The sequence below is a fragment of the Ambystoma mexicanum genome, chromosome 1q, assembly GCF_040938575.1.
Source record: "Ambystoma mexicanum isolate Mex_15411 chromosome 1q, UKY_AmexF1_1, whole genome shotgun sequence".
Taxonomy (NCBI): Eukaryota; Metazoa; Chordata; class Amphibia; order Caudata; family Ambystomatidae; genus Ambystoma; species Ambystoma mexicanum.
The window spans coordinates 357,885,721-358,029,899 of NC_090922.1; positions in this window are offsets into that span (position 1 = coordinate 357,885,721).

The window sequence follows — 144,179 nt, forward strand, 5'->3', positions numbered from 1 at the left end:
TGATTTGTGTCTGTGGCAAAGCAAAGGTCACTTTGATCAACATACTGCAAAACCAGAAAAAGTGGGGCGCTGACATTTCATTATCTGGAAGGAAAAAAAGGACTGAAATAAATAAGAATATGTTTGAGAAGAGGGCGCTTCAATATCGCAGCGTGCGGTAACTTTAATGACCGCAGGAACTGCGCGGTAGAGGGAGAAGCGGGGGAAAAGCCACGGACCGCGTCAGCGTCTGATGCGCGCTACGCTGTAGCCTTACGCCTGTGAGCTTCTTGAAGGCTTGCGTTCGTTACGAGTCAAATACTTTAGCTGTTTCAAAGCCAGGCTTCAAATGATCCAAACGACTATGAAAGCTTCCAAACAAACCGAGAGCAAACACTTCGAAAGAACTGTGAACTTCATCCCATGAGTTGGGTGGTAGTTCTACTGATAGAATAGGTGGCCTCCGTGGCCGGATTCAAGTGTGCAAAATTTAATCAATGGCCTCTTTTGCAGGCTAGAATAGGGGCCTTTTAACTTTTTCAGTTGAAATGGCCCACCCACACATTGGTTGCCCCCTGTGACGTTTGACAAAGGAAGCTTAATAGCTTTGTGTGAGTGGTGATTACGGTTTTTCAATTTCCCGCTGGCTGCCTTTCTTTGTTCTGCCCTGCAGAGGACAATTCGCAGGTCTCGTTATTACAGCACCCCTCATGCCACCTGCTTTGTTTTATCTTGGATTTCTTCCTAGTATGAAGTAAAAAGATCAGGCTCTGGGCATGTACTAATTGACTGAGGAAGCCACAGTTTTTGTATTATGCGGATCTATGGTACCTGAAATCCAGCAAGGAAAGTGTAATGGTTTGAAATGAGGGCAAAACAACACTTTTCCCCAATAATTCTCTCCGTTCCTTATAATATATTAACTGTCATCAGATAAATGCACGAGTGATACAAAATTGGGTTCATAGTCATAATCTCGAATGTAAAAAAGTCGAATGTCAAAATCTCGAAAACAAATAGTCGGAATTTTTTTTTCGAATGTCCTTTTTTATTTTCTGTTCGAAATGGGGGGGTTGCCCCCCAAACTCCCCCTTAAAAAAAAAAAAAATTAAACGCACGAAAGCCAAAAAAAACATGTTAAATAAAAAAATGACATTCGATTTTATTTTTTTCGACTATTTGTTTTCGACATTTTTGTAATTCGACCTTTTGCAGCGACATTATGACTGCACACCACAAAATTGCAAAGACGGAAACACGGAAACAGCGTGTGCCTTTTTTTCTCCTCCGCATTTTCTTTTGAATAGCTTAAATGACTCATTCATGCATTTTGACTGAAATTAAGGCAGGCTTTTCTAGCTGAAGGCAAGAGGGCCTCCAGACATCATTTTGAAACGGCCCCTCTCCAGCTCAGCTTTTAACTTCACAACTTGTCGCAAAACAGCATTTTGTCCCGAGCATTGTTCAAAATGGGGGGTTCCGAAAGCAGCTGAGTGCGCTTCTTCTGCAGATGCAAGCATGCTCGCTAACTCAATTAACTGATGTATTTGTTCAGCATTTTCAATAGCTTTGTGCGAGATGGCAGCCTTATATTTGGGTGCCTCGGACACAAAGAGACTCATTCTGCAAAGGGTGGAAATGATGCTGCCAGTGGTAGGTGGTAAATACCACGGGTGGTAAAGTAAAACCCATTCCAGAAGCCGAAAACACCACCCGAATTATACTGAACATAAGGCAGCTTGAAATAGTGCTCTGATGAGCTCCTGCCAAAAAAAGATATAGGTAATGAAATACCACTGATGGTAACCCTGTCACTTGTCATAAACTACTTCCAGGTTAAAGTAAGACGGCCATTTCTATTCCAGATGCTGATGCTGTGTAACCTGTCTAAAACACACTCAGGCGTCAGCACTAACCCATCAGGTGAACGTCCCACGGCAATCACTCGTCTGATGCGTAGGGAGGCCACCTGCTGTAAGACGTGCGTTTCCAGCCACGTGTTACTGCTGTCTCCTCTGCTTGGCCCAATGCCCGATACAAAGACTGGCTATTATAACCGCCCCATCTCACATACTAGTTAGTGTAGGGCAGCCAACCATGGAATTGCCCATTCAGCCAGACGTGTTCATGCACGGAGTTTCTTGTTGAAGGTCCCTCGCCATCCAAACAAATAGAAACGCAACAGCACAGACAACAGTGAACCACATTGGATGGACCAGACCAGAACAATATATATGGCCGCACTGAAGCACACCCAGTTGGGAGAAGGAACGCAACAATAGCAGAGAGACCCTTGACCTTGAAAGGCAAGTCATTGGTTGTCAGAGTGCAGGGCCTGAGTGCATGCAGCCAGAAGACAGTGGCATAGCAGGATGTCGAGGCAGCTGGTCCGTATATTAAACATGCTACCGAGCAGGTGTACACGTTTGCATGTTAAATATTTTCCCCTCTCAGTGACATCCTAGGAGAAATGAAAGATAACAGCTCTAGGCAAACACAAGGGGCCGGGGAAGTACCACCTCTCATGAAACTCACAGTAGCACAATGTAGAGGCATTTCACAGTCACGTTGTACATGCAATACACGATGGAGAGTCATATATCAGCCCTCTCCCCCCCTCCGAACGCCCATGGAGCATCACCAATACCAAACCAGAGACGACGTCTGTGCCACACATGGCATGTTCAAGACCATCTGCGCCATTGACTGGGTGCCCATACTTGTATGTGCTAAATGTATACATTATTCATAAGCTTCCCTGTTCCATCAACACACATGCAGTATGCGATGCAGAGGGCATCACCTCAACATGAAGCAGGAGGGCGTTGCAGCGCAGGATGCATATCTTTGATACTTTAGTTGTGCAAGCACAGTTTGAAGCAGGGCAACACATTTCTTACTCCTGGATACAGTCGAAATGGAATGATAAGCAAACAATGAACGACATGAGCGAGTGAAACCTTTCACTAATCCATGGCGGACACCTTGCACCCATAAGTGGCAGCGGATATCAGGTACATCCACACCTGCACCGCCAATGCACAGACAGAACTGGAGAGGTGGTACAATTGGGTACAATCCAGCCTTCTGCATGACGCGCTACATTATCTAACCCATCTTAAAACAGGATTTCAGTTGCATGTGCTCTTTGACATGACCCTGCTCTCATGTGTGAGATCATCCCTGCATGTCTCATATTATTGCACAATGCTGCAGTGAATAACCATCTATGTTGCCCATGAACACCATTACTCAGAAATCCATTGCACCAGTATGCCCTCCTCTTCAGATAGTGGGTGGATAAGGCATAGACATGGGCAGTACATTGGTGGGTAAATAACCGAAAAACACCCAAAAGCTCTGTGTCCCTCCTCATATTTCATGCTAGCTGTGCACCAAAGCAATAGTGTTGGTTGATAGGTGGCAAAACAAGAAAAGGTGAAAGGGGCATGGGGTCTGCCCCTTTAAAAGAAAAAAAAATTCATATGCAATGATGCTAGTGGTCTGATGCCAATACATGATGTTGTTGATTGTAAGCATTTTGGCAAGTTGCTAGGCCCTGCCATAATGGTACTATCTGGCCATACAATGTCAACAGCTGGGCATTGGTGTGAGTGCCTGGGCATATGATAGCAGTGCCTGGCAAAATGCCCATCCAATACCGATGCACAAGCCAAACTTTGCCAATGCTTGTTGTTAACAGGACTCCAGTGAAAGAAACACAAATGCAAAGACATACATACTGCTTATAAATCAAGTGGCTAAAAGCACATTTAGGCGAGGACATATTTATTACATGCACAGTTCCATTAAGCCATTAACTCTCAAGCACCTGCTTTGAAATAACAATGGCAGTTACTTTAAAACACAAGGTTTGATATTATTGCTCGAAATAGCTAGCTCCAAGAGATCCCAGGAGGATGAGTTTTGTGTCGGGAAGGACAGGCAGGGGTCAGAGTGACCGTAAGGATTAATAGGGCCGTGGGCAGACAATGGGTGGGTAAATAACCAAGCAACACATGCAGGATGTGTTTCCCACCTCATATTACACCACCTTCTCATTTGTAATGCAGTAGTTTTGACTTATAGGTGTCTGGAGAACTCTGGAAGCAAAGGACAATGCTCTAAAATAAAGTAATTTGAAAAAAGGTCTTAATGAAAAGCAAGCAAGGCAGCAGTCACCAGTAATGCCATTTGTTGGAAATGTTTGCCTCTTGCTCCCTGTTATGAGACAAGGATGACTGGAAATAACATCAAACTAGGTGTGCACGTGCACTGCATAAAATCGCCAATTTGTTTTGTTTTTATTTGTATTTGGTTTAGAACAAACCTTTACAAAATTAAATACATATTAATAAACATAAAATCAGAAACAACACTTAGTGCGTTAGATTTCGTAGTAGTAAGATAAAAAAGAGAACTTTAAACACGTACTAGAATATAAAATAAACGCAGTTAAGCAATAAAAAAGAAGAGAACGTTTGATCAAATTCCAGTAAGATTACATGAAATTCAAACTTTTGATGAATGCCGAAACCGCAAGGCCTTCCCAAACATTCTTGGTATTCAAACATCTCTTCCATAGAGATTGATCTTTCAGCCTTGTATGATACACTTGAAGGGGCCCCATACATTTTCTCCTCCTAGCAGTTAAGGCCTCACAATTTAGAAGCAAATGTTTAGTAGTTTCAGTAGAGGAATTACATAATATGCAGCCACTATTGACTTCAGTAATAATATTTCCCCTGAGTAGGCTCTCCTTCGTTGGGAGCAAGTTCCAACAGGGTCTCAGTAGAAGAGCCCTATAATACCGGCAAGGCCCTTTTAACCTTGGTCGGATTCACAATTACAGTGTCTACGTCCAGTGAGTTTGTTGACAGGATTGCTTCACATTGCTGGCAAAACTGAACAAGGAACTGCAAATTCCTTAGTGAGTTATTAGATAGAGCCTCGTAGAACCTCGTAAATAGAGTCAGGAAATGGGGAAGTCAATTTTGAGTGGAGGGATAGCAAACGCCATTCAACCCAAGCTTTTAGGGAGATAATTCCTAACTCGAATCTGATAGCTGCAATTGGGATCGCCTTACGGACCCCCAGTATCTTACGCCACATCTTGGCCTCAATCAGATCCAGAGATTTGAAAATTGGCTCAACATATAGTTCAAGGCCATATGTGATTTTTGCAGCGGTTTTGGCTACATAGTATATGAATGCAGGTTTTAGAGAAAATCTTCCGGATTGGCGATCGATCTTAATTGTTTGATTCTGAAGCAGATATGCTTTTTGTAGCAGAATCTCACATATATATTTTAGGCCCGAATGCGCACCAAAGTGGAAACCCAAATAGACAAGACAGGCACTGGTCTTAATCACTACTTTTTCACAGACCAAGAGGGATTCCATTTTTTTGTCTGTCCCTGGTTTTACTTGGATGTATTAGACGTCCATTTTCTTTAGCATATTTAGAGAAGATGTTCAGTAGCATTTGGAGAACGAGCCTAGATTTATCGAATAACAAAAAATCATCAGTGTAGGCCATCCATGATATTTTACATGGGTCCACCTTCGGTGTAATTAAGCCCCCTTCAGCAAGACAATCAGCCGCATCAGACAGGTATTGATTGAATAGCCACGGGGCCAAAACACAATCCTGCCTTACGACCCAGGCGGTAAGTTACCGCCTGGGCCGTGACTTTACCACCATGGCGTAAACTACGTTTACGCCATGGTGGTTGGCGGACTTACCGCCCCATTCCAACCTTGGCGGGGCGGTAAGTCCCCAATCCCCATTTACCCTTCCCCATTCCCATTTTTGCCCCATAGGGCATAATGGGAGTGGGGAAGGCGTTAATTACGCCACCGTAAATTACGGTGGCGTAATTAACTCCATGGTCCCTTAGCGCCATGGATTTTAACACATGCTAAAAGCAGGTGTTAAGTCCGCCATGGCGCTAAGGGACCTCGTACTCAGGCGGTAAGGGTCGGCGCTGTTTACGGCGCCGTAAACCCCTTACCGCCTGAGTTGTAATGAGGGCCTTAGTCCCACAAAAGAGCGTATTCTGCTCGATAGATGACATTTTTGGTTTAACTGAATCTGGATGCCAGAGTTGTCATAAACACCCATCACTAGGTGCAGAAGGCCATTAGTCATGCCCCAATCTGCTAATTTATTTATTTATCTATCTATTTTAAAAAAATGTTTTATTGTATTTGGTTACGATTTAACCTTTTACACATACACATAAAATTAGCATTTTACTAACACAACGTTCCCAATTCACAATAAACATAAATATACAACATATACAATTCCTAAAAAATCAACAGCCCAATCGTAAAACTAGTGTCTAATTGAACACAAAATAGGCGAGATATGGAAGGATTGAGGCAAGGGGAGGTGACAAGCCGAAGAAAATTCATAGTGTAACATCGGATCAACCAAAGGCATTCACCAGACAGTTAAAGAAGAACCCGGAATATATCTTCTCAAACTTAACGAAAAGATAGCCCTTCTAAAATACTATGTTAAATCTTTCCAACACCTGTGCTACAGCAATTGAAAGGACCTGATTCTGTCCTGAGATTAACCAATCCCAAAACATATCCAGCACAAATCCCAGTCCATTAACAGATGTTTAAGTATTTGTTCCTCTGGGGTTTTGCACCTGTTACAACATGCCTTTGTTGAATCCCTCATTCCTTTTTTTGAAAGCACCTCCCCAGTTTGAGCTATATTCAACCGTAACCTGAGGAACATTTTCCTTATCTTCCAGTCAGGAAACTTCACTAAGTATTTTGTGATATGTCCTCATTTTTTATCCGCTGTCAGAAATGAGTTTGCAACAATTTTGGATGGCATAATATCTATTGTAAACATCCAGTCCAGTGTGTCCATGGCCTTTTTTGCCTTCACTGGATTCTGGATTAATGTTTGAAGGTCTGTGTCTGTGTCTGCTTTGATTAATCCCTCCACAACCCAAGTCTCCAGATTTTTTTTAGCATTTTGGGTCTGTTGTTCTCCATATGGGATCTAATGTCCATATATATAGCGTCCCATCCTGCGCAGTATTAATCAGCCGATATAGAGAGGTCAGCTTCCAATTAGCTTGGGCTTTTAGTGACCGCAGGACCAATTCAAATCTGATGCAAGAGACTGAGAGGCTCGCTGGGAGGCTGAGGACCTTGTTCCAGATGAGACCCTCCCATCTTTGCCAATCTGCATAACACAGTTGGGCCTTAACCTTTAGCCCATACAGAACTATTGAAATCGAATATTTCGCAAATTTATTTTTCATCTGGGTGATGAGGTGCATGATCTTAGCCTATATATCTTGCTCCACCTTGCAGTTAGCTGGGGAGGCATATATTTTATAACCCAGGTAAACCAGGTCCTCCACTCTTGTTATACGCTGCCCTCCCATCTGCCAATGAGAATAGATGACAGTTTTTTGCCTGTGTCTAAAGACCATTATCCTAGAGTTAGTAGGCTTTACGGTGAGACCGTTCTTCTTGCATAACAGTCGAGTTTGCTTAGAAGGCGGTGTGAACCCCACCGCTGTACTGTCCAGCAGGACCACATCATCAGCGTAGGCCAGCCAGTGCACCTTACGACCATTAATCACCAGACTTGCCAACGCCGATGATTTCAGATATTACCCTGCTTCTGCAAGATATAAATTGAAAAATAGGGGTGCGCCTAGACAACCCTGCCGGATCCCTATGTCCACCCTAATGGACTCAGACAGCCACCCTTCATTTTCTAGGCGGACTCTAACTGTGGTGTTCCTATGGAGCTCGACCAACATTGACAGTAAACCCTCTGGGATACCCCACACCCTTAACTTTGCCCATAGGCGGTTTCTATCAACTTCGTCGAATGCTTTCAAGAAATCCACCCAAGCCCCGAAGAGTGTCTGTCCACCCTTGCTCCCTGATTTTTCACTCATAATATTTAATGCAACTCCATTTAGGGCTGTGGATTACTGAACGCTGTCTGATATTTAGAAAGGATCTTTGCTTCCTTCACACAATTTTCCACTTCACCTAGAAGAATTCTCATGAAAAGTTTGCTTTCAATGTCCAGGAGGGCAATCGGACAGTAATTCACTGGCACTTTCCGGTCGCCTCCCTTGAACAGTGGAATAATGGTTGCCGATTTTCAAGAGGGTGGACATTTTTGACTCACTAAGATCCCCTTAAACAACCAGCAAAGCAATTTCGCCCATTTCTTAACATTTCTTAAAACCTGATAGGTTAACCCATTTGGACCGGCAGCCTTGGAGGATGAACTGCTCAAAATCGAATCCACCAAAGTCTGTTAATGAAAGGGAAGACTCCAAACAGAGTCTTTAACTGAAAAATGAATGGCTCCTTCAGGCTTTTCAAAGGCCGTGGACAGATAATCCGACCACCCCTTTTCCGACACCAAATTGCAAACACTACTGCTTGAATTACCCTCCAACTGATTAATAACAGACTAGAAGTTTCTGGAGTCCTTATTACTCAACAGCTTTAGCATATGTTCACCATCTTGTTGGAGGCGCAGCATTCTTCTTCCCACCGACCAATGCTTATAGTTCTGTAAAAGGGCTCTAGACTCTCTTTTCCGCTCAGCCCCACTTATATCCATCCTCTTCAATTTCCTGAATTTCTGATTCAGTTGTTTTTTCCTTTGTGTAGTTTCCTCATCAAATGAATGACAGTGAACCTGCTTTTTGCACCCCCCCTCCCAACTTGGGTGGACATGTACACCAGATGAATTTAATGAAGACCTCGGGCCTACAGTTTTCATGAAGAGTGGAGGTAACTATTAGAGCCTCCCCCTCCCTTTTATACTTTGAAAGGCGGACTCTCCCTTTCCTATTCTCCAGGGCCTGCCTCTGTTTATCTTGTGGGCTGAGAGCCATGTTTAAGAAAGCTAACTCTAGCCGGGAGTGATCACTCTCCCCTTCCCGCTCAATATTGAATGAGACATGGGGCCACATTAGGACCCAGGCGTTAAGGGGTTAATGGCGCCGTAAAAGGTGTTGGCGCCGTTAAACCCTTAACGCCTTACTACGAGGTCCCTTTGCGGGACCCGACCTTAACGGCTGGTCTAGACCAGCTGTTAAAGTAGGGGCCCGCAAAGGGACTCTCGAGGTAAGTACGGTACCGCAATTTGCGGTACGGTACTTACCGCCTTCCCCATTCCCATTATTCCCTATGGGGCAAAAATTGGAATGGGGAAGGGCCATGGTGGCATGGGGAATTACCGCCCCGCTAACCTTGGAATGGGGTGGTAATTCCCCATTCCGCCATGGCGGACTCCAGCATCGACCATGGTGCTAACAGCACCATGGTTTTCCGCCGGAGTCCTAATGAGGGCCATTATATTTGAAGAGGTCGGCTGAAAAAAAAAATGTAGTCAATTATAGAAAGAGAGGAGCCCTGGTGAAGAGTTGGGATTGCTGGAACATCCCCCGGCAAAGATCCATTCATCATTTTTAGGCCCCAGCCAGCCAGGAACTCCACCCAAGATCTGCCTCTCTCTGATATGCTACAGGATCTCTGAATGGTCCCTCTTTTTATCAACCGAATGCACTGGGAATTCAAATCACCTCCCAAAATCATGTGAATCCCTCCAAAATCTGTCTTAATCCCTTCTAATACCTCATCCAAATCAGTCAGAAAATCCTGTAAGCAGGAACAGGCGGGGTTCCAATATAGATTTACAATAATCAACTCAAAGGGAGATTTTTTTTATAAATGTCTTGTGAAATTGAATTCCCATTTTACTGTTGTAAATCCGTTTGGAATCTCTAAATCTGGCATTTTTAAATGACATCAGCAGACCACCTGCTGGTCTGCCTTTGGCATTTTGGGTTGCTGATTGGGTAAAAATCGTAAACCCTTCGATATCAATTGGATTGACTAGCCACGCTTCTTGCAGCATCAGAATATTTCCTTTCTGAAAGAGGTGCTCCCTCATTTTTCTCGAGTTGAATGTATTTGGACCCTGCCTGTTCCAGCATATTAGGTTTAGCCCCATCTGTTTAAAGAGACAGTTGGCCCACCCCCAGGTTCCGAAGGACCTGAGTCAAAATTTCCGGTAAAAGTGAGAGAGTCTTGGCATGGGAGATCTCTCCACTATTCTCCAGAAGTTTTCCCACCAGCCCCAGACTCCTCCCCCCGATCTTGAGGGCCTCCTTGATGTTGGTTGTTTTTGATATTCACAGGGTAATTCATAGAAATTCGCACTAAAGTGGCGCACGCGGCTGGCGCACAGCGTGCCCGTGCGAATGTCTGCGCCAGCCGCGTGCGCTAAAATCGATTTCTGCGCACAGCGTATTCATGGATTTTCACATCCAAAACCAGCTGTGGCGCAGCGTGGCGCAGCGACCCTGCAGCAGCGCCAGTTACGCCCCCAAGAACGCCCTTGCGCAAGGAAAAGCCTTCAAAATCCCCAAATAATCGCAAAGGGCTGCACCAACCCTGGACCAGTTCACAGGGCTGGCAAACAGCAAACGCCAAGCGGGGAACGTGTATTTCAGTGGTTCGTGGGAAGTTCCACACGCGATTGTCCTGTGTACGTGTGCATCGGGGGTGTGTGGGAAGTATCACACGCAAAAGCAGCAGGGTACGTGTATTTCAGGGGTGCGCGGGAAGTATCACACGCAAAAGCAGCAGGGTACGTGTATTTCAGGGGTGCGCGGGAAGTATCACACGCAAAAGCAGCAGGGTACGTGTATCTCAGGGGTGCGCGGGAAGTATCACACGCAATTCCATCAGGGTAGGTGTATTCCAGGGGTGCGCGGGAAGTATCACACACAAAAACAGCAGGGTACGTGTATTCCAGGGGTGCACGGGAAGTATCAGACGCGATTCCATCAGGGTGCGTGCATTCCAGGGGTGCGCGGGAAGCATCACACGCAAAAACAGCAGGGTACGTGTATTTCAGGGGTGCGCGGGAAGTATCACTCGCAAAAACATCAGGGTACGTGTATTTCAGGGGTGTGCGGGAAGTGTCACACGAAATCCCATCAGGGTACGTGTATTCCAGGGGTGCGCGGGAAGTATCACATGCAAAAACAGCAGGGTAGGTGTATTCCAGGGGTGCGCGGAAAGTATCACATGCAAAAACAGCAGGGTACGTGTATTCCAGGGGTGCACGGGAAGTATCACACGTGATTCCATCAGGGTACATGTATTAGAGGGGTGCGCGGGGAGCACCACACGTGAATTGCACGTGTGGGTCCTCCCAGGTGTTCCCTCTACACCCTCCATGGCCCCTGCAGGTGGCCCACACCACAGGGGCCTACCCTGCACATGTCCTGCAGGCACCCCATCCACCATGGCCATGCCCCCCAGCCAGCCCACATGTCACCTTGCACTATTGCCCACCAACGCATGTCCCCCTGCACCCTCAGCCACCAGGGGCAGCCTCCACCAGGCCCCCACCCATGTCTCCCATCACCCCCACCCCCCCGCAGTGCAGGGGCAGCCTCCACCAGGCCCCCACTCAAGTCCAACTCATGTCTCCCTGCACCTCCACCCCCCAGCCACCAGGGGCAGCCTCCACCAGGCCCCCACTCATGTCCCCTATCACACCACCCCCCAGCCACCAGGGGCAGCCTCCACCAGGCCCCCACTCATGTCTACCACCACCGCCACCCCCCAGCAGTGCAGGGGCAGCCTCCACCAGGCCCCCACTCATGTCTCCCATCACCCCCAGCCCCCAGCAGTGCAGGGGCAGCCTCCACCAGGCCCCCACCCATGTCTACCACCACCGCCACCCCCCAGCAGTGCAGGGGCAGCCTCCACCAGGCCCCCACTCATGTCCAACTCATGTCTCCCTGCACCTCCACCCCCCAGCCACCAGGGGCAGCCTCCACCACGCCCCCACTCATGTCTCCCATCACCCCCATCCCCCAGCCACCAGGGACAGCCTCCACCAGGCCCCCACTCATGTCCCCTATCACCCCCACCCCCCAGCCACCAGGGGCAGCCTCCACCAGGCCCCACCCATGTCTACCACCACCGCCACCCCCCAGCAGTGCAGGGGCAGCCTCCACCAGGCCCCCACTCATGTCTCCCATCACCCCCACCCCCTAGCCACCAGGGGCATGCCTCCACCAGGCCCCCACTCATGTCCCCTATTACCCCCACCCCCCAGCAGTGCAGGGGCAGCCTCCACCAGGCCCCCACTCATGTCCAACTCATGTCTCCCTGCACCCCCAGCCACCAGGGGCAGCCTCCACCAGGCCCCCACTCATGTCCAACTCATGTCTCCCTGCACCTCCAGCCCCCAGCCACCAGGGGCAGCCTCCACCAGGCCCCCACTCATGTCCCCTATCACCCCCAACCCCAGCCACCAGGGGCAGCCTCCACCAGGCCCCCACCCATGTCTACCACCACCGCCACCCCCCAGCAGTGCAGGGGCAGCCTCCACCAGGCCCCCACTCATGTCTCCCATCACCCCCAACCCCCAGCAGTGCAGAGGCAGCCTCCACCAGGCCCCCACCCATGTCTCCCATCACCCCCACCCCCCAGCAGTGCAGGGGCAGCCTCCACCAGGCCCCCACCCATGTCTACCACCACCGCCACCCCCCAGCAGTGCAGGGGCAGCCTCCACCAGGCCCCCACTCATGTCTCCCATCACCCCCACCCCCCAGCCACCAGGGGCAGCCTCCACCAGGCCCCCACTCATGTCCCCTATTACCCCCACCACCCAGCAGTGCAGGGGCAGCCTCCACCAGGCCCCCACCCATGTCCAACTCATGTCTCCCCCCACCCCCCAGCAGTGCAGGGGCAGCCTCCACCAGGCCCCCACTCATGTCTCCCATCACCCCCACCCCCCGGCAGTGCAGGGGCAGCCTCCACCAGGCCCCCACCCATGTCTCCCATCACCCCCAACCCCCAGCAGTGCAGGGGCAGCCTCCACCAGGCCCCCACCCATGTCTCCCATCACCCCCACCCCCCAGCAATGCACGGCAGCCTCCACCAGGCCCCCACCCATGTCTCCCATCACCCCCACCCCCCAGCCACCAGGGGTAGCCTCCACCAGGCCCCCACTCAACGCCCCTATTACCCCCACCACCCAGCAGTGCAGGGGCAGCCTCCACCAGGCCCCCACCCATGTCCAACTCATGTCTCCCCCCACCCCCCAGCAGTGCAGGGGCAGCCTCCACCAGGCCCCCACTCATGTCTCCCATCACCCCCACCCCCCGGCAGTGCAGGGGCAGCCTCCACCAGGCCCCCACCCATGTCTCCCATCACCCCCACCCCCCAGCAGTGCAGGGGCAGCCTCCACCAGGCCCCCACCCATGTCTCCCATCACCCCCACCCCCCAGCAATGCACGGCAGCCTCCACCAGGCCCCCACCCATGTCTCCCATCACCCCCACCCCCCAGCCACCAGGGGTAGCCTCCACCAGGCCCCCACTCAACGCCCCTATTACCCCCACCCCCCAGCAGTGCAGGGGCAGCCTCCACCAGGCCCCCACTCATGTCCAACTCATGTCTCCCATCACCTCCACCCCCCAGCAGTGCAGGGGCAGCCTCCACCAGGCCCCCACTCATGTCTCCCATCACCCCACCCCCCAGCAGTGCAGGGGCTGCCTCCACCAGGCCCCCACCCATGTCTACCACCACCGCCACCCCCCCAGCAGTGCAGGGGCAGCCTCCACCAGGCCCCCACCCATGTCTCCCATCACCCCCACCCCCCAGCAGTGCAGGGGCAGCCTCCACCAGGCCCCCACTCATGTCCCCTATCACCCCCACACCCCAGCCACCAGGGGCAGCCTCCACCAGGCCCCCCCCCCATGTCTACCACCACCCCCACCTCCCAGCAGTGCAGGGGCAGCCTCCACCAAGCCCCCACCCATGTCTCCCATCATCCCCACCCCCCAGCAGTGCAGGGGCAGCCTCCACCAGGCCCCCACTCATGTCTCCCATCACCCCCACCCCCCAGCCACCAGGGGCAGCCTCCACCAGGCCCCCACTCATGTCCAACTCATGTCTCCCTGCACCTCCACCCCCCAGCCACCAGGGGCAGCCTCCACCAGGCCCCCACTCATGTCTCCCATCACCCCACCCCACACCCACCAGGGGCAGCCTCCACCAGGCCCCCACTCATGTCCCCTATCACCCCACCCCCCAGCCACCAGGGGCAGCCTCCACCAGGCCCCCACCCATGTCTACCGCCACCGCCACCCCCCAGCAGTGCAGGGGCAGCCTCCACCAGGCCCCCACTCATGTCTCCCATCACCCCGACCCCCCAGCAGTGCAGGGGCAGCCTCCACCAGGCCCCCACTCATGTCCCCTATAACCCCCACCTCCCAGCCACCAGGGGCAGCCTCCACCAGGCCCCCACCCATGTCTACCACCACCTCCACCCCCCAGCAGTGCAAGGGCAGCCTCCACCAGGCCCCCACTCATGTCTCCCATCACCCCCACCCCCCAGCCACCAGGAGCAGCTTCCACCAGGCCCCCACTCATGTCCCCTATTACCCCCACCCCTCAGCAGTGCAGGGGCAGCCTCCACCAGCCCCCACTCATGTCCAACTCATGTCTCCCGTCACCCCCACCCCCCAGCAGTGCAGGGGCAGCCTCCACCAGGCCCCCACTCATGTCTACCACCACCCCCACCCCCCAGCAGTACAGAGGCAGCCTCCACCAGGCCCCCACTCATGTCCAACTCATGTCTCCCTGCACCTCCACCCCCCAGACACCAGGAGCAGCCTCCACCAGGCCGCCACTCATGTCTCCCGTCACCCCCACCCCCCAGCCACCAGGGGCATCCTCCACCAGGCCCCCACTCATGTCCCCTATCACCCCCACCCCACAGCCACCAGGGGCAGTCTCCACCAGACCCCCACCCATGTCTACCACCACCGCCACCCCCCAACAGTGCAGGGGCAGCCTCCACCAGGCCCCCACTAATGTCTCCAATCACCCCGATCCCCCAGCCACCAGGGGCAGCCTCCACCAGGCCCCCACTCATGTCCCCTATTACCCCCACCCCCCAGCAGTGCAGGGGCAGACTCCACCAGGCCCCCACTCATGTCCAACTCATGTCTCCCTGCACCCCCACCCCCCAGCCACCAGGGGCAGCCTCCACCAGGCCCCCACTCATGTCTCCCATCACCCCACCCCCCAGCCACCAGTGGCAGCCTCCACCAGGCCCCCACTCATGTCCACCTCATGTCTCCCTGCACCTCCACCCCCCAGCCACCAGGGGCAGCCTCCACCAGGCACCCACTCATGTCTCCCATCACCCCCACCCCCCAGCCACCAGGGGCAGCCTCCACCAGGCCCCCACTCATGTCCCCTATCACCCCCACCCCAAGCCACCAGGGGCAGCCTCCACCAGGCCCCCACTCATGTCTACCACAACCGCCACCCCCCAGCAGTGCAGGGGCAGCCTCCACCATGCCCACCCATGTCTCCCATCACCCCCACCCCCCAGCCACCAGGGGCAGCCTCCACCAGGCCCCCACCCATGTCTACCACTATCCCCACCCCCCAGCAGTGCAGGGGCAGCCTCCACCAGGCCCCCACCCATGTCTCCCATCACCCCACCCCCAGCAGTGCAGGGGCAGCCTCCACCAGGCCCCCACTCATGTCTCCCATCGCCCCCACCACCCAGCCACCAGGGGCAGCCTCCACCAGGCCCCCACTCATGTCTAACTCATGTCTCTCTGAACCTCCACCCCCAGCCACCAGGGGCAGCCTCCACCAGGCCCCCACTCATGTCCCCTATCACCCCACCCCCCAGCCACCAGGGGCAGCCTCCACCAGGCCCCCACCCATGTCTACCACCACCGCCACCCCCCAGCAGTGCAGGGGCAGTCTCCACCAGGCCCCCACCCATGTCTCCCATCACCCCACCCCCCAGCAGTGCAGGGGCAGCCTCCACCAGGCCCCCAATCATGTCTCCCATCACCCCCACCACCCAGCCACCAGGGGCAGCCTCCACCAGGCCCCCACTCATGTCCAACTCATGTCTCCCTGCACCTCCACCCCCCAGCCACCAGGGGCAGCCTCCACCAGGCCCCCACTCATGTCTCCCATCACCCCCACCCCACAGCCACCAGGGGCAGCCTCCACCAGGCCCCCACTCATGTCCCCTATCACCCCACCCCCCAGCCACCAGGGGCAGCCTCCACCAGGCCCCCACCCATGCCTACCACCACCGCCACCCCCCAGCAGTGCAGGGGCAGCCTCCACCAGGCCCCCACTCATGTCTCCCATCACCCCCACCCCCCAGCCACCAGGGGCAGCCTCCACCAGGCCCCCACTCATGTCCCCTATCACCCCACCCCCCAGTCACCAGGGGCAGCCTCCACCAGGCCCCCACCCATGTCTACCTCCACCGCCACCCCCCAGCAGTGCAGGGGCAGCCTCCAACAGGCCCCCACTCATGTCTCCCATCACCCCCACCCCCCAGCAGTGCAGGGGCAGCCTCCACTAGGCCCCCACTCATGTCTCCCATCACCCCCACCCCCCAGCAGTGCAGGGGCAGCCTCCACCAGGCCCCCACTCAGGTCTCCAATCACCCCCACCCCCCAGCCACCAGGAGCAGCCTCCACCAGGCCCCCACTCATGTCCAACTCATGTCTCCCTGCACCTCCACCCCCCAGCCACCAGGGGAAGCCTCCACCAGGCCCCCAATCATGTCTCCCATCACCCCCACCCCCAGCCACCAGGGGCAGCCTCCACCAGGCCCCCACTCATGTCTACCACAACCGCCACCCCCCAGCAGTGCAGGGGCAGCCTCCACCAGGCCCCCACCCATGTCTCCCATCACCCCACCCCCCAGCAGTGCAGGGGCCGCCTCCACCAGGCCCCACCCATGTCTACCACCACCGCCACCCCCCAGCAGTGCAGGGGCAGCCTCCAACAGGCCCCCACTCATGTCTCCCATCACCCCCACCCCCAGCAGTGCAGGGGCAGCCTCCACCAGGCCCCCACCCATGTCTCCCATCACCCCCACCCCCCAGCAGTGCAGGGGCAGCCTCCACCAGGCCCCCACTCAGGTCTCCAATCACCCCCACCCCCCAGCCACCAGGAGCAGCCTCCACCAGGCCCCCACTCATGTCCAACTCATGTCTCCCTGCACCTCCACCCCCCAGCCACCAGGGGAAGCCTCCACCAGGCCCCCAATCATGTCTCCCATCACCCCCACCCCCAGCCACCAGGGGCAGCCTCCACCAGGCCCCCACTCATGTCTACCACAACCGCCACCCCCCAGCAGTGCAGGGGCAGCCTCCACCAGGCCCCCACCCATGTCTCCCATCACCCCACCCCCCAGCAGTGCAGGGGCAGCCTCCACCAGGCCCCCAATCATGTCTCCCATCACCCCCACCCCCAGCAGTGCAGGGGCAGCCTCCACCAGGCCCCCACCCATGTCTCCCATCACCCCCACCCCCCAGCAGTGCAGGGGCAGCCTCCACCAGGCCCCCACTCAGGTCTCCAATCACCCCCACCCCCCAGCCACCAGGAGCAGCCTCCACCAGGCCCCCACTCATGTCCAACTCATGTCTCCCTGCACCTCCACCCCCCAGCCACCAGGGGCAGCCTCCACCAGGCCCCCAATCATGTCTCCCATCACCCCCACCCCCAGCCACCAGGGGCAGCCTCCACCAGGCCCCCACTCATGTCTACCACAACCGCCACCCCCCAGCAGTGCAGAGGCAGCCTCCACCAGGCCCCCACCCATGTCTCCCATCACCCCACCCCCCAGCAGTGCAGGGGCAGCCTCCACCAGGCCCCCAATCATGTCTCCCATCACCCCCACCACCCAGCCACCAGGGGCAGCCTCCACCAGGCCCCCACTCATGTCCAACTCATGTCTCCCTGCACCTCCACCCCCCAGCCACCAGGGGCAGCCTCCACCAGGCCCCCACTCATGTCTCCCATCACCCCCACCCCACAGCCACCAGGGGCAGCCTCCACCAGGCCCCCACTCATGTCCCCTATCACCCCACCCCCCAGCCACCAGGGGCAGCCTCCACCAGGCCCCCACCCATGCCTACCACCACCGCCACCCCCCAGCAGTGCAGGGGCAGCCTCCACCAGGCCCCCACTCATGTCTCCCATCACCCCCACCCCCCAGCCACCAGGGGCAGCCTCCACCAGGCCCCCACTCATGTCCCCTATCACCCCACCCCCCAGTCACCAGGGGCAGCCTCCACCAGGCCCCCACCCATGTCTACCTCCACCGCCACCCCCCAGCAGTGCAGGGGCAGCCTCCAACAGGCCCCCACTCATGTCTCCCATCACCCCCACCCCCCAGCAGTGCAGGGGCAGCCTCCACTAGGCCCCCACTCATGTCCCCTATCACCCCCACCACCCAGCCACCAGGGGCAGCCTCCACCAGGCCCCACCCCATGTCTACCACCACCCCCACCCCCCAGCAGTGCAGGGGCAGCCTCCACCAGGCCCCCACTCATGTCTCCCATCACCCCCACCCCCCCAGCCACCAGGGGCAGCCTCCACCAGGCCCCCACTCATGTCCCCTATTACCCCCACTCCCCCAGCAGTGCATGGGCAGCCTCCACCAGGCCCCCACTCATGTCCAACACATGTCTCCCATCACCCCACCCCCCAGCAGTGCAGGGGCAGCCTCCACCAGGCCCCCACTCATGTCTACCAACACCCCCACCCCCCAGTAGTGCAGGAGCAGCCTCCAGCAGGCCCCCACTCATGTCCAACTCATGTCTCCCTGCACCTCCACCCCCCAGCCACCAGGGGCAGCCTCCACCAGGCCCCCACTCATGTCCCCTATCACCCCAACCCCCCAGCCACCAGGGGCCACCTCCACCAGGCCCCCACTCATGTCTACCACCTCCGGCACCCCCCAGCAGTGCAGGGGCAGCCTCCACCAGGCCCCCACCCATGTCTACCACCACCGCCACCCCCCAGCAGTGCAGGGGCAGCCTCCACCAGGCCCCCACTCATGTCTCCCATCACCCCACCCCCCAGCAGTGCAGGGGCAGCCTCCACCAGGCCCCACCCATGTCTACCACCACCGCCACCCCCCAGCAGTGCAGGGGCAGCCTCCACCAGGCCCCCACTCATGTCTCCCATCACCCCCACCCCCCAGCAGTGCAGGGGCAGCCTCCACCAGGCCCCCACCCATGTCTCCCATCACCCCCATCCCCCAGCAGTGCAGGGGCAGCCTCCACCAGGACCCCACTCATGTCTCCAATCATCCCCACCCCCCAGCCACCAGGGGCAGCCTCCACCAGGCCCCCACTCATGTCCAACTCATGTCTCCCTGCACCTCCACCCCCAGCCACCAGGGGCAGCCTCCACCAGGCCCCCAATCATGTCTCCCATCACCCCCACCCCCAGCCACCAGGGGCAGCCTCCACCAGGCCCCCACCCATGTCTCCCATCACCCCCACCCCCCAGCAGTGCAGGGGCAGCCTCCACCAGGCCCCCACTCAGGTCTCCAATCACCCCCACCCCCCAGCCACCAGGAGCAGCCTCCACCAGGCCCCCACTCATGTCCAACTCATGTCTCCCTGCACCTCCACCCCCCAGCCACCAGGGGAAGCCTCCACCAGGCCCCCAATCATGTCTCCCATCACCCCCACCCCCAGCCACCAGGGGCAGCCTCCACCAGGCCCCCACTCATGTCTACCACAACCGCCACCCCCCAGCAGTGCAGGGGCAGCCTCCACCAGGCCCCCACCCATGTCTCCCATCACCCCACCCCCCAGCAGTGCAGGGGCAGCCTCCACCAGGCCCCCAATCATGTCTCCCATCACCCCCACCCCCAGCAGTGCAGGGGCAGCCTCCACCAGGCCCCCACCCATGTCTCCCATCACCCCCACCCCCCAGCAGTGCAGGGGCAGCCTCCACCAGGCCCCCACTCAGGTCTCCAATCACCCCCACCCCCCAGCCACCAGGAGCAGCCTCCACCAGGCCCCCACTCATGTCCAACTCATGTCTCCCTGCACCTCCACCCCCCAGCCACCAGGGGCAGCCTCCACCAGGCCCCCAATCATGTCTCCCATCACCCCCACCCCCAGCCACCAGGGGCAGCCTCCACCAGGCCCCCACTCATGTCTACCACAACCGCCACCCCCCAGCAGTGCAGGGGCAGCCTCCACCAGGCCCCCACCCATGTCTCCCATCACCCCACCCCCCAGCAGTGCAGGGGCAGCCTCTACCAGGCCCCCAATCATGTCTCCCATCACCCCCACCACCCAGCCACCAGGGGCAGCCTCCACCAGGCCCCCACTCATGTCCAACTCATGTCTCCCTGCACCTCCACCCCCCAGCCACCAGGGGCAGCCTCCACCAGGCCCCCACTCATGTCTCCCATCACCCCCACCCCACAGCCACCAGGGGCAGCCTCCACCAGGCCCCCACTCATGTCCCCTATCACCCCACCCCCCAGCCACCAGGGGCAGCCTCCACCAGGCCCCCACCCATGCCTACCACCACCGCCACCCCCCAGCAGTGCAGGGGCAGCCTCCACCAGGCCCCCACTCATGTCTCCCATCACCCCCACCCCCCAGCCACCAGGGGCAGCCTCCACCAGGCCCCCACTCATGTCCCCTATCACCCCACCCCCCAGTCAACAGGGGCAGCCTCCACCAGGCCCCCACCCATGTCTACCTCCACCGCCACCCCCCAGCAGTGCAGGGGCAGCCTCCAACAGGCCCCCACTCATGTCTCCCATCACCCCCACCCCCCAGCAGTGCAGGGGCAGCCTCCACTAGGCCCCCACTCATGTCCCCTATCACCCCCACCACCCAGCCACCAGGGGCAGCCTCCACCAGGCCCCACCCCAGGTCTACCACCACCCCCACCCCCCAGCAGTGCAGGGGCAGCCTCCACCAGGCCCCCACTCATGTCTCCCATCACCCCCACCCCCCCAGCCACCAGGGGCAGCCTCCACCAGGCCCCCACTCATGTCCAACACATGTCTCCCATCACCCCACCCCCCAGCAGTGCAGGGGCAGCCTCCACCAGGCCCCCACTCATGTCTACCAACACCCCCACCCCCCAGTAGTGCAGGAGCAGCCTCCAGCAGGCCCCCACTCATGTCCAACTCATGTCTCCCTGCACCTCCACCCCCCAGCCACCAGGGGCAGCCTCCACCAGGCCCCCACTCATGTCCCCTATCACCCCAACCCCCCAGCCACCAGGGGCCGCCTCCACCAGGCCCCCACTCATGTCTACCACCTCCGGCACCCCCCAGCAGTGCAGGGGCAGCCTCCACCAGGCCCCCACCCATGTCTACCACCACCGCCACCCCCCAGCAGTGCAGGGGCAGCCTCCACCAGGCCCCCACTCATGTCTCCCATCACCCCACCCCCCAGCAGTGCAGGGGCAGCCTCCACCAGGCCCCACCCATGTCTACCACCATTGCCACCCCCCAGCAGTGCAGGGGCAGCCTCCACCAGGCCCCCACTCATGTCTCCCATCACCCCCACCCCCCAGCAGTGCAGGGGCAGCCTCCACCAGGCCCCCACCCATGTCTCCCATCACCCCCATCCCCCAGCAGTGCAGGGGCAGCCTCCACCAGGACCCCACTCATGTCTCCAATCATCCCCACCCCCCAGCCACCAGGGGCAGCCTCCACCAGGCCCCCACTCATGTCCAACTCATGTCTCCCTGCACCTCCACCCCCAGCCACCAGGGGCAGCCTCCACCAGGCCCCCAATCATGTCTCCCATCACCCCCACCCCCAGCCACCAGGGGCAGCCTCCACCAGGACCCCACTCATGTCTACCACAACCGCCACCCCCCAGCAGTGCAGGGGCAGCCTCCACCAGGCCCCCACTCATGTCTCCCATCACCCCCACCCCCCAGCAGTGAAGGGGCAGCCTCCACCATGCCCCCACTCATGTCCCCTATCACCCCCACCCCCCAGCCACCAGGGGCAGCCTCCACCAGGCCCCCACCCATGTCTACCACCACCCCCACCACCCAGCAGTGCAGGGGCAGCCTCCACCAGGCCCCCACTCATGTCTCCCATCACCCCCACCCCCCAGCCACCAGGGGCAGCCTCCACCAGGCCCCCAATCATGTCCAACTCATGTCTCCCTGCACCTCCACCCCCCAGCCACCAGGGGCAGCCTCCACCAGGCCCCCACTCATGTCTCCCATCACCCCCACCCCCCAGCCACCAGGGGCAGCCTCCACCAGGCCCCCACTCATGTCCCCTATCACCCCCACCCTCCAGCCACCAGGGGCAGCCTCCACCAGGCCCCCACCCATGTCTACCACCACCGCCACCCCCCAGCAGTGCAGGGGCAGCCTCCACCAGGCCCCCACTCATGTCTCCCATCACCCCCACCCCCCAGCAGTGCAGGGGCAGCCTCCACCAGGCCCCCACTCATGTCCCCTATCACCCCCACCCCCCAGCCACCAGGGGCAGCCTCCACCAGGCCCCCACCCATGTCTACCACTACCCCCACCCCCCAGCAGTGCAGGGGCAGCATCCACCAGCCCCCCACTCATGTCTCCCATCACCCCACCCCCCAGCCACCAGGGGCAGCCTCCACCAGACCCCCAATCATGTCCAACTCATGTCTCCCTGCACCTCCACCCCCCAGCCACCAGGGGCATCCTCCACCAGGCCCCCACTCATGTCTCCCATCACCCCCACCCCAGCCACAAGGGGCAGCCTCCACCAGGCCCCCACTCATGTCCCCTATCACCCCCACCCACCAGCCACCAGGGGCAGCTTCCACCAGGCCCCCACCCATGTCTACCACCACCACCACCCCCCAGCAGTGCAGGGGCAGCCTCCACCAGGCCCCCACTCATGTCTCCCATCACCCGCACCCCCCAGCAGTGCAGGGGCAGCCTCCAACAGGCACCCACTCATGTCCCCTATCACCCCCACCCCCCAGCCACCAGGGGCAGCCTCCACCAGGCCCCCACCCATGTCTACCACCACCCCCACCCCCACCCCCCAGCATTGCAGGGGCAGCCTCCACCAGGCCCCCACTCATGTCTCCCATCACCCCCACCCCCCAGCCACCAGGGGCAGCCTCCACCAGGCCCCCACTCATGTCCAACTCATGTCTCCCTGCACCTCCACCCCCCAGCCACCAGGGGAAGCCTCCACCAGGCCCCCACTCATGTCTCCCATCACCCCCACCCCCAGCCACCAGGGGCAGCCTCCACCAGGCCCCCACTCATGTCCCCTATTACCCCCACCCCCCAGCCACCAGGGGCAGCCTCCACCAGGCCCCCACCCATGTCTACCACCACCGCCACCCCCCAGCAGTGCAGGGGCAGCCTCCACCAGGCCCCCACCCATGTCTACCACCACCGCCACCCCCCAGCAGTGCAGGGGCAGCCTCCACCAGGCCCCCACTCATGTCTTCCATCACCCCCACCCCCCAGCAGAGCAGGGGCAGCCTCCGCCAGGCCCCCACTCATGTCCCCTATCACCCCCACCCCCCAGCCTCCAGGGGCAGCCTCCACAGGCCCCCACCCACGTCTACCACCACCCCCACCCCCCAGCAGTGCAGGGGCAGCCTCCACCAGACCCCCACTCATGTCTCCTATCACCCACACCCCCCCAGCCACCAGGGGCAGCCTCCACCAGGCCCCTACTCATGTCCAACTCATGTCTCCCTGCACCTCCACCTCCCAGCCACCAGGGGCAGCCTCCACCAGGCCCCCACTCATGTCTCCCATCACCCCCACCCCCAGCCACCAGGGGCAGCCTCCACCAGGCCCCCACTCATGTCCAACTCATGTCTCCCTGCACCTCCACCACCCAGCCACCAGGGGCAGCCTCCACCAGGCCCCCACTCATGTCTCCCATCACCCCCACCCCCAGCCACCAGGGGCAGCCTCCACCAGGCTCCCACTCATGTCCCCTATTACCCCCACCCCCCAGCCACCAGGGGCAGCCTCCACCAGGCCCCCACTCATGTCCCCTATCACCCCACCCCCCAGCCACCAGGGGCAGCCTCCACCAGGCCCCCACCCATGCCTACCACCACCGCCACCCCCCAGCAGTGCAGGGGCAGCCTCCACCAGGCCCCCACTCATGTCTCCCATCACCCCCACCCCCCAGCCACCAGGGGCAGCCTCCACCAGGCCCCCACTCATGTCCCCTATCACCCCACCCCCCAGTCACCAGGGGCAGCCTCCACCAGGCCCCCACCCATGTCTACCTCCACCGCCACCCCCCAGCAGTGCAGGGGCAGCCTCCACCAGGCCCCCACTCATGTCTCCCATCACCCCCACCCCCCAGCCACCAGGGGCAGCCTCCACCAGGCCCCCACTCATGTCCCCTATCACCCCACCCCCCAGTCACCAGGGGCAGCCTCCACCAGGCCCCCACCCATGTCTACCTCCACCGCCACCCCCCAGCAGTGCAGGGGCAGCCTCCACCAGGCCCCCACTCATGTCTCCCATCACCCCCACCCCCCAGCAGTGCAGGGGCAGCCTCCACTAGGCCCCCACTCATGTCCCCTATCACCCCCACCACCCAGCCACCAGGGGCAGCCTCCACCAGGCCCCACCCCATGTCTACCACCACCCCCCAGCAGTGCAGGGGCAGCCTCCACCAGGCCCCCACTCATGTCTCCCATCACCCCCACCCCCCCCCAGCCACCAGGGGCAGCCTCCACCAGGCCCCCACTCATGTCCCCTATTACCCCCACCCCCCAGCAGTGCATGGGCAGCCTCCACCAGGCCCCCACTCATGTCCAACACATGTCTCCCATCACCCCACCCCCCAGCAGTGCAGGGGCAGCCTCCACCAGGCCCCCACTCATGTCTACCAACACCCCCACCCCCCAGTAGTGCAGGAGCAGCCTCCAGCAGGCCCCCACTCATGTCCAACTCATGTCTCCCTGCACCTCCACCCCCCAGCCACCAGGGGCAGCCTCCACCAGGCCCCCACTCATGTCCCCTATCACCCCCACCCCCCAGCCACCAGGGGCCGCCTCCACCAGGCCCCCACTCATGTCTACCACCTCCCGCACCCCCCAGCAGTGCAGGGGCAGCCTCCACCAGGCCCCCACCCATGTCTACCACCACCGCCACCCCCCAGCAGTGCAGGGGCAGCCTCCACCAGGCCCCCACTCATGTCTCCCATCACCCCACCCCCCAGCAGTGCAGGGGCAGCCTCCACCAGGCCCCACCCATGTCTACCACCACCGCCACCCGCCAGCAGTGCAGGGGCAGCCGCCACCAGGCCCCCACTCATGTCTCCCATCACCCCCACACCCCAGCAGTGCAGGGGCAGCCTCCACCAGGCCCCCACCCATGTCTCCCATCACCCCCATCCCCCAGCAGTGCAGGGGCAGCCTCCACCAGGCCCCCACCCATGTCTACCACCACCGCCACCCCCCAGCAGTGCAGGGGCAGCCTCCACCAGGCCCCCACTCATGTCTTCCATCACCCCCACCCCCCAGCAGAGCAGGGGCAGCCTCCGCCAGGCCCCCACTCATGTCCCCTATCACCCCCACCCCCCAGCCTCCAGGGGCAGCCTCCACAGGCCCCCACCCACGTCTACCACCACCCCCACCCCCCAGCAGTGCAGGGGCAGCCTCGACCAGACCCCCACTCATGTCTCCTATCACCCACACCCCCCCAGCCACCAGGGGCAGCCTCCACCAGGCCCCTACTCATGTCCAACTCATGTCTCCCTGCACCTCCACCCCCCAGCCACCAGGGGCAGCCTCCACCAGGCCCCCACTCATGTCTCCCATCACCCCCACCCCCCAGCAGAGCAGGGGCAGCCTCCGCCAGGCCCCCACTCATGTCCCCTATCACCCCCACCCCCCAGCCTCCAGGGGCAGCCTCCACTAGGCCCCCACTCATGTCCCCTATCACCCCCACCACCCAGCCACCAGGGGCAGCCTCCACCAGGCCCCACCCCATGTCTACCACCACCCCCACCCCCCAGCAGTGCAGGGGCAGCCTCCACCAGGCCCCCACTCATGTCTCCCATCACCCCCACCCCCCCCAGCCACCAGGGGCAGCCTCCACCAGGCCCCCACTCATGTCCCCTATTACCCCCACCCCCCAGCAGTGCATGGGCAGCCTCCACCAGGCCCCCACTCATGTCCAACACATGTCTCCCATCACCCCACCCCCCAGCAGTGCAGGGGCAGCCTCCACCAGGCCCCCACTCATGTCTACCAACACCCCCACCCCCCAGTAGTGCAGGAGCAGCCTCCAGCAGGCCCCCACTCATGTCCAACTCATGTCTCCCTGCACCTCCACCCCCCAGCCACCAGGGGCAGCCTCCACCAGGCCCCCACTCATGTCCCCTATCATCCCACCCCCCAGCCACCAGGGGCCGCCTCCACCAGGCCCCCACTCATGTCTACCACCTCCCGCACCCCCCAGCAGTGCAGGGGCAGCCTCCACCAGGCCCCCACCCATGTCTACCACCACCGCCACCCCCCAGCAGTGCAGGGGCAGCCTCCACCAGGCCCCCACTCATGTCTCCCATCACCCCACCCCCCAGCAGTGCAGGGGCAGCCTCCACCAGGCCCCACCCATGTCTACCACCACCGCCACCCCCCAGCAGTGCAGGGGCAGCCTCCACCAGGCCCCCACTCATGTCTCCCATCACCCCCACCCCCCAGCAGTGCAGGGGCAGCCTCCACCAGGCCCCCACCCATGTCTCCCATCACCCCCATCCCCCAGCAGTGCAGGGGCAGCCTCCACCAGGACCCCACTCATGTCTCCAATCATCCCCACCCCCCAGCCACCAGGGGCAGCCTCCACCAGGCCCCCACTCATGTCCAACTCATGTCTCCCTGCACCTCCACCCCCAGCCACCAGGGGCAGCCTCCACCAGGCCCCCAATCATGTCTCCCATCACCCCCACCCCCAGCCACCAGGGGCAGCCTCCACCAGGACCCCACTCATGTCTACCACAACCGCCACCCCCCAGCAGTGCAGGGGCAGCCTCCACCAGGCCCCCACTCATGTCTCCCATCACCCCCACCCCCCAGCAGTGAAGGGGCAGCCTCCACCATGCCCCCACTCATGTCCCCTATCACCCCCACCCCCAGCCACCAGGGGCAGCCTCCACCAGGCCCCCACCCATGTCTACCACCACCCCCACCACCCAGCAGTGCAGGGGCAGCCTCCACCAGGCCCCCACTCATGTCTCCCATCACCCCCACCCCCCAGCCACCAGGGGCAGCCTCCACCAGGCCCCCAATCATGTCCAACTCATGTCTCCCTGCACCTCCACCCCCCAGCCACCAGGGGCAGCCTCCACCAGGCCCCCACTCATGTCTCCCATCACCCCCACCCCCCAGCCACCAGGGGCAGCCTCCACCAGGCCCCCACTCATGTCCCCTATCACCCCCACCCTCCAGCCACCAGGGGCAGCCTCCACCAGGCCCCCACCCATGTCTACCACCACCGCCACCCCCCAGCAGTGCAGGGGCAGCCTCCACCAGGCCCCCACTCATGTCTCCCATCACCCCCACCCCCCAGCAGTGCAGGGGCAGCCTCCACCAGGCCCCCACTCATGTCCCCTATCACCCCCACCCCCCAGCCACCAGGGGCAGCCTCCACCAGGCCCCCACCCATGTCTACCACTACCCCCACCCCCCAGCAGTGCAGGGGCAGCATCCACCAGCCCCCCACTCATGTCTCCCATCACCCCACCCCCCAGCCACCAGGGGCAGCCTCCACCAGACCCCCAATCATGTCCAACTCATGTCTCCCTGCACCTCCACCCCCCAGCCACCAGGGGCATCCTCCACCAGGCCCCCACTCATGTCTCCCATCACCCCCACCCCAGCCACAAGGGGCAGCCTCCACCAGGCCCCCACTCATGTCCCCTATCACCCCCACCCACCAGCCACCAGGGGCAGCTTCCACCAGGCCCCCACCCATGTCTACCACCACCACCACCCCCCAGCAGTGCAGGGGCAGCCTCCACCAGGCCCCCACTCATGTCTCCCATCACCCGCACCCCCCAGCAGTGCAGGGGCAGCCTCCACCAGGCCCCCACCCATGTCTACCACCACCCCCACCCCCCAGCCACCAGGGGCAGCCTCCACCAGGCCCCCACCCATGTCTACCACCACCCCCACCCCCCAGCCACCAGGGGCAGCCTCCACCAGGCCCCCACCCATGTCTACCACCACCGCCACCCCCCAGCAGTGCAGGGGCAGCCTCCACCAGGCCCCCACCCATGTCTACCACCACCGCCACCCCCCAGCAGTGCAGGGGCAGCCTCCACCAGGCCCCCACTCATGTCTTCCATCACCTCCACCCCCCAGCAGAGCAGGGGCAGCCTCCGCCAGGCCCCCACTCATGTCCCCTATCACCCCCACCCCCCAGCCTCCAGGGGCAGCCTCCACAGGCCCCCACCCACGTCTACCACCACCCCCACCCCCCAGCAGTGCAGGGGCAGCCTCCACCAGACCCCCACTCATGTCTCCTATCACCCACACCCCCCCAGCCACCAGGGGCAGACTCCACCAGGCCCCTACTCATGTCCAACTCATGTCTCCCTGCACCTCCACCCCCCAGCCACCAGGGGCAGCCTCCACCAGGCCCCCACTCATGTCTCCCATCACCCCCACCCCCAGCCACCAGGGGCAGCCTCCACCAGGCCCCCACTCATGTCCAACTCATGTCTCCCTGCACCTCCACCACCCAGCCACCAGGGGCAGCCTCCACCAGGCCCCCACTCATGTCTCCCATCACCCCCACCCCCAGCCACCAGGGGCAGCCTCCACCAGGCTCCCACTCATGTCCCCTATTACCCCCACCCCCCAGCCACCAGGGGCAGCCTCCACCAGGCCCCCACTCATGTCCCCTATCACCCCACCCCCCAGCCACCAGGGGCAGCCTCCACCAGGCCCCCACCCATGCCTACCACCACCGCCACCCCCCAGCAGTGCAGGGGCAGCCTCCACCAGGCCCCCACTCATGTCTCCCATCACCCCCACCCCCCAGCCACCAGGGCCAGCCTCCACCAGGCCCCCACTCATGTCCCCTATCACCCCACCCCCCAGTCACCAGGGGCAGCCTCCACCAGGCCCCCACCCATGTCTACCTCCACCGCCACCCCCCAGCAGTGCAGGGGCAGCCTCCACCAGGCCCCCACTCATGTCTCCCATCACCCCCACCCCCCAGCCACCAGGGGCAGCCTCCACCAGGCCCCCACTCATGTCCCCTATCACCCCACCCCCCAGTCACCAGGGGCAGCCTCCACCAGGCCCCCACCCATGTCTACCTCCACCGCCACCCCCCAGCAGTGCAGGGGCAGCCTCCACCAGGCCCCCACTCATGTCTCCCATCACCCCCACCCCCCAGCAGTGCAGGGGCAGCCTCCACTAGGCCCCCACTCATGTCCCCTATCACCCCCACCACCCAGCCACCAGGGGCAGCCTCCACCAGGCCCCACCCCATGTCTACCACCACCCCCACCCCCCAGCAGTGCAGGGGCAGCCTCCACCAGGCCCCCACTCATGTCTACCACCTCCCGCACCCCCCAGCAGTGCAGGGGCAGCCTCCACCAGGCCCCCACCCATGTCTACCACCACCGCCACCCCCCAGCAGTGCAGGGGCAGCCTCCACCAGGCCCCCACTCATGTCTCCCATCACCCCACCCCCCAGCAGTGCAGGGGCAGCCTCCACCAGGCCCCACCCATGTCTACCACCACCGCCACCCGCCAGCAGTGCAGGGGCAGCCGCCACCAGGCCCCCACTCATGTCTCCCATCACCCCCACCCCCCAGCAGTGCAGGGGCAGCCTCCACCAGGCCCCCACCCATGTCTCCCATCACCCCCATCCCCCAGCAGTGCAGGGGCAGCCTCCACCAGGCCCCCACCCATGTCTACCACCACCGCCACCCCCCAGCAGTGCAGGGGCAGCCTCCACCAGGCCCCCACTCATGTCTTCCATCACCCCCACCCCCCAGCAGAGCAGGGGCAGCCTCCGCCAGGCCCCCACTCATGTCCCCTATCACCCCCACCCCCCAGCCTCCAGGGGCAGCCTCCACAGGCCCCCACCCACGTCTACCACCACCCCCACCCCCCAGCAGTGCAGGAGCAGCCTCCACCAGACCCCCACTCATGTCTCCTATCACCCACACCCCCCCAGCCACCAGGGGCAGCCTCCACCAGGCCCCTACTCATGTCCAACTCATGTCTCCCTGCACCTCCACCCCCCAGCCACCAGGGGCAGCCTCCACCAGGCCCCCACTCATGTCTCCCATCACCCCCACCCCCAGCCACCAGGGGCAGCCTCCACCAGGCCCCAACTCATGTCCAACTCATGTCTCCCTGCACCTCCACCACCCAGCCACCAGGGGCAGCCTCCACCAGGCCCCCACTCATGTCTCCCATCACCCCCACCCCCAGCCACCAGGGGCAGCCTCCACCAGGCTCCCACTCATGTCCCCTATTACCCCCACCCCCCAGCCACCAGGGGCAGCCTCCACCAGGCCCCCACTCATGTCCCCTATCACCCCACCCCCCAGCCACCAGGGGCAGCCTCCACCAGGCCCCCACCCATGCCTACCACCACCGCCACCCCCCAGCAGTGCAGGGGCAGCCTCCACCAGGCCCCCACTCATGTCTCCCATCACCCCCACCCCCCAGCCACCAGGGGCAGCCTCCACCAGGCCCCCACTCATGTCCCCTATCACCCCACCCCCGAGTCACCAGGGGCAGCCTCCACCAGGCCCCCACCCATGTCTACCTCCACCGCCACCCCCCAGCAGTGCAGGGGCAGCCTCCACCAGGCCCCCACTCATGTCTCCCATCACCCCCACCCCCCAGCAGTGCAGGGGCAGCCTCCACTAGGCCCCCACTCATGTCCCCTATCACCCCCACCACCCAGCCACCAGGGGCAGCCTCCACCAGGCCCCACCCCATGTCTACCACCACCCCCACCCCCCAGCAGTGCAGGGGCAGCCTCCACCAGGCCCCCACTCATGTCTCCCATCACCCCCACCCCCCCAGCCACCAGGGGCAGCCTCCACCAGGCCCCCACTCATGTCCCCTATTACCCCCACCCCCCAGCAGTGCATGGGCAGCCTCCACCAGGCCCCCACTCATGTCCAACACATGTCTCCCATCACCCCACCCCCCAGCAGTGCAGGGGCAGCCTCCACCAGGCCCCCACTCATGTCTACCAACACCCCCACCCCCCAGTAGTGCAGGAGCAGCCTCCAGCAGGCCCCCACTCATGTCCAACTCATGTCTCCCTGCACCTCCACCCCCCAGCCACCAGGGGCAGCCTCCACCAGGCCCCCACTCATGTCCCCTATCACCCCCACCCCCCAGCCACCAGGGGCCGCCTCCACCAGGCCCCCACTCATGTCTACCACCTCCCGCACCCCCCAGCAGTGCAGGGGCAGCCTCCACCAGGCCCCCACCCATGTCTACCACCACCGCCACCCCCCAGCAGTGCAGGGGCAGCCTCCACCAGGCCCCCACTCATGTCTCCCATCACCCCACCCCCCAGCAGTGCAGGGGCAGCCTCCACCAGGCCCCACCCATGTCTACCACCACCACCACCCGCCAGCAGTGCAGGGGCAGCCGCCACCAGGCCCCCACTCATGTCTCCCATCACCCCCACCCCCCAGCAGTGCAGGGGCAGCCTCCACCAGGCCCCCACCCATGTCTCCCATCACCCCATCCCCCAGCAGTGCAGGGGCAGCCTCCACCAGGACCCCACTCATGTCTCCAATCACCCCCACCCCCCAGCCACCAGGGGCAGCCTCCACCAGGCCCCCACTCATGTCCAACTCATGTCTCCCTGCACCTCCACCCCCAGCCACCAGGGGCAGCCTCCACCAGGCCCCCAATCATGTCTCCCATCACCCCCACCCCCAGCCACCAGGGGCAGCCTCCACCAGGCCCCCACTCATGTCTACCACAACCGCCACCCCCCAGCAGTGCAGGGGCAGCCTCCACCAGGCCCCCACTCATGTCTCCCATCACCCCCACCCCCCAGCAGTGAAGGGGCAGCCTCCACCAGGCCCCCACTCATGTCCCCTATCACCCCCACTCCCCAGCCACCAGGGGCAGCCTCCACCAGGCCCCCACCCATGTCTACCACCACCCCCACCACCCAGCAGTGCAGGGGCAGCCTCCACCAGGACCCCACTCATGTCTCCCATCACCCCCACCCCCCAGCCACCAGGGGCAGCCTCCACCAGGCCCCCAATCATGTCCAACTCATGTCTCCCTGCACCTCCACCCCCCAGCCACCAGGGGCAGCCTCCACCAGGCCCCCACTCATGTCTCCCATCACCCCCACCCCCCAGCCACCAGGGGCAGCCTCCACCAGGCCCCCACTCATGTCCCCTATCACCCCCACCCTCCAGCCACCAGGGGCAGCCTCCACCAGGCCCCCACCCATGTCTACCACCACCGCCACCCCCCAGCAGTGCAGGGGCAGCCTCCACCAGGCCCCCACTCATGTCTCCCATCACCCCCACCCCCCAGCAGTGCAGGGGCAGCCTCCACCAGGCCCCCACTCATGTCCCCTATCACCCCCACCCCCCAGCCACCAGGGGCAGCCTCCACCAGGCCCCCACCCATGTCTACCACTACCCCCACCCCCCAGCCGTGCAGGGGCAGCATCCACCAGCCCCCCACTCATGTCTCCCATCACCCCACCCCCCAGCCACCAGGGGCAGCCTCCACCAGGCCCCCAATCATGTCCAACTCATGTCTCCCTGCACCTCCACCCCCCAGCCACCAGGGGCATCCTCCACCAGGCCCCCACTCATGTCTCCCATCACCCCCACCCCAGCCACAAGGGGCAGCCTCCACCAGGCCCCCACTCATGTCCCCTATCACCCCCACCCACCAGCCACCAGGGGCAGCTTCCACCAGGCCCCCACCCATGTCTACCACCACCACCACCCCCCAGCAGTGCAGGGGCAGCCTCCACCAGGCCCCCACTCATGTCTCCCATCACCCGCACCCCCCAGCAGTGCAGGGGCAGCCTCCACCAGGCCCCCACTCATGTCCCCTATCACCCCCACCCCCCAGCCACCAGGGGCAGCCTCCGCCAGGCCCCCACTCATGTCTCCCATCACCCCCACCCCCAGCCACCAGGGGCAGCCTCCACCAGGCTCCCACTCATGTCCCCTATTACCCCCACCCCCCAGCCACCAGGGGCAGCCTCCACCAGGCCCCCACTCATGTCCCCTATCACCCCACCCCCCAGCCACCAGGGGCAGCCTCCACCAGGCCCCCACCCATGCCTACCACCACCGCCACCCCCCAGCAGTGCAGGGGCAGCCTCCACCAGGCCCCCACTCATGTCTCCCATCACCCCCACCCCCCAGCCACCAGGGCCAGCCTCCACCAGGCCCCCACTCATGTCCCCTATCACCCCACCCCCCAGTCACCAGGGGCAGCCTCCACCAGGCCCCCACCCATGTCTACCTCCACCGCCACCCCCCAGCAGTGCAGGGGCAGCCTCCACCAGGCCCCCACTCATGTCTCCCATCACCCCCACCCCCCAGCCACCAGGGGCAGCCTCCACCAGGCCCCCACTCATGTCCCCTATCACCCCACCCCCCAGTCACCAGGGGCAGCCTCCACCAGGCCCCCACCCATGTCTACCTCCACCGCCACCCCCCAGCAGTGCAGGGGCAGCCTCCACCAGGCCCCCACTCATGTCTCCCATCACCCCCACCCCCCAGCAGTGCAGGGGCAGCCTCCACTAGGCCCCCACTCATGTCCCCTATCACCCCCACCACCCAGCCACCAGGGGCAGCCTCCACCAGGCCCCACCCCATGTCTACCACCACCCCCACCCCCCAGCAGTGCAGGGGCAGCCTCCACCAGGCCCCCACTCATGTCTACCACCTCCCGCACCCCCCAGCAGTGCAGGGGCAGCCTCCACCAGGCCCCCACCCATGTCTACCACCACCGCCACCCCCCAGCAGTGCAGGGGCAGCCTCCACCAGGCCCCCACTCATGTCTCCCATCACCCCACCCCCCAGCAGTGCAGGGGCAGCCTCCACCAGGCCCCACCCATGTCTACCACCACCGCCACCCGCCAGCAGTGCAGGGGCAGCCGCCACCAGGCCCCCACTCATGTCTCCCATCACCCCCACCCCCCAGCAGTGCAGGGGCAGCCTCCACCAGGCCCCCACCCATGTCTCCCATCACCCCCATCCCCCAGCAGTGCAGGGGCAGCCTCCACCAGGCCCCCACCCATGTCTACCACCACCGCCACCCCCCAGCAGTGCAGGGGCAGCCTCCACCAGGCCCCCACTCATGTCTTCCATCACCCCCACCCCCCAGCAGAGCAGGGGCAGCCTCCGCCAGGCCCCCACTCATGTCCCCTATCACCCCCACCCCCCAGCCTCCAGGGGCAGCCTCCACAGGCCCCCACCCACGTCTACCACCACCCCCACCCCCCAGCAGTGCAGGGGCAGCCTCCACCAGACCCCCACTCATGTCTCCTATCACCCACACCCCCCCAGCCACCAGGGGCAGCCTCCACCAGGCCCCTACTCATGTCCAACTCATGTCTCCCTGCACCTCCACCCCCCAGCCACCAGGGGCAGCCTCCACCAGGCCCCCACTCATGTCTCCCATCACCCCCACCCCCAGCCACCAGGGGCAGCCTCCACCAGGCCCCAACTCATGTCCAACTCATGTCTCCCTGCACCTCCACCACCCAGCCACCAGGGGCAGCCTCCACCAGGCCCCCACTCATGTCTCCCATCACCCCCACCCCCAGCCACCAGGGGCAGCCTCCACCAGGCTCCCACTCATGTCCCCTATTACCCCCACCCCCCAGCCACCAGGGGCAGCCTCCACCAGGCCCCCACTCATGTCCCCTATCACCCCACCCCCCAGCCACCAGGGGCAGCCTCCACCAGGCCCCCACCCATGCCTACCACCACCGCCACCCCCCAGCAGTGCAGGGGCAGCCTCCACCAGGCCCCCACTCATGTCTCCCATCACCCCCACCCCCCAGCCACCAGGGGCAGCCTCCACCAGGCCCCCACTCATGTCCCCTATCACCCCACCCCCCAGTCACCAGGGGCAGCCTCCACCAGGCCCCCACCCATGTCTACCTCCACCGCCACCCCCCAGCAGTGCAGGGGCAGCCTCCACCAGGCCCCCACTCATGTCTCCCATCACCCCCACCCCCCAGCAGTGCAGGGGCAGCCTCCACTAGGCCCCCACTCATGTCCCCTATCACCCCCACCACCCAGCCACCAGGGGCAGCCTCCACCAGGCCCCACCCCATGTCTACCACCACCCCCACCCCCCAGCAGTGCAGGGGCAGCCTCCACCAGGCCCCCACTCATGTCTCCCATCACCCCCACCCCCCCAGCCACCAGGGGCAGCCTCCACCAGGCCCCCACTCATGTCCCCTATTACCCCCACCCCCCAGCAGTGCATGGGCAGCCTCCACCAGGCCCCCACTCATGTCCAACACATGTCTCCCATCACCCCACCCCCCAGCAGTGCAGGGGCAGCCTCCACCAGGCCCCCACTCATGTCTACCAACACCCCCACCCCCCAGTAGTGCAGGAGCAGCCTCCAGCAGGCCCCCACTCATGTCCAACTCATGTCTCCCTGCACCTCCACCCCCCAGCCACCAGGGGCAGCCTCCACCAGGCCCCCACTCATGTCCCCTATCACCCCCACCCCCCAGCCACCAGGGGCCGCCTCCACCAGGCCCCCACTCATGTCTACCACCTCCCGCACCCCCCAGCAGTGCAGGGGCAGCCTCCACCAGGCCCCCACCCATGTCTACCACCACCGCCACCCCCCAGCAGTGCAGGGGCAGCCTCCACCAGGCCCCCACTCATGTCTCCCATCACCCCACCCCCCAGCAGTGCAGGGGCAGCCTCCACCAGGCCCCACCCATGTCTACCACCACCACCACCCGCCAGCAGTGCAGGGGCAGCCGCCACCAGGCCCCCACTCATGTCTCCCATCACCCCCACCCCCCAGCAGTGCAGGGGCAGCCTCCACCAGGCCCCCACCCATGTCTCCCATCACCCCCATCCCCCAGCAGTGCAGGGGCAGCCTCCACCAGGACCCCACTCATGTCTCCAATCACCCCCACCCCCCAGCCACCAGGGGCAGCCTCCACCAGGCCCCCACTCATGTCCAACTCATGTCTCCCTGCACCTCCACCCCCAGCCACCAGGGGCAGCCTCCACCAGGCCCCCAATCATGTCTCCCATCACCCCCACCCCCAGCCACCAGGGGCAGCCTCCACCAGGCCCCCACTCATGTCTACCACAACCGCCACCCCCCAGCAGTGCAGGGGCAGCCTCCACCAGGCCCCCACTCATGTCTCCCATCACCCCCACCCCCCAGCAGTGAAGGGGCAGCCTCCACCAGGCCCCCACTCATGTCCCCTATCACCCCCACTCCCCAGCCACCAGGGGCAGCCTCCACCAGGCCCCCACCCATGTCTACCACCACCCCCACCACCCAGCAGTGCAGGGGCAGCCTCCACCAGGACCCCACTCATGTCTCCCATCACCCCCACCCCCCAGCCACCAGGGGCAGCCTCCACCAGGCCCCCAATCATGTCCAACTCATGTCTCCCTGCACCTCCACCCCCCAGCCACCAGGGGCAGCCTCCACCAGGCCCCCACTCATGTCTCCCATCACCCCCACCCCCCAGCCACCAGGGGCAGCCTCCACCAGGCCCCCACTCATGTCCCCTATCACCCCCACCCTCCAGCCACCAGGGGCAGCCTCCACCAGGCCCCCACCCATGTCTACCACCACCGCCACCCCCCAGCAGTGCAGGGGCAGCCTCCACCAGGCCCCCACTCATGTCTCCCATCACCCCCACCCCCCAGCAGTGCAGGGGCAGCCTCCACCAGGCCCCCACTCATGTCCCCTATCACCCCCACCCCCCAGCCACCAGGGGCAGCCTCCACCAGGCCCCCACCCATGTCTACCACTACCCCCACCCCCCAGCCGTGCAGGGGCAGCATCCACCAGCCCCCCACTCATGTCTCCCATCACCCCACCCCCCAGCCACCAGGGGCAGCCTCCACCAGGCCCCCAATCATGTCCAACTCATGTCTCCCTGCACCTCCACCCCCCAGCCACCAGGGGCATCCTCCACCAGGCCCCCACTCATGTCTCCCATCACCCCCACCCCAGCCACAAGGGGCAGCCTCCACCAGGCCCCCACTCATGTCCCCTATCACCCCCACCCACCAGCCACCAGGGGCAGCTTCCACCAGGCCCCCACCCATGTCTACCACCACCACCACCCCCCAGCAGTGCAGGGGCAGCCTCCACCAGGCCCCCACTCATGTCTCCCATCACCCGCACCCCCCAGCAGTGCAGGGGCAGCCTCCACCAGGCCCCCACTCATGTCCCCTATCACCCCCACCCCCCAGCCACCAGGGGCAGCCTCCACCAGGCCCCCACCCATGTCTACCACCACCCCCACCCCCACCCCCCAGCAGTGCAGGGGCAGCCTCCACCAGGCCCCCACTCATGTCTCCCATCACCCCCACCCCCCAGCCACCAGGGGCAGCCTCCACCAGGCCCCCACTCATGTCCAACTCATGTCTCCCTGCACCTCCACCCCCCAGCCACCAGGGGCAGCCTCCACCAGGCCCCCACCCATGTCTACCACCACCGCCACCCCCCAGCAGTGCAGGGGCAGCCTCCACCAGGCCCCCACTCATGTCTCCCATCACCCCCACCCCCCAGCAGTGCAGGGGCAGCCTCCACCAGGCCCCCACTCATGTCCCCTATCACCCCCACCCCCCAGCCACCAGGGGCAGCCTCCACCAGGCCCCCACCCATGTCTACCACTACCCCCACCCCCCAGCCGTGCAGGGGCAGCATCCACCAGCCCCCCACTCATGTCTCCCATCACCCCACCCCCCAGCCACCAGGGGCAGCCTCCACCAGGCCCCCAATCATGTCCAACTCATGTCTCCCTGCACCTCCACCCCCCAGCCACCAGGGGCATCCTCCACCAGGCCCCCACTCATGTCTCCCATCACCCCCACCCCAGCCACAAGGGGCAGCCTCCACCAGGCCCCCACTCATGTCCCCTATCACCCCCACCCACCAGCCACCAGGGGCAGCTTCCACCAGGCCCCCACCCATGTCTACCACCACCACCACCCCCCAGCAGTGCAGGGGCAGCCTCCACCAGGCCCCCACTCATGTCTCCCATCACCCGCACCCCCCAGCAGTGCAGGGGCAGCCTCCACCAGGCCCCCACTCATGTCCCCTATCACCCCCACCCCCCAGCCACCAGGGGCAGCCTCCACCAGGCCCCCACCCATGTCTACCACCACCCCCACCCCCACCCCCCAGCAGTGCAGGGGCAGCCTCCACCAGGCCCCCACTCATGTCTCCCATCACCCCCACCCCCCAGCCACCAGGGGCAGCCTCCACCAGGCCCCCACTCATGTCCAACTCATGTCTCCCTGCACCTCCACCCCCCAGCCACCAGGGGAAGCCTCCACCAGGCCCCCACTCATGTCTCCCATCACCCCCACCCCCAGCCACCAGGGGCAGCCTCCACCAGGCCCCCACTCATGTCCCCTATTACCCCCACCCCCAAGCCACCAGGGGCAGCCTCCACCAGGCCCCCACCCATGTCTACCACCACCGCCACCCCCCAGCAGTGCAGGGGCAGCCTCCACCAGGCCCCCACCCATGTCTACCACCACCGCCACCCCCCAGCAGTGCAGGGGCAGCCTCCACCAGGCCCCCACTCATGTCTTCCATCACCCCCACCCCCCAGCAGAGCAGGGGCAGCCTCCGCCAGGCCCCCACTCATGTCCCCTATCACCCCCACCCCCCAGCCTCCAGGGGCAGCCTCCACAGGCCCCCACCCATGTCTACCACCACCCCCACCCCCCTGCAGTGCAGGGGAAGCCTCCACCAGACCCCCACTCATGTCTCCTATCACCCACACCCCCCCAGCCACCAGGGGCAGCCTCCACCAGGCCCCTACTCATGTCCAACTCATGTCTCCCTGCACCTCCACCCCCCAGCCACCAGGGGCAGCCTCCACAGGCCCCCACCCATGTCTACCACCACCCCCACCCCCCAGCAGTGCAGGGGCAGCCTCCACCAGACCCCCACTCATGTCTCCTATCACCCACACCCCCCCAGCCACCAGGGGCAGCCTCCACCAGGCCCCCACTCATGTCCCCTATCACCCCCACCCCCCAGCCTCCAGGGGCAGCCTCCACAGGCCCCCACCCATGTCTACCACCACCCCCACCCCCCAGCAGTGCAGGGGCAGCCTCCACCAGACCCCCACTCATGTCTCCTATCACCCACACCCCCCCAGCCACCAGGGGCAGCCTCCACCAGGCCCCCACTCATGTCCCCTATCACCCCCACCCCCCAGCCACCAGGGGCAGCCTCCACCAGGCCCCCACCCATGTCTACCACCACCCCCACCCCCACCCCCCAGCAGTGCAGGGGCAGCCTCCACCAGGCCCCCACTCATGTCTCCCATCACCCCCACCCCCCAGCCACCAGGGGCAGCCTCCACCAGGCCCCCACTCATGTCCAACTCATGTCTCCCTGCACCTCCACCCCCCAGCCACCAGGGGAAGCCTCCACCAGGCCCCCACTCATGTCTCCCATCACCCCCACCCCCAGCCACCAGGGGCAGCCTCCACCAGGCCCCCACTCATGTCCCCTATTACCCCCACCCCCAAGCCACCAGGGGCAGCCTCCACCAGGCCCCCACCCATGTCTACCACCACCGCCACCCCCCAGCAGTGCAGGGGCAGCCTCCACCAGGCCCCCACCCATGTCTACCACCACCGCCACCCCCCAGCAGTGCAGGGGCAGCCTCCACCAGGCCCCCACTCATGTCTTCCATCACCCCCACCCCCCAGCAGAGCAGGGGCAGCCTCCACCAGGCCCCCACCCATGTCTACCACCACCGCCACCCCCCAGCAGTGCAGGGGCAGCCTCCACCAGGCCCCCACTCATGTCTTCCATCACCCCCACCCCCCAGCAGAGCAGGGGCAGCCTCCGCCAGGCCCCCACTCATGTCCCCTATCACCCCCACCCCCCAGCCTCCAGGGGCAGCCTCCACAGGCCCCCACCCATGTCTACCACCACCCCCACCCCCCAGCAGTGCAGGGGCAGCCTCCACCAGACCCCCACTCATGTCTCCTATCACCCACACCCCCCCAGCCACCAGGGGCAGCCTCCACCAGGCCCCTACTCATGTCCAACTCATGTCTCCCTGCACCTCCACCCCCCAGCCACCAGGGGCAGCCTCCACCAGGCCCCCACTCATGTCTTCCATCACCCCCACCCCCAGCCACCAGGGGCAGCCTCCACCAGGCCCCCACTCATGTCCAACTCATGTCTCCCTGCACCTCCAACACCCAGCCACCAGGGGCAGCCTCCACCAGGCCCCCACTCATGTCTCCCATCACCCCCACCCCCAGCCACCAGGGGCAGCCTCCACCAGGCTCCCACTCATGTCCCCTATTACCCCCACCCCCCAGCCACCAGGGGCAGCCTCCACCAGGCCCCCATCCATGTCTACCACCACCGCCACCCCCCAGCAGTGCAGGGGCAGCCTCCACCAGGCCCACACTCATGTCTTCCATCACCCCCACCCCCCAGCAGAGCATGGGCAGCCTCCACCAGGCCCCCACTCATGTCCCCTATCACCCCCACCCCCCAGCCACAAGGGGAAGCCTCCACCAGGCCCCCACCCATGTCTACCACTACCCCCACCCCCCAGCAGTGCAGGGGCAGCCTCCACCAGGCCCCCACTCATGTCTCCTATCACCCCCACCCCCCAGCCACCAGGGGCAGCCTCCACCAGGCCCCCACTCATGTCCAACTCATGTCTCCCTGCACCTCCACCCCCCAGCCACCAGGGGCAGCCTCCACCAGGCCCCCACTCATGTCTCCCATCACCCCCACCCCCAGCCACCAGGGGCAGCCTCCACCAGGCTCCCACTCATGTCCCCTATTACCCCCACCCCCCAGCCACCAGGGGCAGCCTCCACCAGGCCCCCACCCATGTCTACCATCACCGCCACCCCCCAGCAGTGCAGGGGCAGCCTCCACCAGGCTCCCATTCATGTCTTCCATCACCCCCACCCCCCAGCAGAGCAGGGGCAGCCTCCACCAGGCCCCCACTCATGTCCCCTATCACCCCCACCCCCCAGCCACCAGGGGCAGCCTCCACCAGGCCCCCACCCATGTCTACCACCACCCCCACCCCCCAGCAGTGCAGGGGCAGCCTCCACCAGGCCCCCACTCATGTCTCCTATCACCCCCACCCCCAGCCACCAGGGGCAGCCTCCACCAGGCCCCCACTCATGTCCAACTCATGTCTCCCTGCACCTCCACCCCCCAGCCACCAGGGGCAGCCTCCACCAGGCCCCCACTCATGTCTCCCATTACCCCCACCCCCCAGCCACCAGGGGCAGCCTCCACCAGGCCCCCACTCATGTCCCCTATCACCCCCACCCCCCAGCCACCAGGGGCAGCCTCCACCAGGCCCCCACTCATGTCTCCCATCACCCCCACCCCCCAGCAGTGCAGGGGCAGCCTCCACCAGGCCCCCACTCATGTCCCCTATCACCCCCACCCCCCAGCCACCAGGGGCAGCCTCCACCAGCCCCCCACCCATGTCTTCACCACCCCCACCCCCCAGCAGTGGAGGGGCAGCCTCCACCAGGCCCCCACTCATGTCTCCCATCACCCCCACCCCCCAGCCACCAGGGGCAGCCTCCACCAGGCCCCCACTCATGTCCAACTCATGTCTACCACCACTGCCACCCCCCCAGCAGTGCAGGGGCAGCCTCCACCAGGCCCCCACTCATGTCTCCCATCACCTCCACCCCCCAGCAGTGGAAGGGCAGCCTCCACCAGGCCCCACTCATGTCTCCCATCACCCCGAGCAGTGCAGGGGCAGCCTCCACCAGGCCCCTACCCATGTCCCCTATCACCCGCACACCCCAGCCACCAGGGGCAGCCTCCACCAGGCCCCCACTCATGTCCAACTCATGTCTCCCTGCACCTCCACCCCCCAGCCACCAGAGGCAGCCTCCACCAGGCCCCCACTCACGTCTCCCAGCCAACATGTCACCACAATGTAGATCCCTGGCCCTTATGGTCAGCCTCCAAATGGCAAACACCCACCCGAGTATTGCATCCACCGACTTAGAAATTGCAAAAACATGACAGAAGCCCAATTGTAAGTTTTGAAATGAACACATGTCCCTCACATACACCCAATGGGTGTCAGTGAATGTCAAAACCCATATCATGATATGCATGAAATCAATGAGATGATACTGCACATTGAACTTTGAAGAAAAAATATGTATTAAAAGCAACATAAATTGAATCAAAAATAAACAAACAATAATAGAAATTTAACACAAAAAAAACAGCAGGCCCGTGAAAAAATGCTAAACCACAAATCATAATGTAAAGGAAAGGTGTCCAAAGTCACAAATTAAAATCGAAAACCATTGCTCCATGGCGAAATCATAATAAAAATTGAAAATCCAAAAGTCAACTATGTACAGATAACTATCCAGGGTCCATGATTCCAACCGAAGAAATTAAACCTATCTAATAACACTACCTAAAAAAATAACTATATACAAAAATGTGGCCCATTGTCCAAAAGGTCCAAAAATAAAGCCAAACCAAAGGAAACCTAACACTAACTATATAACTATTTACAAGGGCAGCGGGCTAGTCCGACGGCTCACTTCGGGATGTTCCGGGCCAGGGCATCATCGAACTCCTGCTCAATGTCCCGGAGGCGCTCCTCCTCCATGGCACCGAGGGTCCGCAGGGCCGTCCACATGTTCCCCCCAAACTCCCTGCGGATTGCCTCGAGGCACTCGACACGCCTAGGGCCCTCTGCATGGAGTTCTCCACCCTGACCATCATGAGCCGTGCCTCTTCCGCCCGCTGCCGCTCCGCATCTATGGCGTGGCCCAACCACTGCCACACGGAAGACACTTCCCGTCCTGGGTCCTCCTGCCCGCCGGCCGATGCCTGCCCCTCCGATGTGGAAGGCCCCGAGCCATCATGGCTCCCACCACGTTGCTGCTGCTGCTGCACCTCTGCCCGTGCACTGCCTCCTGCTGCCTGCACATCCTCCGCTGGCTGGGGTGCAGTCGTTGATGTGGCCACCCCTGCTGGACGTCCGACTCCCGACTGTGGCAGGGATGCCTCCTCCACCAGCCTGGCCGCACCGTCAGAGGCAGCTCCACAGGGCACCCAGGTGACTGATGGGTGGGAAGATGGCACGGAGGACGACTGGCGCATAGGGGGTTCAGTTGAGGAGGGGGTCTGAGCAAGCCCCATCAAACGGAGGAATCCGGCCTGGGTGACCTGTCCCAGTAGGCCGACGCGGTCAACGAGCCATTCGAGATGACGTGCAGTCTCCTCATGAAAAGACTGCAGGTCACCTCGCATGGCCTGTTGACGCAACGCCACACCAGTCAGGACAGGCTCAACCCGGACACGGATAGCCACGTCCGCAGGCAGAGGAAGGCCAGTTGTCGTGAGCTCATCCCCTGCCTGAAAACGGGTCTGGACGTAGGCATCCCTGCTGGTGCAAAATGATGCAGTGACAGGATCAGGGACAGGATTGCACACAGGCACCTCCGTGGCGACCTGTGCTGCCTCCTGTCCCTGGTCCTGCACTGCACCACTAGCACCAGTGAAATCCCCACCTCCAGACCCCGTCTCTGTTGCTTGCACGGCCTCCTCCTCCACCAAACCCCCCACCAACCTGGATGACTCCGTGCCATCTTCCCCCATTGGGCCCTGTGGGGTCCCAGCTGCCCCTTCTGCTGCCGAGGAGTCCAACTCCGACCTCCGCCTCTTGGACCTCCCCCCGGCAGCTGCAGCCTGGGACGCGGCACCAGACTCCTCACTCCCCGACGAGATCACAACCTGGGAGGGGAGCCGGTCCTTGCGTCTCCGGCTGGTGGTGCGATCCCCGCCGCTGTGCTCCACAGCACCTTCTCCGCCCTCTTCATCAGTTGACGCTGCAGACAGGGAGAAATTAACACAGGCATCAGGGCACTGTACAATGGCCACATACACACATGACAGTTGCACATGAGTGGCATTGGCAAACCTCAGACATGGCATCACAATCGGCAACACACATGTCATTTCAACTTGCACACATGAGCCATACCACAGCCACATCCCAACTGCCAGCACCATCCATACACATACAACAGCATGAGCAGGCAAAGGAGAGCCAGACATCACATGCAACACAGGGAGTGCACTACACATGCACGCACACCACCACACTTGCATGCATGTGTACACCTCAGCCGACTGTCACAGTGTTCCGATGGGCATCCATGTCACATCTGCCAATCAGGCTTCCACATCCCGCTGTCACATGCATCCATGTTGCATCACTGTTGCACCCTTGTCAAATACACACACATGCACATGTACACAGTGCTGATACATGCAGCTGAAAACAACATACATGCGTGACATCGCGAACATGCCCACTTACATACACATTCATCCAAACATGTGTGCCCACACAACTGCATTTGGCATGCAAGCCTACACACACAAGCACCATCCATGTCTCACACATGACAGCCTTCGCATGTGTTAGCCTCACAGCCCTGTACACCCCCACCCGTACTCGGCCCCATACAAACAGATGTGCAACTGGCACACTACTGGCACATCACCACACACACAGCTTACAATCATGATGCATGTACACTTACCGCTCGACTCCAGACGGGTCGGCCTCTCAAGAACCTGGATGTGGAGCGCTGGGGATATGCGTTCCAGGACCCTCATCTGATCCTCCGACAAGTGGCCCCGGCGCCCCTTAGCATCCGCTGCCTTCAAGAGGCGCCGGGCCTTGTTCAGGGTCCTGGTCCTGAAGTCCTTCCAGCGCTTCTTGACATGTTGGAAGTCGCGGACTGCCACCCCCTCTGCGTTGATGGCAGTCACGGTGTCCGTCCAGATCCGAGTGCGTCCTTCCTTGTCGGCGCGCACACTTCCATAGAGGGCATCATACTGCCCCAGGACTTGCTCCACCAGGACACCAACTTCCCTGGCACTGAAGCTGGTGCCCCTCTGCCTCTCTGGCTGGGGGTTGTCAGTGGTGCCAGATGTTGCAGTGACCGACATGACAACCCCAGAGGCAGGAGTGGGTGGGCAACTGGGTCCTGGGGCTGGGCTGTGGAGCAATGGAATCCCAGTCGGGAGTCTTCGGTTCCAGCAGGGGTGGTCACAGCAACAGCACCCCTGGCTGATGTGCAGGCAGCAAATGGCAGGGCACGTGGGCAGCAGGTAGTCAGGCAGCAGCAGATGGCAGGTGGGAGCGTGCTCGGGGCTCTGGGGGCAGTAATTCAGCCTTCTGGGGAGGAGCGTGGTCTTCTGTGTGCTTACGCATGGCCAGCTTGATACGGAGTGATTTGGCACGTGAAAATCCTGCACGTCTGTGTGTGAATCGAGGAAAGGCCCTTAGCACGTATGCACGTCAGCACGCATATGCGATTTCATTGGACCAAAGGCCCTTACCGCATAAGCGCGTCTGTGACGTGACACACGCAGGTGTTTCCCTCATTACACGTGATGACAGAGCACACATGGATTTCCACCAATCGCGTGTGGAACTTCCTGCGCACCCCAGAAATACACGTACACAGGCCAATCGCGTGTACGCTCACTTCCCTCCGATTACACGCGATGACACTCGGACGTGCAGTTTTACCACGTGTGCTCGCATATGCGATTTCATTGGCCCAAAGGTCACCATGCGCAGCTGTGACGTCACGCGCATGGCCGTAGAGAATGGCGCGTGTAAAAATGAAGAGATACACGTCCGAGTGTCAAAGCGCGTAATTGGTGGAAATGTCCTCATCGCGTATGCGCGTCTGTGACGTGTGTATAAAAGGTACGTGTAGAACACCATTTCCTTGTACGTGCTTTTCGTGGAGAGCGAGTGGGTGAATTCTGTACTTCTTGTCGGTTCACACGCGATTTACTTCACGGCGTTTCCAGTTCGTACTCCCTGTTACCTCTGACAGCTTTTTGTCTTTTCCTCTTTTTCCTGGGCCTGTTCCCTCAAACAGCGTTCCCTTCTACTGTTGTCCTGTCTCCTCAGACAGCGTACAATTCTTCTTTTGGCGGGGGTTTTGCCAACGCGCACACGCGCATTTTTTTCACGCTTTTGTTCCTGGCAGACAGTGAGTCGCGCACGTATTTAACATCTGTGCTTGCCCCGTGTGTCGCGTACCCCTTCAGAGGTCATTCTAGGCTGCGTGTGACACGCATACGTTCATTCATGTGTTTCTGGGTGCCACAGCGTAGGGCAGGTTTATCTTTCCACGCACGTGGTCTAGGAGGGGTTGCGTGCACCTTACTTCGCTTTTTTGGGGTGCCTGTGCGTTGCGTGACCCGTCATCTTTCCCCAGGGGTGACATACAGCCATGCTAGAGCACTAGGGTACGATTACCATCTGGTACCCAACCCCTTTGACCCCCAATTGCCCAGGACAATAGTTCACATCGACTCCCATACGCACAATAACATCTGTGCCATGGCTGGGAGGCAACCAAGCCGTAAGGGTGGCAAAGGTGGCCGAGCCCCAAGTGGTGGCTGTGGTGGATCCAGTAGGGGACGTGGCCGTGACTTGCAGGGTGCCCCTAGCCCCCCATGTGTGGAGGAGCAGTCAGGGACACCCATGCACCCCCCCTGGTTGAGGTTACCGTGGCTGACACCATCCATGCTCAGCCCTTGTTGGACCAGCCCACTGTGGAACCAGACCTGGCACAGGGTGACTCCATGGCTGACTTCCAGGTCAGCAGGTCTAGGCCACGTGCGCCGGTGAACGTTGGTGTCATCAGGCCACGTGGATCAGGGGCAGCTAGGTCATCTGCTGCCCCGTGTAGGCAGGCTGGGGAGGCTGCAGGGGCAGCTGCGGCTCCATCCACCCCACCTCTCACACACCCATCCAGGACAGTGTCGTTCCAAGTCCATCATGCTGACATTCCCCCTGACACCATCACACTTGAGCTAATGCCTGCACCAACTCCCATGCTGAGTGTGCAATCCCATGCTCCTGCCCCTAGTGTCCAGAGCGGCGTAGGACACTCAGGTTCCCCACCACCTTCCAAGAGGAAGAGTGCTCGTCCAGTAGAGGCTGATGCCCCAGACACGGCTACACAGTCCGGCCCGTCAAGGAAGCCCAGCTTCAATGAGGCCAAACTGAATGCACTTGTAGAGTATGTGTCCACACATGACCGTGAAATGGTGATTGTTGCAGGATCCAAGACCACACCTGCACAACGTCAGGCACACTGGCAGACCATTGCGGACATCATAAGTGCCCTTGGAATCGTGAGGCGCACAGCTAATGAATGCTACAAGTGCTGGAATGACCTGAAGCGCAGGGCAAAGAATAAGCTGTCCTCAAGTCATGCCGCAACTCTAGTGACTGGAGGTGGGTCTCCAGCAGACGACATAGAACTCACTCCACATGAGCAGGTTGCTGGGACCTACGTCACGGAGGTACAGATCCAAGGCGTGGGAGAACTGGAAGATTACGAGGCATTGTCCGGTGAGTGCACATGCATGTGTGTGTCATCCATGTGCATGGTGTGTGTGTGGGAGGGCTTCTGTTTGGGTGCCAGGGTAGGGTGTGTGTGCCTGAGTGGTTCGGCTCACCCATGTGCCTCTTCCTATACATTCTTGGCACCAGCATTTGGGTATAGCAGCATCCCTTCGGCCAACATTAGACATCCAGCCCAACACCACGCCAGTTGCCCTTGGAGTGTCATCTTGCCACAACACTGTTGCTTATTTACCTCTGTTTATTCAGGCAGATTGTTTGCATACCACCACTTTTACTCGGGATTTCTCAGTCCTATTGTCACATGTCTGACATGGCTATGGTACAGTGGACTGGCTCAGTTTCCTGGACATGATTAGTTTAGACATGTCCCTGTGCTATAGGACCATTTTTGACTGGCAGCTGCAGGTTAAACATTTGAACCATTACAATGAAAATAATCAATTATATGAGCAAACTGGACTGAATGAATAATTGGTGACCTCCTCTCCCTCTTCACTTCATGGCTAGGGTACATGCCATCTGTGTGATGGCATGTGCATTTGACCTGCCAATCACTGGCCAATGTGTGATGCCACTGCTAGGCAGCATGCAGCAAATGTGTTCATCTTCCATCTTGGTGTCATCAATGTGTGCCATCTGCCTCCCCATCACACGCAGTGCATGCATGGGAGTGTTTTAGTCATGTGGGACATGTGTCAATCAAGTACTGTTTCTGTAGCCTCTCAGCCCTAATTGTGTGCCATAGTGCTAATGCCTGTTTCCATTTGTTTTCTTTTATGTCTTTGCAGGAGAAGACGCACTTGATACTGCTGGGGTTGTGGAGATGATGCAGACCCAGGAGGGGTCTGAGGGCCGACCGACCACCAGTGAGGGACGTGGTGTGGTGGTGAGTGAGAACCCACAACTGCTGCAGGTCGTGCTCTCAAGGGGTGTCTCTGGCTGCACCTCCCCCGAGCTGTATTCAGGTGTCGATTTGGATGATGAGACCTACATGTCGTCGCAGGTGAGTGTTCCTGGGAGGGATTCTGTTCTGTCCGACCCACCTGCACCAGGGTTAGAACCCTCAATGGGGATGTCAGTGTTGGCAGGTACGCCTTTGGTGGTTACGGATGCAGGGTCACACTCCGCGACATCTGATCCTGTTCCTGGGCCAGCAGATCAGAGGGGGAATGCAGTCCTGCAGCCTCAGGCAGTGCCGGCACAGCAAGGCGCAGTTCGCCTTGCACCAGACAGGTGTGGTGCCAGCCAACGTGGTGGCCGTACGCCACCTGGCAATACCGCATGGGAGCAATCCATTTACGGTATGGCAACCCAACAGGCAGCATCATCAGAGATGATGGCTCAGGCCATGGATAGGGTGGCTACTTCCATTGTCCCCCCCGAAAGGCTGATGGAGCGACTACAGCAGGCAACCGACTCCATCTGCCAGTTACACAAGGAGGACATGTTGGCGTCCAACAGGGACAGGCGGGCGGCACTGGCGACTCTGCAGGAAGCCATCTCTATAGAGTCCCAGGGCCACAGGGAAGCCCTGAGGCTGGAACTCCTTCACCTCAGGACGACTCTTGTTGAGCTTGAGGCTTCAACAAACCGAAGGACAGAACAGCAGCTGGAGCGTCTCACCCGTACGCTCTCAGCTGAGATGCAGGCAACTAGGGCGGAGGTCCGGGCATCCTGTGAGTTGTTGCATGGGGACCTCCGCACACTTATCCTCCAGAACGAGACCTACCACACCCGCATGCTTGCAGCCATGGAGGAACAGACTAGGGCTTTGCGTGGGCTGCCTCACATAGTGCCACCACCTCCTGATGCAGCTGCAGAGGGTGAGGATAGCGACAAAGTGATACTCCCACAATAGGGTAGCCGTGTAGGCCATGAGCCCATGGAGGTGATTTTTTTTCGCAAGATCCACACAGGTGGGTTTTGGTGTGCACCCTGTCCTCGGACCTCCTGGGTGGCCTCCCCCACCCCCCCCGGGCCCATTAATGGCCATTTTTGATTTTTTTTTTGTTTTTTTTTGGGACAGTGTGTTGCCTTGTGTGGCTCCCGTGGGCATACGCTGCATTGTGGCTGGGCACATGCAGGCTTGTCATGGTTTCGGTTCAGATGCTTGGGTTTTTGTCACACACACCCCTCCTGCTTCCTGTTTCCATGGGCTTGCAAAGGGTGTGCCCAAGTGACATTGACGTACATGGTGACATTGGACTCCCATGAGCTGTGTGGGCAGTCTGTAGTCAATACTGTGTATACATTCATAGTGCATATTGTTGTTGTATTGTACACTGCATGGTGTATTGATATGTGCCTCTGCATCCATCTCATCCTCTATATTTGCAGGTCGATTCATCATGTCTTCACAATGCGGTCCACCTTGGAACTGGAGTCCATGTTGTAAGCAGTGCACCTACACTCTTGCGTGGCGCTAAAACTGTATACTTGGAAGTGTTCGGAGGGCTGTCATCATCAGGTGGTGAGGCTAGCTAATTTTTAAGTCTGTAATGTCATGTTTAAGGTAGGTTGGAGGTTGTGTAGGTGATTGGTGTTCTTGGTAAGTATTTGGTAATGTGGGTTGTAGGTCCTGCATTACTGTGAGCATTTCATGTGTGGACATGTTTCCATTAGGGACACTGTAGCTGGTGACACTTGGGGCATGTTGTGGGGATTAATTTCTTTCCTCTCACATTGCATGACATGCCATGGTGTGTTGTGTGGCCGTGCCGGGGAGGGGGTGGGCGACATGGCACTGTTTTCATGTAGTATTTTGCGAGTGGGTATTCATTTCTGCAGCATGGAAGTGTCTTTTCATGACACTGCATTGGTGGTGTTTGTGTAGGTAGGGATGCACACATTGTGACACTTCCACATGAACAATCTCAGGCTGCTATGGTTCTGACAGTTGACAGTCCCTTTGTTCGTCTTAATTGTCAGGTCGAGTCATCATTGCTTATCAGATGGTATGTGCCAGGCCTGTGTGCACTCCACTGGGGTGTGATTTCTATGTGAAGTAATTAGCCACGAGCTGCGTACGGGCTGCCTCACACCGTGCCCTCTCCCCTCCCATGCGCAGCAGCCGTGCATGTGGTTGGGGATGTGGGGGCACCACCATGTCCACAGCCAGGCCACGGCGTGTTGCAACATTGTGCAGGATACATGCTGCCACTATGATCCTGCACACTACTGGGTGCGCATATAACAGCTGCCTGCCAGAACAGGTCAAGGGAGCGAAAGCGTGACTTGAGCACTCTGAATGTGCGCTCCACTATGCCCCGGGTTGCAATATGGGCTGTGTTGTATCTTACCTCTGGAGGCGTGATGGGGTTCCGAATTGGCGTCATCATGTGGGTGCTCAGAGGGTAGGCACTGTCCCCTGGTGAGGAGGTGATGGGTATCATTAGTGGGGTAGTGACATAACTCTGCATCTGACATGCATGCATGTGCAGTGGCATTCATACTCACCAAGCAGCCATGTATCGCCATGCCGCCCAGCTTCTAGGTCCCGGTTTAGGGTAGACATTCGGTAAATGAAGCTGTCGTGGGTGGACCCTGGATAGTTGGCTTATACTGAGGTGATGATTCCCTTAGCATTACACACTACCTGCACGTTGATGGAATGCCAGTGCTTGCGGTTCCTATAGATGTGCTCAGATGCCCTGGGGGGACGTAGTGCCACATGGGTGCAGTCAATGGCACCTAGCACTTTTGGGAATTGTGCCACACTGTAGAAATCGAGGGTGGCAGCCTGCCTTTCTGCAGGTGTCCTGGGCAGGTATATGTGCCTACGGACTGATGGGCGTGCAGTGATGATGTTCAAGACCTGGTGTAGGCAGCGTGACTGCGTGGCCTGTGACACCGCACCCACTATGGCACTTGTCCGCTGAAATGATCCTGTGGCCAAGAAGTTCAGTACATTGAGGACCTTCTCCAGGGGGCTGAGTGCTTGGGAGCACAGGGTGGGTGATGTGAGGTCATCCTCCCACTCACTGACCAGGTCCAGTATTATGTGTGGGGGAAACCTGTACCTCCCATACACCTGGTCATCAGGCATCCCAAAAAGGCTGGTTCTGGGAGTGAAAATTCGGCCCTCACTATCCTCCTCCTCCTCCTTTGGTAACCCACGGCCACTGCTGCTAGGAATGGTATATTCATCCTGGCGGATGAGCTTGTTTGTTGTTTGTGCGCACTTTTATGCTGCGCGGGTCGACGTACGCCTGCTTCAGGCTGGCGTACGTGTCTCAGGATTGGACCATTTATTTTTCCGCACGTCGTAGGCAAACGTGTGAATCTTCCCGCCCACCCCAGGAATAAACGTAGCACGCTCTCCCAGGCCCAGTCGCGGGTAAATATTTCCGGCCACCCCTGGAATACATGTACCCCACTCTCACAGGCCCAGTCGCGTGTGGAAGTTCACGTGCACCCCGTAATACACGTACCCAGGCCAATCGCGTGTGGGACTTCCCGCGCTACCCGAAGTACACATACCCAGGCCAATCGCGTGTGGAAGTTCACGCGCACCCCGAAGTACACATACCCAGGCCAATCGCGTGTGGGACTTCCCGCGCACCCCGAAGTACACGTACCCAGGCGAATCGCGTGTGGAACTTCCTGCGCACCCTGAAGTACATGTACCCAGGCAAATCGCACGGCTGGGGGGTGGGGGTGCAGGGGGACATGTGTGGGAGCCTGGTGGAGGCTGCCCCTGGTGGCTGGGGGGTGGGGGTGGTGTAGGCATGGGTGGGGGCCTGGTGGAGGCTGCCCCTGGTGGCTGGGGTGTGGGGGTGCAGGGGGACATGTGTGGGAGCCTGGTGGAGGCTGCCCCTGCACTGCTGGGGGGTGGGGGTGGTGGTAGACATGGGTGGGGGCCTGGTGGAGGCTGCCCCTGGTGGCTGGGGGGTGGGGGTGGTGGTAGACATGGGTGGGGGCCTGGTGGAGGCTGCCCCTTGTGGCTGGGGGGTGGGGGTGCAGGGGGACATGTGTGGGAGCCTGGTGGAGGCTGCCCCTGGTGGCTGGGGGGTGGGGGTGCAGGGGGACATGTGTGGGAGCCAGGTGGAGGCTGCGCCTGCACTGCTGGGGGGTGGGGGAGGTGGTAGACATAAGTGGGGGCCTGGTGGAGGCTGCCCCTGCACTGCTGGGGGGTGGGGGTGATAGGGGACATGAGTGGGGGCCTGGTGGAGGCTGCCCCTTGTAGACATGGGTGGGGGCCTGGTGGAGGCTGCCCCTGCACTGCTGGGGGGTGGTGGTAGACATGAGTTGGGGCCTGGTGGAGGCTGCCCCTGGTGGCTGGGGGGTGGGGGTGCAGGGGGACTTGTGTGGGAGCCTGGTGGAGGCTGCCCCTGGTGCCTGGGGGGTGGGGTGCAGGGGGACATGTGTGGGAGCCTGGTGGAGGCTGCCCCTGCACTGCTGGGGGTGGTGGTAGACATGAGTGGGGGCCTGGTGGAAGCTGCCCCTGCACTGCTGGGTGGTGGGGGTGATGGGAGACATGAGTGGGGGCCTGGTGGAGGCTGCCCCTGCACTGCTGGGGGTGGGGGTGGTGGTAGACATGAGTGGGGGCCTGATGGAGACTGCCCCTGCACTGCTATGGGGTGGGGTGGTGGTAGACATGGGCGGGGCCTGGTGGAGGCTGCCCCTGGTGGCTTGGGGGTGGGGGTGGTGGTAGACATGGGTGGGGGCCTGGTGGAGGCTGCCCCTGCACTGCTGGGGGGTGGGTGTGGTGGTAGACATGAGTGGGGGCCTGGTGGAGGCTGCCCCTGGTGGCTGGGGGGTGGGGGTGGTGGTAGACATGGGTGGGGGCCTGGTGGAGGCTGCCCCTGCACTGCTGGGGGGTGGGGGTGATGGGAGACATGAGTGGGGGCCTGGTGGAGGCTGCCCCTGGTGGCTGGGGGGTGGGGGTGCAGGGGGACATGTGTGGGAGCCTGGTGGAGGCTGCCCCTGCACTGCTGTGGGGTGGGGGTGGTGGTAGACATGAGTGGGGGCCTGGTGGAGGCTGCCCCTGGTGGCTGGGTGGTGGGGGTGGTGGTAGACATGAGTGGGGGCCTGGTGGAGTCTGCCCCTGCACTGCTGGGGGGTGGCGGTGGTGGAAGACATTGGTGGGGGCCTGGTGGAGGCTGCCCCTGCACTGCTGGGGGGTCGGGGTGGTGGTCGACATGGGTGGGGGCCTGGTGGAGGCTGCCCCTGGTGGCTGGGGCATGGGGGTGGTGGTAGACATGAGTGGGGGCCTGGTGGAGGCTGCCCCTGCACTGCTGGGGGGTGGGGGTGGTGGTAGACATGAGTGCGGGCCTGGTGGAGGCCGTCCCTAGTGGCTGGGGGGTGGGGGTGGCGGTAGACATGAGTGGGGGCCTGGTGGAGGCTGCCCCTGCACTGCTGGGGGGTGGGGGTGGTGGTAGACATGGGTGGGGGCCTGGTGGAGGCTGCCCCTGGTGGCTGGGGGTGGGGGTGGTGGTAGACATGGGTGGGGGCCTGGTGGAGGCTGCCTCTGGTGGCTGGGGGGTGGGGGTGCAGGGGGACATGTGTGGGAGCCTGGTGGAGGCTGCCCCTGGTGGCTGGGGGGTGGGGATGCAGGGGGACATGTGTGGGAGCCTGGTGGAGGCTGCCCCTGCACTGCTGGGGGGTGGGGGTGGTGGTAGACATGAGTGGGGGCCTGGTGGAGGCTGCCCCTGCACTGCTGGGGGGTGGGGGTGATAGGGGACATTAGTGGGGGCCTGGTGGAGGCTGCCCCTGGTGGCTGGGGGGTGGGGGTGGTGGTAGACATGGGTGGGGGCCTGGTGGAGGCTGCCCCTGCACTGCTGGGGGGTGGGGGTGGTGGTAGACATGAGTGGGGGCCTGGTGGAGGCTGCCCCTGGTGGCTGGGGGGTGGGGGTGCAGGGGGACATGTGTGGGAGCCTGGTGGAGGCTGTCCCTGGTGGCTGGGGGTGGGGGTGCAGGGGGACATGTGTGGGAGCCTGGTGGAGGCTGCCCCTGCACTGCTGGGGGGTGGAGGTGGTGGTAGACATGAGTGGGGGCCTGGTGGAGGCTGCCCCTGCACTGCTGGGGGGTGGGGGTGATGGGAGACATGAGTGGGGGCCTGGTGGAGGCTGCCCCTGCACTGCTGGGGGGTGGGGTTGGTGGTAGAATTGAGTGGGGGCCTGGTGGAGGCTTCCCCAGCACTGCTGGCGGGTGGGGGTGGTGGTAGACATGGGTGGGGGCCTGGTGGAGGCTGCCCCTGGTGGCTGGGGGGTGGGGGTGGTGGTAGACATGGGTGGGGGCCTGGTGGAGGCTTCCCCAGCACTGCTGGCGGTTGGGGGTGGTGGTAGACATGAGTGGGGGCCTGGTGGAGGCTGCCCTGGTGGCTGGGGGGTGGGGGTGGTGGTAGACATGGGTGGGGGCCTGGTGGAGGCTGCCCCAGCACTGCTGGGGGGTGGGGGTGATGGGAGACATGAGTGGGGGCCTGGTGGAGGCTGCCCCTGGTGGCTGGGGGGTGGGGGTGCAGGGGGACATGTGTGGGAGCCTGGTGGAGGCTGCCCCTGCACTGCTGGGGGGTGGGGGTGGTGGGAGACATGGGTGGGGGCCTGGTGGAGGCTGCCCCTGGTGGCTGGGGGGTGGGGTGGTGGGAGACATGGGTGGGGGCCTGGTGGAGGCTGCTCCTGGTGGCTGGGGGGTGGGGGTGATGGGAGACATGAGTGGGGGCCTGGTGGAGGCTGCCCCTGCACTGCTGTGGGGTGGCGGTGGTGGTAGACATGTGTGGGGGCCTGGTGGAGGCTGCCCCTGCACTGCTGGGGGTGCGGGTGGTGGTAGACCTGAGAGGGGGCCTTGTGGAGGCTGCCCCTGCACTGCTGGGGGGTGGGGGTGGTGGTAGACATGGGTGGGGGCCTGGTGGAGGCTGCCCCTGGTGGCTGGGGGGTGGGGGTGGTGGTAGACATGAGTGGGGGCCTGGTGGAGGCTGCCCCTGCACTGCTTGGGGGTGGGGGTGGTGGTAGACATGAGTGTGGGCCTGGTGGAGGCTGCCCCTGGTGGCTGGGGGGTGACGGTGGTGGTAGACATGAGTGGGGGCCTGGTGGAGGCTGCCCCTGCATTGCTGGGGGGTGGCGGTGGTGGTAGACATGGGTGGGGGGCTGGTGGAGGCTGCCCCTGCACTGATGGGGGGTGGGGGTGATGGGAGACATGAGTGGGGGCCTGGTGGAGGCTGCCCCTGGTGGCTGGGGGGTGGGGGTGCAGGGGGACATGTGTGGGAGCCTGGTGGAGGCTGCCCCTGGTGGCTGGGGGGTGGGGGTGGTGGTAGACATGGCGTGGGGGCCTGGTGGAGGCTGCCCCTGCACTGCTGGGGGGTGGGGGTGGTGGTAGACATGGGTGGGGGCCTGGTGGAGGCTGCCCCTGGTGGCTGGGGGTGGGGGTGCAGGGGGACATGTGTGGGAGCCTGGTGGAGGCTGACCCTGGTGGCTGGGGGGTGGGGGTGGTGGTAGACATGGGTGGGGGCCTGGTGGAGGCTGCCCCTGCACTGCTGAGGGGTGGGGGTGGTGGTAGACATGAGTGGGGGCCTGGTGGAGGCTACCCCTGCACTGCTGGGGGGTGGGGGTGATAGGGGACATGAGTGGGGGCCTGGTGGATGCTGCCCCTGGTGGCTGGGGGGTGGGGGTGCAGGGGGACATGTGTGGGAGCCTGGTGGAGGCTGGCCCTGGTGGCTGGGGGGTGGGTGTGGTGGTAGACATGGGTGGGGGCCTGGTGGAGGCTGCCCCTGCACTGCTAGGGGGTGGGGGTGGTGGTAGACATGAGTGGGGGCCTGGTGGAGGCTGCCCCTGGTGGCTGGGGGGTGGGGGTGGTGGTAGACATGGGTGGGGGCCTGGTGGAGGCTGCCCCTGGTGGCTGGGGGGTGGGGGTGATGGGAGACATGAGTGGGGGCCTGGTGGAGGCTGCCCCAGGTGGCTGGGGTGTGGGGGTGCAGGGGGACATGTATGGGAGCCTGGTGGAGCCTGCCCCTGGTGGCTGGGAGGTGGGGTGGTGGTAGACATGGGTGGGGGCCTGGTGGAGGCTGCCCCTACACTGCTGGGGGGTGGGGGTGGTGGTAGACATGGGTGGGGGCCTGGTGGAGGCTGCCCCTGGTGGCTGGGGGGTGGGGGTGCAGGGGGACATGTGTGGGAGCCTGGTGGAGGCTGCCCCTGGTGGCTGGGGGGTGGGGGTGGTGGTAGACATGGGTGGGGGCCTGGTGGAGGCTTCCCCTGCACTGCTGGGGGGTGGGGGTGATGGGAGACATGCGTGGGGGCCTGGTGGAGTCTGCCCCTGCACTGCTGGGGGGTGGGGCTGGTGGTAGACATGAGTGGGGGCCTGGTGGAGGCTGCCCCTGCACTGCTGAGGGGTGGGGGTGATAGGGGACATGAGTGGGGACCTGGTGGAGGCTGCCCCTGGTGTCTGGGGGTGCAGGGGGACATGAGTGGGGGCCTGGTGGAGGCTGCCCCTGGTGGCTGGGGGGTGGGGGTGGTGGTAGACATGGATGGGGGCCTGGTGAAGGCTGCCCCTGCACTGCTGGGGGGTGGGGGTGGTGGTAGACATGAGTGGGGGCCTGGTGGAGGCTGCCCCTGCACTGCTGGGGGGTGGGGGTGGTGGTAGACATGAGTGGGGGCCTGGTGGAGGCTGCCCCTGCACTGCTGGGGGGTGGGCGTGATAGGGGACATGAGTGGGGTCTGGTGGAGGCTGCCCCTGGTGGCTGGGGGGTGGGGGTGATGGGAGACATGTGTTGGTGATCAGTAGTGCAAGGTGACATGTGGGTTGGCTGGTGGGCATGGCCATGGTGGATGGGTTGCCTGTGGGACATGAGCAGGGGTGCAGGGTAGTACCCTGTGGTGTGGGCTGCCTGCAGGCGCCGTGGAGGGTGTAGAGGGAACACCTGGGAGGACCCACATGGCCAAATCACGTGTAGCATTCCCCGGCACCATCGAAATACACGTACCCTGCTGATATCGCGTGTGAATCTTCCCGCGTACCTCGGAATACACGTACCCAGGCCAATCGCGTGTGGAACTTCCCGCGCACCCCGAAGTACACGTACCCAGGCCAATTGCGTGTGGAACTTCCCGCACACCCCCACCTACCCAAGCCAATCGCGTGTGGAACTTCCCGCGCACCCCGTAGTACACGTACCCAGGCCAATCGCATGTGGAACTTCCCGTGCACCCCCACCTACCCAGGCCATTCGCATGTGGAACTTCCCGCGCACCCCAAAGTACACGTACCCAGTCCAATCGCGTGTGGGACTTCCCGCGCACCCACACCTACCCAGGCCAATCGCGTGTGGAACTTCCCGCGCACCCCGTAGTACACGTACCCAGGCTAATCGTGTGTGGAACTTCCAGCGCACCCCGAAGTACACATACCCAGGCCAATCCCGTGTGGAGCTTCCCGCGTACCCCGAAGTACACGTACCCAGGCCAATCGCGTGCGGAACTTCCCGCGCACCCCCACCTGCCCAGGCCAATCGCGTGTGGAACTTCCCGCGCACCCCGTAGTACACGTACCCAGGCTAATCGCGTGTGGAACTTCCCGCGCACCCCGAAGTACACGTACCCAGGCCAATTGCGTGTGGAACTTCCTGCGCACCCAGGAACACGCGCACATGCTATTTTTCACACAGCGGGTGTCTGTGTTTGTCGGTGCCCCTTTGCACCTCATTTGTCCTAGAGGGCCACTGTATGGCCCATTCATCATGGCTGTATATGGGTGCTTTTTGTTAGCGCACATTTTGGCGCACATTTTTTTAAGTCGCAGGGGCGCTACCGCCTGCTTTCTTGTGGCGTACTTGTTTGGCCCTGTGCGCGTCTTTGACCGTGCGCTGGTTTGCCCTATTCGATTCCATGAATACGGGTTGTAGGCGGGCGTGTGGGCGTTCCGCGCACTTGCCTCCTGTACTTCCCCCGTGACGCCCATATTTTCACGTGTTGTTCCCCATTCCGAGTGTTACGCCCCGTGTTCCGCCTACTTTTGTGATGTGCGCCGCGCTATGTGCGATTTCGCAGTGGCCATGGTGCACGCTGTTGGATGACCTGTGCGCCGGTGTGCGCGGCGCACATTTTTAGCGCACAACCAATGTTTTTCTCGCGCACGGACTTCCATGAATCGCTGTGCGCTGGTTTCCCTGCGATTTTCGCACTTGCACTGCGATTTTCGCACTTTTCCTGAGATTCGCACGTTTTGGCACCTCTGCGTAGGAATTTTCGGCGCACATTATTTCCATGAAACGACCCCTCAATTTCCAATGGGAGTGAGCAAGTAACCAGAAGACCCAGCCCATACAGCTCTTTTGATGCTCCCAATATTGCATCCTGACACTCTCTTGTTGTTAGGCCAGCCTCCACCATGTGGAGGTTCTTGCTATTCGGAAATCGTACATATTCAATATATTTTTAGCTGAAAAGATAGAGATTTGGAATTTGTTTGAAACTTGACAAAATTAAATTTCTACAGCGTGACGCCACTTTCTTGTGGTTCGAATTTACAGTGAGACACATTTTTGGCATTGCAAAAATTGACTTTTCTACAGCTTTCCTCATTGATTGTTCTCCGATCTGTCCTGAAGCCGTCCTCACAATGGCGGGCAGCATTGTAGTCCCACCAACATTTGTTGATTTCCCTTCTTCATTCCAGATCTTATCTATCATACAATACTTCCCTTGACCCAATCTCACTTTCTCCTGCCCCAACTTCTTTATGGGGCGTTTCAGGAAGATAGGTGCCAGTTTTGCCCTCTCCCCTCCTGTTGAATTCACTACTCCAATAGGACCTCTTCCTTGGTATCTCCTTTGCCCTTTGTTCGAAAAAAAATATGGGCGCCATCGGGATTTCTCAACCATCTGCAGACCAACCACAGTTTCATTATTTCCTCTGGTCTATGTTCACCCATTCCCCGTGACCAAGTTCATTTGTTCTGTCTTATTCTCCCTCTCTTGGGCCTGCCAGTCTGTTTGCAGTTCCACACTCACACTTATGATTTTAACTCCTTCTTGCTGCAAATTATCCAGACCCTTCCTCTTATCTTTTTGATTACGCTTTCTTGTTTCTGGCTGTCCTTCTTTTGGGGGGCTTACTTTACAATCCTTACTAATGACAGTTGTAGAGTTAAAAAAATCTTCTATCATGGAGGTCGCTACTGAGGAAGAGTTACATAATGTTTTCAAAAAGGAATTTGTTCCTGTTTTCTTGTGTTTTACACATTTTTGTTTCTTCCTTTTTTCCCTCCTCTCTCGGTGTAATGGATTCTTTATTGCTTCTCCTTCTTCTAGCCTCTCTCTTCCTCAATCTCCTTCTACTTTTAGAAAGGCGATGCCCAGTCTCAGTGTTGGTTTGTTCAACTACAACAAGGTCTTTGGGGGCCAACTCATCCTGCTGTGGGGTGGTTGTACTTCCATTCAACATCTCCCCTACCACATTAGCCAGTCTTCTGAACTCCTCAACAACTGAGTCTGATAACAGGGTATCATCAAAGGAAGAATTTGATTCCTCTATCCTATCTCCTTTTCTTTCATCCAAATTCTCCTGGCACCCTAAATTTAGGTGTTTCATAATGTCTTGCATGGGGACATTATTAGAGACTTCCTCTTTCCTTTTAGTTGAGAGCGATATTTGGACAGCTGACAAGTCTAACCATTGTTTAGTTAGCTCCAGTTGGAGGTCCTTCAGAATAGGAGCCAATGTGGAGTTTATCGCATTGTTACACCCCACCAGGAATGAATCGAGGCTTGCTATTTCTTTAGTTGGTCCCATAAAACCCCAGCCTGCGATTGAACCTCTGCTCTTAACAGTTCAAAAACAGACACCAGAGAGTTTAGGACGGAATTGAGTGCAGACAAGGTTATTTAATTTAGCTGAGTTCCAGTTTGTATTGTGGGATTATACTGCGAGCCATTACATTCCTCTTCTACATCAAGGGACCCCCCAACTGCTACTGATGCTACTAAAGAACAGTTCCCTGTCCCTATATCATTGACAGGGTCATCCATTCTTGCTTCTTCTAGAGACGCTTCCATTAAGGGGGTATGGTCACGATGTTCCCCATTTACACTACCTCTTTCCCTAGTCTGTATCCTAGGATCTTGGGTGGCAATCAGTAGCTCATCATAATTTGTGCCCCTCCTTCTCCTCTTTTCAAAATGGTCGTCTATTTTCATTTGTATCTCTTTTGTTGTAACAGTATATTCAAGCCCCCGCTTCCACGATTGTCTGATGGCCTGTTGTTCCTGAGCAAAACGTGGCCCTGCCACAGGTGTTTGAGGCAATGGTTGAGCATGCATTTGGGCCTGGATGGATTGCCTGCAGGCCGGTATGGGACAAATCCGTTCCAAGTGAGAGTCCATTGAAGTGGACTTTTCTTCAGCTGTAGGGGGCATTATAACCGGCCCTTCCCATTCTGGAGATGTGACATCATCCTGAAACTTGGTGCTGCGAAGTATAATTCTTCTTAGAGCTCAGGGGTGACGTTAGAAAGAATAGATTTCAGAGGCAGTCCTCGTGTTTGAGATTGTTTGTATAAAATTTGCTCAGCAATCTTTTCTACTTAGCCCCTATTTCTTCGCTACTCCGAAACCACTTAATGCGAAGGCTAAACAGATGATGACTGGAACCCTTTCTAATAAGCGGATTATGTGGATGGGAATCTGTGCCCCGACACCGGTCCTCCCACTTTGCTGTTTCTTAGTTTCCTGATGTGAATGTTTCTGCTTAGGTTTGTTGCAGCTAATACAGCTGATTATGTGGCAGTTCCGCGAAGCCGGATCAAAGGGCATTGACCCCAACAGTCTCCCGCTTCCTGCCACAGCATTAACAGACAGTTAAACACACTAGTCCACTCTAGTGCCGATGAAATGATAACTTGCCAATGATCCTGGAAAGTTCCTTTAAATGGAAAACCGCCACTTTTCCTTTTGAAAATTCACACGGGTGCTTTTGCGGCTTCGATTTACTACGTTAGGCGAGTACTGCAAGATCAAAGGGGACCTGTCCCAGCAGTCTTTTCACTCACGCTGAATATTGTACACAGCCAAAAGTTCAATGACTCAATAACACGAGCTTACCTGTTACACTGCTGCTCAGAGGTTTTTCAAAATGTCTCCCCAGAGGTCTTCTGTCTCTCCAACTCTCCGGATACCGATGGACCACGAAAGATCACTTTCACTCCCACTTCCTCGCTGTGCGTGCGCCGCCCTGCAAATGGGAATATGAAGTCTCTTCAGCCCTCTCAGCTCACAGGCTCCTCCTCCAGTTAGAAACAGAAAAAATACTTGTAGAATGCTTGTAGAATCACCACAAAAGACAACTTTCACTCCCACTTCCTCTCCAACCTGCTAATTTAGTCCACAATCGATTCCGTTTCATGCGATCAAAGGCTGCTGAAATGTCTATTGAGGTAAAGTAAGTGCAACCATCAGGGACTGCCCAAGCCAATTCTTATATGGTTTTCCAGGCCGTTCATGTTTGTTGAATGACCTTTACAAAAACCATTCTGGAGTTTGTTCAGCGCCTATGCATAGAAGTAGCCCATTGCTCCAGGTGAGTTAATAATAGGGAATAAAAGATCTTACAATCAACATAAATTAACGAGATTAGTCGATCGTTTTTGGGCTAAGACCTGCTACCTCATTTGAAAATCGGTACAACGTGAGCCGTGCTGCAAGATTCTGGCATCACTCCAGTGTGGAGGATACTTCTGAATTGCAAAAACAACACGTTAGCCCAAATAATCGTGTCGGCCTTAAAGGTATTATTAAGTTAGGCAGTTCAGACCCAGGGCTTGTGACTTCTTGCATTTCTTTAATAGATTATGAATGACTTCTATGTCCAATTCTTGCTGCCAAGAATAATCATATTTAGCAGTACATATTGATAAGTTTTTGCCATCATTCATGGGGGGAGATCCAAATAGATCCTTGAAAAACCTGATCCATTGAAATTCCAGAACTGCATTTAATTGTAAGGTAATGGTAATAGGATCTTGTTTATTGATTAGGGACCAAAACGACTCCACATACAAGTTAATCAGAACTTGGAGCATGGTTTCAGCGTCACCCTGCATCATTAGTGCTCTCTTGGACTTATAGAAATTCTTGTATTTTTGTTTTATTTTCATAGCAGAATTCACTTTAGTTACGAGATCCTGGGTTGATGCCATAAGTTTTCTAATCTCTTTTCGCATAAGAGATTTGGCTGAGGCCAACTCTTCATTATAGGTATGGGTGGGTCTAGTAGGTTTCAAAGGTCTAAACCTGGTGGCAATTCGAACACAATTAACCATTTCAGACATAAAGTCCTCAAACTTGTTCACTTTAAAAGTCTCAATTTTCCACTCTAGTGAAGTTGTTAACATAATTGTGTTGAGATATCGGTTTAAGATTGCAATGTAGGACCAGCGTTTTGCATTATCTGAAGAAGTAGTTCATAAGTGGGACACATGTATTCATTCTCTAGTGATTAATACAATATTTAATTCAGCTTTTAGAATGCCATGGTCACTCCAGTCTTTCCTGAGCACAGTGAAAGAAGTACAATAGTTTGACAAATAATCATCAACAAAGATATAGTCCATGGTCGATGAACTAACCCGCCTAAACCATGTTTGCATATTATTTGCTTAATCAAAGTCCTTCCCATTCAGTGGATGGTGCCCCAGCACCCCTGGGGCCATACACAAGCTTCTTCCTGCTTGGGATTTAACATTTTGGGAGAACATATCAGACGATAAATCAAACAAATCATTTTCCATACCCTGAAAAACACAGTTAGCATTTAGGTCCCCTGCAAGTATTACCCTTCCATGAGGGTTACCAGCTGACCATAGGAGAATACACTCAGAGATCGCCCCTAGGAAAGGTTTAAGCTCAGAAATCCCCTTGTGCCAGTAGACGTTTACCTCTAACCATTTGAAAGTCAGATTAGCTGAGGTCAAAACGACTGCCATGGCCCCAAATGGAAGTTCATCACATTTATAGCAGCAGACATTCCCATAGCCAAATCAACAGCAATTATAAGCCCTCCAGATGCCCTCCCAAACTTGCTGGCTCTTGCTGCTTGGTTAAAGACTTAAAAACCATCAACACTGCGGCCTTGATCAGCCAGGCCTCTTGGAGCAGGATACAATTTGCCTCTTTGAGGGTAGACATGGCAAGCAGATTGGAAAAGAGATGGCGGCTCCCCCTCATATTCCACAATTTGATATACAGGGACATATCCCTCTTCACATGAGAGCCACCAGTAAGTTGATTATGGATCAGGTTTACGCCACAGTGTTGATGTGGCTGCCGGCCCCTCAATATTATTGCCATCAGGCTGTTCATCAATCCTAACCACTGATCTTGGCCCTGGCCAGTGGGATGAACCATAATGCGAATTGAGCGTATTTCTTCTTTGGAGGATAGCTCAGGGTCAACATGCTCGCCTTGGAAGCAAGACGACATGGAGCAAGACAGGTTTGATTCCCGGGTCCACGCTTAGAAACCTCTGGGTATTAAGCGTGTTATAAATAACCTATCATATCATATCATATCATCATATTTAAACAGGAACTTTCCTTATGTAAAAATATCAAAATAAGGTCAAGCACCTGGAAGATATTATCGACGTAAGAACCCTGCCTGGTTCGCAAAACACTAATTCTCTCAACTCTGAAGCTCAAAAGAACTGGATTTCTTAAACCGGTCCTTATAATGTGACTAACATGTGTTAAGACAGTGTATTTACAGTACAAATGTGATTCATATTCAAGGACCACGTTATTATTTGAGTTAAGTACCAAATAATGTCATATTTAAGGGCTATTAAAGTATTATGTTAGGTATCACTTTATATCATTTGTGACTAGATTTGCATATATTTCATCTTACCTAAAACAATGGAATGTAGAGTCTTACAGGAATGTAGGAGACATTTATGGGGCAACAATTAATTTAGGAAGTTCGTCCAACCAATTGAGAAAATTTGGATTCTTGACCATCCTTGTTTTTGACTCATATAACACCAATGTGCACCACCCACCCCTTCCACAGTATATATAGAATTATTAATCAGTAAACAAAATCAGAATCACATCTTAGTTATCGAAATGCACACCACCACACTCTGTAGCACAAAATCCTCACTTCTTTATAAAACTTGTCACAATCCAATTGAAAACTCAGTTTGATTCTTTTTATACCAAAATCACAGAATGTTTAACACAACAACATGTACATTTTCCATCTGACTTTCTATTCCCCCCTGTTTACATGTAAAAAGAAAACACAGTTCTAAAGAATACTTTGGAGACCTGGGTCACTCATGAGAATAACCCGAATGTGGGGATAATTAATGCAGCAACCTAGAACCCGGACAGTACACTTGTGCTTTACAATCTGCTTTGTATGGGGTCTGATTTAAATAAAATATAGCACTCTTCGATTGGGCAAAATAAATTTGACGTACGCAGTGCTCTATATTTATGAACTTCCTGTATGATTTCCCAATCTAGCTCTGTTCTAGAATAACAGACTTTTAATAACAAACTCTTCTCTACAAATAATGAACCATTTTTCTTTCACACTATGCAGTGGGAAAAGTCTGCCTTCAATTTGGAGTCAATTTGGAGTCAATTTGGAGTCCCTTTCTCACTCTCAGTAGAGTGTGTGCTTTTAACTCTGATATATTTCACTTGGTTTCACTATGAAGGCACTTTTCTGAATAGCACGGATCCAGGTATTTAGTTTTCCTTTTGCAACACCTGTGCTTTAAAGCAGGGTATGGGTAATAGTAAACAGGTGGTAATTTCGTTTTTTAATCCCTCCATTTTAGGGGATGTTGTGGTTGTCAAGAATAATGTAGGGATACCCAATTACTTTATCAGACTCTGGGACTCATTCCGAGTATGGAGGTAGTCATGGCACTTTTTGCGCCATGACTACCTCCCATATCGGTTCCGGGTCCGACCTGGTTCAATGGGGACTTACCGGTCCATTCCAACCCTGGAGGGATCGGTAAGTCCCCATTGAGAAATCCATTCCCCATTCCCATTTGAGCCCCCATAGGGCTCAATGGGAATGGGGAAGTAGCTAATAACGGTACCACAATTTGCGGTACAGTTAATAGCTCTCTGGTCCCTTAGCAGCTCCCGTTAAGGGCGCCTGGTAAAACCAGGTGCCCATTGCGGGACCCACTAAGGGACCGCAGAATAGGGCGCAAAGGGATTACCGGCACTGATGTCCTTAACGGTGCCCGGTATCCCTTTGTGCCCACCTCGGAATGAGGCCCTCTATCTTTATCATCACTCGGATGAATGTTGAGAATTTTGAAGTTCCCCAGTATCACTCTAATGTCCGTTGACAATGTGGGAATGAATTAAATTATTAATTAATTAGAGAATGCTAGGTATCAATCTACTTTGGTATGCCCACCCAATCAATAAAGGGAAGATATTAATTCAAATAGCAACCCACCAATGGATTGTCTTATTTACTTACTTTTAATCACTCTGGTTCCATGCTTAGGAAAAGTCATCAAGGTCATCTCATGGGAAGCATAGGGACTTGGTCAGATGGCCCCTCCAGGCTCAGTTATGGATAGCCTCCAGCATCAATCCCTCTGTCCTGGTTCCCTCCAGATTTTAGTCTTTCTGCTCATCTCCTCTGACATCTTCTGTCTCTCTTCCAATAATTGTATAGAACTCCAGTTAGCTTAGACAGCTCAGATCATTTCAGACAGCTCTCCTAGTTTTAGTCAGTTCAGACCATCCCCATTTTGGAAAGAGATCCCCTTTTCCCATTGTGTGTCTACTTTTAAACCCCTAATCACATCCAGAAAATCTCTTAATTATCTGGTGTCAGCTTATTTGCTCATTAGTTGGATTGGACACTGATTTTCCTCCCCCTTAAACAAGGCCCACCCCCTTTCCTCTAATTGGTCCTGAAGTTTTTAGAGTCCATCTCTGGGAGTTATGGTGCCACGCATTTGAAATGGCATTTCTAAACAACTTCAGTTATGAACTTAAAAATCTTCAACATCACATTTTTATTCCAATTTACAGATATGTATTACAAACTATATATTTCTGCATTGGTATGATCACGCCGGTCACAGTGCACTGTGTCTCATGTCGGCACGTGGCTGCAGGTGTGAATGGCGATTTATTCATACAGGATAACAATTAGAATCATCAGATTATACAGACAGGTATCTGGTTCCATTAGCTACAATATTCCAACATCTCCTATATGGAATTTATTCTGGGAAGCTGAATCACATTTTAGCTAATAACTCTTGGTCCCAAGGTTACATTTTATGGGGAGTTGTATTATCAGATGGGGCTTTTCATAAGCTTTTTGGGAATATGTTAACCATTTGTGTACGCTTTCACAGTCCCCAAGTTAATGGACAAAATATGATTCTCCATATAAACCTATGGCATTCCATTAATTAGAGCATACGTTTCAGTTCATTCTAATCAAACATTTGTTCTTCCCAAGACCCTGATGTAGGCCTGGGTATTCACTCGGTGTTGACCAAACCTGCAATAAAGTACTTAAAATGTTTGCTCCCAGTGTTGATGACCAACTGTGTTCTTATCTTCCTTAAGCAGAGGGTATAACTCAGCCCCCTGACTCATTTGACATTCTCCTGGAACATGTCAATTGTCATCAGCCATCTGGGCTTCACTGCAAAACGAAATTTAATTTTGACTTTATTTTAAAGAGTTCACCATCTTTTAGCAGCATCATTGTTTATTCAGTGTTGTCATTCACCCAAATACAACCACTCCCCAGGCTCAAGCTCCACCTCCCTTCCTGGCTCTGCTGAGGAATCAAAAGAATTGACCAAATGTCTGGTACATGTAGTGGGAGGTGATCAGTTCTTGATCTTTGAATCTGTAGTGGGGGAAGACTTCTTCGGGTTTACACACAGGTTTTGGATACTTTGATGAACTGAAATTAGTATTTGTAAAAATGCATTTTTATTTACATTACATGATGCCTGCTTCAATGTCTTGCATCACACAAGATGCATTTTACTCCTGCATCTTCATTCTTGCAGCTTGTTTAAAAACAGTTACTTTTTTCTGTAGCCACCAGTTTCCTTAATGTGTGCCTTTAAATGTGCTCCTGAAAAGGATTTTCATCTGTAATCTAGTCATTTCCCTCAAAGCTGCAAAATGCACACATTTCTTCGTGGCATTTCTGTTTTGGCAATCTGTACTCAGGCGTTCCGGCCTATTCATACAAACACAGGGCACTGAATGTGTACCTTCTTGAAATCACCCTTTTCTGTTTGGCAGTTGAAAGTTATATGCTGGCCTCGTGATCTAGCATCCAACAAAGCACTTTTGGGCTTAATTTAGCCACAGGCCGTTCATTTGTATCTGGGGCTTAAAATACCCCACAGGAACTTCCATAAAAGTTCGATATTGTTCTACGATACATATATTTCACTCGTAATCCATACATTTGAGATTCAAAGTGACTGGCCTGAGTCTGGTGATATGAAGGGGGAAGTATGAAACTGCACAACACAGGGAACTCAAAATTCTTGGAATATTCCACCTCTCAGGCCTGACCCAGATCAGGAATTCACAATAACAAAACATGAAGAACATGTACAAAGGCATTGGTGGTCCGTTCGAACTGGTTCCAAATATAATACAAAGAAATTCCCATCCAGACGTCACTAATGGGTTTGGGCTTTCGGTTTCAAAGGGCTTGTCATCATTCATCAAGTTCCAGGTATCCAATAGCAAACTCCATTAGCCCAGATTAGGGGAAAGGTTATTTAACTATATGCACAGCAAAATACACTTGCTCTCTACACATATTGAGTATGTAGGCAATGCACCACCTCAGCCACCTTCAGGAAAATGTCAGCAACTCAACGCTAGCAACCGGAATAGATTCTAACATAAGGGACATTTTAAATCAAATGTTTGATTATTAAAATTATCACTGCGTTGCAATGCAAGCCCATAGCAACACAATCCTTTGGCATTATGTAGATATGAGTAGGGTGCTGGTCCTCTCTAGGCTTGACTACGCTAACAGCCGCTTCCTCAATCTTCCTTCTTCCTCCCTTTGTCCATTTCAACTAATCCAGAATAGGACTGCAAGACCTATTCCTGGCCTCAAGCCCAGGGACTGCATCTCTCCAACCCTAATTTCTCTCCACTGGCTCCTGGTTGCTGCTATGATCAAATTCAAGACCCTCTGCATCATTCACGAGGCTTTCTGTGGCCTGTTACCCCACTACATCCAACTCTCATGCCCTAAATACCTCCCCGCTAGAGCCCTTCAGTCTGCTAGCTCAAACTCTGTGCGAATCAGACGCTTCTCTAAGCAAAGAGTGGGGGGTTATTGTCTCTCCTCTCCAGGAGCCTCCCCCTGGAATGGTCTCCCTACCCCTCTGATGCTTGAGCTGGATCTCCTTTAGTTCCGGAAGCTGAAGACCCCCCTTTTCTTCTGTGCCTTCACTCTCCCCCTCCCGTGCTAACAACTTCTTCTGTCTCATTGACTTGCTGCCTAGTTTCCTCTGAGTACTACAGGGCTCCCACCAACCCCCCTCCATGCACTTACCTGCATTCCCTGGCATTTGCCCGCTGGTGTCCACTTAGCACTTGCACCTCGCCTCTTCACCCTTTTCCCTTCCCAACTTAGCACTTGTTTTTTCTGTGCAGACCGGCACTTCCTGCAACCTTCCTTGTACTTCTTTTCTGCACTTGCATGTTCCGGATGTCACAAGGCCTAGTAGGATCATTATTGTATTTTCTTCCATGTCCCCCCATTTTTGTCTTGTGGCGCCTTGATACACCATGTTTTGTGTAGGAGCCTTACAACTACCCAATAAAAAATCAAAATAGAACATTGTAAAAAATATATCTTAACCACCTTATGAATAGGGTAAAATGGCCAAAACAAATAATTTCACCAAATCTTATCTCAGCACAATTATTAAAGTGTCAAATTGTGCAGAGTGATATTTAGATTAAAGTGATATAGATTTTATTAAGATAGCATATTTTAATCAAAAATGAAATTGGCATCCCTTCAATAGGAGTAGTTTTTACCCCCTCCTTTGGGACTGCGAATCCATGCCTCTGCCATAAGGCAGGGGAGGAGTCAGACAGATATATAATAGCATGCACACAGGTTAATATGATTATGAAATATGGGGCCAATGAACATTGAGGAACAAACTAGAGAAAGGAGAGCACACATGATATTGTGAAGGGCTGGCCCCAGGCATATTGCAGAGCAGTCCATTGAAAGAAGGATGACCAGTCTATGCTTTGGTTTCTGGACAGCCAACTGAAGAGATGGTTTACTGAAGGAATGATTCTAGGCTGACTGAGTCCCCAGCTGACTCTCCAAAATCAGAAGCTACATTCAAAAGGTATGTTATACCACAATCAACCTCAGGCTGTCCATATAGGTTGACCAAGGTAAATATGGGAAGATAAAGGGGCAGGGAACTCTGGGGAATGCAATTTGAGAACAGTAGCACAGGTGCTGGTATTCAATGCCCTGTGTTACCACACCTATATTGAATACAAAGTGAGGTGTTCATTCTTTAAAGCCCAATGTGTACTTTGTATTGAGAAGCTAAACCTAAAAGTTAATGCATTTGTTGCCACTTTAATGTGGAATTGCCTTTGTAAAATCAAGTACTATTAAAATATAACTAGTGGCTTAAGCCGGTCTAAAGTCATTTTGGGATATAGTATCATTGCAAAATACTATTGCTGAGGATGACATCACCCAGGGTCATTGATATGAACGCTATGCAGGCATACAGAGATTAAATGTTGTGCATGCAAATACAGTGAAGAAAGTACATAAACACAAGTGAAGTTAAAGCGGCATACTTAGCTGTACTCAAATTCACACCCATACACAAATAGATTGCAAATAAAACACTCATGTTTAGTGAAAGTGACACATGCATGTTTTGAGAAAGTGGCACTCACGTATTTTGAGAACACAGTATACATGTTGGATTGGAATAGAGCAATCAGATCCTTGAGAGTATTACTTTGATTTCAAACCTACAAGATACAAAAATGCAAGCTGACCATAGTCTACATTGCCTACACATAGCCAATCCATTCACAACCCCACAGTTATAGAAGAAATATGTGCCTTGATACTGAGAAAATGTAATGTTTTACACATATTTGCTTTATTTGGTGTTGTTTAGACTGAAGCAAATGTAGAATGTCTTTTACAATACAATATATCTATATGTAGACAACTGTATGAAAGAATGCTTGAATGGACTGATATTGGTGAGATTCATGTAGGCAGGTAATTCCCTATTTTGGTTGATTATTGGTTTTGCTATAGCACTGTGTTGATCTCCATGATATAAAGCTGGAGACCAATGTAGTTGAAGTTACATTATTCTTTTAAATAAATTTAGATTTCTGAATACCACACAGTCTATTCCTTGGCCGGAATTGCCGGGTGGGATTGCATAAATGGGAATGTGAGAATGCATATCACATCTATGTGAGCCAAATACTACAATGCATAAAAACACAAAATATTCTTACCGGTGGTGCTAATGTGCTTCCTAATTCACAAATCTAAAAATGGAACTGATGGGTTGCACTTTGCTCCCAAGTGATTGAACACATCCCTACATTCTAGGGCTGTTAATGCCACATGAAGAGACTGAAATAGATTAGATTGTCTCAATGTTTTGTTTTTGCATCCACCCCCACAGAATATTAATTAATTTTGGAACCATAGCTGCTCTTTTATAAACATTCACAAAAGTAAGTACAGTATGTTATATCAAAAGTCTGAGTTTGTATGTACCAGTCATTTATTGTTGATGCGTCCTACTTTATGGGACAATGTGTTTAGTGGCTCTGGCTTCTTTAATGTTCTGCAAGATCATGGTAAGGGATATTGAGAAGAGTTGTGGTGGTAGAACAGACTCTTCATTCCAGCAGAGAGGTCAGGCATCACACTGTGATGAGTCAGACATACTAGTCCTTTCAATAAACACCAGCATCATGGTAACTTGAAAACGGATGCTAAATAATATGGACTGCTTGAAGCAGTAAAGGGCAATAAGTGATCTGTTGCTGTTGTAGCATACGATTTGAAGGGGTGCCCAAATCAGGGTAGATAAAATAGGCTATGGATTACACATTTAAGGCAATACATTGTGGTCATTGAAGTTTTGTGACTGCGATGAAACAAGCAAAATATAAAATCATAACAAAAGCCATAGAGTAGTCTGCTTTTTCTGTTGTAGACTGTGTGCCAATGGCACTGTGTATCTTACTGGCTTTTGTGAACAGCGCAAAGGACTTATGTGGATAGATTGTGATGATGGTAGCTGTTTGTATTCAGGACTAAAGGTGCCATCAATTGACCATAACTAGAAGACAGTCTGGAAATTACCATATAAATAGTTACTTTGTAACTTTCCACAAAGTGGAGGACAAAATATGAGCATAGAGGTTCCTTTCAGCTTTACGCTACACAAGACATATGGTGTGAAAATACGTTTGAATTAGTTGTAGAGTGCAGGCTACCACATGGGTAGTTTAAACGAAATGCTTCCAGTTAATGACGAGCTGTGACGTCCCCATGAAGTTGCAAGGTTAGTTTGTCCAGATGATCTTGCAGAAGCACTAGAGTGGAAGAGCACAAACCTTTTGTCAGTAAGATATACCAGCCAGCTAAGCACATTCCTCGGATATCTATGCTGAGGGTGAAAACCACAGGTTTGAATCCTGGTAGCACTGACTCAGACCTTGATCTTTTCGTGGTCAGTAACTTCAGTAACATCACATTGGGTAATTTTAACATCTTTCATACCACTTGGAATGCTCTTTAGGTATTCTCATTGGATGATCTGTGGGCTCCATTAACTGCCAGAGCCTGCAGATAGTTTGGGGTGCCATATTCCAGGGCCACTGGCAGCATGTTCAGAGTGTAACTGGAGCCAGCTCCTTGTGACTGCCGAAGTAGATTTTTGTGCAATCAAATGCCTGGGCACACATGCCCACAGCCAATTCCCTGATTGCCCAGACAGATTTAAATATTATCAACAGGCCCATGCCTACCCATGCCAATGTAAATACCAAAAGTCAAATTCTCATTTCCAAAAAGGAAGTAGAGAACATTGTGCTTAAGGCATATAAAGTATTTACAATCCTTCCACATGTATGTCACTTTGACCCTTTTTCAGTTTGGGCTATTAGGTGTCAATTGCAACACTTATAAGCCTGAAACTATTGCACTAGAGTTAAGGAGAAAATGGTATATAAGGAGGGACCAACTACGTACAAAAAAGAGGTCGGGGGATTTGACTGTTGGACCAAAAAGCCCCCTAACTTTAGGAACACCTAAATAACATAAACAAAAATGTGGTCAACAGTATATTGCTACAGGGTCAGGTGTCCAACCTCACTTGAGGGAAAACTGAGAAAAAGGGGAAGGATCAGTTACCCGTATCTCTAACCAGTTGCTGTTCACTGCATAAATTGCACAGTAGTGGGTAAATGCATGAAAACTGCACAGTTAACAAAATATTCACATATCAATTTTATTAAACATTCAACAATATTTTAAAATTCATCATAAAAATGCCACAATGGCACAGTTAATTATTTCATGCAAATCTTTGGCACAGTCCATAAGAAATTTGCATCAATAGAAAAAACAAGAAAAACAACCAAAACACAGTAGTGACAACTTAAGTACATCGGGAATAGAAGTGTACAAAAAAAACATAAACAAAGTATGTAGTTAAAGAAGCAGTAACGTAAATAATTGCATCTCAATCAACAAGCTCCTTCTGAGCACAACCATAAACAATAAGGTTGAAAGAAAAATAACAAGGCTATCTTGACTACTAAATCTCACACTCCTTCACTCCCATACAACCCAACATGTTTCATTCCTCACTGTCAAGACTTGATGGTCGCGAGGGACAAGAATACCTCTGTCCCGAAGCCACCAACAGCAAGAAAATAGTCACTTGCTGTTCGAGGATTAGGGCCACAGGTGGAGAAACAGGATACCCACATGGTCCAGATGACTGCTGTAAGGGAAAAGGAACAGGTAAGATCAGGAACTCACAAAGCAGAACTATACAGTATTACCCAAAGGAGAATGACACCTACCAAGAACCACTGGATGGAAAGCCTAAATGATGGGGTAATGCCTGTTCCCTCAGTGGGCTGAGATCAGGGAGGCCAGAGGAGGAAAGATGGAATGCCACACTGGAAACCACCTGAGTAGGATGCTCCGGGAGGATGGAAGCTGGAGCACCAAGTTATCAACAGCGAGTCCGGGTATCTCTTTGCCAAGGGAGTTGATTAAAGATGATCCAAGGGACGGTCCGTGGTCTGTAATTCCAAGAGTCCAATAGAGACCAAACAAAGTACCAAAAAAGGGAAAAGCCGAGGAATCCGTAATTCATAGTCTGTGGTCAAAAACAGTAGTTCCGGGTAACAAGAACGAAGAGGAGGCTCCAAAACGGCGTAAACAAACAGTTGAGAAGCGTTGTGTAGCATTCTGGAGCTCCTTAAATACCTGGAGACATGTGATGATTACTAAGGACGCGTTACGTGTCACTGCGTTGGTCGGTGGAGGCTTGGGCGTTGCTGGATCCAATGAAAATGTGGTGGTCCAAAGAGGCGGGGTTGTTACCATGGTCACCCGCGATGCCGTGCCATGATAAGTCTGTTGTTGGGGAGTAGGAGTGGCGGAAGCCATAAAATGTGGTTTGGTGCAGGTCCGGGTATTATGCAGGTTTGATGCCCCTAGTATTTGTTTGCCAGAGGTGGCCCGATTGTGCATTGAGGACATACACCAGGGGAGTCTCCACTTGAGATAAAGGCGATAACCCCTTACCTGACGTTTTCTCCGATGGCCTCCCCAACTCCTCCCACCAGCGGAAGATCTGATCTCAAGGGGGGGAATGGAGAGTGATCTGATGTGAGAGCTAGTACCCGGTCTGGGACATGGTCGGGAAGGAGCTCAAGGTTGGGTGAATGAACGTGCTGTAGGCATGACAGAATCCCCCCCAAAGGCCCACGACCCTGTGGGCAGGACGGATAGTCACAATGAAACCGGGAGACCAAACGGGGGGCATGGACATTCGTAGCCAACTCCCAAGACCGTTCTTCGGGACCAAAACCCAACCAGTCCACCAGGTAATACAAACGACCCCTAGAAATACGGGAACCCAGGGGGGCACTAACCTAATATTCTTCAACCCCGCCCACCGAAACTGGAGAAGGGGGAGACAACAACCTAGAAGCAGGGAGACAAGGTTTTTACAGAGAGGTATGGAACACAGAGTGGTTGCACCAAGAAGAGGGTACAGCCAACCTAATAGCCACTGGATTTACGACCTTCAAGACCGTGTAAGGACCCACAAAAGTTTACGTGATCCTGAAAGATGCAAGTGCCTAGTGGATAGCCACACTCTATCACCTGGGGTATAGGAGGGCGCTGGGGCGCGTTTCTTATTGGCCGCCAATCTCATAGATTCCTGCGCCTCGAGGAGATGGGTCATGGTTTGGGAATGTTGGAGGGAGAAATTGAGAGCACAGGCAGTTGCAGCAGGGAACAAAATAGAGGCGAGGTCAGGGATAGGCAGAGTACAGGGATGTTGACCATACATATCGATAAAGGGGAGGTGCCCAAGGAAGAGTGTGGGGCATTGTTGTAGGCAAATTCAGCCAAAGGCAGTAGCTGGTGCCAAGACTGCTGGAGCTGGAGGGTGAGACAATGTAAGTATTGCTCCATGACCTGATTCACTCTCTCCATTTGTCCGTCCGTTTCAGGATGGTAAGATGAGGAGAAACGGACGTCAATACCAATGAGGCTAGTAAGAGCTTTCCAGAATTTAGACGTGAACTGTGTGCCACGATCTGATATGAGGACTGTGGGCAGACCAAAGAAACAAAATACTTCCTTAAAGAACATGTCAACTATTTTGGGGGCTGTAGGAAGACCAGAACATGGAACAAAACTGGCCATTTTGGTAAACAAATCTACCACTACCCACACCGTATCCAACCCTTTGATCTTAGGGAGGTCCGTGACAAAGTCCAGGGTAAGGGTAATGCACCGACGGGGTGGTACAGGAAGCGGATGTAGTAGCCCAAGGGGGCGGCCTTTTCTAGCCTTACACTGGGCGCAGACAGAACAAGTGTTAACGTAAGCATCTACATCTTTTCTCATAGTGGGCCACCAGCACCATCTCTGTAATAGTCCGAGAGTACGCCTCTGGCCCGGATGGCCATTGAAGGGGCATCGTGGGACCATTCTCGAGCCAGATTGCATGTATCCGGTGTAGGTAAAAACAACTTTTCTTGATAGTACGGAAGACCTTCAAGTAGGGCCAAACCCCAGTCATTCAACTGGTCAGGATTAGATGACACCCATTGTCAGAGAGGTCAAGAGATCAGGAGTTGGAGTACAGACACATACTACATGTGTTTTCTCAAGCACCGTGTCCGGAAAACATGGGAGTGGGATGCCTCCAGGAGATCGTGAGAGTGCGTCAGCTTTCTGGTGCATGGCGCCTGGCCTATGTTTGATGACAAAATTGTAGACCGCAACAAATAAATGCCATCGGACCTGTCTACTGTTTACACACTTCATGGAGGCAAGATCCTGTATATTCCTATGGTCAGTGAAAACAACAACCTGATGAGCGGCTCCAAGAAGATGATGCCTCCAGATAGTGAACGCTTCCTTGATGGCCAGAAGTTCTTTCTCTGTAACTGTGTAATGGAGCTCGGAGGTGTTAAATTTGTGTGAATGGAAAGCAATAGGGTGTAAAGAGCACGTGGTAGGACATTTCTGGGATAGAAAAGCCCCTATAGCAAAGGAGGAGGCATCAGCCTCCACTATGAATAGCTGCTCTGAGTTTGGAAGCTGAAGAATGGGGGCTGAGGTAAAGCGGTTTTTAGTCTGTCAAATGCTTCTTGGTATAGATTGGTCCAGAGAAAGGGTTCCCGTGGTCTAGTGAGAGCTATAAGAGGGGCCGTAATGTCAGAAATAAATAGCCTATAAAAATTGGTGAAGGCAAGAAAGGACTGTAGGGCTTTGACAGATTTGGGCACCGGCCAATCTAACACCACACACATCCTGGAATCATTCATTGATAGCCCACCTGGAGATATGTGAAACCCCCAAACAATCCACCTCCTCAACATGAAACAAGCACTTCTCTGGTTTAGCATAAAGTGAATGTGAACGAAGACAAGAAAGGACTTCTGTTCCATGTCCCACGTGTTCTTGCATGGATGCTGAGAAGATCAAAATGTCATCTAAGTAAATGACCACGAATCTATCAAAGATATCACTGAATATGTCATCCATAAACCGTTGGAATGTGGCAGGTGCGTTGCATAAACTGAAGTGCATGACGGTATATTCATACAGCCCGTAACATGTACAGAAAGCCGTCTTCCACTCATCTCCCTTACGTATCTGAATCAAATTGTATGCTCCCCTGAGGTCTAACTTGGTATACACCAATGCGTGGGTTAATCGGTCTGACAGTGGGCCTATCAGGGGAAAAGGATATCGTTTTTTTATGGTGATGGCATTCAAGTGCTGATAATCGATGCATGGATGTAGGTCTCCCTCTCGTTTTGGGACAAAAAAGATAGGACTTGAGGCAGGGGAGATTGTCACGACCTTCACCAAAAACCCTGTCTGGCAAACCCATTGGCCAGGTGGAGTCAGGACTCAGGCCTCTAGAGCCTGGCATCCTCTTCAAAAGCCCTCATGGGGCCAGTCCTGCCGCCTATGGCGCAAGGCTAATACACCATGAAAAACAATGTGCTTGGGAACTACTTTATTGTATTGTCAGCCAACATGGAGGCATCCACATAGCTTGGTTCCTAAGAACCAAGCTATGCAGTCTAGTGTTTTGGGTGTGGCAGCCTAGGGACTACTTTACCTGGACTATTTTGTTGGGGCTATTCTTTGCAGCTTGCAACGTGACGCTCACCGTGTCCAGCCATTCCCTCGAACTTCGGGGAAGCAGAACCTGCAAGGAGAGCAAAGGAACATCATTAGCAGCAGCATCTTACCTACAGTTTTCATCTTTAAACACTCGCAGCTACTGAGAACAGCTTCCTCAAATCTGCACGCCTCCCAGACAGAACGACCTGAAAGAGGAAGATAGAGGAAATATTAAAGAAAGCAGTAGAGACATTTACAAATTACGAACTGCTGAAAAGGCTTACCTGGCTGGTCGTCTCTCGGCTGGCACCACTCCGGACATTCCACTTGCGCTGAAGAACACTGCGACCTACAAGGAAGGAAAACACAGGTTAGCAAAGGCAAGACTTCGCAGTGCTGCGCACAGCGCTTACTTACTGCACCATAGCGCTCTTAATGCACCATCATTTACCAGCGGGGCTCATCAAGCCAGTTCGCCGCGCTGAAGCTCTGCATACCTAAGAGAGAAAAAAAAGAGACATTTTAAACAAAGAAAGGCATGCAGGATAGCAACAAAAGTAAAGAACAGCAATAAGACCTACCTGAACAATATCAAACGGGCTGGCGTCAGTGAAATAACTGGACCGCACTCACCCATGAAAGACAACGCGCCCTTTCAAACAAGGCAGGACGGAGAGCACGCCTAATTCAACAAGGCAGAACCTTCCCCGCAGACCACATCAGGGCAAAGCTGAGAAGCATACCAGCGAGTAACCCAGCTGGGTGGCGTCCCTGTGGATACGAAGTGAGCATAACAGAACGCAAAGCCTACCATAACAAATCCACCTGGGTGCCATGGAGACATCGGAAATGGACCAATTGTCCCAATTACTAGGAGAGCTTCATCCTGAGGTTCATTCTGCCCGACAAGAGACTAATGCCCTCCGGAGAGACCTAATAGTGACGAAAGAACGCACTGAAGAGATTAGCAGGCAATACTTGCAATCACAGGCAGGACAGACGCCTCTACCTGGAAGCAATCCAACGATGCAAAACCCCGCCATACAACCCACTCCGGTACAGATCACGTTACCTGGAACACTGCCCCTGGCACCACCAAAAAGGTTCTCAGGCGACCCACGGAAGTATGCGGTATTCATCAATCAGTGCCGCCTTCATTTTCTATGTAGGCCTGGAGCATTTCCAAACGACCAAGCTCGGGTAGCTGTTGTCTTATCATACCTGAGTGGTAGTGCAGCAGATTGGTCGGTGCCGTTGGTAACCCATGACGATCCTCTATTACATGACTTTGGGGGGTTCCAGAGAGAAATGGAAAAACGTTTTGCTCGGCATACCCAGGAACAAGCAGTAGACAATTAACTCTTGTCCCTCCGACAGGGGAATCAGGACTTGTTAATGTACATTGCTACCTTCAACAGACTGGTTGCCGAAGCTAGGTGGCCAGAAAACAAAAGAACCACGTTATTCCATCGAGGCTTACGAGGCGAATTAAAGGACGTCTTAGCCCAGGTGGTTGATCCACCCAGAGACTGTGCAGAATTCATAAATCTGGTCATGCAGCTAGACAACTGGTTGCAGGACCGAAAGGTATACCGGTCTAAGACGGACCCTCAGACCGTGTATGTTCAACCAAGGGAAAACACACCCTGTGTACCTGAAAATGCTGTAGAACCAATGCAGACTGGAGGGATATGGCCTCCATTAACAAAACAAGAGCGGGACAAAAGAAGACAACAACAGCTTTGTTTGTATTGTGGGAAACCAGGACATTTCCTGAAGGACTGTCCAGTAAAATCCCCAAGAAGAACAGTCGGGGCCACAGAGAAGGACGAAGCTAAGGAATCGGAAAACTACCAAGCTCGACAAACAAAGAGGTCAGTTTGTCGAGTGAGAAGAAAGAGTTGCTGACCTCGCACTTTGCATAACCAGTGATCTTAATTAACCAGCAACAGTCGTCAAGAATGCATGCCGTTGAAGCATACATCGATAGCGGAGCAGTTGGAAATTATATTGATCAAGAACTGGCAGCAGAGATGGGGCTTCCTTTGTGTTCTAAGCCAACTATGGACAAGGTAACCACCGTGGATGGGACAGAAATCGCTTCCGGACCAGTAACCCAGTGCACAGCCAGGGTAACCTTGCTGTGCCAGGATGGACACCGGCAGTCTATTTCATTCGATCTCATCAAGGCACCTCAGTTCAGGCTAATACCAGGGATGCCATGGTTGGCTGCTCACAACCCATTGATAGACTGGCGGGCACGAGAATTAACCTTCCCCGGTGACTGCTCCCCTACCTGCTATTACCAAGAGGAGAAACCTGACGTCTGTATCCCCTATGACTGTCAGATCGACCTTGTTCCTGGTGCACAAATCCCTTGCGGCAGGATCTACGCTCTCACAGAACCAGAAAACCTTAATTGGAAATCCTATTTAGACCAGTACCTTGCAAACGGATTTATCCGTCCTTCGAAGTCCCCTGCAGCCAGTCCTTTGTTCTTCGTACCAAAAAAGGAAGGATACTTGAGAACCTGTATTGACTACCGCACATTGAACCAGATCACCGTGAAGAACCGCTACTCCTTGCCATTTATCCCTGAGATGCTAGACCAAGTTAAAGATGCCCATATTTATACCAAATTGGACCTTCGAGGAGCGCACCACCTGGTCCGAGTCAGAAAAGGAGATGAATGGAAACCGCCTTCCATACTAAGTACGGCTTGTTTGAATATCAAGTCATGCCCTTCGGGTTATGCAATGCTCCTGCGGCATTCCAATATTTCATGAATGACGTCTTAAGGGAGTTCATTGATGTGTGCACCTTAGTGTACATAGATGACATCTTAGTATACACAGCCTCGGAACAAGATCATGTCAGGCACGTTCGTTCAGTCCTCACCAAGCTCCATCAACATCGCTTGTTTGCAAAGCTTGAAAAATGCTTTTTTCACGTCACCGAAGTAGAATTTCTTGGTTTTATCCTTACTCCAGGAGGCATCAGAATGGACGTGCACAAGGTAGATGCTATTCTGAAATGGCCTTCACAGACGCCTCTGAAAGGGGTACAAAGCATGCTGGGCTTTGCAAACTTGTACCGCCGGTTCATCTCAGACTTCGCTCAGGTTGTGCACCCAATCACAGTACTATTACCAAAAAACAATAAAACGTTTGCTTGGACCGAAGAAGCAGAAGAAGCCTTTCAGGAACTTAAACAAAGCTTTTATCTCCGCTCCAATCCTGTGACATCCTCGTCCAGACCTCCCTTATGTCGTAGAAACTGATGCGTCCAGTCTCGCAATGGGGCCTGTCCTTTCACAGAGAGACCCGTAAACCGGCCAGCTACATCCTGTGGCTTTTTGGTCGAAAAAGTTCTCACCTCCAGAGAGTAATTATGCCATCACAGACAAGGAAGTCCTGGCTATCAAATCAGCCTTTAAAGCCTGGAGGCACTACCTTCTGGGGGCCAGACACACCATGACAGTCATCACAGACCACCAAAACCTGCAATATCTCAAAACAGCCAAGGCCCAGTCCTTGCGCCAATTACAGTGGTCCCTTTTCTTCGCCGAATATGATTATGTAATCACATTTCGACCAGGAGTCAGAAACGGAAAGGCAGATGCCTTCTCTCGCATGGGCATAGATGAAATAGTATATACAACTTCAGACCCAGTACCTATTATACCTGAAGACAAACTCTTGGGTATCACGACAGCCTTAACAAAAGCAGAACTACAAAAAGAAATCCAACAGACAATGCATCCTGATGCCTCCCTCGCATGGCAAACTCCAGGAGAACAATATACCATCAAGGACCATCTACTCTTTTTTAGGGATTGCCTATATGTACCCAAGAAGAAATTACAACAGCATATTATTTCTAACTATCATGATTCACTGATCGAAGGGCATCCTGGTATCGCCAAAACCCTAGCTAAGGTGAAAGAGAACTTTTGGTGGCCTACCTAGTGTAAGGACATCATTCAGTATATTCAGTCCTGTGATGTCTGCACCCAAAATAAATCACAGAAACAAAAACCATCTGGTCTCCTACAACCATTGGACATTCCTCCAGTTCCATGGCACACTCTTTCCCTTGACTTCATCACTGATATACCTCCAAGCCAAGGGTTCAATACCATCCTTGTAGTTGTGGACTTATTCTCGAAGATGGCCCATTTTATTCCTCTCAAAGGCCTCCGAGACGCAGCCATTTTAGCAAAAGTGTTCCTGGAGGGCGTGGTTAAGCTACATGGCTTCCCTTCAGTTCTGGTCTCTTATCAAGGCAGCCAGTTTGTTTCAAACTTCTGGAAAAAATGTTGTGCAATGGTGCAGATCAACGTTGGGCTATCTACCAGTCACCATCCCCAAACGGACGGCCAAACCGAGAGAACCAATCAGACACTCAAGCAATATTTAGGGTGCATGCTGCACCACGAACAAAGGAATTGGAAACTCCTACTATGGATAGCCGAATATGCATATAACAATTCTTTGCATTCTAGCACGGGTCAAACGCCCTTCTATACCCTTTATGGCAGCCATCCATGTACCTCTGAACTAGACCTTCCAGCCAGCTTGGAAATGCCAGCGGTAAAGACTCTACACACAAGCATTACTCAGGCTTTCAAAAGGGCAAAGGAACACCTTATTCATGCCAAAGAAAACCAAAAGAGATTCGCTGACCAACACCGGAAAAAGGCCCCTGATTATCAAGTAGGAGACAAAGTTTGGTTAGCCACTAAATTCGTACCCATCAAGGGAACCCGGATCTTTCATCCCAGATTCTTAGGACCCTATACCATTAAGGCAATTATCAACCCAGCAGCCGTGAAACTGGATTTACCACCTAATCTACACATCCACCCGGTATTCCATGTGTCCCTCCTGAAACCAATGCAACCTGGAACACGGATTGGGACACCACATAAGCCCATACTTGTTGACGGAGAACCAGAATTCGAAGTCAAAGATATCTTGGACTCTAAATACTCTGGGACCAAGCTATATTATCTCATCGATTGGAAAGGATTTGGACCACAAGATAGATCCTGCAAGCCCAGTGAGAATATCCACGCACCACGTCTAATCAGGAAATTCCATCGGAACTTCCCAACCAAACCTGGGCCAGACAGAAGGAACACCATGGGAGGGCCTTAGAGGGGAGTGCTGTCATGACCCTCGCCCAAAACCCCCTCTGGGAAACCCATTGGCCAGGTGGAGTCAGGACTCAGGCCTCTAGAGCCTGGCAGCATCTTCAAAAGCCCTCATGGGGCCAGGCTCATACACCATGAAAAACAATGTGTTTGGGAACTACTTTATTGTATTGTCAGCCAACATGGAGGCATCCACATAGCTTGGTTCCTAAGAACCAAGCTATGCGGGCTAGTGTTTTGGGTGTGGCAGCCTAGGGACTACTTTACCTGGACTATTTTGTTGGGGCTATTTAAACCACACCCGAGCAAGACAACATGCTTCGCGTTACTTTGCAGCTTGCAACGTGACGCTCACCGTGTCCAGCCATTCCCTTGAACCTTGGAGAAGCAGAACCTGCAAGGAGACAAAAGGAACTTCATTAGCAGCAGCATCTTACCTGCAGTCTTCATCTTTAAACACTCGCAGATACTGAGAACAGCTTCCTCGAATCTGCACGCCTCCCGGACAGAACAACCTGAAAGAGGAAGATAGAGGCAACATTAAAGAAAGCAGTAGAGATATTTACAAATTACGAACTGCTCAAAAGGCTTACCTGGCTGGTCGCCTCTCAGCTGGCCCCACTCTGGACATTTCACTTGCGCTGAAGAACACCGCAACCTACAAGGAAGGAAAACACAGGTTAGCAAAGGCAAGACTTTGCAGTGCTGCACATAGCGCTTACTTACCGCATCATAGCGCTCTTAATGCGCCATCATTTACCAGCGAAGGCTCAACCAAGCCAGTTCACCGCGCTGAAGCTCTGCATACCTAAGGGAGAAAAAAGAGACATTTTAAACAAAGAAAGGCATGCAGGATAGCAACAAAACTAAAGAACAGCAATAAGACCTACCTGAACAATATCAAACGGGCTGGCGTCAGTGAAGTAACTGGACCGCACTCGCCCATGAAAGATAACGCGCCCATGCAAAGAAGGCAGGACGGAGAGCACGCCTTATTCTACCACAAGGCAGAGCCTTCCCCGCAGACCACATCAGGGCAAAGCTGAGAAGCATACCAGCGAGTAACCCGGCTGGGTGGCGTCCCTGTGGATACCAGGTGAGCGTAACAGAGATAGGATGACATATGTGGCCCAATTTCAATGAGCTTTGTACACACTCTTTCAATATCTGTTCTTTCGAGGTTGCTAAGGAGTGAATCCTCCCTTTTGGTATCTCTGCATCAGGAACCAAGTTGATGGGACAGTCATAGGATCTATGAGAGGGCAAAGTCGCTACACAAGCCTTATCAAAGACGTCATGGTATTTGGTATATTTTGCAGGAACCCCAGAAACCAAAGAACCCACTATGTGTTGTTGAGTATCTACATCCATGGGAGGAACCTCATCCAGGGTGGGTTGTGCTACCGCACCCAATAACTGAGAAGGCAAAGTCTCATTCCCCAGGGGAGTGAGACACATGGATTGACAATATGTTGATTCAAAAAACAGTTTGCCAGAAGCCCAATCAATCACAGGATTATGAAGCCTAAACCAAGGGATTCCTAAAATGATGCCGAATTGTGGTGTGGCTATCAGATCGAAGTTAACTATCTCTCTATGGTTCTCTTGAAGTGTCAGACATAAGGGAGCAGTCTGTTGAAGAATAGGACCTGATATTAAGGCCATGCCATCCACTGCTTGCACTGGTTCTGGTTGGGCTTTAGACTGTAAAGGGAGATTCAAGGAAATGGCTAATTCGTGATCTGTGTAGTTCCCTGTAGCACCCGAGTCAACAACAATCTGCACCGTGTGAAACATGTCAGGGGTATAAGACAGGACAGCCTGAACCATAATGGGTTTGTTTGAATGGTAGGCATAGTCATGGTGGGAGTCTGGTCTGAGCTCGCCCGTGCCCCCGTGGTTAAGGGTGAGCTTTCCGAAAACCCGGAGACTGGAGTCGGGGGCGTCTAGGACATTCCCTGACATAATGTCCATTAAGGCCGCATTAGAAACAGGTGTTCTCTGTCCTTCTACGTCAGTGGTCTTCAAACTTTTTTGGCCAGGGCCCCCCTGAGAAAAATTTGGGCAGGTCGGGACCCCCCAGAAATGCCAAATGGACAGTATATATTGCGCGCCGTCACCTGCTCCCATCAAAGTCGCTGGGCTCCCTCATCCCACTCCTACCCAGTCGCTGGTCTCTCCCCACCCCATCACACACCCAGGGCTCTCCCCACTCTGCTCCCATCACTATCCCATGGTTCCCGCCCATTGTGCTCCCACCATAGTCCCTCGGTTCCCCCATCCCGTTCCCAACACAGTCTGAGGGCCAGTGGCGGCTGGTGAATCTTTTTTAAGTGGAGGGGCATTAAGGGGAGGTTCGGGGGGGTTTCCCCCTGTGAATTTTTTTTTAAATAATAGGTTAAAATGTTGCATTGTAGAGCATACTTTTAACAAAAAATGGGTAAATAGCCAAACAGTTTGCAATTGTTGCTGGGAGTCCAGGGGGCAGGCATTGATATTTTATTTCTATCGCGCTCGTACACAAGTGTTTCAGAGCATGACAAGGCAAGGGAGGGGAACAGAGGAGAATAAAACAGCGATCTTACTAGGCCCAGTGACATTGAGAACGCGCAAGTGTGAGGGGAAAAGTGCATGGAAGGGGGGAGAAGTGGAAAGTGCGAAGCAGAGGAGAAACAGATAAATAACAATAAATAAATAATAAAGGCAACAAACAGTGGTAGTGCAGCCAGCAATTTGCAAGTGCTACGTTTAAGGCAGTAGACAGGGTAGGTCTGATAAGTGCAGGAAGAAAGATGGTTCTCCTCAAGTTTTAGAGTGGCAGGGCGCTGTTCCAGAGGGAGGCCCCAGCCGAAGACGGAGATCTACCCCCAGCTCGTTTCTTTGATAAACGACTGACCCTGAGGGAGTTGGAGGTAGAGGAGTGAAGAGCTCGAGAGGGGAGGTATTTGCGGAGGAATAGCTGAAGGTATTTTGGACCCAGGCCCCAGAAAGCCTTGTGGACAAGGCAGAGGGTTTTGAATGATAGATGTCCGGTAAAAAGATACCATCCCTGTCCCCTGGGCCCCACTGGTCCTAACACAATGAACATGATTATGTGTATATGCAAGGCGCTGCACATTCATACAGCAATCACTCTATCATTCACATGAGCATCCATCACCATACACTCACTCATAACGCATCCATACACATGTTTAAATAAAAACAATGAACATAAACGTACCTTCTGCATTGGCCTGTGTGTGGGTGCTGAAACGGCCTGCTCCAGCTGCTCTGTCCGTATGTGCGAGGAGGCGCAGGAGCTCCCCCTCGGACATACAGACATGCAGTGCCCCAGCCAGCATTTCCAATGAGCTATGCAATGCTGGCGAAGCAAAACGCCCCAGCACTTGCATGGCTCAGTGAGCATGTGCGGCTGGGGAACTAAACTGAACTGTCAAAGGGAAACAGCGTTTCCCTTTGACAGTTCAGCCAGCCCAGGAGCACTCCATTAGCTGGATAAAGCAGCTGAGGGAGTGCTCACTGTTTCACTGGGCTGGCTCCTTAGCTCCTCCATAATGGGTGAGGGGCCACTGGGTGGGCGCCTCTTGCCATTATGGATGAGCCGCCAGGCTCGGACAGGCCTATAGGGCAATGCCTGTACCAAAAATGTAAAATGCTAGTTTGGGCCAATCAAAATGGGCCACCATTTTGGCCAATGTGGACCATTTTGATGAGTTACTTAACTATGCAGTTAGTAATGTTGACCATTGTTGCTGAATATATCACAATTTACTTACATTTTAACACAAAGCACCCCTTTGGGTACTATTGAAACAGTGGGCTTCATAACTACTCTGGCGGTAGCTGTGCCGGTAAAACCGGCACAGCTACCACTGGAGTTGCATCCGGGTCTGGCACCCGCGAATGGGCAATTACTAGGTCATGCCGAGTTAGGCGGACATGATAATTGCCCTTTCGAAGGTGCGGGTAGATCCCCATTCCCATTTGAGCCCCATATGGCTCAAATGGGAATGGGGAGCTCGGATGCACCGGCACCGTTAATAACGGTGCTGATGCATCCGACGAGCTGAGGTCAGACCTGGCGGGGGCTGTCAAGCACCCACGAGCACAACTCTTACTATGGCGGAACGGTAGCAACGGTGCCGGTAGCTTACCAGCACCGTTGTTACTGGTCCGCCATAGTAGTAATGAGGCCCAGTCTGTGACTAAAGGAATGAATATCCATTTACAACTGTGGGCCACTTTTTCATTGTTGCCTGAGACAGTTTCATGCTTCAGCCCGCCCATGTGGGCCACCTCTGCCCATTTCTTCCAATCTAAAAAAAAAAAAAAAAAAAATCTTTTTTCATGCTGAGCTCTCAGGGCCCCCCTGGGATGCACCCGCGGACCCCTAGGGGGTCGCGACCCACAGTTTGAATACCACTGTTCTACGTCCTCTCTCTGCAGAAGTAATAGGCTGCAAACCCACCCATCTGCATTGGTTCTACTTGAGACACAGGTACAACCGACCTGCCTGAAGAATAATTTGCCTCTGTTTTTCTTTCAGCACGTCTGGCGTCTACTTAGAGGGCCAGACCAACAAGGTCTTGCTTTTGGGGGGGTAATGATGGTACCACCTCCAAAGCATCCTTCATAGCATCACTCAAACCTTTGTAGAATACAACCGCTTTCTTATTTTCAGGCCAGGAGGTCTCCACAGCCAATTGATTGTATCTGATGATGTAATCAATGAGTGACATTTTCCCTTGTGTTAGGTTTAATAACTCCAGATCGCGTGACTGCGCTTTGTGCCGGGTATCAAATACTTTGGTCATCTCTGAGATGAGTAGATCGAAATCATACAAAGCTGGATTGTCTTCTTCTGACAATGGATTGGCCCATGTAGCGGCTATTCCGCTCAAATGTGACAAGGTGAAGGCTGCTTTGGTTGTTGAATCGGGAAAGGATTGGGGTCTACACAAAAAGTGGAGTTTGCATTGATTAAGGAATGTTCCGAACATGCGGGGATCTCCATGGAACTTCTCGGGGCAGCCAATGGGAACGGGGCAGGGACAATGACTTGAGTAGGTGCAGTTGGTGGAGTCGGGCAACTGCTGGGCGTAGGTTCCGGATCCCCAAATTCAGGATCAGCGGGCAAGGCATGGCGTTCACTCTGAATGGTATCAAGGCGGTGGCTAATTGCCACCATGGCGGCAGTCATATCTGCCCGCAGAACCGAAATAGCTTGGACTAGAGCAGTCACTGGGACTGAACCAGAGGTATCCATGTTCCGGGCGACAAAAGGCTTCTCCATCTGTCAAGACTTCATGGTCGCAAGGAACAAGAATACCTCCGTCCCGAAGCCACCAACAGCAAGGAAATAGTCACTTGCTGTTCGAGGATTAGGGCCACAGGTGGAGAAACAGGATACCCGCGTGGTCCAGATGACTGCTGTAAGGGAAAAAGAACAGGTAAGATCAGGAACACACAAAGCAGAACTATACAGTATTACCCAAAGGAGAATGCCACCTACCAAGAACCACTGGATGGAAAGCCTAAATGATGGGGTAATGCCTGTTCCCTCAGTAGGCTGAGATCAGGTAGGCCAGAGGAGGAAAGATGGGATGCCACACTGGAAACCACCAGTGTAGGATGCTCCGGGAGGATGGAAGCTGGAGCACCAAGTTATCAACATCGAGTCCGGGTATGTCTTTGCCAAGGGAGTTGATTAAAGATGATCCAAGGGACAGTCCGTGGTCTGTAATTCCAAGAGTCAAATAGAGACCAAGCGTCATGTAGCATTCTGGAGCTCCTTAAATACCTGGAGACATGTCACGTGATTACTAAGGACGCGTTACGCGTCACGTGACCACTGCATTGGTCAGTGGAGGCTTGAGCATTTCTGGATCCAATGAAAATGCGGTGGTCCAAAGAGGCGTGGCCGTTACCACGGTCACCCACGATGTCACTCCATGATAAGTCTGTTAAGGGGGGGCGGGGAGTGGCGGAAGCCATAACCCGTGGTTTGGTGAGGGTCTGGGTATTATGGAGGTTTAATGACCCTAGTGTTTGTTTGCCAGAGGTGGCCCGATTGTGCATTGAGGACATACGCCAGGGGAGTCACCACTTGAGATAAAGGCGATGACCCCTTACCTGATGTTTTCTCCGATGGCCTCTCCAACTCCTCTCACCAGCGGAAGATCTGATCTCAAGGGTGGGAATGGAGAGTATCTGACGTGAGAGCTAGTACCGGTCCGGGACATGGTCGGGAAGGAGCACAAGGTTGGGTGAATGAACGTGCTGTAGGCATGACACTCACGCATTCCATACACACACAGTCAGGGGAAATTCATCAGGGGTATGCACTAAAAACAACATTTGCCAAGGTTGACAGTACAAAAAGGCGGAACAATTTTCAACGCCACACGTCCTGATTAATTAAGTTTGGGGTCACACATACTCTCACAATGTGCTAAGCCAGTCCCAGGTTGATAATATCACATAGGGATAGACTTATAAAGAACGCTAAACAAGGAGCTTGTTCCTGCTACTATGGTCAATTTCCAAATTGCTCAAAGTGGACCATTACAAAGGACCAAACTAAATAGCTATTTCCTGTTGCTGTGGTAAGCTTAAATTTTCCTCCAATGAGAGAAGGACATCAGACAACTGTAGAGAAACAAGGAGATGAAGAGGCTAATCAATAGGGTCTCTCACTCTTCAGACTGTTACATTACATCATTTGTGGAGCTATCACATGCTCCAATCATTAACTCAAAAAGGTGTTCAAACGTAGAGTGGCTCATTATAGTTGAAAAACCTCATGACGAGAGGAACATAAAAGATATCACATTCTCACTTTAAAAATCACACAGTTGGAAGAGTGGCTATCTGGCCTGAATTGAGGTTAAAAGAGAACTCATTGTCATGGGTCCAAAAATCTCAAAAATAAATCAAGGCAGCAATAAAACAATCTTGACTGGCTAAGCTATATCTAAGTGTTCAATGAGCTTACCGACAAAGGGCCTTCACAGCCACTAGACATGGAGAAGTATCTCAGAAGTCTAAAAGGTTCAATCCCGTATAGCAGGGTTTGCAGTTGGTTCAAATACGGTTGCAGGGGGCACTATTCGGTTCAATTGGAATCATCTGTAAACAATGCGAGAGAAAGCACTATTAACCAACACTCAGTGTCCCCTAAAACTCTGGGTGGTAAAAAGAGCAAAAGGATCATCAAACGTTACCTTGTAATGGTGCCACTACGCATTGTGACAGTAAACTGCTGCACTTAACGCAGTTCTTCCATTTTTCACCTCCCAACCGGGTGTGTCAGTGAGGGCAAAAATACAGTATCTGGCTTGTTATTCATTTAATCGCCAGCAAAGGGAACAGTGTAGCAAGCGCGACAACACTGTATCAGCTTGCAGGTGGAGTGATCTGACGAGCCCTAATCGGAGATATAGCTCACATCTATCTCAGAAGGTCAATCTCCAACAATTGCCTCTTACTCCTTAAAGCCTTATGACCCAACGCAGTGGCGCTGCCATACTACGTACGGCTTTTAACAGAACAATGGAAGATCCATTCAGCCAAAAAGCCTCTCTGCTCATAGCACGTGGATCTCCATAATGTAATGACCACGAAGCAAAGTTAGTGCATAGCTCGGTCCAACAAGGGAGTCACGGCAAAAGGAATAAACAGCCCTGTTGTGTTAGTCTAACATAAGGGTACGCCCATCTACTGATGAGCCCACATGGAGCATCAATTAAATAGCAGTGACTGGTGCTGCCACCCAGGGCAGTTAAATGCGGCGTGAAAATACTGAATAGCACATCGATCTCCATAATGTAATGACCATGGAACAGAGTTAGTGCATAGTACACTCCAACAAGAAAGTCGCGGTAAAAGGAATAAGCAGCCCTGTTGTGTTAGTCTAGCTTAAGGGTATGCCCATCTACTGAAAAGCCCACATAGAGCATCAGTTAAATAGCAGTGACTGCTGCCACCGCCCCGGGCGGTTTAAATGTGGGGTGCAAGTACTGATAGCAAAGCCAGATAAGCAAAAGTGCCAAATGAAAGCACCAGTGCTTACCGTTGTTGACAAAGTCCCAGAGGAAGAGCCTGCAAAATTCCGGTGCGTCCTGGAGTCCAGCGTAGTCAAAGGTACGTCTTTCCTTGCTATCGCAGTTAAGGGAGCAACGGATGGTCGTATCTTTCTGCCGTTTCTATAGGCAAATCGTAGTTAGCCCACGCGCCTCCCTTAATTGGGAGCACATGATTCTGCAGCCGTTCCCGCACGGCGTGTGTATCATAAAGTGTTCTGGGACATAAAGTTCCATTGCCCCACTAAGTAATATAAGGAGGGACCGACAGCTTGTATGTGTTGTTTGGTTATTTGCCCACCCACTGACTGCCCATGGCCATGCAAATCCCGTTGGCCATTCCTACCACCAGGTACCTGCCACTCCCCCCCACAATACTTCCTCGTGGGAACTCTTTAAGCTCACTTTAATCATGTCTTACCATCAAACTTTGCACTCAAAGTACCTGCCAATGTTTTTTTCAAAGCACTCTGCTGAGAGTTAATGACTTAATTGGAGCTGTAAACCCACTGCTGGTGTAATAGAAATATCTTATCCAGGTCTGCCTTCAGCCACTGGATTTATAAGCACTCTGCATGCCCTTCACTGAAGTCCTGTTAAAAACAAGCATTGGCAAAGACAACAGTTTAGGGTTGTGTATAACTATTAGACATTTGCCAGACACTGCTATTAGATGCCCAGGTACTCACTTCATTGTGCACCTGCAAGTGCCTTTCCCCTGACCACACAAAAGCCCAAAATGTTAGCATTGCCAGCGCTTGTTTTTAGATAAAAGAGCAATGCTGGCCTTAACAGCTGCATAGACACTGCCATCAAGCGTAGCAGGCGTTATGGGTTTTTTAATCTTGTTAAATATCCTGCTGTGCTTTGACCTCTAACTCAGACTTCAGGGCCCATAGCACTGAACCCTTTGGGGTGGGTGTATAAAGCTTAGTTATTGCAATGCTTAGAAGCATGAAGAATGTGTCAAGCACACCATAAATATATTATTATTGTTTAGCATGGAGCTGCAAAATATTTCTTGAGTGACATTTTTGAGGAGAAAAGGAGTCATTTACAACTGATGAAAGGACATTTTATTCGTGACCGCAGTGATGTCTTCTTTTCATAATGCGGATGCCTCAGGGCGGAGATAATACTTTAGTCGGAGCCATCGAACTGAAATGTTTTGCTAAAATGAAGCCAACACTAGACAGGTTAGTAGCCCTGCTATGAATAACCTTTGGTACTTCTTGTTTCCACACTTGACTTGAATGAAGAAAACATTCAAAGAGCTCAGCAGAGTACAACAGATTTGGTAAAGACCAGTTACAGCAGAAACCCCTCGTTGCCAAATGGTGCTGCCATCATGAGGGGTTCCTTCCTTCTTCTCGGACTATAAGAAGATAATTCTCACGTTGATTCATCTGCAAATAACAAAGAAGCAGTGAGGTTTGCCTCTTAAACACATCTTGGGGTACCGCCTTCAGCAGTCAAGAGCACTGCTCTCCCCTCATCCTCAACTGCAAGCCTAGGTTCCAAACACCATACCAGTAAATGTGTCCAGGACCATACTGTGCGTTCACAGGCAGACTCCAGGAGTCAGGTATTTTCAACACAAGCAAAGAAACGAAGGAGGTATAAAAAGGAACATAAAATAAACTATTTTCTCCCTTGCGTTTCTTTCTTCTCCAAAGCTTCCACATGCACATATAAAACACGCTGCACAGTTGAATTGATTTTCTGTGAAAAAATCTGGACATTCACCAAGAATAAGTTTTGCCAGCAGAGACAATTCTTCTTTGTTGCTCTGACAATAGGCTGACTGGCACATTTGAAATGCAAGCGTGTCTTTTCTTCCTCTGTTCACCCTCTGAGCTGATACACATGAACAATGGGAAGCAGCTGGGACGGGCGAACATTCGAGTTTGTATTTTGAGAGCCGTAAAGAAGGCCGATATGGGAAGCCAGATCCATTTCCTGCCTCGGGGTAGTGAGCGTTTGAAAAATACTATCCATATTTTTAATCAAAGATTCGAGATTTATTAATGCGCAGCTGGCCCATTGTGAAAGTGCCGCTCCCCTCACCCCTTGGTTCGGCACTGCGGCAGTCAGGCGAACATTGTTCAACGACGCGCATTGCTCAGTTGATGAATCCAGTGACACCCGTGCGTAATGCGTGCGCCGCGCACACAATCGCGCCCTTTGTTATTAGGCCCGGGTGACGTAGGCGCCATCTGAGCATTCACTTTCCAGGGCAAAAATAAGGTATCGACGTGACGAGTTCATTTGGTTTCCTGTGATGTCTCGCCCGTCGCTGAAACCACGTGTACTATTATTCCCCTGCCTATATCGACGGTGTCTTAAACGTGTCATTCTATTGTTAAAAAAATGTTTGAGTAAATGTATTTTGATCTGCAGTAAGATGAAAGCCTCACTGTATTCACACGGTGGCAGAGGTTGGGCTGTTCATTAGTTGGGGGATTGGCCATGTCAATTCCCATTGACTGCTGGCTAAAGGGATCACTTTATCATCGTTTGTCTGCAGCTGAGACAGATTTGAAACGGCCTTGATTCCTCTCGGGTCGCGCGCCTGTCATAACTTCATTGGTTTTAGAGCGTAGGCTCGGCTTTCAGAGTCCCTCAGGTACTTGTCTAATTCATCTGCTTTGCCTTAATATCTGTACGGCCTGGACTCCAAAGGAAGGCAGTGGCTGAAAGGCAAAACCTTTCTTTCTTCGATGAAAAGACTCCCTTGAACACAGGGCTGTTATCGATCCCGGGAATATGATATCGGATCACGCCGTGAGATAATTGCTGGGGGATAGCCCAGCTATCCAAGTGCACGTAGCCAATTAATCTCGGCACAAACCTTAAGTTTACAGGACAAAATCTAAACTGGGTTGTGTTCATATTGCTTTTAGGAAGGTTTAATGATTTATGGCTGTAACAGGATAATCAAGAAAAAGATACATGTACGCAGACAATACCATTGAAGAGTAGGCCACAAACTATGGACTGCTATTCTTAAGTTTATACCATGTTAGGGTCACTGGGAATGTACAAGTGTTCGCAATGGCAGATTCAACACAGGAACCATTGCTGAGTTTGAAGTTTAGTTCATTGGTGATTAAGGTGTGCTGTGACATGTGGTTTTGTATGTTGCTCCACATAGTGAAAGAAGATTGAGTTACTTGATGATTACTTAACCAACAATAGCAAAGCCAATTTCTTTGACCACAGAGGCTGCTTCATTGGGCTCTGGTCAGCTGTTTACCCCACTACCAAGAATTGCCATAGAGTTCCCTGGCACTTGCAGGTTGCCAAGGATTACCATCAATGTCCTAGATAGTTGGCTCGTGGATTTCCACCAACTGCTCCTTTGCCTGCCTCACTGGCAAGCATTGCCATCATTTATCTATGTACTTGCCCAATTTCTAAGGATTGGAGTTAAATGCCCAGCAACTTACCCTTTTGACAATGGCCTCCACCAAATTGCCCACAGTCTGCCCCATACCATAAATTGCCAGAAACTTCATATGCACCTGTACTGTTGCCAGTGACTGAGGTTAACGTCCCAGTTTTTTAATTTTTTTTTTACTTGATTTAATTGTTTTCGTACAATTTTGTACAAGAATGAGCGTCCTATGTTTCTTAATATCTTGTTTATTATGTTTGTTCTTCTTGCCTTACGATACCACGGTTTCTTTGAATGCCACAGATTCTCCTTCCTCTAATATGAGGCTATTTTCTTGGTCCAAACCAATGTTCTGCAAGAATTGACCTACTGCCATGGTTATTTTCGTCGAGGACCCACTGATCACTCGGTTCCACCAGTACTCTTCCTCCCACGTACCTGCGTTTTTAAAAAGATGGCCCATGTGAATCTGTCTTTTCGATAGTATCAAGTGTCTTAAAGTTTCTATTTTGTCTCCTTGCTGACAGAAACGACAGGAGTTTTCCATGAAGTTTCCTCTTATTCTTAGGACTTCCTTCGTCTTCAGCAGGTTCAACCTTGCTCTCAGAAAGACAGATCTTGATTTTTTGTTTGGGAATTTCACTAGTTATGCGATTGGTTTGTTTAATTTTTGTGTGTTTGGAGGCAGGTGTGCAGTGAGTTTGTTCTTCTCTGCCTCTTCCAAAGTTCTTATCCAATCCCATTCTTTCAACCTGGTCTTATTTAAGGCCAGGTTGTTTTTTTCTCACATCTTAAGCATGGGGTTTTTGCCGTTAGTCATTTTGTCGTATATGATCTCGTATATTTTTTTGTCGTGGGATTGTATTTTTCTAAACAGAATTAAGCCGTTCAGCTCAAATGACCCTTTAAGTGATACCAGGCTGAGTTGTTTCCTTATGGAGGCCATCGGAGTAGATGAAGGGAGGTTCAGCACTTTCCTCCACAATAGACCTTCCAGTTTTATTCAAAGTTCGGCTGGGATAGCTGGCATAGCTTCCGCTCCATAAATGATGGCAGGTACTGCTTTTGACTTATAGATGTTTATCACCGGTACCAGTGAAAATTGGCTGAATTTCTTGTCGATCAGCTTGGTTTGCAAAGTTAGGGTCCTTGTTTTCAAGTACAGGGATGTATCTGAAATCAGCTGAAATCAGCAGGTAGATCACTTAATTTCTAAGGATTCAGGTATGCCCTGTGGGTCACGTATAGCTGGATCTGCTGCAGCCGTGCATTCATCGACAATTTCTTATGATAGCTTTGCACTCTTCCCCATGTGCTGTCTGACATAGGTGCCCCCACTTCCTCCTCCCACTGTTGCCTTGTCTGGGAGAAATAAAATGTTGTCAATTTCGAATTTCAACAAAATCACCCTGTGTCATTTTGGCAATTTGGGAATGAATTAAATTATTGTTTAATAAAATGCCAAGGATTCATTTTTTGCCCACCCAGTCAACAAAGAGAGAAATTACATCACACAGATTCCCACAAGACTAGTTCGGTTGGACAAGTTAACTTACATACATATCTCTGTGTTTTGCACTCAGTAAAAAGGACATCAAGGCTGGCGGTCATCTATCAGGTACAGGACAAGGACCATCAGAATCCAACATCGGTCATGGATATTCTCCTGGCTCAATCCCTCTATTTTGCCTCACCTGGTCACCTCCAGCAATATTATCAGCAGTTCCAACCTAGGTAATTTCAGGCAGTTTCCCTCTCATTCATTTTCCAGGCAGTTCCCTGATTCCCATTGTGCGACACCTTATAAAACCACAATTACTGCCCCAAAAATTTCGAAATTATCAAGTGCCAGCTCATTGGATATTAGTTTTGATTGGACAACTATTTTCCATCGCCTTAATCAAGGGCTAGCCCCTCTCCTTGGATTGGTCCCTTCAGTTTACAAAGCTCAAATTTGGGAGGGGCAAGTCCTACCACTTGAAATCAACTTTTCTACACACTTCAATTTTTGCACTTAAAAGTCACAACATGGTGATATTTTGTAATTAATAGTATATATATAAATTCAGTAAAAAAAAAGCTTTGTTAAAGGGACGTTATGGTTCCAAGTAAAACCGAAAACCCCCTGAAATTCGCCAGTTATGGTAAGGTAAGCAACCATAACTCGTGCCACCACTGTGTACTGCTAAGACTAACACCCAGGATATCAAAGATGACATCACAAATGTCATTGATGACATCACTGATAACATCACATGTCTGACTCGCTGTTTTTTCCTATAGTGATATATCTTAGACAGTAATAGCTAGGAACAAAAACATCAAAAAAGACTATATTTGTAGACTTATACTTTAAATATGTTCTTACAATAATATAATTCTCTTAGAGTCCACTCACAGCATATAAAACATATACATAGGAAAAATACACAATCAATAAGGTTATCAACACTTTCTTATGGTTTTGCTGTTTTTTATTACTGTACTTTCTCTGGATGTGCTCATATTTGTATTTGCATTAGTTTCTTTAGGGTGCAGTCACATCATGTGATATTTGTACGTAGGGAAGCAGTAGGTTTGAAGCAGAGCACCCCTTTCTGTGCATAAAGATAATCAGGTTGTGAACACTTTCTGCTTCTACTGCTGCTTTTTTGCATACTTCACTTTCTGTATATATACTCATATTTGTATGTGTTGTTGTGTCTTTGTGTTTTGTATGTAATAATTAAATTATGTAGTAAGTGGTTTTATTAGCTACTTATTACGTGTTGCACAGTACAGAAAACTGTAATAAGAAAGCATTTATCATTTCACTATTCAACATGGTAAGATTATAAATATTGCATCTCCATCATGTATGCTGCACACAGTGCTTATATTTATGCTTGAGTAGCTTAGTATAGTGTAAAGAACTTCATAATAGAATGCTATGTATATCAACGCATTGCTTAATGTACTACATAGCTCAAGATATCTATTCCAATTATCCTTGACACTTTTTCTGTCAACATTATAATAAGAATCCCTTGTACAGAGTTTTCATAAAAGTAAATGCACTTGTGATGTTATGTCATCAATGACATTTGTGATATCATCTTTGATATCCTGGGTGTTAGTCTTAGCAGTACACAGTGGTGGCCCGAGTTATGGTTGCTTAGTTTACCATAACTGGCGAATTTCAGGGGTTTTTCGATTTTACTTGGAACCATAACGTCCCTTTAACAAAGTTTTTTTTACTGAATTTCATAGGTTTTTAGTAGTGCAATTTAACCATAATGTCCCTTTAACAAAGTTTTTTACTGAATTTCATACGTTTTTAGTAGCACAACTTAACCATAAAGTCCGTTTAACAAAGTTTTTTTACTGAATTTCATAGGTTTCTAGTAGTGCAACGTAACCATAATCTCTACGAACATCTGACTTCATTGCACACCTTCCGGAGAATGCCACATGACCATATGGTGGCGCACAGCATGATGACGAGTCCAAGAACCCATACACACTTCACAATAAGATCTGTGCTTCGTGGACAGTGTGGAAGTACATTTTCTACTGATGTAGGAACTTGCAACTTCAACATTCGTCAAACGGCAACAAAGTTATAAGCCATCTAAAAATGTTGAGAACGCCCCTTTAATTTTGTCCACTCTTGACAAAATCCCACCAAACTTTACAAAAACATTTATATCTAGTTCTAAAATATTTCTACAAACGTTTGTGTAGCTCCGTCAAATGGCACCACATTTATAAGCCTTTACAATATTTTGGGACCCTCCTCTAATTTTGACCACTCTTGACAAAATCCCACCAAACTTTTCAAAAACATTTATATCTAGATTTAAAATGGTTTTGCTAATTTTTGTGCAGATTTGTCAAATGGCACCACATTTATAACCCTTTACAATATTCTGGGACCCCCCTCTAATTTGGTTCCCTTATGACAAAACTGCTCCACACTTTCCAGAACTATTCCGAATCAGGTCTAGAATACAATTCCAAAATTTTATGCAGTTTCATTGAGTGGCAGCAAAGTTATAAGCCATCCAAATACTGCTTTTCACCAACCCTGTAATGCAGAAATAGGCATAGATGTGCCCAAACATCTGAAGAGTTTGTGAACATCACAGGACTGTACCCGAACATCTGGACTGTTCACAGACTTCGGGAATGAAAAAACACCAGTTTTTGGCTTCTTACAGCCATATCCCATCTCCTCTCACCTCCCCAGAGATTGTTTGATAAGTTGGATAAGTGCAATGTTGTGTTTTTGAATATGTTTTTACTGCGATGTTCGTGCACACCAGGAGCTGTCTGCAAATACAACATGGCCGGGATTTCCAAAAATCTGACGCACTTCACGCTTTTCACCATCCAATCAGTGGGCGCGTCCGATGTCTGCGGACATCACGTCGCCTTGTAGGCCAATCGGATGCCCATCCGCAGACTGAACATCACGTCGCCTTGTAGGCCAATCGGATGCCCATCCGCAGACTGAACAGTGAAGTGAGTCCGCGGACCACACCCAGAGATCACAACATTACTTTTACCTACTTTTGGGCCATTTTAAATAAAACGACTGGACAGATTTACACCAAATTTACAGAAGCATGCTTTTGGGACCAAGCCACCGCTCCTGCTGCACATTTGGTGAAAATCCCATCAGCGGTTTGGGCTATAGATGTGAGCAAATTTTTTTCATTGCGTCTATGTGAAAAACAAATATTTTGGGACTCCCCAACAACTTTGGTCCCCCTTGACGAAACCTCACCAAACTTCCCAGAAAAATAACTTTTTTGAAAAGTTTGGTAAGGATTTGTCCAGGGGGGGGCAAAGTTATAAGCCACTCAAAAAGTGCTCTTCCTATGGGTTGAGCAACTTAACCATAACTACAGGGCCTCTTCCGCAGGCCATGTAATTTATATATAATATATGTCATCAGTGATGTCCTGGGTGTTAGTCTTAGCAGTGCACAGTGGTGGCGCGGGTTATGGTTGCTTAGCTTACCATAACTGGCGAATTTTAAGGGTTTTTCGGTTTTACTTGGAACCATAATGTCCCGTTAACAAAGTTTTTGTTGTGAATTTCATAGGTTTTTAGGGTTTAAGTAGCGCAACTTAACCATAACGTCCCTTTAACAACATTTTTTTTACTGATATATATATATAGTTATGGTTAAGATGCTAATTCCATAGGAAGAGCACTTTTTGGGCGGCTTATAACTTCGCTCCCCCTGGACGAATCCACACCAAACTTTGCAAAAAAAGGTATATGGCCCATTCTGAATTCTTTTTCAAAGTTTGGTGAGGGTTGGTCCAGAGGGGGCAAAGGTATAGGGGGGGGTCCCAAAATTTATTTTTTTTCCCATAGACTGAATGGGGAAAAAACGTTGCCTAAGCCTACAGCCCAAAGTGTTGGACGGATTTTCGGCTCGCATCATGTCCGCAGACATGCAATGTGTTCCCTGATTGGATGGTGAAGAGCATGAAGTGTGTCAGATTTTTGGAAACGGCCACCATCTTGGATCCGCGTTTGGTGTCTGCGGACATTGCTGTATAAACATATTGAAAAACACAACATTGCACTTGTCAGACTTATCAAATAATCTCTGTGGAGGTGAGGGGTGATGAGGATGGGATGGGATATGGCTGCAAGAAGCAAAAAACATATGTTTTTTGTTGCGAAAGTGCGATCAGTTAGGATGTTTGTGAACAGTCCTGTGGAGGACCGGAAGAAGTGGTTGATTGACTTACAATCTATGTTTACAAGTCCACCATTTACATTTCTGCCACATCATCTGTGTTGTCACTAAAATAATGCAATCAACTTGAATATTAGTGAAGGTTGCAGGCTAAAAGCACTGTGCAGAGAAGTGATACAGTACCCACTGCTAAGGGGTAAGGAAACTTTGCAATGACGCTTGATGTTTATAAATTGATGTTTTGTGCTACACCCAGAGCGTGGCAAAGAAAGGGCTATTCATCTCTGTGTTAAAGTGTAATTAATGTAATAATGGAGTCAGACTGGCCCCCCCTACAATCGCCACCTCAGGCAGCCACCTGCACTGCCAGATGCAAAGACAGTCCTGCACGTGCATGAGAATTACAGTTCTCATGGATGCGTTGTGGCAAGTTGTTGCAAAGTAGGAATGTATTTTGATTCTGAGTGAAGGTCACCAGCTTTGAATTTTTGTTTGCGAGCTCAGGAAGCCCACGCATCGGACACACAGTAAAAGGTTCAATTATTTTTAGACCTTGAGACAAAGGGACCATTCCGAAAGGAATTGAATGAAGGAGGGTTGTTATAATGTAACATATGATAAGCTTATGTATTCAAAAAGTGGACTAAGGAACATGTAAATTCAGTTTATGAAAAATTGTTGTTGCATACGGAGTCTGCCTTGCTGCTGAGTTATGCCAAGAGAATGGAAATGGTGAATGTAATGTAAGTTTAATTTTGGATGATTTTATACTCGAACAAGCATCAATTTATCATTATCTGAGCATTACTTGTGGGTCACATTGTAGTCATTTGTTCTATGTGGCATATTACAATGAAACACAAGTATAATCTTTGCGTGTAATGTTCTTTTTACTGTCAGGATGGGCAGGCCAGCATTGATATGCATGTAGACCACTACTCAGTTCTCCCAGGTTCAATGCTAATATTTAATTAAAATGCCATGTGTGAGCACATAGAATTGTAGCGTCAGCTTTCGTATACCGTTCAGAGTTCATCATACTACATAGCAATGTTCTCGGAAGCATATTGTAATAAAGATCGGCTAGTGAGACATATTTCTATTATGTTTCCGAAACAGGTACATTTTGCCATTTTGCGATTGTCATAGATTCCAGATGCCAACTGACAGATTTTTTAATCGGCAGCTCCAGCTACTTGTGAACAACTGGATGTGTTTAACAGTTTTTTGGGACGATTGGCAAGGGCAGATATGCCCTTACGCTGTACTAGCGATTAGGAGCAACATAACATCCTTTACGGTGGTCCAGCCTCAAGTTGATGCACAAGCCCTGGAATTCACTGTGCGACCCAAGCACTTCTTTTATCCAAAATGGACACCTTGTGTACGCAAAAAGAACAACGCGTGACTCACAATAAACAATTTGGATCGCGAGCGAATAAAGAAATTTCAAATTTGATTGAATATGGCAATAGTCGGATGTTGTCGGAGCATTTATTGTGAAATGAAAGTACTTTACAAATTGTACAGTCTTGTTTATTTTTAAAGTACGGTTTAGTATTCTGAATTGTGCCGTGCTGTGTTGTGAGAAATTGTGTGTTGATTTTCGGGTTCTGCGTCACGTCACGTAGGTGATGACTGGGCGCGTTTGGGTACGCTGCTCAGGAATGTCACAGAAGAAGGCGGACAATGTCACTAGGTTTGGTGATTTGAGGCTCAGGGCTTAGTGCCGTCAGGGCAGTCCATATTAGGCCAGTGGTCTTCGATTTATTTTGGCCGGGGCCCCCCTGAGCAGAATTTGGGCAGGTCAGGACCCCCCAGAAATGCCAAATGGACAGTATATATTGCGCTATGTCACCTACTCCCATCACAGTCGCTGGGCTCCCTCATCCCACTCCTACCCAGTCCCTGGTCTCTCCGCACCCTATCACACACCCTGGGCTCTCCCCACTCTGCTCCCACCACTATCCCATGGTTCCCGCCCATTGTGCTCCCACCATAGTACGTGGGTTCCCCCCATCCCGTTTCCAACACAGTCTGAGGGCCAGTGGCGGCTGGTGATTTTTTTTTGGAGGGGCATAACTATTTCCCCCAAAAGCCAGAACCAATAAAGGGGCTTCGGGGGGGGGGGTTCCACCTGTGAATGTTTTATAAATAATGGGTTAAAATGTTGCATTGTAGAGCATAATTTTAACAAAAAAATGGGTAAATAGCCAAACAGTTTGCAATTGGTGCTGGGGGTCCAGGGGGCAGGCATGACATTTTTTACTAGACATCTATAATAGCTGTCCAGTAAAAAGATACCATCCCTGTCCCTTGGGCCCCACTGGGCCTAACACAATCAACATGATTACGTGTGTATGCAAGGCGCTGCCCATTTATACAGCAATCACTCTATCATTGACACGAGCATCCATCACCATACATTCACTCATAACATAAGCATACACGCATCCATACACATGTTTAAATACAAACAATGAACATAAATGTACCTTCTGCATTGGCCTGCGTGTGGGTGCTGAAACGCCCTGCTCCAGGCTGCTCTGTCCCCGGACATACAGACATGCAGTGCCCCAGCCAGCATTTTCAATGAGCTATGCAATTCTGGGGAGGCAAAACGCCCCAGCACTTGTATGGCTCAGTGAGCATGTGCGGTTGGGGAACTAAACTGAACTATCAAAGGGAAACAGTTTTCCCTTTGACAGTTCAGCCAGCCCAGGAGCACTCCATCAGCTGGAAAAAGCAGCTGAGGGAGTGCTCACTGTTTCACTGGGCTCCTTAATAGATGGGCCACCAGGTTCGGACTGGGCTATAGGGCAATGCAACCAAAATTGTAAAATGCTAGTGTGGGCCAGTCAAAATGGGCCATCATTTTGGCCAATGTGGACCAGTTTGATGAGTTACTTAACTATGCAGTTAGTAATTTTGACCATTGTTGCTGAATATATCACAATTTACTTCCATTTTAACAAAAAGCACCCCCTTGGGTACTATTGAAACAGTGGGCCTCATTACAACCCGGTCATCAGTGATGACATCAATGACATTTGTGATGCCATCTTTGATGTCCTGGGTGTTAGTCTTAGCAGTGCACAGAGGTGGCGTGAGGTATGGTTGCTTACCTTACCATAACTAGTGAATTTCAGGGGTTTTTCGGTTTTACTTTGAACCATAACGTCCCTTTAACAAAGTTTTCTTTTACTGAATTGCATAGGTTTTTATTAGCACAACTTAACCATAACGTCTGGATATATATATACATATCCCTCTTCAAAGCACTGATGACATCAGGCAGGGTGAGTAGCACTCTTCACATCACAAGATTTGCAGACTCTGGACACCAGCGTTCAAGAATAATAGTAATCTTTATTAATGCCTTACAAAGTGGCATAAAAATTAAAAAGCCATCAAATTTGGCTCTCCCAAAGTGTCCATGCGCTTTGGGAACGTTAACACGTTTTGCAGCTTGCCTCGCAGCTTGATCACAACAATGCGTCCCCATCAGACCACAGAGTTTTAAACAACATGGTGTAGAGCAACCGGCCACTATTTTAGCTGAAAAAGAAGAGGGACTCCATTGGAAACCACAACCTCCTTAACGCAGAACCATGGCGGACATCTTTGACTGTTGCAGACTGCAATTGTACCATGAATGCTAATGCATGACGCTACCACCTAATGTATCTATAGAGTCCCTATGGGTTATCCTTAGTAGGGGTCTCATGCGGAATTACTATGTGTGTTAATTACCCTATTTGCCCACCATGGACTACCACAGGTAAGGTGCGTGTCAATGAAGCCCCTCGTAGCGGACCATATCTTTTTCAGCACTTTAGCATGCATTTGGACATCTAGTTTAGCTCGAATGACAGACCCATTCAGAAAAAACAGACATTAGCATAATTTGTGAATCATAAGATTGCAATCAATTTATATGCTTTTCCCAGTTCCTTAAAGTGCATGATGCAAAAAACACAATAAAGTGCAACAATCTCTCTGAAGTGCAAAAGTCACAATAAAGTGCATAGTGCAGGGAAATTATGCTAAGGTGCATTGGTTGTTTTTAAAGTGCAAAGTGCACAATTCAACAGTCTGTGATTTTTCCTTATTATATCGAAGTGCCTGCCATCTCGTCTCCTTTTGTTCTGGCTCGGCAGTTATTTCCACAAGCTCTATGTTACATATTAATAATCAAACTCTGGTTAAAAAAGAACTAAATCTATTGTTGCACAAATGTAAAAATATTCCTTAACAGACAACCACCCAGTGAATAAAAAATATGCTTCAAAAAAGTTTAAAACCAATATTAAAATGGGTGTTTCCAAGGATGGAGGGGCAAAGATAATTATCATCCTCCTCCTAATACTCTTTCATCATTGGAAATTAAGCATCTTACAATATTAGCGGACTCGACATTTGCAAAATCACTCGGATTTCCTTATCTTGTTATATATAATGTCTGCAATTTACAGGAAGAGGGGAAACAGGGGAACAGAGAAGAGGAACAAGGCAAAAGAAGAAGAAGAAAGTAAATACAAGCAAAAAAGTATAAAACATCAATGGAGGAAACCAGAAGCAGGGAGAATCACTTAATTGTCAATTACTGGCCTAGAAATGTATAGAGTTCCTCGTCTATGTTGTGTCCATTTGGAAATTTGTTTTTCAAAATCCAATATATCGCAAGTCTCTTTCTGTCTCAGGATCTTTTCTTTGTCACCTCCTCTTGGTCCTGTCTGAATTTTATGAACACCAAACAACCCAAAACTGCTCATGTTCTTGTCGTGGAACTCGGCAAAATGTTTAGCCATCGGGTAATTGGCATCATTGGTCACAATTGCCCGTACATGTTGTTCGATATGTGTCTTTAATTTACATTTGGTGCTTCCTATGTACCACTTGTTGCATGAACAGGTCAGCACATAGACAACGTATTCCGTCTCGGAGGTAATTTTGCCAGATATAAAAACTGTTTGGCCAGTAATAGGATGTTTGAAAGAGTTCTGGGTTTTGGCGTATTTACAGATGTTGCAACGAGTACATTTGAAAAAGCCGTCTTTCTTATTGTTAGATAACCAACTCGTCTTGTTGCTCTCTTCTTCATGAGTCAAATAGCTCTGCACTAAAACATCCCTTAAGGATCGGTTTCTTCTGAAAGTTATCTGTGGGGTGTTTCAGAGGTTTCTACTGAGATCCTGGTCTGCCATCAGGATTCTCCAATGGTTTGTTAAAATGCGCCTGATCTTTGGTGCCCGAATATCAAAAGTTACAATTAGACGAGTACTGTTTTTCTCCATGTTCTTCTTTCCAACGCGTTCGGTTCCTGCTAGGAGACTAGAACGTTCCTTAGCTCTAGCTTTGAGATATGCTCTTTCGACCACTCTCCTTGGATATTTTTGTCTAGCGAACCCTTGAGCGGTGATTCTGCTCTCGATATCATAGGATTTCAAGGTGCTGTTGTTTCTTCGTAACCGGATAAACTGTAAGGGACACTCCATATCAGGTTTTTGGGGTGTCCACTGTGTGCATGGAGTGGAGTGTTTGTCCCTGTGGTTTTTCTGTGTAGTTCACTGGTTAACTTGTTGTCTATTATTCTCACGTTCACGTCGAGAAAAGTGATCATATTATGAAGAGATCGTCAATGTATCTCAGCCAGAGAATAATATTGTCTGTGTATTCATGATTCATGTCCGTCCAGACCTCCCTTTCTTCTCATGCGCCTATAGTAAGATTTGCATAGGCTGGCGCAAAGGTAGTACCCATAGCAGTTCCTTGCAACTGTATAAAATACTCATTATTAAAAAGGAAAGTGTTGTTGGGAGCCATAAGTCTATCATTGACAATACCTCCCCCCAAAATGCCCCAGATCATACTCTGGCAGCACAGGCTCAGAACACGCACACTCCCTTTAGCACTCATCTCCACACCCATGCAGGCAACACTTAGGAACGCACGCTTAGGATCACACGCTCACGCTAAGACCTGCCGCCCGCCATGCACTATTACCCACAAGCGCCTAAACAGGGTTATGATGCTCTCTCCTCCCAGACATCACATGACTAATAAGCCTACTCACACTACCAAAAAGCTCATTCCAATTACCGACCTCAAGCCACCACAATCAAAAAAGCTCCAACACCTTAAATGGGCTCTATGAAATGTTTGCTCACTCAACGCCCATGCTTTAGAAGTCAATGATATTATTACCAGCCAAGACTTAGATATGTTAGCCATAACAGAAATATGGTTGCATTCTGCCTCTGGCCCTACTATCAGCCTAGCTGCACCGTCAGGTTACTCGATCTTAAGACAGGACAGATTAGCTAAAACGGGAGGTGGGGTCGCACTCATTTTTAAAGACACCCTAGCCTTAAGACAGACTCCCACCACAGGGGAAGACACCACCGACATCCTCTCAGCCAAACTTACCCTCTCCCCTAAAGATACAGTAAACATTCATGTCATATATAGACCCCCAGGCCCTATCAATAACTTCACAGGCATAGTCAACCATCTCCTTGGAAAAAACATCAAACAAACTTCCAAAACACTGCTTCTAGGAAACCTAAACCTAGGATACAATGACAAACTTGACAAAGCAGCCACCACTCTCACCAGAAACCTCACAGATCTAGGATTCACACAGATAGTTACTGCCCCGACCCATAATCAAGGCCGTATCTTAGATTGGGTGGCAGCTCACAAGTGTGGCTCCACCCTCAACTCTAACACAGCCCTTCCTTGGTCTGATCACAACTGCCTTCAATTCTGCATCCCCATATCCTTATACTCCAAACCACTAATACCCGCACCAGCAAAGCTAGCCAGAAGTGCCAAAAAATGTACAGCAGACAATATACGTCCCTTTCTCAACAACCCCTGCCTAGCACCTCCTTTCTCCTCTGACCCCAACATTCTAGCAGAGATCTTCAAAGACACCCTCACCCATTCCATCAACGCCGCAGCTCCTCTTGAAAACAAAAAAGAAAAAAAATGGTTTCACTCCAACTCATGGTTCACGGAGAACTTATTAAATCTACGCCAATACAAGCGTCAAGCCCTCAAAACATGGCAGGCCAATCCCTGTGATGCCACCAAAGTAGACTTTCTTTGTATTTCTAAAAAATGCAAAAGTGCCATATTTAAGGCAAAGTCAGAAACCTACAATAAACGTATCATGGAAGCCAACTCCCACTCAAAAGAGCTTTTCACCATCTTTAAAGAGCTCACCGTTCCCCCAATCTGTACAGACGAGATTGTTAAGGATGAAGCCTGGTGCAATAGCATCCAAACAGCAATGTTAAACAAAATAGACCTTGTTCAAAACAAAATAGCAGAACACTTCAAGGCTCTGCACCCCCAGCAGACCCTCTCCGTCAATACCTCTAAAGATAAGTACACCTCCAAATTTAATTTTTCTCCAATCACCGAATCAGATGCTTGCACATCCTCAAACAGCTCAAACCATCTCAATGCAAAGGCAATATATGCCCCCCCAACATCATTAAAGAGTGTGCAGCACCCCTCACACCGATCATCACAGCATTCATTAACGCCTCATTCAAGACGGGCAAAGTCCCTGACAGCCTTAAAGAGGCGTGGGTGCGCCCGCTCTTAAAGAAACCAACCCTGGACCCTGCCCAACCTAACAACTACCGGCCCATTACAAAGGTTCCATTTCTTCTAAAATCTTAGATAAAGCTGTACACATGCAGATACAGTCCTACCTGGAAAACAACTCTGTCCTAGGTAAAAGGCAGTCCGGATTCCGCAAAGGTCATGGCACTTAAACCGCTTTACTAGATCTGAAAAACCAAATTACCCTAATTATAGATAAAGGCAAGCCGGCCCTTCTGCTCCTCCTAGACCTCTCGGCGGCATTTGATTTAGTCGATCATGCCATCCTCACGAACCATCTCACTCAGGCCGCACATTTCTCCAAACAAGCTACAAACTGGATCACCTCCTTCCTCGAAGGTAGAGTGATGAAAGTGTTTTCCAATATAGCAAACGTAGAGCCTACCACCATCAGATCTGGAGTCCCTGAGGGCTCATGTACGGCTCCTACCCTCTATAATTTTTTTACCAAACCTCTCTTTGATAAACTGGACGCACTTGGGATCACATACACCAACTACGCTGACGATACCCAAGTGCTCCTCCCGCTCACAGGACTCTACCATCAGGACGCAGCCACCCTCCAGAAAATATACACCACCATCCAAGCGTGGATGGCCACGAACGGCCTATGTCTTAACGGAGATAAGACAGAAATTATCATCCTTGGTCAAAAATCCACTCTCACGAACCTCGACCCACTCTACACCAACTTCTGCATAGACAATTGTGTCATCCCAGTTCTACCTTCTGTTAAAACATTAGGAGTCCACATTGACGCCACACTCTCCATGGACAAGCAAGTCAACTCATTGTTTCTGCCTCCGCCCTGAGCACTAACTTCATTAATGCCATCAAACCTTTCCTAACCAAAGATAACTGCCTTTCTATTGCCAGAGCCACCATTGGAGCCAAACTAGATTATTGTAATGCGCTATTGGCTGGCACCTCCAACTCCAATCTCAATAAACTCCAAACAACACAGAATAATGCACTAAGAGCAGCTCTCAATATACCAAAAGGGACCACATCGTGCAAGCCAGAAAGGCAGTACACTGGCTACCTGTCAAAGAGCGCATTACATTCAAAATACTTATCACCGCACATAAATGTATCAACCTGTCTGCACCCTCATACCTGTCTGATATGCTCACCAGATCTCACTCCACCAGACCAACAAGGCAATGCCACACCAACCAACTTAGGGTCCCACGCATCAAACGAGCTAGAGCAGGTGGAATACGCTTCCCCTACATTGCCCCTAAGCTTTGGAGCGCACTACCTAGCACGCTCAGAGCTGAAACCTCTCTCATTGCCTTCCAAAAAAAACTGAAAACCACCTTGTTTAACTAATTCCTCTTCCTTTGAGTCGTCTACTCTTTCTCCTCCTCTCCTGTATCTACTACTCTTCTCTTGCAACTAAGTAATTACTTCACTGTATGTACAACAAGTCATTTTCATATCTGTAACAACCGTCACGATGCCCGCTGGGCTGCCTGTGTGCCAAACAAACGCGAATAAATAAATAAATAAATACCATTTGAGTGTGTTCCTGGTAATTGAGGGATCGAGTCTGTAAAAAGTGTTGGCACGCTTGTTTCCCATATTCGTGATCGATAGACGTATACAACGAAACCACATCCATACTGGCTAATAGATATTCTTTCTCCCACGGAATGTCTTCAATTCTTGATAGGAAATCAGTTGTGTCTCTCAGGTAAGATGGTAGTACCGAGACAAATGGAAACAAAACTTCATCTATGTATTTAGACATATTTTCCAATGCGGAACCTATCAAGCAAACAATGGGTCTTCCTGGGGGGTTCTTCATGTTATTATGTATCTTGGGAAGAAAATAAATAGTAGGTGTAATGGAGTTAGTTTTTTCAGATCTTCGATCACTAAACTTTGAAATGCCTCTATGTTATTACCAAGGTTTGCCACAGGATTGAACTTTGACTTTGGTTTCAATTGGCTTTTACTTGTCCAGTCTGTTCTGATGTCTAGCTCTTTCAAGTCTATCGGTTCACCTTGAACACCTACAGCCATGCCTCTCTCCAGGTCAACCAAATCTGTTAGTGTGGTTAACTCCTTAATTTGAATCTCAGTATGGCCTGTCTCTTTGTCTCTTGGGCACCTTTTTTACTAATTTGTTGCAAAAGATTTCTTTAGGTGTTTTTTGCGTATATATTGGTTAAAGTCAATTCTTGTCTGCACATAATCGTTGTTTGTTTTGGGGCAGAAATGTAAACCCAGATTAAGTACTTTTATCTGGTTAGGGGTGAGGACGTGCTCTGATAGATTAATTATTCTCAGCCTTTGTGTCGTCCTCAGCATTTTGTTCTGCTACTTTCCAGAGCGCAGCCATCTGGCCGGGGTACTGTTCGTTGCGTCGCCTACTCCTCTTCCCCCTCCTCGTGGTTTTCGGCCGCCTCTGCCTTTCCCCCGACTTTGATTTCCACCTCTTTTCGGCTTGTTTTTTCTGCCGTCTTGGTGTAATAAACGCATTTTGTCTAATAAATTCATGCGGACGTTGCGTTCATCAGTTTCACTACTTGTGAGATCTGATTCTGAGGTTGATGCATTATCACTCAATTGTTCTTCATTCTCTTCAGTTGATCTGGCTGGCCTGGATAGGGATGCTTGCCTCATCTGGTCAAATCTTTTGGCAAACGTATAGACTCTTCCTCGTTCATAGTCCTCTTTGTCTCTTAAAAACTTTCTCTGTTTCCTTTGCTTTATTGCTTCCTCGTATTCAACCAAGCTCCTCTCCATGTTACTCCTTAGCTTCTTTCCCTCTTCAGTTCCAGGTATCTATTTGAGTTGCTTTTCTATCTCATTGATCTTTTCCAATGTCTTTGTGCGGTCCACATCAGCATACTTCACCAACAGCTGCAGGAAGGTTTTCGAACATCAATTTGTTGCAACGCTCCATTCCTATAGCATCGTTGGATCTAATTCTTCAAAGGAGGGGATGTTTAGAATTCTCAAACCTTGTGGAATTCTACCTACTTCGATGTAGTTTTGGACCGTATGTTCCTTCCACCACTTACTCAGTTCCCTGCGTTGTAATTTTTCCAGTTCTTTAAGCAAGCCCAGTTCACTATCACTTTTGAGAGCTGTTGCAGTGGGTATGCTGCTAACTTTTAAAGTCTCACTGAACAAAGTTGTGGCTTGTGCCTTTCTGATTGCCTCTCTGTTACTTTGGGAGTTGGCCATGTTGCAAGGTTAGCAGACAGATTCTGTCTGTGGTCCGGTACTTGTAAGTGTGCCTGCTTAGCAAAAATGGATCCAATTTGGCAGCACACTGTATGTGATGTGAAACTGTCAGACACAGTATTAATATATCTGTGTGAGTCGTGGGCTGGTGAGGAAAGTCGTGGTTGGGTATGGTAACGGTTACATCCGATACCTCTCTGACAATGAGATGCAGTTTCTGCCTGACACTAGTACTCACCCTGCTTCGTTCTGCTGTTCGTCCTCCGACATTCAGCTTCACTCCACTACGGGTTTTCATTGATGTCTCACTCCTTCTGCCTCTCAAGTTTGTCTCTGTGTTTACGACCTGAGCAGCAATGGGAAGATGAAGTCTTCCAGACGTGCTGTGGCCGTGCGCGCAATCCCAGAAAGAATCTCACTGGTGCTATACTCTGCGCTCACATGTTGCAGCGTGTAAAACTCTTCAAAGCACTGAATATATATATATATTTATATGCCAGAAATGGTCTGCCCATGCCGGATCTAATGAAACATGTCTCGTCTCGGGCACAATGTGTCAGGTTCTAATGCTGTTTTTTTGGGAATTCAGCAAAAATGATAAAAGTCAGCCTCACAACATTTTACATACAGTTCTTTACTTCCATAAGCAACTATATTACAAAATGTCTTCTTCGTGACATTTTCTGGGAAGCTACCAGCAAATTTCAGAATATAACTTTTGTTTCCACGGTAGAATTGTTATGAGAGTTACATTATTGGATGGAGCTTTCGCTGAGCTTTTTAATGCTACTTGAACCATTGTTGTGTGACATATGGTTCCTAGGAAAATTAACAAAGTATGATAACCCATCTAACTTATGGAAATCTCTAAACATATATACATATTTTGACTTCAGTTGCACATTAACTGCCTGATTCATGGAATTATTTGCTCCGAAATACGCAGATTTGCGCGCCTTTTTGCCTGAAAATCCCTGTTGAAAGTATGGGGATTTTCGGGCAGAAAGGCACACAAATCTGCATTTTCAGCGCAAATAATTGCATGAATCAGGCAGTAAGTTTCCTTTCCCCTCCTAATATGGTACCTGGACCATCTGCTTTCTTTGTTGGTTTTTGCCTGCAAATGAATGCATTTGCATTGTTTCTCCCAGGGCTAATGGAACATCTGTTACTTATCTTTGAGCACAGGCCTCAACCCACCATCAATTCCTTCTTGGTCACTGCAGTGGCTTCAAAAAGATGTTTTAGATGGCTAGAAGATAGGAAGAATGCCACTGTTTGAATGTTCTGAACAGAAACTGAAGCCATGTCTCCTAAACAGAAACTGAAGCCATTGGCCTTTTATGTATTGCATTTTTTTTACATGTAAAACACATGCATATGAATTATGGCATTGTGTTATAACAGTCCATCTTTACATCATAATATACTTTTCAATAGATCAGGCCAGGGAGTGTCAATGTTAAACAGTTCCTTTCCTTTCAGTCTACAGAATGCTCAGATTTTCTCCATTACACGTTTGTTTTGGGAAAACTGCACTTTAGGGTCTCAGTCACTTGTATTCAAAAGTAAGCCTTTAACTTTGGGCTTTGCCCATTGGATGCAGGACCCATTTTGTACTCTCTATTTTCAATGTAACCAGCATTTTGCTGTGTGGCAGTTACGCATGAAATACTGCCTTTTTGTCTGTCAGCCCCCAGTGTGTTTTCAAATTACAAAAAGAGTTTCTGCACTCTTAGGCCCAGCGTGCCTAGAGGCAGTTAATTTGATCCTGGGGCTGACTTTAAACCCCTACAAGTGCCCCTATCTTCTCCTTTGTCATGGTTACTCCTGGGAAGTTTAAGTTGTTAACAATTCCACCGGTGGTCCAGTAGTTTTGGTCGGGATTTCCTCTATCTTTGGAGTTTTGTTAGTATTGAACGTCCCCCCTTCTTCCTTTCTCTCCTCTTGACCCATTCCTTCCCATTTCCCTGAGTGCTTCTTGGACTCCTCTTCTCCCGTTCCCCAGGCTGGAAGGGAAAACATCAATGTTTCTAAAGAGAGCAATAAAAAGAGTTAAGTATTTTGGTTTATATCTCCATTCTCCAGATAATATTTCAGAACAAACATTACTTTTTCAGTCACAGATTTCACAGACAATCATGACTCATAAATTATCACTTGAATTTAATTACTCACCTCTTATATATTTTAGTTTTCAACCAGGGTTCTGATCTTACCTTCATTCCTTAGATGGCTCCTCGGCTCTGACATCAGTGGGCTCCTCAATCACTCTGATTGATATGGACCCATTTCTCTTCCGTCTGTTCTCCTTTTGGGATGCAGATCTTATATGCAACAGGTGATATTTTGTCCACAATTTCAAAACCACCATGCCAAGGCAGAAGCAATTTCTGTTCCTTGGTCTGGTTTCTCTGGAAATTTTACTGGTAAACTTTGCTAGCTACCTCATACTCCTTTTTTTCAAGGTCTTCAAATCATAGTACGATTTAATTCCTTCATCGCACTTCTTAATTTGTGCTGGGCATAAGCAAAAACGTGCTGCAGGAGCTTCCTTAGATTCTCAATGTACTCATGAGTAGTGGATGCACTGATCAGCATCTACTCCTGAGTTCTATGGAGCAGATACTGAGATAACACCATTTTTCGTCTGGTCATAAACTCAAATGGAAACATTTTAGTTGTTGAAGATTGTGTTGACCTAATGGCCATTAAGACAAGCAGTAATTGAATATCACAACTGAGTCTAGAGTCAGCCACAAACTTCTTCAATATGCTTACAATTGTTTTATTGTATCTCTCAACCCCTCTGCTTGATGCCTGATCGTAGACGATGCAGAGCTTTCTTTTGACCCATAGAATCTCCCACATCTTCGTCATCACCTTACTGGTAAAATGACTTCATCAGTCCGACTCAATCCTTTGAGGGGGCCGAAATGAGAACATATGTGGTTGATCATTAGCATGGCAGCTGTTTCCACCTTACAATTCGGGGCAGGAGGACATTCTAACCACTTTGTAAACAGACATGTTACAGTGAACATGTACTTGTTTCCTCTAGAGGAGCAAATCACTGGCCCAATGAAATCGACGTGCACAAGACAGTGCCATTCCCCTTTTCTGTAGGGGAGTTCTGTGTGTGGGAGAATTTGTCTGAATTTGTGCACACACAAGACACCCCTTTAGATATACGTTGAGGTCCTGTCCCATGTGTGGACATTATGCAACCTCATGCAAGATTTCCAATGTCATGTAAAAACCCCTATTTTTTAAAAATGTTCTTTTATTAAATTGTTTGGCTGTAGAAACAACCTTTCAATTTAAGACAATTTCCATGATTCAGTTTAACAGGTGTATAAAAGGATCTAAGGTATACTTTACAATTCAAACACAAAATATAAAACATAAAATCGTGTGTAATACAGATAAGAAGATTACAGTTAAAGTAATGTAATCTGACATACAGGACTATATCAGCCCACATTCTGGTTCTGCTTCAAATTTAATTAATTTAGGAATCCAATAGTAGCCAATTGGACGGACATACATCTAGCACCAAATATTAGCAGCCATAGTTCTTCACTCAGTTCTTCATAGTTGTTATATAAAAGTTAAAACAGTGTGCAAAATATTTACAGCGTATTGCATGCAATGCAGGACAGTAAGCAACAACATGCCTCAGAGTTTCTGTGAAATCATTATATTTACAAAATCTACAAACGTTTTCACTAGGTGCCAGTATCTTTTGTCTACATAATATATCTTTTGTAGACCACAAGTTAAAGCGAAATCTCATCCAATCGCCTCTAAATTTGTGGTTTGGGTATTTAATGAGATATAATTCAGGTGTTCTAAACCTCTTATGACCAAATTGTGCAGAATTCAAATCTTTGAGGCGTTGACTCCTATCACTGTCAGTGGCCTAGTCATGGGGGTGATTGATTCAACATCAGATTTTGGAATGATGTAGGTACTACCCACTGGTCACATCCAGATAGGGATTTCCGTACCAACAAACCATCTTGGATTCAAAACATTTTGGAAAATTTCATCAACACCCGGAGATCCTCTTTACCGGTATAATCCGATTCTGTTAGAGGAAAACTCATGCAGTCTTCAATGTGTCGATAGAAATTTCCAATGATAGCGTCCTCTTTTTGTGCAGCGATCAAATCTGCATCCGGAACATCTTTACTGCACTGAGCAGTTGAGAGTTCACTGTTGGCATGCATTTGAGAGCGGGTGACAGCTGTGACTTGGATTTCACCCAGCAGGGATTCCATATACCTGTAATCCCCCTGCAGAGCTCCAGTTTTAGCCAACTGGTCTGCCAGGTCATTCCCAGTTTTATCCAGCCACTCCATTTTGGAATGACCTCTTATCTTTTTCCAATATATGTTTATCCCGTTAGAGATCACCAGATCATCAGACAAGTGGATCAATTTTCCATTTTTAGCTGTTTTGTAGTTAGCATAAAGCATGCCTCTATGCTTCCAGTTTATCAGGTGTTCCCCAAACCCATTCCTGTTATAGAGTCAGTGATTATCAACAGTTATTTGAGTTGGTGGTATACTGCAGTGGGGATGGCTTGATGAACAGCCATCAACTCTACCCCCTGACTACTTCAGGTTACTATTTTGTTACCAGCAGAGGGATCTGGGGTATCATTCACCCAGGCATTCCAAATGCCAGCCACTAGTTCTTTTCCTGGTTGTTGCCAACATGGTAGGAACACCGGTCCACATAAACTGTGGGTATCCCCTGGCAAGTGTCTTCTTCATAGACCTGGTGTGGGAAAGTTAGGTACGTCTCCATATTGTCTCTGGTCATTAAACATTTGCCCTCAAGACAGTTTTCTTGAGCAGAATAATGCAAGTCAGCCAATCTTTGAGCTAGAGGGCTCTTCTTGGTTTGGCCATACCTGAGCTTCACAGGAAAGCCTTGCATGGAGAGAATCCAGTAAGTAATTCTGGAATTACTTACATTCCACACCCGGATTATGTCACTTTGTAAGTACTACAAGGGTTGGCGAGGAGTCTCTACAATAATGTGCCCACCCTGGATAAATGGACAGTAGTTTTTCAATGCTCATACCATTGCCAGGAGTTCCTTTTCACAGTCATTGAATTTCTCCTCCACAGAGGACAATGTTTTGCTTGTGTAAGATAACTTTGTTGACCTTGTCATGCTTTTGGTACAATACCAGTGTTAGGCAGGTATCTGAAAACCCTATATCCCAGAAGAACTCCTTGTTCTTAATGGGATAAAACTAAACAAGAAGCTTGAGAAAGGCTTCTTTTCAGTTGTTTAACTGCCTCAGATTGTTCCAGACCCCACTCCCCCTTGACTCTGGTCTTTAAGAAAGGGTCGGGTGACCAAGAAGGCTTCTCAATTCTCACAGAGTAGTAGGGTCTTTTAATTTCAATAAGGCTTCCACTTTATTCGACTGGGGGTTAAGAAGGAATGATTTTTATGCCTTAAGAAGTTCACTCAGGTCTTGCACCACTGTGCTTCTGAAAGGACAGATTTGCTCTGGCTTTCCTCAACTGGGTCAGAACATATTTCACACTTCTGCAATATGCTCTTCCACAGTTGAGCTCTTGATCAATACATCATCTACATATGCCAGATTTCCCCTTTCACCCAAATCGGACATGGCCTTATGCAGGAAGATATTTAATTAATTTCTGGAGTTTATATATCTGAAGGGTGTTCGGGTCCAAGTATATTGCTCACCACAAAGGTATGATATGATATGATAGGTTATTTACAATGCGCTTAATACCCAGAGGTTTCTAAGCGTGGAACCAGGGATCGAACCTGTGGTGCTCCGTGTCGTCTTGCTTCCAAGGCGAGCACGTTGACGCTGAGCTATACTCCCGAAGCGTAGTAAAGGCATGCTTGTATTGGTCTTCCCTACTCATGGGTACCGTCCAGTAGCTGTTGGTCAAATCAATGGCTGTGTATACCTTTGACCCTTGGTTCTGTGCCAGCCCTTGTTCGATGTAGGGAAAATGCCATATTGACATACAGACCCATTTGTTTAACTCCCTCAGGTCTGCACATAGTCTTCATTGTCCATTTGGTTTTAGTATGCCCAGTACCAGGTCATTAAAGGTATTATGGATTGGATGAATTATCCCACGGGATTCCAAGTTCTTGATAATCTCTGCAAGTGACTCCATGGATGCCTGGGGTAATCATGTATGTCCACAGTCATATGAATCTACTGAAGACATCCTGTATGTCCAGGAACACCTGTTTCAGTTTATGTCTTTGTTCCTCTGTCTCACAGGAATCAATTGATCCATTCCTCAACCATCTGCTTGAAACCTGGAAAGACCTCAGGCTTGGCAATTTCAGTGGTATCCTCCAGTTGAGTGGAGAGATCTCTTTTTGTGGTGTTCACCTGGACATGAGGTTGCATGGATTTGAGGTAGTTGTTGTTTACTCTAAATGCCACCTCACCCTTCCTGATGTCACAGGTGACCTCTTCGAGCCTATTAGGGCACAGAATTCCCCCATGACAGGTAAAAATCTTTTCTGGAGGAATACATCACTGACATCGAAACAGTATTGAGGTATTGGACCAATTATTTAATTACGTAAATCAACAGAATATTGTTGGGCATCAACTTCCAGTCCAATAGAGGTGTCCGCTCCCAAAGTGATACTTTGAGTGCCGCTGTTATCCCCCAATATTGTCAGGTTCTAGGTCCACTAAAGGTGATGGATGCAAATATAAACCTTGTTTTTGGAGGTAAGAGTTCAAGTTTATGTAGGCGTCCTTATATTTTAGGTTCTGTCCTTGCTTAATTTTGAGGGGGATGGTGAATTGTCACACCTGTCCTGGGGAGGTGACCTCTTCTCCCACCTGAACCTCAACCACATAAGGCAGCAATTGAGCTGATCGGAATGCTTTTTTGGTGTAAGCCAATGGGGGTCATTATGAGTTTGGAGGTAGCCATGGTGCTATTAGTGCCATGGCTGCCTCCAAAGTTGTGTCCGACTCCGGGTCCCTTGAATTGGGACTTACTGGGTCATTCCAGCCTTGGAGGACCCAGTAAATCCTGATTAAAAAAACCCATCCCCATTCCCATTCGAGCCCCCATAGGGCTCAATGGGAATGGGGAGGGAGCTAATAACGGGCCCGTTAATTACGGGCCCGTTATTAGCTCTCTGGTCCCTTAGCAGCTCCCACTAAGGACAGCTGGTTTTACCAGCCGGCCTTAGTGGGAGCTGCTAAGGGACCACGCAATGCGGCGGTAAGGGGTTAACGGCACCAGCATCCTTACATGCGCCGTTAACCCCTTACCGCCGCACTCGTAATGACCCCCAATGTGTTTACACCCCAGTCGTGACCTTACTTTGTTGTTAATTAGATCTAAGCTAATTGTGCATCGATTTAGAATGCCACTACCCAAATACAAACCCAAAGGGACATCTCTGATGACTCAACAATTGTGTTCTATAGTTTTATTGCCAATGGGAATGTTTAGCATACACCTGCTAGGAAGGAAATGCATGGAATTTGGTATTTCCAGATCCACTTCCCATTTATCCATCAATTTAAATGTGGGACAGGTTTGATCTTTTTGAAGTTTCCTGAATAATCCTTTGCTGATTAAGCTTTTTCCATTATTCAGGCATACACTGGTGAGTACTGACTCCTCCCCCTCAATTGTCTGAATGGGAAAAGACAAGTGTTCACCCTTTTTCTGGATGTCAGTCAGACTTTGGGCTGGTTTTTTATCTTCCCATTTCAAGAAACTCAGTGTTTCATCTAATTTTTGACTGGTATAACAATTCAGAGTGTTCCCTTCCAGTGTGCAATGCCACTTGCAACTGGAGGAATGTTGCTTTTCAAGAGTTGAGAAGAGTTCCCATCACCAGTTGGTTTTCCTACAGAAATTGTGGTGATTTCTTGACTTGCTTGTTCTGAAAGTGAAATTCAAATTGATCGGTACACTGCTCAATAAGACGGCAGGTGCCATTCAAACTCACATAATTTGTACTTTTCTTGAGTTTGATGGGCCAGTTCATCTCGGTCGAGAGGACCTGGTTCATGCAATCAATCAGAGGTGATAACCTCTGAAGGAAATCATTGCCCAGTAAACAAGGAGTGTCCCCTTGGGCCAGAACTATCACTGAGTGTTTGAAACAATGTTGCACAATATTTTTTATTTCTAGATCTGCAGCCCCATCCACTAGAGCTGATAATTCACACTGACCCTGTACCTTGACCGAGGCATAACATCTGCCCCCTTTTCCTCAAGAGTACAAAGAAAGTATGAGTTGTTTGCCAGCTCGGCTGTCGTATTCTTAATGTTGTCCTCTGACAATGTGTGATCTTGGGTGATTTTCAATGTCGCAGATCGGGAATCTGTAAGAATGAATTGACATCTTTCAGTTCTGGTAGTCGGGGATCCTCTTTCTCCCCACATTCTATGCTTTCCTAGGATACCTCTATGGTCTTTGTATGATCTGGCTCACACGGTTGGGGCCTAGGAATTTCTCGATCTGGGTATGTCTCCATTCCTTCGTTGTCAGACTCAGGGTGTCTTGGGATACATTTTTCTTTGGGAGGGATCCCCCTGTTCCTGAAAGAGAAGATGTCCTTACCTTAATCCTCAGGGGATTCTTCTCATTCAAAGGGGATGATCTGGTTTTGTTCTCCTACAAAGTGGGTTTTTCTTTGACCACTTTTACATACCTTCCATTCTTTGGGTTCTAGCTTCCCGGGAGTGGAAGAGTCACTATTGGACTGGGAGGTCTCCAGGGGTTCTGTTCTGGTAAGAAAGGAAGCTTCATCAAAGGCTTAGCATCTCCCTTCGACCAGGGACTCATCCTCTGGAACCTGTTGATTAACTGCACTTTCCTTCAGTCATTTCCCTCACCTATGATTTCAGATCCAGGTGTGGGTTGTCCTGGGTTGCATGATTAGGTTGAGGGTTAGACCGAGCCATCAGCGTGTGCCCCAGGTCATCTATCAATTGTTGGACCTCTCCTTTCAACTGCGCAACTTTCTCTGGGTTGTAGGGAGGTCTCTGCTAATACCCCTGCTTCTCCCTAAAAGGGTAACTCTCCTTTCTAGCAAAGTATTGGACATTTCCACCATCATTTTCAGTCCTGATTCTCCTTTCTCCTTGGTTCAGGGATCGATTGTCCTGGAACTGGGGAGAAGGAGGAGTATTGTTTTGGAAGCTAGGATTTTGAGGGTACCTGTTTGAAAAAATTTAATTTGGACGGTGGGGTGTTTCTTCTCTCCTGTGAGAAATTTGGTGGGAAGATTCCTGGGGAAGTGCTTATCTGCCCCCCCCCTTGTGCCAGGGGATGGTGCACATACCCCATGATTAGTTTTGTACCCTCATATCTAGGACTTACATAGGTGGCAGCGCCAGGAGGGTAATGTTGCTGATATCCTACCTGGCTACCACTCGATTGGGCCTGGGCGGAGGGTCTCCTCTGCCTCTCATTCTGTTTATCAGCTGGAGGAGTATATGCCCCCCATCCCCAGGTCTAAAGTAGGGGTTGTGTTCACCTCTGCCACCTTCTCAGCAGCAGGCGTGGTAGTTGGCTTTGTTATTTTAGGGTTGTTTTTACTGTCAAGTGGTTTCTGGACCTCATTTATCATGGTGGTTTGCTCTATTACCCAATACAGTGTTCTGTGCTCATGGAAATTGCAAACTAATTTGGCAATTATGTATTTGGGAAGAGCATGGAAATATGTGGTCACAAATTCCCTGCTATTCGTGTTCAACCACCTCTAAGTCTGCACACAGGCACGTTTTAATTCTTGTGCAAACTCCCTAGGTGCCTGATCTTCTCCAAATTGTAAATTATATGCAGCCTTGCATGCCTCTTGTGAGTTCCTGTGAGTGGAGAAGTGTTTTAAAATGGCCACCTTAAAGGTGGACCATTTGCAATGATCCTGGTCTTCAAGTCTTCCAAAGAAACTGGCATACTCCGGGCAAAACATCCATTTCACAAACTCAATGCAATCGATATGATTTATTATTTCAAATGATGACATCATTTGTTCATAGAGTTCCAAATGTTCCCACACCGAATACTTGGTGTTCTTGTCGTATGGGGTACTGAAGCCTTTATGGCCTTACTCTGCTTGATTGGGTCTTTAACAAAATCCTTGGTTTGTTTGAAATTTCTTTTTTGTGTCTGAACCTGAGTCCATTCACCCTCGAAATCAGTGCTGCTATAGGCACTCCATTCGCTGTCTTCTAGGCTCTCTCTATCTCTATGAGATTGTGAATACCTCGCAGGATCAGGGGATCTGGAATCATCCTTTTGCCTGTGCCGCCGTGAACTCTCGGAGTCACTTTCCCTGTCATCACGTTTTTCTGCAGGATAGAACACAATCTCTTCTGCAGACGGTTGCCAATGGGTACTATTCCTCCTTCCATGTAGTCTGGGGAAATCCACTCATTACCCTGACTATGTGGAGGTTTTTAAAATGCCCTTCCTATGCCAAAGCCATTGCTTTTCTGTTTCAGCCAAATGGGTTAGGTGTTCTCTTTGCAATACAATTTTCTGTAAATCTAACTCTCTGATTTTCTCATCACATGAGTTTTCAGGGTACCGAAGTACTCAGAGGACTGTTTGGTCTCCCATGACACACTGGCCTGGCCACCTTCTCTTTTGTTTGTTAGAGGTGAATATTCATCAATGTCAGTTAAGGACCAGCCTTCTGATCAGGTTGGCAAGGAATGGATAAAGCCACCAGCCTCATGTTTCCCTGTTTGCTAGAAGTGGTTTGCATGAGGTAAATTCCAGTCTGTACACGGGAGGTGGTAGATAACTGGCACGAGGTTCCTGCTGGGTTGAGCAACCCTTCTTGGTCATGTGGCCTAATACCATAACCTGATTGGTCAGGGTGTCTCATTCCCTGTTTATATTTTCAGATTTCAATATTTAATTTCTCACAGGGGGTTCTCTCTGTCAGGATTTCCTGCTATATTCAATGGGGTGATTCTTTAACTCTGACACTAATGCCTGAGTGGCTTTAAGGACACTGCTCTGAGCCACCAATCAATCCTTTATTTTTGGAAGCTCTTCCTGAAGGATTTCATATTCCCGCTGAGATTCTTGTGTTAAGCACACATGTTCACAGCGCTTTTTTTTCAAACTAACAAGTTCTCTGTCACAGTCAGCTGCCCAGCAACAGTGCTGTAGTGGGGTCATTGGCATCACACAAAGGACGTGTCCGGAGTGCTACACTAACCAGCATCTGTCAAATACAAGGAAGGGCCACCTGGGCCCTGTCCTGGGGCCTCTGGAACCAGGCTCATGGAGGATGGAGGATGAGGAACACCAAACCAAGAACCTGGTGACTTCCTGGTATCCCAATATGGCGGGGTATTGAGCCACTGCCCCTCTTTGTTGCATACAGGCCAGTGTTTGGGTGTGGCTGGGCTAATGGGGTGTGGCTGGCTATATAAGCCGTGCCCCTTCCTGGCTCTGTGCTTCACATTGCTCTGCCTGTAAGCAGCGTAACGTTCACCACCGACCTGCAAAGACAAGGGAAGAAAGCATTAGGATTCCAGGCATTCAGCTTCTTCCGCTTGCATTACATACTCACCTGAAGACTTATATTTGTTTAGTCACAGCTTGCTGCAGGATACTTCTTTCAACTTTGCATCATTACATCAGTCACCTGGCACCTAGAGAGAGAAAAGAAAGGTTAGTGCACTGAAGCGCATTCGGAAACGGAGCAGCATTCCAGCCGCCGATGCCGCGGCCAGAGTGCAACATCAAAGAACATCAAAGTAAAGGCGCATACTTACCACCGCAATCCCAGGCCACCTAGTTTTCCCCACACTTGTCACACATGCCCGAGACAGTTCGGTGCACGTAAACTTCACAGCTAACGCTGAAACCTTTGCAAATAAGGAAAAAGACATTAACCAAACAGGGAAGGACATTTACCAAACAATGAACAGGGGAAGGAACATTCCAACAGACAAGGAAAAGGACATTAACCCAACAAGGGAGAAACAGCAATAAAACAGTAACAGGAAACAAGGAGGAAAGGGTTCCCAACATGGAACCAGGCAAGCAAGAGCAAAAGAGTCGCTGCAGCAGGTCTGGGCTTGGACTATACAGACATACAAGTGAACCAGTGAAGCAACTCGGTTGATATAGACATCACACCCCTGCTGAGGGCAAGCCGGAAGGAGAGTTTGCCTACAAATAAACATAAGGTGAGGAGAATCCCGGAAGGGCGGATCCAGGTTCCAAGAAATCAGCCACGAGGGACAGTGGGGGGCCAAATGACACAGGCAGCTTTCACTCATCATGACCCCCTCATTGATGGAACCGACCTTCAGAACGGGCCAGCAGATAGCACAGCTGATCCACCCCAGAGCAGACCAGCAGACGCCCACTCACCTAGCGGTGTTGACGCCACCACAGAGACAAGGTGAGCGTAACATTCGCTCGCTTGAGTATCTCTATCATGCCCTGCCTGTAATAGGTCAGCTTCTGATTGTCTGAAATGCTCCATAATCTCTATATATTCTTCCGTGATTCTTGTCAGATTCTGAGAACCTGACTGACCATTTTCTCCATCCATTCTCAACTGATTCAATTTTTGAAATAGGACACTGTTATCCTGGTGTAAACTGTCCTTTTTCTTAATCAGCTACATTTCCTGTTGTTTCAAAATATTTAAATACTGATGCATTAGACTAAAGTGGATATTTTATTGTTTAAACTGAGTTATGGACTGTTTAAAGGCCACAACATCATCCAACAATGCACTATTGTAAGTCGTTTGATCATTCACCTTATGTTTCAGTCTGTTCAAGTTTTCAACATACTCTGTATGTGTGTCTTGCAGTACAGAGAACTGCATTTCTCACTCAACACTACTTGCTGGTGTGTTTTGGGATAATATTTCAGTTGCTCAATGAGATTTTCATATTTGAGCTCTAAAATCTGACTTTGTTGTTACTTATGTTCTAATTCCTGAAGTGATTTCTGGGCTTGTTCCAGGTCTCAATTCTGATTCAGCATAACGGCCTCTTTATTTTGCAATCACTCTTCAATTATTTGAAAATGGAAATATACTTGTGCTGTGAGTTGAGCCATTTTATTCTGCTCCTCAAGTGAAGTGAATTTGAGCCATGTAGAACTCTAGAGCTTTATGTAAAATCCCATCATCCTGTCAGATGTCAGTTCCTACTGATGTGACATCTTGTACCTTTCTAGTCTGCAAGCACCCAGACTCCTTCTCAGGCCATTCTCCATGAATAAATAACCTGGCTAGGAGATGTTTCCTTGCATCTTTCGGGTTAAATGGTACTGGTTTTAAAGTGGCTTTTACTAAACCTTATAATCTCTCTCTACACAGGAACAAAAACCTTCCTGCTAGATTTCAAAAATCAATACCAAATCCGATTATTGAATCACTGTTGAAAAGTGTCTTTGCACTGCTGACACAAACCCTGATTCATGGAACCGTGCATAGTGTATTTTTGCCGGGCAAAGTTGGGGCAAAGTCATTTTGTACTGCAAAGGTTATTATGCGCTGACTTTGCCTGGGCTTTGCCCTGCAAAAATACACTTTGCATGGATCCATGAATTAGGGTTATGTGTAGGAAGTGCAAAGTCACTTTTCAGCAGTGAAAATTCACTTTGAACCTGGCAATTATTCCATGAATTGGGACTTAAGGCCGCACTCATCCCTCTTGTGTGGCTTTTGAAGTGGCCTGCAAGATGTATTAGGAAAAACCAAATGATTTCATCAGGAAACATGCATGCATTGAAGAGCGAGGAGAACACACACATCACACACATTAACATGCCTATACATATTTGTGTTGTTTGCCTGGTGCAAGTACTGCAAGAGTCCGAAGGATGCTGCTGAGCAGAGCTGTTTCCAGTGCACCTTACGCACTATAGTCCCTTTTAACGCACAAACTCTAGCCAAAGCACAAACAACAGGTTTTTTTTAAATTCTGAGGACCAGCTGCCTTTTTTTTTTTTAAAGCAAAGAGACTTAGAATTCCACTCACAAACTAGCCGATAACCCTAAACCGCAAGCCATAGGGGCAAACCTAGGTGCAAACTGCGGATACCGGCGTCCAGGTTTGGCCCAGATAAGCAGACCGCAAAAAGGCGCACTCAGAGGTTAATGTCAGGCCGGGAATTATTATATTCCTATTTTGGACTCAGAAACAAACTTATGAGTACACTTCAGCCGCGTCTGGCTTTCAAGGTTATACTGATAGCAATGAGAGGTATATTTCTAATCTGCATACCAATACATTGCGAATGCAAAGAAGGCGTTCGCCATTGGACGGGGAGGGATGATAAGGTCTCCAGGCTGCTGCATTTCCTGTGTTGCTCTTGTGTTATCATATGATTTCTTAAGCTAAGAATGAATATGTAAATTCCTCGCCGCTGACGTGTTTCAAAATAATGGACACAGCCCTGGCACTGCGGCAATCCAGTGTAAAATTGATTAATATTTGTTTTCAAAATGACATGCGATGATGCATGGACCCCTTTACAACTTAAATTAATACCTTAAAGAGATGAATAGCCGCTACAAAGGGTGTTAAAGTTCAAGCAGGCGAATTTGCATATTTATATTACAAGCAACTGATAATAATTGTCAAAACAGATTGTAATGTGGTTCGTTTTTCATTTTAATCTGGCTGTACTCAAGTGGAAGACCTCATTAACTTGCGGCAACTAATGCAGGGCTATTGTGGCCGCTAAAGGAGCCCTGCCTGGAATGGACGAGCTACAGAGCCCCTTTCTATAGCAGCCAGTGGCGTAGCCTTGTAAAACGCCGGGGCGTTCACTGGCACGTGTGTTTCACGCCACAAACACTACCGTCCAAGCTTTCCAGGCTGTGTGAGACTCCTGCCACCTGCCACTAAAATGCCGCTTTGGGGGTCTTTCTGACTTGTGAAATCTCTTCAACCTTAACAACAAAATGCACGCAGATATGCAACACAAAGTACCAAATGTTCCGTACACCAAAAAGGGGCTTATTTTTCAAACCCCTGGTAAGCAAAGGGTGGTGCAAAAGACAGTCATGTATGTGCTACGCTGGAACCCCACTGATATGATAGGTTGTTTATAACGCGCTTAATACCCAGAGGTTTCTAAGCGCGGACACAGGGATCGAACCTGGGCTGTTCCGTGTCGTCTTGCTGCCAAGTTAGCACGTTGCCCCTGACCTATCCTTCCGAAACACACAGTTTGTGCTCCTACGCATTTTAATGGTTTTTGGAGGCATAGTAGGGGCACGGAAGCGATATCAGTGCTTGCCATACTGCCCTGCTCCTCCTTTTAAAAACCACCTGGTTTTACACTAGTTTGACATGTCCATGCTGCCGTAAAACCAATGGATTTCTCTAGGGCTTGCCTGTTTGTTGCACCTGCTGAAAGCACGCGGGCTCCACAGGCACACATTGTAAATGCTGCCTGCCATGTGTAAACCGCGTGACAGGTGTGACAGGTGATTTTGCACGTTTTACACTTTTTTTTTACATATGTCTAGGAAATGATGAACATTGCACACAGGGGACCGAATTACACAGAAGTTTAAACGTAGGTGGTCACCTGCCTTGAATTTTCTCATTTGTATAAAATGAGACCCAATTTGTATAATTTAGGAATGGGAATATATACGTTTGAATTGCAATGTTTATCATGTTGTTTTAGAAATAGTAGATGAGTCTTCGTCCATAAAGCTTTTATGTATGGGGTGCTCTTCGCACACAGAACTAGTCAGGGATGCCCTCAAATTAACTGAGCGATCTTTCAGCCGCCAGTTTTTGTATTTCTGTTTTTGATTATATTTCATTGTTACTGTTGCATTTGGATAAATGATAACATGAGTATATGTGTTTTGTTTACGCAGCGTTCCATAGCGAAATTCTCCTTCCACAACCACGATTCGCTGAAACTTTGTGGACCCACAGCATAGAGCTGCATAGATGGAACTAGTAATGATATCAGTGCAGTTAAAACTTTTTTGTAAATCAGGGCCAAAGTGTGCACACCAAAATGCTTCCCCAAAAATGAAGAAACGTGTTAAATGGCAGCCCAGGAGATAGACAAAGCCTGATGCACAACACTTTGCATTGGCCAGCAGAAAATTACGGCTCCTGCAATCTGTGCAGCCGCCCACATACACATTGCTAGGGCATGGTGGCTTACAAAGAATGGTATTTATCTCGGAAAAAGAAGTCCAGAGGATACAATTTTTGAAGGCAAGGTATCAAAGGAATTTATTATGCCTGATACACCATTTTAATATACGAATTCGATCATGAGTTAATCAGCACTACAATTACAATTTACATAGCAGGAAGTTTAAGAGCGTACAAATTAATTACAATTCATACAATTCATCCAAATACTATTCAATTGGTTAATCGGTTATTCATTCATCCACATACAACCATCATGTATCCATACATCCATACCAAACAACAATGTGAATAAGATAAAACCTACAAATAGTCATAACGAACACATTTTTTATAAAAAAGATTTGCAATCAATGTACGAGGCCACATTCAATTATACAAGTGGTCAAATCTTAGGATGGGTCACATAAATATCAAAAAGCGACTTCATCTCAAATTTCTCAAAATTCTCAACCGGTTTCGACGTGTTTACATTATTTGAGTAACGTCTTCATCAGGAGACAAATATACGCTCTGAAAAGAGAGGGAAACATAAACCTCATTAGACCCTCACTCTCAGATAACAACATGAAAGGGGAGAAACCCCGTACAACAGTTATTATAGCATTATTAAGATTAATAAATCAAAACAAGACAAGCATGCTCCCACCCCGAGAACATATCTCTAAGGTAGACCATATGTGTCAGACAGGAAGTGCTACCATCTAACATTGGTGCCCTGGAGTGCAGTGTGAAAACAAGTCATGATCAACAAAGATCCAAATAAATGGATTAAAGTGCAAGTGCATAGCATACACGAGGCCAAAGCACCCCCAACATTGAGAATGCCAATTTTGCCAAATATTTAATCCCTGGTATGCAAAATAACCTAATTAGAACATGCAATGTGTGTATAGACTGCACATCATCTTTTGTAACTAACCTTAAAAGGGACGACCAGAGACCCTTATTGTCAATAACAGGAACATCTGCCGCTCAGATTTCGGCATCCGAATGTTTGCAAATACACATGTACCCGTCAAACTGAAGTGAGTCACCAATCTGTAATGTATTGGCAAATAATTAAAATGCCGTATTTCATTGAAAGAAGAAGATGGACTGATACCAGTAACTAGAAACAATCTTACCCAACAGTGTCTAATTGACGACAGGATGAGCAAAAAACGTTGAAGATCCTACAGGTATCTTGTTACCCAGCATGGTGATCTAAGAAGAATCTAAGAACCACTTTAGTATGGCACTTATCTGTAGAGAGAGAAGGGAGAGACGAGGTATGTATGAAAGTAAGTCTATGCCAAGATGTGTAGCATGTCATGAGATATCCTATAGCTAAATACGATCTCAGGGCGACATAATTGGTGTAGCCACGGCTACTGAGCTTCTAAGTTACAAGTAAAGGGAAAAGGAAAAAGGGCTAATTCAACCTAATCGAAACACTTCACTTCGAGTAATCAAGGGAAACATTTAAGAATGTAGCATAGAATTTATACTTATATGGCGCCGAAAACGGCGCTTAGTTGTATAAAAAGGTAAAAAAATAACCGATGATCTCAGTAACCCAATATAACTAGTATAACTAGCCATCTCTAGGCTGCTATGAATCAGGAGGACTCCATAGTAGAGCCTCCAGGTATCTGTACTGACACTGTATTGTTCTATGGACCACACAGCGTCTCTGCTGCCTTAAAGAATGCTTACCATGAGATAAATCCTGCTCAACGGGGAACAACCTGCTACCAAATAGGCCTTGCTTTACTTTTATTTCACATGAGTGGCAAGAATGTCAACACTGCAATAAAAAACTGCCCTTGCTTTACTTTTATTTCACATGAGTGGCAAGAATTTAAACACACCCTACTTTGCTTTCCCTTTCACATGAACAGAAGCATTTAAACACTGCAACCAAAAACGGCCTTGCTTTGCTTTCCCTTTCACAAGAACAGCAGCCCTTAAACACTGCAACCAAAAATGGCCCGGGTTTTTCTTTTGTGCTTATGTAAAATTAAAGAACCATGTGGAAAGGGGCCTACCCTTCATCATCTATGGACAAGTAGCAATGTGAATTCATCCAAGGAGAAGGAATCAAAGAATCCTGTGACCTGCAAGACAGGATTGTAAACATTAAGAGCAAAAATGGCCTGCACATGTGTTGGATATAAATACGGCTTTAAAAAGCCACAATGGAAAAAGATACCACTGCTCACAGAAAAATGTCAGGGAAACATGATGTGGACACTACTTAAGGAAAACACGGTTTTGGCTGAGACAGGAACTTCACCATGACAAGCCCCACATCCAGCTGGATTTCACACATATCCTCTAACAATCCCACAATAAAATGTGATGCTGCTGAGGGCGTCAAAACTTCCAATTCTGCAGACATCATGGCAGGACCTCAGAGATTTCAAAGAAGGCAAAATGTGGCTGAAGCATGACAAGAAGGTGTGAGTCATTGTAGCACCAATTTCAAAGAGCAAACTTCCAATTTTAAAGGGACTCATAAAAAACCCTCTGGTCACAGGCTGACTCAGGGGAACAGATGGCTTTAGAGCAGAAGGAGGTCCTCCCACATGTTGAACAAGACACTCCCAATTAATATAAAAAGACTATTTCATTTTAGGCATTTTCCGCAGCCATCAGACTAAGGATTTATTTCAATTTCATGCCATTTTTCTTGTAATTTCCACATGGTTTTGGGGATATAAATTGCATTTACCTGGGATTTTGGGGACTGTAATGGCCAATTAGACTAATTTTCTGACTGATCTGAACATGTAACAAATGTAACAGTTGGTGAAAAGTTGGGAAATGAAATTAGGGACATGCTTCATCATTTGCAGATTAATAACTGTTGTACATTTTATGAAAATGACAAAAATGTGCCACATAGCAATGTAAACCAATACACGTCTTTAGGGAAACCCAAAAGAACTACCTAAGAAGTCGTTCTACCTTTTATCGGGGGTGGGTCAAAATTACAAAACATCAGATAAACAAATGTACGCGGCTTGACCATTCTAAGCCCCCACCTATAAAGAATGACTTTTGAAGTACTAATATCTCAATCTACGAGGTAAGCTTTGTTCTACTGCTTCCTCAGTGTACTTTCCTACATGAATAGAGCTAATCTGGTAGTAACCTTCATTAAAACATGCATATTAACTTTGGAGGTCGTAATATAACTCAACTCCGAGTTATCAACAGATCTAGGAGATCAAAAACCTGCTTAATTTAGGATCCCTACCTCCTCAAGAGCCACTTGCTTTCGACAAGACTAGGTAATTAATTATCCTAGTCCTGTCTTATAAATTGAAATTATTAGAGAACCAATTGGAATACTCATATCCCTTTTCTTTCTGTTTCATATCAACAGTTGCAGAAGGCAGATTCAAACCCGCCATGCAATACCAGCAATAGGAATTGATATCTGATGATATATGTATTAAATACACTTCCTACTGATGTTTGTTTTTACTGTAAGGAATAATTTAGATACAGGGACACTACTCCTGAAGAAAGTTCCCAGAATTATCACTGAACTGAAACATGTCGAGTTCGATTTAACCATCTAGAGTAACAACTACTAGCTTGATGAAATAACCGCCCCATAATAGGGCTTAAGGATCATTGCAAGTGTAAGATCTATTTTCTGCATAGATCAATATATATTTTCATAGCTACTAGATATTTGTTGTCAAAATATACAAATCAATGTGTCACGACTAAACAGTCTTTCTCTCTTTTTAGACATTGTTTTAATGTTTTACTGTACCAAATGAATGGGGTTTACCCATCCTTTCTTAACTTGAAATGTATTTTATCTACAAACCATTGAATATTAAAATATGACTTTAAATATACCACTTACAGTTTTGATTTAATGAATATAACTGTAAACTGTTGATATGTGTTAACTGCCTCCTGATGTTTTGTAATAGCCACATAGCAATGTTACATCGTACAGATCTGGTGATCGGCTTATCTAATTCCCCATTACCAGCTAAAACCAAATATCTATTTCATATGGCAGTTGCTAGTATAATTATAAAGTTATGATACATAACTCGTTTTTGCCAAGAATTTGAGCTGACAACAAAGTAGGGTAATAAAGGGGAAAGACAGATGGTGCTCCAAAATCCCTGATCCAATCCTGACTGGGGCATAGAGACAGAGAGAAACTGTCCAATCCTGGCGGCAGGGATAATTACAGCATACTCCCCCTACATTGTAAAATTAGGGATGTAATTTCTGCTACATAAGGGGGACTGTACTAGGATTTAGGACACATACAAACAACGGGGGAGAGATGAGAAGGAGGACAGAGAGAAGGCTGCTGAACCTTACCATCTTTGAGAGTGCAGTGACCAGGCCCTTGCCCTATCTGTCCAGAGTGTCCTGAGATCCAGCTGTCTTTCCTGAATCCTAAACCAAGGCTTGCTTTGTAAGTAGAATACAACCCCAGCCTTAAATTGCATAAGCCCTTCATTTTTGTTGTAGTACATCCAATATTTCCCATTGAAATCCCCAATTGTCCATGTAGCCCAGTCATCTCCCCATAGAAGAATCTCTTGTTTGTCTGTGTATGTTAGTATATCTCCTTTGAAAAACCTCTCATTTGTCTGTGTAAATCCTTTGTATTTTTGTAAGTAAAGCAATTAATTCCACCATCGAAATTCACAGTATTAGATTGGTGCAATTTGAAATCAACCATCTTGTTCCTGGTGTTTTTATTTAATTATTATCGTCATTAAAGTGTTGCCTCAAAATAATTATTCTCCTTGTAACTAAAAAACGAATTTGTACATGTATTGTGTGCATTACAAAACAAATTCCTATTTGCATCTGTCAGTTTAAATCCCAACTGGGTTAATTAGTGTGAGCAATCCCTTTTCCTAGACCACTACCTGTTATGTGCCTCTGTCCTTGCACTGAAAATCGATTTTGTTATTGTAAGCTAAAGCCCTTTCCTGAGCTGTTTGTCATTGTAAGTCCCAGTGTAAACACATTTCCATTTGCCACTGTATTTTTCTCTTTGCATTTGCTTTCTCCCAAAAAAACGATTTTCCTGTTTCATGTCTATTTTGCCCTGGTTTGCTGATTAGTATTCTCTAAAACTTTGACTATCTCCTAAGTGTAAGAAATACACATTTTCTTCTATTCTGTCCCCTAGCAGTTGTGAGAAATAATCAAAACCCAATTTTTCCATTTTGCTCCAAAAACTGGTTTTCCCTTTCTTTGCTGGCTTCCCATCTTGTGGTGGTGGTCTTCACCCCAAATATTCCTACTCCTTGCCACTGCCTTCAATTCAAATGAATAGGGTTTAATTGAGGTTTGGGGGTGAGTGTTGCAGATGGGAGTGCTAAATTGTGGCGCTATAACTTTCTGTGGAATTGTTATTTTCCTGTTTTGTCATTAAAACAAAAACGAGTTTAACAGTCTATTTCAACCTGATTGTATTTTCCTGTTTGTCATTATAACAAAAGTGAGTGTACTAGCCCATTTCCACTTGGTCGCTCTAAATAGGATATTGCATTTGTGTTGCCACAATTTTGGTGGCTGCTGCCTTTTGATTATTTTTCTTTTTCATGAAATAATACATTAATAAATATCTTATTGATACACAGGGGCCTGGTTCCTAATCCATTGTGACACTGGGTGTTTGTGGAGGTTGGGTGCGAGACGGGTTGGAGGCCTACTCAAGAAGAATCTGTAGCATATTAAAGATAAAAAGCGCTTTATTGGGCGCCACATCCATTGTAGGTGAAGAAGTTCCCGAGTTGGCGTGTGCCGTGCAACATACCGTGACAAAGCTGGAAAGATGTGTGTTGAGTATAACAGTAATTGTGATCTAAAAAGAGACCATCAGGTGATGCTCATCTACTAATGCACGTAGACTAGACACATACCTTTAGCATATTCTGAAAGGAGGAGCCTTGCAAATGTATATTTTTGCATAGGATTTGTTAGGTATCTCAGTGTGACAGCATTTGAGTTCTAATGAATCAATGACAGGTAACTACAAAGACAAGGCCCGGAAAAGAGTGTAGGTTTTAACATCACCCTCTTTGGTTGTATGCAGCATAATCCAGACTGTTAATATAATTCTCAGGGAAGCTCCACGAGCGCCCCAGAGTTAGTTCCAGTTCTCTCAGTGTGCTCGCTCATTCTAATTCGGGATTTTGTTTTATACCCCACGACTTTAAAAAATCACCATCCACTGCTGGCTGTACCCATTCTATCTTGCTAAAGACTACAATCAAGCAGTCCCACTAAGTCAATGCCTTGTCTGGGATTGCTCAAGAGAAGCCCTTATTTATATATTTTTATGTCCAGTTCGTGTACTCTGGATAACAACCCTTATATAACACCCCTCTCTTAGAATCCCCTTGACCCCACTGAGCCAAGAAGTAAGTTTGTTTTGCAAATGTAAAAGGTTTATTTGAGAATCAAACAATATATATATATATCGCACTTTTATAATAAATTAATAATTGATATCACACTTAGACATATGACAGTGATCAACAATGGATGATGTTATGCTAGCACACTGGTTTAATTACTTAGGAGTATTATAGAAAGAACAAGGTAGCTGGGAATGCTTTATGGATTCAAGGAGATGCAAATATGAATAAAAGGCAGTACAGAAATAAACTTGATATGATTTCAGCAAAAGATTATATGATTACTTTTTCTCTGACAATTCACTCCTCCCCTATGCAATGTAAGGAGATGGAAGTAACACACACAGTCTTCAGGAATACAATAACAGCACAATCTGAATTCAGTTCCCCCCTAGCAAGCTTAGATCACAGGGATGATTTTAAACACAGGCAAAGTACTTTAAATGTGGTATGCAAAGAAGGGAAAAATATGCTAAAAATGATTTTAATTCCCTATAAGAGATTCAGGGTGGGTGATATCTACTTTAAATTAGTTCAGGATCACTTTAGCAATGCTCTATGAATGATTGTCAGGTTGCAAACGAATTTCAGCAAAGGAAAGCAAGAAGCTGCTATTTTGACAAGTGAAGAAATTTGAGCCAAATCGCAAATCGTCAGCGTGCTGCGCAGGAATTCAGTTGAAGGTTGGAAAATGAATGTGCCTGTCTGGCTTCCAGTGGCTCTTTTTATGTCTTTTGAAAATGGGTGTGGATGCTAACTTTCTTTGCCCAACCCACTCACGATTTGATAGGTCAAGGATTTCTCTTTGACTTGATTTGAGAAGGGAGCAGTGAGTCATCAGGTGTCATCTTTAAGGCATACAGAAAGAACACTCCCCTTTGCTTTTACCTTAGAAAATCATTTTCATAACTAAACACATTTCCCAGATACACAAGTGGTTGACATTACATATACACATCATATATCACATAAGGTAGTTTCTGTTCCAACTCTGATGTTTCTAAGAGCTTAGATTAAGAAATGACAACATTTTGCGCTTTTTGGTTGGTTTACCAATATTGGATTTTTGCCAAAAATCTTGCTTCTATCACTAACGGTTCAAGAGATACGGACGATTTTATGAAGGTAGTTTTTCAGAAATGAAATAGATTCAAAATGGCAAATTACACTTTTACAGGTTTAAAATTGGGGAAGGAACACACGATTCCTTATATGCAGTTCTGGACAGGTTCAAATGTTTTGAATCAGATTGTGTTAAGCTAAGAGATTGGTTTTGCACAGTTCTGGCTAAGTACTCACACTATGAATTTGAAATAGGCCGTCAGGGTCTGGTCAGGTTGGGACTGGACTCCAAGCGGTTGGTTCTGAAGTCACAGCTATCTGGGTCAGCTCTGCTCTGCTGGTCTGGTCTGGATCTCTGGTTCTGGTCTTTCTGGTTCTGATCTGGTCTGTGGTTCTGCTATCGGCACTTCTTTCTGGGTCTGCTACCGGTTCTGGCAAAAGTTCTTGGCAAAGAATTCAACAGCTCGCCCCCGGCTGTAGAATAGTTTGGTTGGATTGCTGGATTCTGAAGGCCTGCTGAAAAATGATTTAGCTGGTGGTCCAGGCCTCTCTGCTTTAAGTTCTGGAGTGAAGTTCTGGAGTGAAGTTCTGGAGTGAAGTTCTGGAGTTCTCCGTCAGCGTGCTGCACAGGAATTCAGTTGAAGGTTGGAAAATGAATGTGCCTGTCTGGCTTCCAGTCGGTCTTTTCATGTATTTTGAAAATGGGTGTGGATGCTAACTTTCTTTGCCCAACCCACTCACGATTTGATAGGTCAATGATTTCTCTTTGACCTGATTTGAGAAGGGAGCAGTGAGTCATCAGGTGTCATCTTTAAGGCATACAGAAAGAACACTCCCCTTTGCTTTTACCTTAGAACATCATTTTCATAACTAAACACATTTCCCAGATACACAAGTGGTTGACATTACATATACACATCATATATCACATAAGGTAGTTTCTGTTCCAACTCTGATGTTTCTAAGAGCTTAGATTAAGAAATGACAACATTTTGCACTTTTTGGTTGGTTTACCAATATTGGATTTTTACCAAAAATCTCGCTTCTATCACTAACGGTTCAAGAGATACGGACGATTTTATGAAGGTAGTTTTTCAGAAATTAAATAGATTCAAAATGGCAAATTACACTTTTACAGGTTTAAAATCGGGGAAGGAACACACGATTCCTATGATGCAGTTCTGGACAGGTTCATATGTTTTGAATCAGATTGTTTTAAGCTAAGAGATTGGTTTTGCACAGTTCTGGCTAAGTACTCACACTATGAATTTGAAATAGGCCGTCAGGGTCTGGTCAGGTTGGGACTGGACTCCAGGCGGTTGGTTCTGAAGTCACAGCTATCTGGGTCAGCTCTGTTCTGCTGGTCTGGTCTGGATCTCTGGTTCTGGTCTCTCTGGTTCTGATCTGGTCTGTGGTTCTGCTATCGGCACTTCTTTCTGGGTCTGCTACCGGTTCTGGCAAAAGTTCTTGGCAAAGAATTCAACAGCTCGCCCCCGGCTGTAGAATAGTTTGGTTGGATTGCTGGATTCTGAAGGCCTGCTGAAAAAGGATTTAGCTGGTGGTCCAGGCCTCTCTGCTTTAAGTTCTGGAGTGAAGTTCTGGAGTGAAGTTCTGGAGTTCTCCGTCAGCGTGCTGCACAGGAATTCAGTTGAAGGTTGGAAAATGAATGTGCCTGTCTGGCTTCCAGTGGGTCTTTTTATGTCTTTTGAAAATGGGTGTGGATGCTAACTTTCTTTGCCCAACCCACTCACGATTTGATAGGTCAATGATTTCTCTTTGACCTGATTTGAGAAGGGAGCAGTGAGTCATCAGGTGTCATCTTTAAGGCATACAGAAAGAACACTCCCCTTTGCTTTTACCTTAGAACATCATTTTCATAACTAAACACATTTCCCAGATACACAAGTGGTTGACATTACATATACACATCATATATCACATAAGGTAGTTTCTGTTCCAACTCTGATGTTTCTAAGAGCTTAGATTAAGAAATGACAACATTTTGCGCTTTTTGGTTGGTTTACCAATATTGGATTTTTACCAAAAATCTTGCTTCTATCACTAACGGTTCAAGAGATACGGACGATTTTATGAAGGTAGTTTTTCAGAAATTAAATAGATTCAAAATGGCAAATTACACTTTTACAGGTTTAAAATCGGGGAAGGAACACACGATTCCTATGATGCAGTTCTGGACAGGTTCATATGTTTTGAATCAGATTGTTTTAAGCTAAGAGATTGGTTTTGCACAGTTCTGGCTAAGTACTCACACTATGAATTTGAAATAGGCCGTCAGGGTCTGGTCGGGTTGGGATTGGACTCCAGGTGGTTGGTTCTGAAGTCACAGCTATCTGGGTCAGCTCTGCTCTGCTGGTCTGGTCTGGATCTCTGGTTCTGGTCTCTCTGGTTCTGATCTGGTCTGTGCTTCTGCTATCGGCACTTCTTTCTGGGTCTGCTACCTGTTCTGGCAAAAGTTCTTGGCAAAGAATTCAACAGCTTGCCCCCGGCTGTAGAATAGTTTGGTTGGATTGCTGGATTCTGAAGGCCTGCTGAAAAAGGATTTAGCTGGTGGTCCAGGCCTCTCTGCTTTAAGTTCTGGAGTGAAGTTCTGGAGTGAAGTTCTGGAGTTCTCCGTCAGCGTGCTGCGCAGGAATTCAGTTGAAGGTTGGAAAATGAATGTGCCTGTCTGGCTTCCAGTGGCTCTTTTTATGTCTTTTGAAAATGGGTGTGGATGCTAACTTTCTTTGCCCAACCCAATCACGATTTGATAGGTCAACAATTTCTCTTTGACCTGATTTGAGAAGGGAGCAGTGAGTCATCAGGTGTCATCTTTATGGCATACAGAAAGAACACTCCCCTTTGCTTTTACCTTAGAAAATCATTTTCATAACTAAACACATTTCCCAGATACACAAGTGGTTGACATTACATATACACATCATATATCACATAAGGTAGTTTCTGTTTCAACTCTGATGTTTCTAAGAGCTTAGATTAAGAAATGACAACATTTTGCGCTTTTTGGTTGGTTTACCAATATTGGATTTTTACCAAAAATCTCGCTTCTATCACTAACGGTTCAAGAGATACGGACGATTTTATGAAGGTAGTTTTTCAGAAATTAAATAGATTCAAAATGGCAAATTACACTTTTACAGGTTTAAAATCGGGGAAGGAACACACGATTCCTATGATGCAGTTCTGGACAGGTTCATATGTTTTGAATCAGATTGTTTTAAGCTAAGAGATTGGTTTTGCACAGTTCTGGCTAAGTACTCACACTATGAATTTGAAATAGGCCGTCAGGGTCTGGTCAGGTTGGGACTGGACTCCAGGTGGTTGGTTCTGAAGTCACAGCTATCTGGGTCAGCTCTGCTCTGCTGGTCTGGTCTGGATCTCTGGTTCTGGTCTCTCTGGTTCTGATCTGGTCTGTGCTTCTGCTATCGGCACTTCTTTCTGGGTCTGCTACCTGTTCTGGCAAAAGTTCTTGGCAAAGAATTCAACAGCTTGCCCCCGGCTGTAGAATAGTTTGGTTGGATTGCTGGATTCTGAAGGCCTGCTGAAAAAGGATTTAGCTGGTGGTCCAGGCCTCTCTGCTTTAAGTTCTGGAGTGAAGTTCTGGAGTGAAGTTCTGGAGTTCTCCGTCAGCGTGCTGCGCAGGAATTCAGTTGAAGGTTGGAAAATGAATGTGCCTGTCTGGCTTCCAGTGGCTCTTTTTATGTCTTTTGAAAATGGGTGTGGATGCTAACTTTCTTTGCCCAACCCAATCACGATTTGATAGGTCAACAATTTCTCTTTCACCTGATTTGAGAAGGGAGCAGTGAGTCATCAGGTGTCATCTTTATGGCATACAGAAAGAACACTCCCCTTTGCTTTTACCTTAGAAAATCATTTTCATAACTAAACACATTTCCCAGATACACAAGTGGTTGACATTACATATACACATCATATATCACATGAGGTAGTTTCTGTTCCAACTCTGATGTTTCTAAGAGCTTAGATTAAGAAATGACAACATTTTGCGCTTTTTGGTTGGTTTACCAATATTGGATTTTTGCCAAAAATCTTGCTTCTATCACTAACGGTTCAAGAGATACGGACGATTTTATGAAGGTAGTTTTTCAGAAATGAAATAGATTCAAAATGGCAAATTACACTTTTACAGGTTTAACATTGGGGAAGGAACACACGATTCCTTATATGCAGTTCTGGACAGGTTCAAATGTTTTGAATCAGATTGTGTTAAGCTAAGAGATTGGTTTTGCACAGTTCTGGCTAAGTACTCACACTATGAATTTGAAATAGGCCGTCAGGGTCTGGTCAGGTTGGGACTGGACTCCAAGCGGTTGGTTCTGTAGTCACAGCTATCTGGGTCAGCTCTGCTCTGCTGGTCTGGTCTGGATCTCTGGTTCTGGTCTTTCTGGTTCTGATCTGGTCTGTGGTTCTGCTATCGGCACTTCTTTCTGGGTCTGCTACCGGTTCTGGCAAAAGTTCTTGGCAAAGAATTCAAAAGCTCGCCCCCGGCTGTAGAATAGTTTGGTTGGATTGCTGGATTCTGAAGGCCTGCTGAAAAATGATTTAGCTGGTGGTCCAGGCCTCTCTGCTTTAAGTTCTGGAGTGAAGTTCTGGAGTGAAGTTCTGGAGTGAAGTTCTGGAGTTCTCCGTCAGCGTGCTGCACAGGAATTCAGTTGAAGGTTGGAAAATGAATGTGCCTGTCTGGCTTCCAGTCGGTCTTTTTATGTATTTTGAAAATGGGTGTGGATGCTAACTTTCTTTGCCCAACCCACTCACGATTTGATAGGTCAATGATTTCTCTTTGACCTGATTTGAGAAGGGAGCAGTGAGTCATCAGGTGTCATCTTTAAGGCATACAGAAAGAACACTCCCCTTTGCTTTTACCTTAGAACATCATTTTCATAACTAAACACATTTCCCAGATACACAAGTGGTTGACATTACATATACACATCATATATCACATAAGGTAGTTTCTGTTCCAACTCTGATGTTTCTAAGAGCTTAGATTAAGAAATGACAACATTTTGCGCTTTTTGGTTGGTTTACCAATATTGGATTTTTACCAAAAATCTCGCTTCTATCACTAACGGTTCAAGAGATACGGACGATTTTATGAAGGTAGTTTTTCAGAAATTAAATAGATTCAAAATGGCAAATTACACTTTTACAGGTTTAAAATCGGGGAAGGAACACACGATTCCTATGATGCAGTTCTGGACAGGTTCATATGTTTTGAATCAGATTGTTTTAAGCTAAGAGATTGGTTTTGCACAGTTCTGGCTAAGTACTCACACTATGAATTTGAAATAGGCCGTCAGGGTCTGGTCAGGTTGGGACTGGACTCCAGGTGGTTGGTTCTGAAGTCACAGCTATCTGGGTCAGCTCTGCTCTGCTGGTCTGGTCTGGATCTCTGGTTCTGGTCTCTCTGGTTCTGATCTGGTCTGTGCTTCTGCTATCGGCACTTCTTTCTGGGTCTGCTACCTGTTCTGGCAAAAGTTCTTGGCAAAGAATTCAACAGCTTGCCCCCGGCTGTAAAATAGTTTGGTTGGATTGCTGAATTCTGAAGGCCTGCTGAAAAAGGATTTAGCTGGTGGTCCAGGCCTCTCTGCTTTAAGTTCTGGAGTGAAGTTCTGGAGTGAAGTTCTGGAGTTCTCCGTCAGCGTGCTGCGCAGGAATTCAGTTGAAGGTTGGAAAATGAATGTGCCTGTCTGGCTTCCAGTGGCTCTTTTTATGTCTTTTGAAAATGGGTGTGGATGCTAACTTTCTTTGCCCAACCCAATCACGATTTGATAGGTCAACAATTTCTCTTTGACCTGATTTGAGAAGGGAGCAGTGAGTCATCAGGTGTCATCTTTATGGCATACAGAAAGAACACTCCCCTTTGCTTTTACCTTAGAAAATCATTTTCATAACTAAACACATTTCCCAGATACACAAGTGGTTGACATTACATATACACATCATATATCACATAAGGTAGTTTCTGTTTCAACTCTGATGTTTCTAAGAGCTTAGATTAAGAAATGACAACATTTTGCGCTTTTTGGTTGGTTTACCAATATTGGATTTTTACCAAAAATCTCGCTTCTATCACTAACGGTTCAAGAGATACGGACGATTTTATGAAGGTAGTTTTTCAGAAATTAAATAGATTCAAAATGGCAAATTACACTTTTACAGGTTTAAAATCGGGGAAGGAACACACGATTCCTATGATGCAGTTCTGGACAGGTTCATATGTTTTGAATCAGATTGTTTTAAGCTAAGAGATTGGTTTTGCACAGTTCTGGCTAAGTACTCACACTATGAATTTGAAATAGGCCGTCAGGGTCTGGTCAGGTTGGGACTGGACTCCAGGTGGTTGGTTCTGAAGTCACAGCTATCTGGGTCAGCTCTGCTCTGCTGGTCTGGTCTGGATCTCTGGTTCTGGTCTCTCTGGTTCTGATCTGGTCTGTGCTTCTGCTATCGGCACTTCTTTCTGGGTCTGCTACCTGTTCTGGCAAAAGTTCTTGGCAAAGAATTCAACAGCTTGCCCCCGGCTGTAGAATAGTTTGGTTGGATTGCTGGATTCTGAAGGCCTGCTGAAAAAGGATTTAGCTGGTGGTCCAGGCCTCTCTGCTTTAAGTTCTGGAGTGAAGTTCTGGAGTGAAGTTCTGGAGTTCTCCGTCAGCGTGCTGCGCAGGAATTCAGTTGAAGGTTGGAAAATGAATGTGCCTGTCTGGCTTCCAGTGGCTCTTTTTATGTCTTTTGAAAATGGGTGTGGATGCTAACTTTCTTTGCCCAACCCAATCACGATTTGATAGGTCAACAATTTCTCTTTGACCTGATTTGAGAAGGGAGCAGTGAGTCATCAGGTGTCATCTTTATGGCATACAGAAAGAACACTCCCCTTTGCTTTTACCTTAGAAAATCATTTTCATAACTAAACACATTTCCCAGATACACAAGTGGTTGACATTACATATACACATCATATATCACATAAGGTAGTTTCTGTTTCAACTCTGATGTTTCTAAGAGCTTAGATTAAGAAATGACAACATTTTGCGCTTTTTGGTTGGTTTACCAATATTGGATTTTTACCAAAAATGACACAGATGTACACCTCCTCTCTACACATATTCCAGTAAATTTTCATTTTTCTAGCGTGAACCCCGTGTCTTCAATCTCCATAGTTCATGGGGTTTTGCCTCAGAACATGGTACAGAGTTCTAACACCTCTTGAAATGTGCACAGAAAAATCACAAGAATAATGATATTAATTATATAATTTTGACAAGTCCGTACTATGAATTATCCATCTTTTTTAAAATTATGCTCTGGCCCAGAGGGGTGTGGTTTCCCAAAGCACATGGTGGAATTTCTGGTTTGTCCACTTCCTCCAACTCAAGTTGCTCACAGAGGCACTGCCCCTCCCCGTTTCTCTCAAGAGGAAGCCATTTACGACCTCCCCTAATTTTACATTTGCCTGAGCCAAGGAAGGCTCATTGTTCAGTTTCCTGCAGTCCCCAGCTGCTCCTCCCCAAATCCAATCAGAGAGGTGTCATCTCCCTTTGGTGAGGGCAGGAGAATGCAGGCCAGGCCTGGGAAGAGTAGCTGAGCAAGTTTCAACTCCTGTCGGGGGTAGTTGCCAGGCAGAATTCAATCTCTTTAAGCCAGGCTTCAGCTAATTGTCACTTTTGTTCCCAGTTTTTCTTCATCCAAATCAAACTCACAATTTTTACAAATGCAGCTAGAATACTGATTCTAAGTTCAAAACTATGACATTTAACAGTTGCAAACTATGTGACACTCAACAGTAGGTCACTAATTTATTTTAAACATTTCGATTTTAGTGGCTTTAAGTCCAATTTCACTTCAGCTGCTGACATCCACAGCTCAGCCAGTTTCATTATGAACATTATTTTGGGCTCTTTCTCTTTCCAGATTTTGTATGCACACAAGTCTACCTTCTGCCAAATGTCTGCTGGTGTTCATTGAGATTTTTGAATATCTTGCAATGTTTAAAATAGGCATGTTTAGCTTGCATATCAGAGAAACAAAGGTGATTTCAAAGTGCTTTTTGAGCTAACCAGCACTGCTGTTTTTCCTTTGGCACACATTTCACTCATGGCACTCCTGGCCCATCACGCTCGCACTGGTGGGTGGCAGGTCAGGGGAACATTTTGGTGTGCGCCAAAACTGCGCGGTTTTCCTGGATTCTGGCGCAATGTGGGCTTTTCCGCCATCTTGGATTTCCTAAGCCCACAGCACCAAATGTTGCAGCATAATAGTCCAAACGTGGGTCAATACCCCTGACAAGCCCCCCGCCCGACTGCACTTTGATTTCGAGTCGAGGGGGAGTCGGATGCAAAGGATGTTTTGATCCAATTCCGTAGATGGCACAGTTCAGCATCTTTTCCTCCATCCAGTTGGATCGATAGGTTCTCCTCGCCGGTCCTGATGGGAATATTGGGCCGTACCCCAGGCCCCTCGGATCTTTGCTCCCGGTCCCCGGGTCATTCTCATTGACCAGTCTCCATGGTTTCATCTCTCCTAGGATGATAAAGCAAAGCGGCAATACACATTCCTAGACATTTTTTCACCACTATTAATGGTGTGGCGAACATATACATTTTATACATCAGGATACATTTTGCAGTCTTATTTTAAAAACAAGATATAATCAGGAGACATTTTCCTTCAAGAATCATAATATTTTAGAGACCATATGTGGGATATTTTAGGGTTGGAACTGAATTACTCTGGAGCGGCCCCCTGTGGGATTGCAGAGGATTCCTCCAGTTGCTGCAGAGTGAGCCTGGGATGGCAACACTTTAGCTGATTGATGTGGACCCACTTGTCTTCCCCCTCTGCCAAACTGCCTTTGGGGAGGCGGATCTTGTATGCAACTGGGGAGATCTTGTCTATAATTTCAAAGGGTCCCTTCCATGTAGGCAAAAGTTTTCGCTGTTTGGCCTGGTTCCTTTGGAAATTGTATAGATAGACCCGGTCTCCCACATTATATTCCTTCCTGGTTGTCTTCAGGTCGTAATGGGTTTTCATGCTATCAGCTGATCTTTCTAGATTCTGCTGAGCATAGGCAAAAGCATGTTGGAGGTGTTTCTTCAAATTCTCCACATACTAATGAGTTGTGGAGGCATTGATCAACGTCTGCTCTTGGGTCCTGTAGAGCAAATGCTGGGGAAGCACCATCTTGCGTCCAGTCATCAACTCAAATGGTGACATTTTGGTTGCAGATGAAGGGGTAGATCTGATGGCCATTAGGACCAGAGGTAATCGGATATCCCAACTTAGCCCAGAATCTGCCAAAAACTTTTTTAATATGCTGACAATGGTTCTGTTGTATCTCTCCACTGCACCAGAAGAGGCTGGCCGGTAAGCAATATGTAGCTTCCATTTGACCCACAGTATCTCCCACATCTTTGTCATTACCTCGCTGGTGAAATGGCTACCTCTGTCTGACTCAATCCTTTGAGGTAGACCAAAGCGGGAAAAGATGTGGTTAATCATCAGGGCAGCTGCTGTTTCTGCCTTGCAGTTTGGGGCCGGGAGACATTCCACCCACTTGGTAAACAAGCATTTGACCGTCAACATGTACTTGTTTCCTCTAGACGAGCGAATCACAGGGCCTACGAAGTCGATTTGCAAATCTGACCATGGCAGTGTCATCCCCCTCTTTTGGAGAGGCGCCCAGTGTGTGAGGGATGTTGGCTGAAATTGTGCACACACAAGACACCCCTTCAAGTATTGGTCGAGGTCCTGCCCCATGTGTGGCCAGTATGCAACCTCTCTTAAGATTTCCAGTGTTGTGTGAAACCCCCTAAAACCGGCAGTGGCCGCATCATGGGCGTGACTTAACATCAGGCTTCGGAATGAGGTAGGAACCACCCACTGATCATGGCCAGCTTGGGAT